General features: G+C 40.2%; 1 protein-coding gene and 1 long non-coding RNA gene across 2 annotated transcripts; one reads left to right on the top strand and one right to left on the bottom strand.

Annotated features, from left to right (window-relative positions):
* Positions 1–34,327: 34,327 nt before the first annotated feature.
* On the bottom strand, positions 34,328–42,543 carry LOC118119241. Its single transcript, XR_004698060.2, has 4 exons — positions 42,454–42,543; positions 41,337–41,453; positions 38,049–38,110; positions 34,328–34,610 (listed from the first exon to the last, which is right to left on the bottom strand). It is a non-coding gene; the product is annotated as an uncharacterized LOC118119241 (long non-coding RNA).
* Positions 42,544–52,982: 10,439 nt separating this feature from the next.
* Positions 52,983–109,130, top strand: LOC118118645 (cilia- and flagella-associated protein 46). Its single transcript, XM_047342386.1, has 58 exons — positions 52,983–53,114; positions 56,994–57,125; positions 57,416–57,480; positions 58,277–58,441; positions 59,606–59,729; positions 60,012–60,106; positions 60,970–61,122; positions 61,313–61,412; positions 61,834–61,932; positions 62,364–62,554; positions 62,988–63,213; positions 63,506–63,623; positions 65,262–65,391; positions 65,940–66,073; positions 66,374–66,540; positions 67,625–67,737; positions 69,380–69,592; positions 70,302–70,515; positions 73,193–73,342; positions 75,446–75,556; positions 76,494–76,675; positions 77,040–77,171; positions 77,273–77,438; positions 78,702–78,774; positions 79,075–79,210; positions 79,303–79,486; positions 79,996–80,149; positions 80,713–80,933; positions 81,037–81,153; positions 82,032–82,193; positions 82,559–82,707; positions 83,348–83,446; positions 83,535–83,595; positions 84,103–84,255; positions 84,436–84,636; positions 84,737–84,852; positions 85,266–85,448; positions 85,860–85,998; positions 87,282–87,479; positions 89,606–89,794; positions 90,805–90,915; positions 92,158–92,340; positions 92,670–92,843; positions 93,645–93,742; positions 94,055–94,131; positions 94,741–94,919; positions 95,043–95,146; positions 96,208–96,278; positions 96,753–96,923; positions 101,949–102,022; positions 102,406–102,436; positions 103,195–103,227; positions 103,616–103,718; positions 103,837–103,949; positions 107,590–107,671; positions 107,852–107,988; positions 108,095–108,193; positions 108,411–109,130. The coding sequence occupies exons 1-58, from the start codon at positions 52,983–52,985 to the stop codon at positions 108,521–108,523; spliced, it is 7,800 nt and encodes a 2,599-aa protein (XP_047198342.1). The 3' UTR covers positions 108,524–109,130.
* Positions 109,131–113,775: the final 4,645 nt, after the last annotated feature.

Raw genomic sequence — 113,775 nt, 5'->3', positions numbered from 1 at the left:
GTCATCTCTAACTATGGACTGGGGAGTGTACTTACCCAAAGTCACTTAGACAACGCTGTGAGGAATAGCTCTGGACACGTTCTCCTGCTGAGAGAAGCTACGTACCATCAAGTGCTTATGACCCTACTCATATCAAAGGACACTGGTCACGCTGGAGCACAAATCACAAGATCCTTCTGTATGTTACTCACCATCCCGTGACACCTGTTCAGGCTTCCACTGTCTACCACAGGACATGCTTCAGAGGGACTCGTGGTGACTATTGTGTTTATGGTGTTCTTGCAAGGCATGTGCCAGAGGTCACCACTGCCTGTGAGACATGTCCTTGACTGATGCAACCACAACATGAGATACCGAAAGGCCGGCAAGCTGCAGAAAAGAAGGTGCTTTGTACTTTTGTGTTCAAGATGAAATATCTGTAGAAACCTCTAAGTTCTGGGTTGTTCCCCCAATCTGTTGTCCATAGTGGTAGACTTAGTACATGAGGAGCACCAGGGAATGGTGCGTACAAAGCACGGAATTAATGAGTTATATTGGTGGCTTGAAATGAACGTGTCATAACAATACAATGACAAAATGGCAAAGATTGCACCTACAGTATACCACTTGACCCATTGGAAATGGACTGTGGGGAAGAGTTAACAACACAGTTAACAAGACAGGTATTTTTGTGTGTGCCACATGGGAATACAATACACTATTGCTCTCATTGACTATTGCAGTTAAGTGGACAGAAGGGTCATTTGCCTGTACTGTCACTACAGAGGTAAATTATTTGTTTTAAGTTTCCATGTGCAGCAGTTTAACAAGAATCACATTCAGGTAGGAGCCTCAAACTGCCAGTGAGTAAAAATCCTCCCACATTAAACTTGAACTGTGTCCAATTCATTATAAGCCCACTGCTTCGTGTGTATCAATGCCACTAGACAAAGATTCCTAACTCGAAGCATGCAGTTAAGATCTTCTCTGTGCAAATACACAGATTTTTGTAAGTGCAATAAAATAAATGCATCCGTGTACAGATTGGAGGAGTTAGATTTTTAGACACAGCCTCTGTGATATCTTTTTCATCCTCGTTACATAGCAGCTTCTTGAAGACTTGGAAACCTCACGATATCAAAGCTGCGTTATGTCTGGCTTCACAGGAGCCACTGTGCTCGCTCATTAGACAGATGCTGTTGCCAGAGGGGACTGTGGTATCTGGGGTAAACTGTTAGTGGCGTCCTTGCTTTAACTTCACAAGAATAGATGTCAAAGGGAGAGAGACTTCCTTGTCATTCCACCTGAGGTTTCCATCCTTTCATTTTCTGGCGTATTAATATTGAATTGTTTTTGTGTTGAGTAACCTTGCCTACAAGACGGAATCATGTGTCGCAAAAAAGCTGTGCTGGGTTAATAAATAAATCAAAACATGCATGTTGCATTGGCTTGTCATTAGCTGAGTAAGTCATTACTGAGCTAACAATTGTGTCAATATTCAGATAAATAATAATATCCCTATGCATGCAATTTATTTTGAATAGCTGGAAGGGATTTTGGATCATTATGAATAGAGCCTCGTGTTTTACTTGCTCATTACTTGAACAAAAGGAAGTTTAAACACGGAGATAAGTAAAAGGAATTTTGTAAAAGTTACTCAAAGACAACCAATTTAAATTGGTGGAGTGGGTAGAAGCACCCCAAGGATAATTGTTTCCTTTTTTTCACTTCTCTATGTAAATACCTGATTTGATCCCTCTCTCATGCAGCTGCTCTCTATCTTTATCTTTTTTTTTAATCACATACATTAAAGGCTACACATAACCAGGAAAGATTGGAAATTCTTATTGGACAGAAAGAGATTCCAGGCATATTCAGACTGGGCAGCGAGAAATATAAATATTTCCTATAAATAGATCCATCTACATGGAGGACTTTCTTTTCTTTTTCCCCAGAGCCAGATTGGTGACTAAGGACCATTGTGCTTTTACAGTACGAGCCCCCGAACTCTAAATGACTCTCCAACTGAGATTAGACATCCTACATCTGTTACTGCTTTTAAATCCCTTCTTAAAATGTTTTTGAAAAACTGTCATCCGTGTGTAAATTTTTTATCCAGATTTCCTTTTTAATAAAATCATTTGTTTGTTGTTTTTTAACCTCTTGTGAAGCACTTTGTGACTTTGTCAGTGGTATACAAATCAAGCATATTATTATTATCATTTATTTCCAAAGTTTAATGTCATTTTTGTCAAAATAGTCTTCATATTACATCACCAAGTCTGTCAGCTTGTGTTTGACAGACTAGATTTTATCTTCAACCCTAAAGTGTCACAAATATAAAATCCATCAACTCATAACAACACATGACTGTTTGTTTGAAAAATATAAACAATATTTTTTACTTTGCAGACACTGAAGTAAATAAAAACCTATAAAAGACGAGAACTCTTTCTCTCTAGTTCACCACGAGATGCACAGGTACAAATGATTCATGGCTCTCAACTAGTGTGTCCTCAGTTGGCAGAGTGATAGCAGCTCGGTTGTTCCTCAAGGTTAGAGATTTCATCTCTGTGGACATGTCGAAGCAAATGTAATTCTGTTTGATGCGATTCCATCTGAGGATTATGCTCCTCTCTGGGCTCTGGTGTTGACATTGCTTAAGAATGCATTGGAAATGGCTGAGCATGATTTTCAGCTCTTTCAGGCTCTGCTTTGCCCAAGTTTTATTTTCCTCATGCTCAGCTTACAAACCTTATGCTATAATAACTACTTTATCCGCATGAACTCTGCTGCATTTGGTTTGCTTCATCGTGCAACATGTTTTTTCTGGGAAGAGATGTGCAAAGAAGTGCATTGCAGATGGCAAAAAAACCAACTTTGACTTTTTAGTTTGGTTCATGTCCCATCCACTAATATGGAGGAGGTGGTGTTTATGACCTTTACTGCAGCCAGCCACCAGAGGGTGATTGAGATGCCTTGGCTTCACTTTAAGGGAACTTTCATGTCGTCCATCTTTATATACAACAATCTACAATCCAGTGGAGGCTCCTGCCAAATTTCTAAGGGGAGGGCAATTGTTGCAATGATGCCTGAGGTTACCTGTTTAATTTGTAAATAAATGTATCCGTGTTGCTCTGGTCACTTTAACACTGAGTCCTGCTGTTCACATCTCCTGTCTGGTAGCGCGCACGTGCACACACACACACACACACACCGCTCCTGGTATTTCACATGATGGCCTGATACGATGATGATTTAAAAAATCTACGTGAACGTGAGCGACGTTCACTCTCGCTAGAGTCGCTCACATTCAATCAATGCCGTTCATGCAATACACTGCTCTTCCCGTTAGCCATGTTGATCTTGAATGTGACAGTGGCGAGATCATAGGCACGGCGTGATTGGACCACCAAGGTGCAAGTGCAACAATTTACGTATGACAAAAGTACGTTAGGGCGTGCCCTCCCAGGAGCCATAGATTATCCATTACCTTCACTTCCTAGGAACAAGAACTAGAAAAGTGCTCAGCCAACAGTCCCCCTTTTCAATAAAGCTGCACCAAATTGCACACACTCACACACGCAATGTTAAAGAGGGTGGACAAAAATCCTGGATCCGCACCAAAATGTTATGGGTTTGTTCCCATTCCGCATCCTTCTGCCAAGTTTGGTGGTAATTCATCCAATAATTTAATGTAATCCTGTTTACTAACAGACAAACCGACCAACCAACAAACAGACAGGGGTGACAACATAACCCCCTTAACAGAGGTAATAAAGAGCAGGGAGAGTAACAACATAATATGGCCCTGACACTGCCCATGTATCACTTGTACTGCAGATTACTTCAACATGTGGAGAAAAACCAACCTTGACAGTTCACAAAAACCTGCCCACAATTCTATTTAAATCACACAGGTTTTAGACTTTAAATATCTAATCTAATATTTCATCACTTCAGAAGAAGAAAGAGTGCGGCGACAGCCTCACAGGCAGACTCAGGCCAGAGTAAACCACTTACATGTGCACCACTGGGACATTTAAGAGGCAGAAATACAAATTGACATGATGACAAATTGCTTCCCTCAGACAGTCTGGCAATTCTCTTCAGTTTTAAATGACATTGAAGTAAAAAGTTAATTTGAATCAGATTAAACAAGATTTGCTTAACGTCTGTGTTGCTATTGATAGAACTTGATTATTTCTGCACTGATGCATCTGATTAATTTAGTGCTTAGATAGTAGCTGCTCTGCTTGTATTAAGAGGAAGGAAAACATAAATGCCTTAACATTGGCTAATTTTCTAAATTACACAATTTAATTAGCTAATAATAGCTATAGTTGGTGAATTCATAGTCCATCTCCACTCATTAACGCAAACTTCTATTTTCTTTTCTTCGTAGGGGATCTCTTGTCCTCGTTATGAACTGCGTCAAGAAAATCCTAGTTTATATAAAAAAGACGCATTTATATATCTCAAGCCTATATATCATGATTTTTTTCTTCCTTCTTCCTGAAAAACAAAGCATGTTCCTGGGAGTTACTTTCAATGTTGGTTAGTTTATTTTTTTTCTACAGCTTTCTACTTGTACCTTCTTATGTCAAATAACATTGCCTCTTGTGACTTCCTCAGAATTCAGATGTGTATTATCTACTTTGAGAGAAGTACAGTATAGTATAAGCTATGTCAATCAATAAGGGGCATTACTTTTTAATTGTATTTTCGGTAGCTGCACAATAAATGGAAGTTAAAAGACAAAACTGAAAATCTAACTAATGACGAACCTGGGTGGACTGCATAAGGTTAAAGCTTTTGTGACACCTGTTCAAAGCCAGCAGGTTTGGATAGGATCTAGGAGTGGGTCTTGGCTGTGGCTCAGGAGGTATAGCGGGTCATTCACTGACAGGAAGGTTGATCCTGTCCGTGATTCCAGACTCCTCCAGTTCCCATGGCAAAGTGCTGAACCTCAAATGGCCCCTGACGGCTGTGCCAGCAATGTGTGAAATAGAATTCACAGTATCTAGTCCTGCTGTTTTTATGTGTGTGTGAATGGGGGGATGGGGTGTGGAGTCGTTGATAAGACAGGAAAAGCGCAAAAACAGATCAACTCAACTTATGTTAAATATTAAATAAAAGAGAATTGGATGCAAACAACATCAGCCTTGTATGAACACCAGACCAAAACCAATCACAGTATCGACTGGGAACACTGGGAATCACAAAGACCGTTCAAAACGCATTTGTCTTATATCAACACACATTAAGAGGTGTGCTTATAACAACACCAAAGTTTCACTCTACTAGGTAATAACATATTGCTTTGTATGTAACATATGGCAACATCACTGTTGATAAAGGGGGATATATACATGTTTCAATTAAAATCAACCTTACTTGACAAAATAAAAACTATGGTTTGTATTCTACAGCCTGGGTAATTTCCTTAATGGCTCTTGCTTTGTCTATACAATATATATCATCATATATTTATATATTATTTTTACGCATTAAGCTGAATTGTTTTAATGACAATAGGAAAGAATAAGTTTCTGTTTGGGGATTTTCAACATTGACGTTGACATACCTTTCTACACATTCTATAATTATCCTCAATTAGCTCACACACTGCTCACAGGAAACTGAAACACTGCGCCCTGTTTTAGCGAGGGCGCAGTGTGCTTGTGCTTGTTTTGCTTGACAAATAAACCAATGTACTGAGGCAAATGGACAATTACTGCCGGTCCATGTAGGGCATGTTTTGTTTCCATGGCAACATTCTGCATATTCGGTGTGTCCATGTCTGCAGGGGTACTGATAAGTAGGATATGAAGATGCTTTAAAACAACACACCCCAGAGCTCTGACCTTACACAGACTGGAGCTTCTATGTTTGGACGGACGTGCCGGCATCCGTTCCACAGGACAGTTTCACTACGCTGTACCTCCACTATTGTTTGGGTGAGCATTTAGATTTGTGCACATTTTGGTAGTATTCGTGTGACCGAGGGGAACTGTTCAACACCTCTTTCCATGACCACGAGGAATACACATCCCAAGAGAAGTTGATCAGACGAACAGTTCAAGAGATGGATGATTTTAAAAACGTGGGACATTTAAACAATTTTTTTTATTTAAATCTTTTTTTCTTTTTTTTTTATCAAAATGCACACACTAGAGGACCCGGCCAAAACATAAGACCACACACGTGCCGTTTGTAGGGAACCAATTTCATAGTGCCGATTGCAGAGACTTGAGATCTTTCAGAAACTCTCACAAACGTCTACAATATCAAACATGTTAGATCTTTATGATTCGAGATCGGGGAGCCTCCGACACAATTGGAAGCATTAAGATATTTTGTAAACCCCTCACACTTCAGGATTATTTGGGCAGATAATTGTGTCCAACTGGCCTCTAACCAGGAACCCTACGATGGTCGAAAATCGGCTTGCTTATCCTTAATTGTGCACTAGCCCTTAGTAGGTAGAGGTCTTACCTCTTGCCCATCCATCTCTGTTCTCCAATGTTATTTCTCCCCCTTACACACTCTCCCTCTGAATATTTTAGGAAGTCAAAACAAGTTTCAAAAAGACAAGACCTGCATACATTATTTAGAGAAAGGTCTGAATCAACCTCTTACTCCGGGCTGGACAGTAGGTTAGGCTCTCGTAAAATGTAAAAGTTGCTAACAACAATACAAATATAACAACAAATGTCACATTGTACTGTATCTGTAAAGATGATGTATATTTAAAACTAGAGAAAATACCTCAAGAGGCTTGATTGGGACCTAAGTGTGAATAACTATTCTTAGTGTTCAGAAAGTTAGAGTTGAATTGAATCGACTGGTTGAGAGAGTGTCTGTTAATGTGTTTTTCTATCATTGTTAGGTGGCACAGAAAAGTTTGGTGCATCAACCTCCAAGGAAAGCCATAACATTCTGACATGTATCCAGCACATAGTTGGTTTCTGCTGCCTCAGTTCTCCTTGAGATTGCAGCACATAAAGGCTCGGGTACCATGAGACATGTTTAGGCAGCAGTTGTAGCTGAAGGCTCAGCCACACAACACTGCTACTGCATTACACATTACATGTGTGAGAGGAACATGGAAAGGTCGGAGAAGGTCACACTAACAAGGAGCTGCAGCACAGTTTTTGGGGGCAACAACACAGTGTTAGCGCCTGTGTGTTGGTGTGTCTATGTCTTCTGACATCTGCTACCTTTGGGGACAAACTGAAAAGAAAAATCTGACTGAGTCCCTGATTGGGCAAAAGCTGAATGGTCAGTGGTTAAGTTCAGGGTTATGTTCAGGTTAGAGTTAGGAAAGTAGTGTTTATGGTGGGGGTAGGCCTCCAGGAAATGAATGTAAGTCTATGTAAAATCCCTTAAAAGTGACCTTTGTCAATGTGTGTGTGTGTGTGTGTGTGTAGGGGTGTACAAGTGTGTAGGTGTGTGCATACTTGTTTTTGTTGCCTCTGAAGGACCTTTTACAGAATAAACATTGACCTTCACAGGACCAGCAGACCTCATGGGGACCAAAGCCCAGTCCTGTTTAATGCTAGTGGTAAGATCTGAGTTGTGGTTAGGTTAAGGTTATGGTTAGGCATGAATCGGTCATGGTTAAGGTTAGTGGTAAGGTTTTGGTTAGGCTGTCAAGAATGAATCGAAGTCCAAACAAGGATAGCTCTGCAAACCTGTGTGTGATTGTGTCTGTCCACAATAATGCCGTCTGGTATAAAAAAAATATAAAACAAAAGTTGCACAACTTCAAATACACAAGCCTCAAAACTGTGAACTTGTTGTTTTGGGTGGATTGTATTGTGATGTGTTTTTTTTTGCCGAACAAGAACTGATTCATTCTGCCTGAGGCCACGTAGAGGCCGGTGTGCAGGTATCCGTCTTTTCCTCTCCTCACCTTGGGATGAGATTTTGCCTCATGAATTAGGAATCAGCTGCGATTTACACTGAACTGCCACATCCACTCTCTGTCGTCTTCGGACCAAATGTGTCACGATGTGCTGAAGTCAATCTTAAAATGTGTTTATTGTAGGTGATTTAAGGATAATAAAACAAATGCGTGTAAGTTTACTGCATATTGTTGTATAAATCCTTCTTCCATATTAATGTGACGATGCCAGCAGCTTGAGTCTATGAATGTCAATGTTGACTAGTCAGTCCGTCAGTCCAGCACTTTGGACCACACGCAAATATCACAAAATATTTGCCGTGAAGTTTTGTACATTGTCACCAAACAATGAAGTTCACTGTTTTGACGATTGTCTGACTTGTCTTAAAGCAGCACGATGAAGTTGACCGAAATATCTCGATAATGTCTCCTGGATGGATCACACAGCACTGTTGCGCACAAGTTCATGCTATAGCAAGGCTGTCGACTCTGTTTGTGTGTGGCCATATCCCTATGTGATGTAGGGCTAGTGGCCATCTAGCCCTTCAAACACCACTTTCAACCGTAGTGTATTCAGGATCCCCCTAAAAACGAAGGGTTAGACAGTAATTCCCGAACGCTTTACGAACGGACGAAGCGAATCATCATGGCGGCCGCTGAGGGTAAAATGGTAATAATTGTAAGTATGAAGTCTAGCTAAATAACCATCAAAAATGTATTAAAAAACCTACCATTACCATGAAACTTGGTGGATGGATGTGGTTGGGTCAGGAAAGAAGTTCTCAGAGATCAAACTCCATCGGATGCCACTTGCTGGTACACACACAACTGCAGCTGAAACTATGAGGTCTGGCTGTCTGTGTGGACAATAAAACATTTGAGGGACTAAGGCACCAACCAGCACGCAGCGAATAGCGCTGCACAAAGCTAAATGATGTGGCAAAGGAGCAAAACACCAAGTTTGGGATCAAACAAATTAGAATATGGGATCTGGCATCTATCTAATGAGAAACACTGCATTGGCATGGTGAGATGGGCATTAGCCTAATATGTTAATTAATATAATTATAACAAATATTCATACATATGTTATTTGATTTAATTGATATTACAGTTGTGTTACGTTATAGATTAATGAATGAATTATCTGTTGACACTCTTGCTATGAATACTTCGAGGACTCTTGTAAAAAATTGCTTAAAGCTACACTCACGTAGCAAGAAAGCTTTACTATTGACGCAAAAGGAATTCAATAATGTGGACATGAGGGACAAGTTGTAAGGCAGTGACTGACGGGTGATGGATGATGACGAATAATTGTTGCAGCTACACCAGAATTATTTAGATGCCTCCTCACAGTCTGCCTCGACTGCGTTGGGGGACTTTCTGCTCCACCTTTTTTTTTTACGGCTGTAATTAGGACAGGGCTTTGCATGAAGTGTCACCATGAGGGACAATCCATCACACTGTCTGTGTCAGTATGCTGTCAACACAGTATGACACAGCAGGAAAGCCTAGACACACACACATATGTATATATACAGTACACTTAGGTAGTTACACATAAGCTAATAAACCCATGTGTGAGGCATTAACATGTACAATGCATACACGTATGCCAAATTTAGCAAATGCACTCCAGCAATGCATCTCAAACATGATGTTTGTGCACTTGCATCTATGAATAACACATGGACACTCGCATGCTGCATGTGAACAGTGACTCATTGAGATTTTACTGACACACTGCAAATAAATAGCTGATCACCTCATGACTCACAGCTTGAATTTCCTCTCCAAAGGGCACCAGGAGCAGTCTCCTTGCACCATGCATTTGAAGCCACTTTTCAAAGAGGCTAAAAATGTTCAAAGTTACCTGAAATAGTTTGTGAAGAGATAAAAATATGCTCAAAGCAAACGTGAGCAATTAAAGTCTCATTGAAGCGCACTAGCATGCTCTCTGTGCGTGTGTGTCTCTTAATGTGGAAACTCAATGCCAAGAAGGAATATGAGCCACTCACATGGATTCATTTACAGAAAAGCAATTGTCTTTATGTCAGTGAAGTAAGATTAATAACCCACACATTGTTGGAATGAGAGTCTTTGTTGAGCATAGACCATTTTTGTGCCTTCGGAGGTAATTACAGAACATGTACAACCAGCAACAATGCACTCTCTACCGACTCCTCACACTGTAAGAGGATGTCGATTGTTTTATCAGTAAATGAGAATCCCGCACAACAACCAATTATAAAGACATTCTATTGATTCATGGCCGGTGAAAATTTAGAGCTTGGTTAACTTTGGAACTCTGTACAGTTCAGTGTGGGTATATGCGTAGATGGAAGCTGAGCTGTGTACATACTGTATTCAAATAATACACACTGATGACCTTCTCAACTGAAACTGAAACTGAAAAGACAAAGTGCCACAGGAAGATAAATTAACCTGTGACAGTTTTATCACACTGGTTTTACCCAATGAGTGCTGCACCTATACCTTTTTGAACGACAGCTCTAATTAAAAACTATAATTTTAGAGCTTATGAATTAAACTCAGCTCTAATTCAAATTACAGTGTTAAATGATGACATTTAATCAAAAAGGAATTTATATAGCAGGTATTGTCTCCTATAAAAACACAGAAAGAAAGAAAGAAAAAAGAAGGGGAGAGATAGAAAGAAAGATTTTCTTGTCTGTATCATTTTGTGATTACTAATATCTGAGAGGCTGCCACAGGACAGAGGAAGAAACAACTCAATTTATATTCGAAACTTAATGAGACAAATTTGATGTTGTTTTCCTTAATGTACCACATCACATCTTCCTATGATAAACTAGAGAGGGAATAAGAATGTGATGCTGATTAAACGACTGTAAACTCACTTGACAATGCAGCTCATGCCTGACTCCATATTATTTGTAGAGCATAATCATATAAATATGCAGTAAACATTCTTTACCCCTAAGCAGGCTACATGAAAAATGTAACTTATTGAAGTTGCTCAAATGCACTGTGCCCACACAGTTATTATACAGCGGCTACTTAATATCTGCTGCCTCCATACCCTCAATTGACTTCTAAAGGAAACTGGAACCACCCACAATAACATATCCCAGTGTTTTCTTTATCAGCAGAGAGTTTCCAGTCATGCTCACGAAGGCTAATATGAATTACATGCTCAGAATCGATTCAAACTTAATGCAATTTTAAAACCAATTGCAGAAAGCTGGCAAAAGAAAATGAATTTACATTTCCATCCGCTGGTGTTATGTGAACAGTAGCAGAGACCCTGTTTTTAAGAAGGTGGCTGTAGTTTTCCAGCTGAGTAAACACTGCAGAACCGTGATGATGTAATCAACAGTACACCAATAAAGCCTCAAGCAATGGAAAACCGTGTGGAAAATGTGATGGAAATATCTCATTGCTCTTTGCTTCACAATTTAATATAAGGAGAGAAGAGGAAGGTTACAGTCCATTTATTTTGTATCTCTTAACAACCATTATTAAAAAAATGATATACAGACATAAATACCAAAAGTGAAGTAAAAATGATTATATTCTATTTCAGTGTATAAATATGAATAAAATAGAAGAATAAAATTATCATGAATTATAACAATGCTAATGAAATAACAAATACAAGTAAATTGTACAAATCTATATCACACAAATACAGAAACAAATGTTTCATGAAGAGAACCTCAGTATTACACTACTGCACAAGATTCACAAACTAAATTGCACAACTTCCATATAATTCAGACCTTTCTAGCCTTCTTTAGGTGGATAGATTCATTGCTAGCCTGCTCCCTATACATTGGGCTTCCAGTGGAGAGACCTGAGGTCATCCTATCCCCGGCTCCATCTCCTACTTCTGACTATAAGATCTTCTCAGCAGGAAGAGGCCTGCCTTACTCACAAACTAGAACTGGGATGCTCACTCTAACAAGGTGACATTATCTTTGCTGTGATGTGCCAATGAGTGAATGTAACCATTCTGTTTTTTTTAAGTTATGGCCTGTCCAAAGATGCCCCCGAGATATTCCAGCACAAAGCAGAAGGGGGAAAGATGCAGGCAGGTGCAGTGTTCCTGGAAGACAAAGACCAAGTGGCTGGCACAGTGAACAGGAAAACCTGCGCCAAGTACGAGCTGGACAAAACCACCTCCAACGTGCTTGAGAAAGATCCTGTGGGCCTTTCAGATCCATTTTGATAAAATGGTGATGGCTAACCAACCAGAATCATGGTGGTCGACAAACAGCAGAAGAAGGCAGTGGTGATTGAGACAGCAACATCAAGACACAGGCATATGTGAAGCTTGAAAAATACCAAGGGCTGAAAGTGGAGCTGGAGAGGATGTGAAAAGAGAAGGCAACTGTAGTGCCAGTCATAATTGGAGCACTCTGGGCTGTAACCCACAAACGGAGGGTCCACCTCCAGCAGATTCCAGGAACAACATCTGAGATCTTCAGATCCAGAAGAGCACAGTCCCAGAAACAGCTAAGGTACAGTCAAGGAACCGAGCTTGAAGAAAGAAACACAAGATTGCCTTACATGGGGCAAGTGGGGATTTAAAAATTTTTTTTTTACTGTATTTACACATATATTAGTTACTTCTTTGTCATTTTTATTAACTTTGTGCAAGTTAAAAACACAATCATGAGATGTTTACAATGTTTAACTTGTCTTTAGTCAAAGGAGGTCACAAAACATTGCCGATAATTAAACAGCTGCAGCGTGTGGAGCACAAAAAGCGTGATGCAGGTTCCTAACTGCATTTCTATATGTGGCACATATAGAATGTAGGAGTCTTCTGAGATAAAGATGTGTTCTGTATGCTGTACACATTACTTCCAAGACAATTAATGAACTGAAAAGCATGCAATAGGCAAAAAGATCTGTAAGCATATGAATTGTAGGGATGAAGCAGTGCGCGGCCTTCCTGTGACCCACGCTATGTGTTGCACATCAAATACATTTTAATAACACCCTGTCCTCCACACATAACATCTTTATCTGGGAGAGCAGAGCAAACTAGCACCAAGGAAAACCATGTAACTGCTTACTGTACAGTATTCAGTGTAACCAGTGCAGTACTTCAGGCATAAATAAGACATTCTGTATGTTTTCACCTCCTGGTCCTCACAAGATGCTCATCGTCAAGAATATGCCCTTTGCTCGGTAGGTATCATTGTAGCTAATGTTAATATAAGTAGCAGTAGTTCACACTATGTTAAAACTGGCTGCTGGTGCTGCTGTTACTGACGGGTCCTGGCTAAGGCTGTGATTACTTGGTGATGCTGTAATTATGGCTATGTTGGTCCATAATTATGTAGCTGTTAAGATTATTAAGGCTGTGACATTGTTATAATAATATGCAGATGTTGTGTTATAGTGAACTGACACTGTTCTGTACTGTAGTGTCTGTTGAACATAATAAATTATGACGTTGTGTAGAATAATTTGTTGTCCTGGCACACAATTATATTATATTACACTATTACCTTGCTCTCTACAGCAATATAGGGATAGCCACAGCTATGGCTGTAGCCATAAGCTGTGCCCCAATTCAGGGGCCGTCCCCTTTGGAGAATGCTTTGGAAGACCGATTGCGTCACACAGGCACGACTAGACCATTTCAAAGACTCCTTCAAACAAATGCGTCTTTTTGTCCCTGTGCAACCAAGGCTCCATCAGGTGGATCCTTCTCAGGCCAACCTATCCAAGGATTCATTGCACTTCGGTGATGAACTGTTTTCCAATAATTGCAGCGGCAAGCAACCAGACCTAAACATCTGATGCTCACACTTTTAAATGTAAGTATCAGCTTTCAACTCAACTAAAAAATAATTGGGATTAAAAGTTTATTGTCGAGTCCAACTGCAGCTCTGTTGCTAGCACATCTTCCAAAAGCTCCTTATCAGCAGGCGTCTGACTTCAGTTAGCGCTCCACCCTGCCATTAGTGCTCAGTATATTTCTGTCCTGTTTTGTGTGAATTTTTTTCTTTTCTTCTTTCTTTTTTTGCCTAGTGACACATGTAAAGAATCCTTGGGTCTCTTGCCACACTAAATAATAAGTTATTAATTAGGTGACAGGACAAGCTGGTGACGCAAATCGCACAAACCTCCGAAGACCGAACCATCCCGTTTTGGTTTGGCTTTCACGGTAGACTGCATCGGCCAGACACAGCTATAGTCATGCTATGGCTTTAACTTAGCATAGCATGCATAGCATGATGGCCAAAGAAAAGGCCTTTGTTATAACCACAGGGCTTCAAGTGGAGTTCAAGCACCTGACCCAAAGCCAGAAGTAACCAGCAAGTGAATGCACCTGCTGTCAGACCTTCTTGCTCATGGAAATATGGCTAAGAGGGAATGTAAAGACATAGGGGGATAATTAAATCTACATTTGTCTGTAAGCAGGAACTGTAGGAAAACAAATACAAAGAATAAGAACACTTACATACTGCAGTGATCTATTATTGACAAACAATCATGTCCTCAAGGATGGCACTTCAAAAATAGACTCTCTACGTGGTGAAGTTTATCATGTAAAACATACTGTACACAAAGTTTATGAGGGCTTGGAAGTGGAGTTAAACATACGACTTATCACTTCAATGCAATAGGCAAATTTAAGTCTGTCTAAGCCTGCACCCAGTACAAAATGCATTGCCTCGCACTGCTCATCTATCATGCATGCACCATCTGTCTGGGGGATTCATTCCATTTTCTTCCCTCCTCTCTCCTCATATGTATTGTTTCTCTCTATCACCGTCTGTTTCCTTCACACTGGGATGCTATCTTTCTAAAATCAGGATTTTGCCAGTCATCAGATGACTGGGGAGTACACCATGTCAGATTAGCAGGCGTGCAATATATCCCGAAATGTGTGGGGGACTACAAAGTCTTGTCAAGTGCCAGAGAGGCACACTGTATAATCTCTCAGTAAAAAAATAAATTAAAAAAAAGTCTGCCACAGGACGTAGCAGCTGATTTGTTTTCTGCTCTATATATAGAGAGAATAAGAAAGAGGGGTCAGTCTTTACTACAGGATTTGGCAAAATTAGGTTTGGCTGACAGGTTTGACGCAAGCAATGGACAATACTGTGTACTATAACTGCAGATATTATGGGAGTGATAACAAAGGATTAGTCATTAGACAGAAAAAGGGAATATCAAGGGAAGACAACAAATCGTACAAAGTCAAATGTTCTCTGAGTCTCATTTAGCTGCAGCTGTTATTAGACAAATCCTTCCTGTGGGAGGGGAGGACAGATCCAGTTTAACTACTGCAGCATTGCATAATCTTTCTTTTTCTTCTCCCAGCCAGAAATGCAGGCAAATTATTGACGCTAATGGGCGCGGGTTAGCTATTTCCTCACATTTTTCAAGTAACATGCCTCCGTCTTTCCTGGGAGTCCATTTCCAGAGAGATTTTTGTGATTGGGAGATTTATTTGACACCAGGAACCGATTCAGCTTTCAAAACGAGTGCGGGAGGAAATCGAGAAAGATCTTGATGATGAGAAGCTTGTTCCCACAGCTCCAAAACACCATGTAGTGACTCTTCAAAGCTCAATGAGTGACCTACTTTTGTGCACCCAATTATATTATGTCTCCCACTTGCGTCCTTTTTTTAAGTGGGTCAAGAAACACGCGAAATCTGAAAATAACAGAGCAAAGTTTGAGCATTCGTAAAGAGACGGTGTGGTATTCAACAATCTTTTCTGACTGATGATTAATACATGTCTTGGCTTGTCAGGATCACTTGAACATGAATTACTTAGATAAACAGAAAGTTGTTGATACAAACGGAAAGATGTGGACAGAGAACTAACATAAAGGAAGACTTTTAGTTCAAGGAATTAAGAGCTGAGTTCGGAACAATTTATAGTCTGTGAAATCTTGTATCTACTTTGAATTACTGGCACAAGAGCCATTAGCAACATGAGCACGTCAGGCAAAGACAATGACAGATTACTTCTCGGATCATGAACATTCATGGGAGCAGAAAAAACTGTCAACCCTCAAAACAATCTGCCACCAAACACTTTTCCAGACATGATTAATGGAGTCAGAGTCCTTGACAACAACTAACCAGCCTGACTCTCTTAACCCTTTTATACGAACATGAATACGGTTCCGCTCCAGTTCGTGTACCTAAATTCAAACCGTTTGGAGTAGGTGAACCAAAAACAAATGAGTTTAGAGGCCATGAAAATAGCAACCGTCAATATCAGCAGGTGTGTAGTATTCTGCCAATTGGACAGAGAAGATGAAGACGGTGATGAAGAAAACATGGGAGGAATTGTTGGAAAGACATTGCACTGGTGTACCGACAAATATAGTGTCTGTAATAACAGTAGCAACCCCCGATTGTTATCCATCAATTAACCATTTTGCTTGACTGTTGTTCAACATTGTTGATTACAATGGTCCTGCTCAAAACTGGTAGAAACATTGTTTGGTTTACTGTGTAACACCAATAACCAAAGTTAATTTAAAAGGAAAGTGGTTTCTGTGGATGAGTCTCTAAATGAATTAAAAAGAGCATTTATTTTCATAAAGACCCAATCTTAAAAGTGCAGAACAGTACAGTCCACATCGCCAAGGCTGATTAGTTATTAATCACCATATTAGACGTACATGAATTGAGATCAGATTCGCACCAAATTTAACCTGTACATAGCATAGCACTCCATATATCCCTGATTTTTCAAAAAGCATTCTCAGCATTGTTTCTTGCGAATTTCACAAAAAATTTGAAAAATGTCCTATCTCACAATGTTAAAAAAAAAGTGAACGGAGAGACTTGGATCTGCCCACCTAATCTCAAAGTTAACAAGTTTCTCTTCGGCCCATACCCCACCCTTCTATCAAGTTTCAAGAAAATGGCTTCAGTAGTTTATTCGTAATCCTGCTAGGAGACAGAAAAGGAGTGATGAAAACATAACTTCATTGGTGGGGATTATAAGATGTTGTCTTTTATGTCAGATATTGGACAGAGAATAGGCTTAACAGCAAATGTATGTTTTAATCAATTTATTTATATATGTTTATCAGTAAATAGTGGCTTTCAGAATGCTTTAATTTCACAACACCCAGTTGCATTGTTAGTTTACAATTCAGCTTATTAGGGGTTTATAGCTGGATGTTAAAAAAAACAGTTTGGAGTGAAATAAGGCACAAATTTATCAAAATGTCTTTTGGACCTCAAACACCTTTTTCACAGCCTAGACATGCTCAAATTGTTACCAAAGTTTGCAGGGAATTCAAAACCCCTAAAAGTAATTCTGGAGTAATTTGAAATGGGCATGGCAAAATGGCTCAACGGCGCCCCCCGAAACGCGTTCACATTGACCGATCTTCACAAAAATCGATACACAGGTGTATCATGACCAGACAAACAAAAAAGTCTGAGGTGCAATTGGAAAAACGCAACTGGAAGCCCGCCATTTTGGCCATATTCCACATTTTTACTTTTAGGTACTTGTACCAGGGCTTACATCAGATCAACTTCAAATTGAGATGAGTGTCATCGCAACAAGATGGAGATACAAACTAACTCAAAGATCGATTTTTCGTCACACGGTGTGACCGTGGCGCGGCGTGAAAGTTTGATTACATGCCATCAAAACAAGATGTTCTGTATCTCGTTATTTTTTTTTTTTCAGGCAAATGAATTGTTTTTTTGAGGGCTTTAACATGCTCAAATCGTTACCAAAGTTTACAGAAAATTTGAATGTGGTGAAAATGTACGTATTCTGGAGTAATTTTTAGGGCCCGAGCACCGAACAGAGTGGGAGGCCCTATTGAAATTGTAAGGATTATTATTATTGTTATATTTTATTGGACTTAAGTGATATATTTATTTATTTATATTCTATTTAAAATAAAATTGTGACTTTTGAGAACTCTGTCCTATTCAGCTGAATATAGACTGATATATTATGAGATTCTCAATTATTTTCTTAGATATACTCTTTTGTTATATTCTCTGTTGTATTTCCTGCTACAATAATTTCACAAAAGACAGTTCGATCTAAGAATTCTTGTTTAATTTCTCTCAACAAGAATTTCCACCACACTTTCATATGCTCATACACACAAAACTGCCCTCTCTTGCAGATTTATATTATATTTGAAAGAGAATAATAGCATATGTAAGAGAAATAAATAGTACATGTGAATGCAAATAACCATGTCTTAAAAAGAACTGGTCTTAATGTACTTATAGTACTTACATTCCCTTATTGACCTCCCAGTCACAGAATAGGCACAAACCTTAGGGGAATCCCTCAGCCTAAATGATAACCGCATGACTTTGGAACAAGGTTGCCTAGGACACACTCGCACGTGCGTTGCAGCACCACATTGCATTCCACGACCCGTGAGTGACAGAAGTCCTATTCCACACCGCCTCTCCACACATACGCAGTCTCCCTAGATCCCGACACTTGACACAGCTCCTCTCCTCGAACAGCCTGGCTGGTGAGGTGGCTCAACGCTCCTCCTCTCGTCCGACAGCTTAATTAGCGAGGCAGCTCGACACATCTCCTATCCTATCCTATGGAATGAATAGACCAAGTGGCTGAGGTCACGTGTGTGTTAAGTTTGGGGAAGTGCATGTGTGAGGTGCTGGTGTCAGGTTAAAGAAAGTGGTTAGTTGCATGCAAAAAAAGACCCTGAGTCTGTGTAAAGCAAAACATAACTAAAAACAGCTTTCAATCAATCAATCAAATTTTATTTGTATAGCCCATATTCACAAATTACCTCATAGGGCTTAACAAGGTGCTAGATCCACTGCCCTTAACCCTCAACAAGAGTAAGGAAAAACTACCAAAAACTCTTTTAACAGGGGAAAAAACTTCAGAGAGAGCCACATGCGAGGGACCCCTCTCCCAGGACAGGCAGAACTGTAATAGATGCTGCATGTGTGTGAGAACATTAGCAAAATAACAGTATTTACAACATTGATTAGAAGAAACAGTTTGTATAAGAAAAATGGCTGATAGAGATGAAGAGAGCAGCAATGACAAATGAATTGAGGTTCAGTAATGGTAGAGTATGCAAGTAGAAATATTGTATATCAAGCAGTCTTGTTGAAACGCTTTCAGTAACGCTTTTATTACCAAAATATCACAGCAACATAAATCAAACTTATAAACATCACACTAATTAAATAACAGTTTTTGCTTATTTTAACTAACTAGTCCAGATTTGTTAACAGTCCATGGGAACAGAGGGGGGTGGGTCCGTTTGGTGCTGTCCGCGAAGTCCAGTGAAGCGATCTTGCTGGTTTGTGGCTTCTGTTGTTGTGCATCTGGCAAGACTGTGTCGTGGCTGCTCGTGCTGAAGCCCTAAGGCAGACTCTCCCGTGGCTGCCTTTTGGAAAGTTTTTGCAGTGTTGGTACATAGTATTGGTGAACAATAGATGGGCATATACATTTGTAGCAAAATCCTGACCACATGTCTCTTTTGTCCTGAAGCCAATATGAATGAATCAATTAACAGTTCATTAATAACTCATCATTGATAAGTCATTATTAATAACGACCACACAGTGACCAACAGTAGCCGGAAGTTGGGTCCAGGGGCAGGTTTCACACCTAGCTGTGAAGATGTGAATGACTCTGGGAGGCTGAGTTCAGGAAGCTCTCCTTTGTCTTCAATCAGATCTGATCTGCTACGACTTACAACACGTGACAAGGGATTTGAGAAATCGGCGAATCTTCTTGAAAGCAACTGCAATAGGGGAAGGAGTAGAGGATGCTCCTTCACTGCGCATAGTGGACTTTGCCTTGCGCTTGGGTTTTTTCAGTGTGCTCTCCTTACTGGTACAAGTAGAAGTTTCTTCCTGAACTGAATGTGACTTGAATTCAATTTTGGTTGCTTCTTTCATGTGTATTCTGGACTTTCCCTTGTGCTTAGGTTTCTCTGGTGCTTTCTTCGGACTGAATACAGCTTTGATGTCAGCAGTAGTTTCTTTATGATCTGCATGTGACTTATTGAATTTAGTATTGGTCGCTTCTTTCATGTGAATTCTGGACTTTCCCTTGCGCTTAGGTTTCTCTGGTGCTTTCGTCAGATTGCATTCAGCATTGATGTAAGCAGCAGTTCCTTTATGATCTGCAAGTGAATCTTCGAATTTAGTAGAGGATCCTCCTTCACTGTGTATAGTGTACGTTGCCCTGCTCTTGGGTTTCACTGGTGGTTTCGGCAGTCTGCGCTCCTTACTGGTGCAAGTAGCAGTTTCTTCCTGAACTGAATGCGAGTCATCCAAGTTATGATCGGAAAGTGCATCATCGAATTTAGTAGAGGATGCTCCACTGTGTATAGTGTACGTTGCCCTGCTCTTGGGTTTCACTGGTGGTTTCGGCAATCTGCGCTCCTTACTGGTGCAAGTAGCAGTTTCTTCCTGAACTGAATGCGAGTCATCCAAGTTAGTATTGGCTGCTTCTTTCATGTGAATTGGGGACTTTCCCTTGTGCTTAGATTCATCTGGTGCTTTCTTCCGACTGAATACAGCTTTGATGTAAGCAGCAGTTTCTTTATGATCGGAAAGTGCATCATTGAATTTAGTAGAGGATGCTCCACTGTGTATAGTGTACGTTGCCCTGCTCTTGGGTTTCACTGGTGGTTTCGGCAGTCTGCGCTCCTTACTGCTGCAAGTAGCAGTTTCTTCCTGAACTGAATGTGAGTCATCCAAGTTAGTATTGGCTGCTTCTTTCATGTGAATTGGGGACTTTAACTTAGACTTCACTGCTGGCTCCTCCAGTCTGCATTTCTCATTGGTGGTAATACAGGTTTCTCTATTGAATGCTCCTTGTTGGGTCATGTCACAATCTCGAGGAAAATGTTTTCTTTTAAAAAAACTATGCCAAAGTGCATTATCTGGGGTGATTCTTTTTTCCGGATCTACTTCCATCATCTGCTTGAAAAGGTTAACAAAGGCTGTCATGTCCTCATTCTCAGTAGTATTCGGGTGATCCTTCATTATCTCATCAATACTTTTAAACAACAAAGAAGGGAGTACATTGTCGGTTGTTGAATGACCATCGACATGACAGTCACACTCTTCCAGTAGCTCCCATGAAGCCGATTTGACATTGAGAAAAAAAAAGTTTGTGCTGTAAATTCCAGAATTTAGCAGTTTGTCCTCTGGCTGACCCTGCAAGCGCACCATTTCTCTTATTCTATCAAATTCGCAGCTTGCTGAATAAAAGTCTTTGCCAAAGAACATGAAGGCTACAATACAGCCAAGAGACCACATGTCTACAGCCTCATTTAGAGGAAGGCCCAGAATGACTTCAGGGGCCCTATAATCAATGGTCTGCATTTTATAGCCAGTGGTCAGTTTGTCGACAGAAAAAGCCAGACCAAAATCAATCAGCTTCACCTTGAAAGGCCAGCGTTTATGGTTAACCAACATTATGTTGTCTGGCTTGATGTCCAGATGTACCAAACGTAGGTTGCTGAGAGTCTTGAGAGCCATTACGATCTGTTGTGTGATTTCTTGAATCTCATTCAGATACAGTGGCCTACCAGTCTTAATGATTAAATCATCAAGGGTCATGTCAAGCATTTCAAATTCCAGTATATAACTTTCCTTGGTTACGAAATGCCTGTTAAGGCTGACTAAGTTGTCATGTTGGCCATGGCTCCTGAGTCGCATAAGGGCATTCAACTCATTTTCAGCATACCAGGCAAATTTCTTTGGAATGACCTTCACAGCAACTATCTCCTTGGTGTCTAATGTAATGCACTTGTACACTTTACTAAAACCACCTTCCCCTAGTGGCTTCAGAACTTTGTACTTGTTGCAAAGAATGTATTTGGATGACATTTTTGCTGTTAAATGTTCAAAGTTAAACGAAAGTAATTCCAACTGTTTGTTGCTAGCAGTTTGTTGAAATATGGCTCACTATCCTACTTCTTTTTCCTCATTTGGTACTCATTCGGTACTGTAACGATTAAATATCAAGGGTAATAAGAAAGACCTATGAAGTATTACCCTTGATATTTAATCAGTATTACCCTTGATATTTAATCGTTTCTTCTTCTCCTTTGTTCATACTTCATAGTTCTTTACAAGGTTAGAATTTCCTTTAATGTTATATGTTAAAACTTCCCTTTAAAGTTTTTGGTCACAATTTTGCCTTTCAATTTTTAAATTACACTTTGCCTTGTAAGTTTTGACGGTGACATCCACTCAATTGGTTTGTTTTGGTTGTTTTTCTTTTTTTTGTTTATTAAATTGGATTTTGAACTATATTTGGTAGGAGAAATACAGCTCTAGAGTTCTGGAGCTGGGCAGGGCCTCCTGTTGACTACCTGCACAGCTGAGCTTCATCTCATCGTCGACTCCACCCCTCCTCAGTCTATAAAACCCCAGCTCATCTTTCCGGTCTTCGCCAGATCGTCTGTCCACCAGTGTGGACCAGCTGCTCAGCGTCATCTTGTTTTTTTAACCTCATCTGCTCCGGCCTCAGCCTACCAGCTCCCCCCTTATCACCACCAGCCTGCCTTCCTTCTGGTCTCCACTCCCTACCCCACCCAATCCAGCTCCAACCAATTGAGCAATAAACATTTTTACAACCATCTATCTATTTTGTTTGCTTCTGGTCCACTAGAATCAAATTATAACACTAAGACCAATTCATAGTATCTGCATATTAAATATTGAATAAAATGTCCTTAGTTAGTGACATGGAACTATCAATGGATTCCTGTTTATAATTTTGTCTATGTCAAATGGCAACTGATTTTACTGTACAGTATGTTATCTTTATGAGGTGACATGAAACATTCTATGTGTGACCCTAGTTTACCCTCAATCACATTTATGCAAGGACACAGATTACAGGTTACACTAACACAGTCAAAAGACAATTTTATTATAGTCGGAGACAATAAAAAAACCCTATAGCTGGGCAAGTTACACAGGCCAGCCGACTACGAAGGACTAGCCACACACACACACACACACACACACACACACACACACACACACACACACACACACACACACACACACACACACACACACACACACACACACACACACACACACACACACACACACACACACACACATAACCACTTGTGGGGTTGAATACTTATCTGCAAGAAATTACACCATAACTCGACTGGCTAAATTCGTAATCTGTACAGCCCGGCAACTAAATGAAGGAGAGAGCTAGAGACAGCTTTAAAGCAGTTTAAAGCACCGACGAGGCAGTGGGGTTGTCTTACAAAGGATTATATAAAACAAAACAAAATATACAAACCTAACCAGCTCAGCCATAGGCTACGAAGAGTGAATAAATATTTGCAGCCGATTTAATCAGAAAATATACAAAAAATAATCTAAAGGCAAGTAGCAAACTATCAAGGTAAGTTATTAAAATACTAAATTTCCTCAGTTGGTTTTTAAAATGGGGAGAACACTGAATGTCTCAGCCTGCCTTAACTTGAAACTTCACATTAACACAGACAAGGACATCTTTAAAAGGAATCAGTAGAAAATATGATGTCACATTATATGCAATATTTTTTTGAATTTAACATGTGATACTATGTGTTCTTTAATATGTATGTAAGTATTAATGTTGTTTGTCTCTGTATATTGGCCCAGAGATACCCTTGTTCTGTAGACCTACACTCTCACCTCACTCATTACACCGTCTATCTCCTTTACCACCCAGTCTTACCAACCCTCATCTTTGACACTCTCTTCCCCATGACAAATTTAGCTAAGAGTAAAATAAAGGATTTCATAATTCATTGTCTTAATCGTTATAAATATTTCATTGAGCTTTTCCAAGAGCATCACTTGTCTAGAGAGAGGTTGTTACTGATGTACATTCAATCATTCAAATATGTCAGGTTGTCCGCTGGCAGTTTACAGACTATTGCACTATGCTAAATTGTAGTATACTTGTAATTGCCTGTAGCTTTCGCGGAGGGGACAGATATTATTGCACGAGACATCACTCGCTCCGGGATAATTAGAGACTTCCTGTTGCTTGATAAAACACCTGCTTCACGTCGACATCTTGACGATTGCAGGAAACGGTAGGACAGCAGTTTTATGGTGATTCCCGAAACAAAGGGACAAATTTGAGTAGAAGGCTGGATTAATCCTCGTTTTAACACCCCTCGCTGAGTGGAATGAGGTACAAAGCGGTCTAATGTATTTCGAAGGATTTGTATTTCCCTTTTGGGGCTTTTTCACGGCCTAGACATGCTCAAATTGTTACCAAAGTTTGCAGGGAATTCAAAACCCCAAAAAGTAATTGTATTCTGGAGTAATTTGAAATGGGCGTGGCAAAATGGCTCAACGGCGCCCCCCCGAGCCCCCCGGAACGCGTTCACATTGACCAATCTTCACAAAAATCGATACACAGGTGTATCATGACCAGACAAACAAAAAAGTCTAGAGGTGCAATTTGAAAAACGCAACAGGAAGCCCCCCATTTTGCATTTAGTGGCCATTTTGGCCATATTCCACATTTTTACTTTGAGGTACTTGTACCAGGGCTTTCATCAGATCAACTTCAAATTGAGATGAGTGTCATCGCAACAAGATGGAGATACAAACTAACTCAAAGATCGATTTTTCATCACACGGTGTGACCGTGGCGTGGCGTGAAAGTTTGATTACACGCCATTAAAACACAAGGTTCTGTATCTCAGATATATTTGATCCAATCGAGTCCAAACTAGTCATGTAAGACAAGAGTCCCGGCCTGATGACATCTACACAGAAATCATGACTTAAAATCACAGCGCCACCTGCTGGCTAAAGGAAGTGACATGTTTTATACTTTGATGCACTGCTCCTGGCTGCTTTACAATATACAGCTCAAAAGAGCTCAGTCAAGTCATTGGACCATGGTCAGAATCGTGACATTTCCTCAAACCGTGTAAACATTGAGGTGCGGCGAAGGTTCATCCTTCGCCAAAGGAGAAGATGTTGTCATAACTCCAGTGTGCATTGTCCTATCACCGCCAAACTGCTGTCTCATGATCAGAGACCAAGCCTGAACAGCTCTATGTGTCAATATTTCCTCAGTGTCATAGCGCCACCTACTGATTCGCCATGAAACAGGAAGTACTTTGTGAATCCACTCTGCATTATCCTACCGGACCCCAAATGCTGACCTATAATCACAATCCAGACCTGCACAGCTCCATATATTAATATTAGTGCAGGGTCATAGCGCCACCTACTGATCAGTGTGATAATTAAGTTGTTGTAACATTGTCCAATTGACACAAAATTGCTCACGCTACATCAGAGCCCCTTCTTCAACAGATATATTAGTCTGTATGTAATAATAGTGATGGCGCCACCTACTGGCAACAGGAAGTAAGCTTTGTTTTACAACTATCATTCAATTTACATAACATTTTCACATTGTGATCTGTAATTGATAGCGTGGACCGTAATGAGCAATTAGCAGGCAAGGATCGACATCGCGTGACAGACGCAGGAAGTGAAGCGTTTATCCTTGCCGCAGTGCGCAAAACGCATGCAACGCAGAGACGTGCGCTTGTTCAATGATCACTCTCTCCACTAACCACAACAGGCTTCAAATTGCCTGTGCTCGGGCCCGTTAGTGCTACAACGTAGCCCTAGTTATTATTATATTTTAATTGGACTTGAGTGATATATTTATTTATTTATATTCTATTTAAAATAAAATTGTGACTTTTGTCTTTAAACGAATTTCGTATAGATAAACTGTGATTGTTTTAACTCAGATATCAAATTACATGTTATTTATTTGAGTTGTCTACATCCATGTATTGTTTTTGTAATAAATAATGTTATTACTACTTCGTGACATCTACGAATTGTCTTTTTTTTATAATTGAACTATGACTTGTGATTTTAAGCGAATTTCGTATAGTTAAACTGATTTTTGATTAGTGTAATTTGGAGAATATGTTGTACAGAATATCTGGACTCAGATAAACACTGTTGTTCTCAAGTTAGAAAGGTTTAGGTTTAGGCAAAGGTCCATAGTGGTTAGGGTTAGGGCCAGGATCCATGGTTAGAGAGAACATGGGTTAGGTTTAGGCAATAGTAGAGGAGACTTAGGTTTAGGCATGGGTTAAAAATGGTTAGGGTTAGAGCAATAGGCCACGGCCAGTCTTATTTAGTCTAGTTCGGAGTTTAGGTTTAGGCAAGGGTCCATAGTGGTTAGGATAGGGGAACTGAGCCCGCCTCCTCGTTTTAACACCCCTCGCTGAGTGGAATGAGGTACAAAGCGGTCTAATTAGGGCCCGAGCACCTCCGGTGGGAGGCCCTATTGTATTTCGAAGGATTTGTATTTCCCTTTTGGGGCTTTTTCACGGCCTAGACATGCTCAAATTGTTACCAAAGTTTGCAGGGAATTCAAAACCCCAAAAAGTAATTGTATTCTGGAGTAATTTGAAATGGGCGTGGCAAAATGGCTCAACAGCGCCATCTAAGGAAAAGCCCCTCAGTTAGCTTTCACCGATCTTCACAAAAATCGGGACACCTGTGTATCATGACCAGACGCACAAAAAGGTCTAGTGGTGCATTGTGAAAAATGCAACAGGAAGCCCGCCATTTTGCATTTCGTGGCCATTTTGGCCATATTCCACATTTTTACTTTGACGAACTTGTCCCAGGGCTTTCATCAGATCAACTTCAAATTGAGTTGAGTGTCATCACAACAAGATGGAGATAAAAAATAACCCAAAGATCGATTTTTCGTCACATGGTGTGACCGTGGCATGTCGTCAAAGTTTAATTACACGCCATCAAAACACAAGGTTCTGTATCTTGGACATACATGGTCCAATCGAGTCCAAACTAGACATGTAAGACAAGAGTCCCGGCCTGATGACATCTACACAGAAATCATGACTTAAAATCACAGCGCCCCCTTGTGGCAACAGGAAATGTCTTGTTTTTGGAACGTCTTACACTTGGAGGTATTCCTCCTCACCCACTGCCCGCAGCCATGTCAAACTGTATCAAATGCGTCTCAAGACATTGATAATGTAGGCATAAGATTACTGTGACTTTTCGTCAAACGCGATAATAGTGGCGTGGCATCAAAGTTCATCAACTCGCCGTGACACACGAAATTACTATAACTTCGGTGTTGGAGGTTCAACCTCCCTCAAACTACATTTGTGTAACAACAGCCCCCCCCTGCAGACATTCAGATGGTTTTAAGGAATGGGCGTGGCAAAATAACTGACTAGCGCCCCCTAAAGTGCAGCCCCGGCACTACGATTGGCCGACATGTACAAAAATCGATAGGGACATGTGTCTTTTCATAACAAACAAATAAGTCTCTTGGATAGATATGCTAGACCAAACAGGAAGCCCGCCATTTTGACTTTAGTGGCCATTTTTCACATTTTTACTTTGATGAACTTGTCCCAGGGCTTTCATCAGATCAACTTCAAATTGAGATGAGTGTCATCGCAACAAGATGGAGATAAAAACTAACTCAAAGATCGATTTTTCGTCACACGGTGTGACCGTGGCATGGCGTCAAAGTTTGATTACACGCCATCAAAACATGACGTTCTGTATCTCGGACATATTTTGTCCAATCGAGTCCAAACTAGACATGTAAGACAAGAGTCCCGGCCTGATGACATCTACACAGAAATCATGACTTAAAATCACAGCGCCACCTGCTGGCTAAAGGAAGTGACATGTTTTAAACTTTGATGCACTGCTCCTGGCTGCTTTACAATATACAGCTCAAAAGAGCTCAGTCAAGCCATTGGACCATGGTCAGAATTGTGACATTTCCTCAAACCGTGTAAACATTGAGGTGCGGCGAAGGTTCATCCTTCGCCAAAGGAGATGATGTTGTCATAACTCCACTGTGCATTGTCCTATCACCACCAAACTGATGTCTCATAATCAGAGACCAAGCCTGAACAGCTCTGTCAATATTTCCTCAGTGTCATAGCGCCACCTACTGATTCGCCATGAAACAGGAAGTACTTTGTAAATCTACTCTGCACTATCCAACCGTCTCCGAACTACTGACCTATGATCACAATCCTGACCTGAACAGCTCCATATATTAATATTAGTTCAGGGTCATAGCGCCACCTACTGATCAGTGTGATAATTAAGTTGTTGTAACATTGTCCAATTGACACAAAATTGCTCACGCTACATCAGACCCCCTACTTGAACAGATATATTAGTCTGTAGGTAATAATAGTGATGGCGCCACCTACTGGCAAAAGGAAGTAAGCTTTGTTTTACAACTATCATTCGATTTACATAAAATGTTCACAGTGTGATCTGCAATTGATAGCGTGGACCGTAATGAGCAATTAGCAGGCAAGGATCGACATCGCGTGACGGACGCAGGAAGTGAAGCGTTTATCCTTGCCGCAGTGCGCAAAATGCATGCAACGCAGAGACGTGCGCTTGGTCATTGATCGCTCTCTCCACCGACTGCAACAGGCTTCGAAATGCGTGTACTCGGGCCCGTCAGTGCTACAACGTAGCCCTAGTTGTTATGGTATAACTATATGTCAAATGAATTCAAACTTTTTTCCTATGCACGCTCTGAAATGTGTTAATTATGTGTAATACAGGGTTATGATACAGCAGCGTTGATCATGAACCTTTACCAAGAAGCAGAGCTGTTGACCCGAGACTTGGATTCTAGTCAGACTTCAAGTCGGAGCCTTCATGCGTTACACTGCCTCATTAACGTCACTTTCCTCAAAGACATGACTGGTCCTCTAAAGACCTGAGACTCGACTGGGACTTGGTCCAAAAGGCAGATATCCAAATAGAATCTCACAGAGATCCTTTTCATGAGATTAGACTGCATGTGCACAGCATTATACATTCAAATCTTATCTGACAGCCGCCATCAATCACAATGCTGGTGTATTTTCTTATTAGTGTCAGAGTGTTGTTTACAATCGCTACATGAAACAGCCATATGGAAATTGTGTGCATGTGTAAGGTCCAGGTATTACTCATGTTGTGGAGATCTAAATCTGTTTACAGTCACATTACGTCTTCCTTATGGGGACAAAACGCAAGTCCACATAACGTAAATCATTAAATTCTAAGGTGAAGACATTGAGGTTAGGTTTAAGTTAAAGGGATAGTTCACCCAAAAAATTAAATTCACTCGATATCTACTCACCTAAACTATGCCGACCGAGGGGTTTTGAGTACACAAAACACTTTTGGAGTTTCAGGGGTAAACAGCGTTGCAGCCAAATCCAATACAATTGAAATAAATTACGACCACTTCATAATGCCTCCATACTGCTCCTGTGGCGCAGACTGCGATACTCACGGGTTCTCGCGAGGACTGCAGCAGTAACTGGGAGGAGGACATTAGGCTAAAAACATGGTGTAAATGATGCTGTTTCGAGTTGAATTTGAACGTCGGGGGTTAGGGAGACTGGGATGACACCACACAAGCAGTATGGAGGCATTTTATGTTGTTTTTTTTCACCCACCCCTCCATCGGCCTTTTTGGGTGAACTATCCCTTTAAGGGTAACATAAGGGTTAGGGTTAGGCTATGGTTAAGGTTAGAGTAAGTCTCCAGAAAATAAATGTAAGTCAGTGTAATGTCCTCTGTGTGTGTGTGTGTGTTATTGCATAAAAAGCTTTCCTGTCTATCTCTGTAGCACACTGTCCTTCTTCAGCTGTGTATAAAAGCAATACAATAGCACTAGGCTACTGGGACCCAGTAAACACGACGGAAACAACTTTGCAGCAAATGACTCAGGTTCTTTTTAAACTCCATTACTGTCACCAGCCCCAACAGGACACGCGAGGAAGACAAGAGGTCTGGCGATACACTGGTGGCTCACCTGACAAAGCACATACCAGATACTGTATATCAAGGTTGATCCCTATCAAAGCAGTCAAGGGTTTAAAAGTAGCCTATTTCTCTCTCTCTCTCTGTCATGGAAAAATGCCATAAATAAAAATCATCAAATAATACAGAGGTCTGAGTGGAGTTTCAAAATGTAATCTGAAACAGGGGGAAAAGCTGCTGAACAAATTTTTCATCTCTGAAAAAAACAACAAAAAAAACAGCTTACACCTCCACCACAACAAAGCATGTGGCTGCTAAAGTCTCTGAGTTAACAAGGCATGAAGTCTCTGTTGGCCCTCCTCTAACTTTATTTCAGTCTTCTGAAACAGTCTGGTGGGTTGAAGACTACAAGTTGTAAGACTGACGCCAGTACTTTTAGGACTAAAGCCAAAACTGATAATCAACACCTGTGAAAGTGACAATTTTTACATAACAGATCCAGATTTTAATTAATAGGCAAAGCAATATTTCAGCTGAATCCTAGTCTTCATGATACCATGGGCTGAGTACAAGGGTACACACATTGCCTCCAGCATTATACAAGCAGTCATGGCCATTTGGCAAGCAGGACTGTGGTCTCTGTCACCAGGAGGAATACACAACGCAGCCCGAGGAGAGGAGTGGAGGAAGGCAAGGTGCCAGGGGACACTCGGAAATAATTACCCTGCCCCCCCGTCACCCACACACTGAGTTCTGTCAGTGCAAATACAGCCGCCCACTCGCTCTGTCTGAGGCCCCACAAACACCGCAGAGCCAAACCAACACTGTTCAGCGTATGCCTAGTAATCACAAGGGGATCCAGAAAATGGCAGAGGTCACACAATCTATAAGAGCAAAGTAAACAGCACTTACTCTAAAATGTTTAATGAGAATTGGCAAGAGCCTGGAGGCTGTTTGATAGAACTCGATTGACAGTGCTGCAAGACTAATTGGTGCTGTAGAGGGAAAAACACCACACAACGCAACAATCATCTCAAACCTCTCGAGAATTCTGCAAAACCCACAGTCATGTTCACTGGAAAAGATTTTCCTAATTTTAACTTTTAACAGTATCCGTGCATCGCAACAGCAAATTAGAGAAAGGGAAAATTTGATGTCCTGGAACTGTAAGGTTTTATATGCAACTATAGGGAAAGACTGACCTCATATAAACTTCACATTATCACATAAAGCCTTTTAAAACCCACCTTTTCATTTTGTTAGATGAATTTTATTTCCGTAAGAGAGAGCCAGGCTAGCCATTTCCATGTGTTTCCATTATTTGTGCTAAGCTAAGCTAATTTAGCCACCTGCTGACATTAGCTTCATATTTATCACACAAATATGAGTGGTATTGATCTTCACATTTATCTCTTGGCAAAAAAACAAATACATTTTTGCAAGTGTCAGAGTTAAGTCAGATGCACCACAGCCCGTCACCATCCCCTGCTCCATTAGGACACACAGGGACGGATTACTGTTTTTTCCAGGCACAGGCTCTGTTGGAAGTGACTGCTGACATTCTGTTGGAAAGTCAATCAAATGACAACAAAGAGATGTGAAGTGTTGGAAAATAACCGCAGAGAGATGCAACATTAGGACAAAAAGATGTGTGTTTGTAAAAGCCCCGAAAAGGGGAGCAGTTGTATGAAAAATGCACAGATACGATCTTCCTCTGCTCAGGTGTATTGCAACTGACATGTTAATCTAACCGTACCTCAACTTTCACAACAAAATCTGCAACTCTCACATTTGACATTTGTAACACAGAATAAAACGGTACTTTCACTGACTGCATACATTTCAGGAACATAAACACTGAATAGCTTAAACACTAACAGTTCGTTCACAAGGTAACACTTCCTCAACAACGGCAGCATGGTTACCATAGCTCAGGGCTAATGTGACTAGTTCACCTGTCTTCGAGTTTAACACTTAATTACTTCACAACACTTCACCTCACTCGCCCCCCCAACACCAATGTACATGAAGCTAACACACAGGTTCACATTGAAACTTATCATGGCGGACTTTTACCTGAGGGGAGTAGTTGTATGAAAAATGCACAGACAAGATCTTCCTCTGCTCACGTGTATTGTTACTGAGGAGAAAGCGGCGTGTCACCTATGTAGCTCACCAACGCTATGCTCCCTCAGCTGGAACACTCTGGTAACAGCTCAGTGCTGTTAGTCTTAGGATGACTTTTTACACAAAAAACACAAAATACTAATTAGCTGGAACTGACTCTGAACCCTTATATTAGTAACATATAATGCATGAAAATACTCAGTTAGAATGTGAATAATACAGACTACAAGCCCACAAAATGTTGTTCTACTGCTTGATATCCATCAATCCAATTTTTGACAAATCTTTGAATATGACTTTCTGATAATGAAAATGATTCTATCCGTCACATGTTGACTGCAAAAAGAACACAAAGACATGCAAAACACCCACACAGATGTGGAAGAGATTCCATGATGAATGTTCTCTAAAATATAACTGTACATCTGTCCTAATCTATACAACTTCACCACCTGAACCTTAGAGGATTTGCCACAAGATGCAAATCCCTGATTAAACACAGAAAGACCAGGCTGCAGTTGTCACAAAAGGAAACCAGTAGAAACCTGGAAAAGGTTCTGTAGACTGTTGAAACAAAAATCCATTGTGTCAGAATGATGAAAAGAAAATACTTTGACCCAAAGCCACCACCCCATTTGTCAAACATGTCGGTGGTTCTGTTATGGCTCGGGCAGGTATGGCTGTCAATGGAACTGGCACAGTGGCAGACAGAGCCTGCAATAAACAACAGTTGTATGATGCTGCAGTGAATACATCACTGATGCTGTATCTCAAGTCAGGGGCTGCATCCTTAGAAGGCTGGATTTGAAGACCAATTGCACGACAGTGGCGCGGCTCGGCTGTCCAATGACTTTCAAATGCGGCCGACAAATTTGTCCGTCCATCGCCGAGAAGTGAAGGCTCCAACGGATGGATCCTTCCTGGCCCAACCTATCCCACGATTCATTTTGCTTCTGTGACCAACTGGCTTTCCAAGATGTAATGGCCCCGCGAAAGTGACAAGACGTCCAAAGTTTGAGTATCATTCTTCAACTAAACTAAACAGTTGATGGTACAAATACCAAGGGGCAATAAAACCTTCTTGTCGTGTTCAACTTTAGCTCTGTTGCTAGGAAACATCAATAAGGGCGGGACAAGCTGGTGACGCCGATGAAGGAAAGTCTCTGTAGACCAGAAGGATGCAGCCCCTGAATGAGACATAGCTCAAGATACAAAGTGTCTGTGGGATAAGTGTTTTTCCACAGGATATGAAATAAATGGCTTTGACTTTTATTTGTATCTCTTTAATTACTTTTAAAACCCACTGTGTGTTTGAAGACTATATCACACCCACATATCTTTATTGGTATGAAGCTAATCAAATTAAAGTCTGACTGTTAGTTTGACTTAAATATAATTAAACTTTCTGTTATTTTAATTCAAACTGAAGAACAGAACCCGAAGAACCAAATAAAAAAAACTTTGACTGTCCAAATTTTTCTGGCCTCAACTGCAGCATGTCTGTGCTTCCCTGGTCTGTGAGCATTTACACTGTCAAGCCTACCTTGAAATTGCATGCAATCCCACGAAAGAGAGACGTTTCAATTAGAACAGAGACAGGGTTTGAAAATGCAATATGTTTTAGGGGAATTGTTTTTTTTTCCATTCCCTCCTGTGTGTTTTGGATGATTGACAGAATACAGAGAGCCGAGTGTTGCAGCGCTGATATGAAACTCAACTGGGACTGCTGAAAATAAGATTAAACAGAAACTTTGACCAAATCAAATCAACAAAAAAAAAATAGATGGTTACTTTTGAAGTTGTGCTTTGCTGACGTTGTTGTCAGGCTGCAGTAGAATGAATGACAGCCGTGTGAAGACAAATCATGAGCCCTAATCTGATTAGGTTTATGTTATCTGACTGGATAAATACGATGAGATGCTATACTGTATATGGCCTCCTTTAGAGAAAATGTTACATTGCAGCTCGATATTTATACAAACACTGCACCAAGAACCATTTTTATGGCTAAATACCATCTGTAAAAATACACCTACACTGCATATCCATGAGAAGAAAGGCAGGAGAAAGTCTTGCCTTCCACCAGTCCACTACCAGAATACATTAATATCACCTAGCTCTCTCCCTTGTAAAAGAGAATACAACCGTGACATTCCTGTGTAATGTGTGTGTTTTACTGTGGGAAACTTGTGATACAGCAAAGAAAGAGTGTGAGCTTGTGTGTGTGTGTGTGAAAATAGATGCGAGTGTAATGGGCACCAGCAGGAGCCGAGATCCACTGATCATTTCAGGATGCATCTGGTGGAGAGGGTGGGTGGAGAGAGTGGAGGGGATAAGCGCGAGAAATTCTAATTTGCTCAGGGTGCGTGGCGAATATTTTGTGCCGATATGTTTACAAAAACACAGGTCGGTGGGAATATTCGCTGCCGCTTCTCGCTGCACTCGCCAGCGTGCTCCAAATGTGAATGTGTCATAACAATATACAGCAACCATATCCATGGGTTCAGCATTTTGTAATCACCCACAAACTTGTACAATATTCAAAAATCCAGGAATGTCACATTTTGAAAATGTTCTTGGTGCTGGGAGCTGATGCTGGTCTGTCCCTTTGCTCCTTGTGGCTCACTCTGGCATGAGAGCTGATGCAACGCTGGTGTCTTGAGGTTTGTGTCACACATCGTTGTCCCGCTGCATCATGAATGGCTCAAAGAAGCGGAGCACTTTGGGACCAACACTGAGATTGCCAGTGCGTTATGGTAGCTGTCATGAAGATGGGAGGCTGGGGGTGGTCGTGTTAGTCAAGCCTGGTTTAAGGATGCTTCATTTCACATGTGACATTGTCTTTTTCAGAAACAAGTCACGACAGAAGAACAAATAAATGCACGTTCAAACTCCGGCTGTGAATGTAGCAAGGCTGCTGTTTTTTTAGCTAGAATCAATAGTAATTAAATGTAATGAATGTTACCTTCATCAGGCTTCTGCATTTCAAGCAATACTTGATTAGTTGGGAGATACAGAAGCTGCATATTTAGCCATGTCTTGGCAAACGTGTCCCTGTTGCGAACATACTGTGCAAACAGATGTGTGGAGCTGTGGCTTGGCTGCTTATTAAGACATCCCCATCAAAATCTTGTCAACACGGGAACCTATTGCATTTCAAGAGCTACATAATGTAACATCATTTTATGGGGGTGGCCATATAACTAGATGAATATCCCCTTGATACTAACTTAGAAATATAGGCCTCATAATAAACTTTATATAGCACATTCCATACAAAACATGTAAAATGTGCTTTGCAAAAGATAGAAAAACACATGACAAGACAAATGTAAGATTCTGGGTTTGTGTGTAGAGTTCCCACCACAGTCCAAGGACATGCAGCTTAGGTTAATTAGAGACTCTAAGGCTCTGTCCCAATTCGCCCCTTAGCCCTACCACTCGGCTCTATGTATCTCTGTTTTGGGCGTGGCCTAGAAAGGGTAGCTTTGTCACATCTCTTCAGTGATGTTGGGGTAGAGGCCATCTAGCCCTTCAAAACACCCCTTCAGCAGTAGTGTATTCAGGACCCCCCTGAATACAAAGTGGTGGACGGAAATTTACGAATTCTTTACAAACGACCAAAGCAAATCAACATGGCGACCGATGCGGCTAAAATGCTCATAAAACTACCATTATAAATTATACTTTTTGGGCAGCTCTCTCGCGCCATTATTGAAAAGGTGGAAGAAATTCAGTTAGCGATACTATATATAGACAAAGAACTGAAATTGAATCATATAGTCCAATATATTAGCATTATATTACTAATATTGTTGATTAATTGTACTGTATGGGGTAAACAATGATGGAATTTGACTTAGTACATTTACTCAATTACTGTATACAAATTTGAGGGACTACATTTTTTGCGTACAAAATATATTAAGAGACAAAAGTAAAATCCTGCTTTTACATTGATATATGTTCAACAATAACAACATACACAAAGTGCATTCATTGGGAAAATGGCCATGTTATTAGAAATGAATTAGCATAATTGGAAATTAAGTTTAAAATGTAATTATAAGCATATTCAGATCAATGTGGCTAATAACAACCCGATAACTTATAAATCTAACAAATTAAGCCTGATTGAGCTCATCAAACTTCACAGGCATGTTGATAATCTTACTTACTGATAAACAAACAACGGATCTTCATCGCTGTGCGTTTTAATGCTTCAGCACTAAACCTTTAATGACATCACTGGCGAAGTTTCTAACTTTCCCCAACCCTCTATGTATGTGCACTACTTTCATTTCTTGGACTCATTTAGATCCCGTTAGCTGCTCTCTCTTCACCAAGAGCAGAGGCGGGTCTCACATACACACACACATGGCGGAGCAGTGGAGAGACAGGTGAAGGGAAGATGACGATTTCGACTCTTTACATGAAATTAAAGCATCACAACAAGAGCAATTCATTAATATATTTTTAAAACCCAAAGATGGACTGACATGAACCCCAAACATCAGAAATGGGTTAGGGTTAGGGTTATTTATATATATATATATATATATATATATAGCGACATTATTATATTTTTAGGGGTGCTGAGAGTAATTCCAGGGTTGCTCGAGCAACATGCATTTTCTTTCCACTACAGCCCTGCAGCTCATGTTATCACGTTTTGAGTTTGGGGGAGAAGTGGAAATGTCTGTCCTGAAGTTGTCAGATGAGTCACTATTATAATGTTGGTTGATAACGTTTGTTAATATAATAATGTCAGTTGATATTGTTTGTCACTGTGATAACATTGGTTGGCTGCTGATTACGTAACGAGTGGTGTCCCAATTCCTAAGGGAAGATTTTCTAGCCCGGCCCCTTGTGGCTCCGTTTGGAGGGGGACACTCCCAGTGAAAGATACTTCATATCTAGGTGTAGGGCCAAGAGAGAGGAACTGGGACAGCGCATTGAATTGCCCATAGGTGTGAATGTGAATATTTGTTTGTCGCTAGTGACTTGTCCAGGATGTTCCCCTCCTCTCGCCGAATGGGAATGGCTCCAGCACCCCCGCGACCCACAAAAGATAAGCAGTATAGATGATGGATGGATATTTCAATGGCGTCTAGACATTGGTTGTGATTAGATATCGAATTAGATTAGATCGAGTGGTGGAGATGGCTCCAGTGATATGACACTGAAATGAGAAGTTGGCAGCAGTGGAGAGAGGAACAGATTTTTAAGTCTTAATGCAAGGACATGACTGGCTCGCATAGGCTGTGTGGCAAAGTACAATTGGCTGAAGTGAGCACCATTTGTCAGCTGATAAAGTGAAATCTGGGAAAGAAGAAAATGTCATGAAGAAAACTCATTACAGTGAAATATTAGTGCTTGCACCTTATCAAGGTCTCACTATAACCATGTGGATATCTTATCTCTCCAGATCCTGCCTCCGTGTGTAGCAACATAGAATTGAGCTTTTAGTTGTCTTATGCTTGAAGATATGTTTAATCACCTTCTAGATTAAAATTTTGTTCAAGGTGGGGTTGTTTCTGAAACAGGTTTTATCTTATTTGTTGAAATCATCGTGTTCTGATAGCCTCCAATTAATATAGTTGTCTGAAAAAATAGGAATACAGCCGATGACTGTGGCCCTTGCTGGTCTGTTATAAACATCACTGAATGAAATGATTGGCTGGCGTACCTGTCAGTCACTAACTGACTTGCCTGCCTGCGCACAGTCTGCCCGTGCTCTCACTACGCATGGCCCCAGTCTTCAGCCAGAGAGACTTGCATCACTTAAGCAGACGATCGGCAGAAGTTAGCGAGCAAGTCACCCAAAAGTTGTCTTGCGTTTTGGGGATGTAGCTTTGACAAGAGGGCTGATGGGGACCAGGATGTTATTTGTTGCATTTTTTTCAAAGTATAGGCTGATCTTGCTAGCTTTTACAGGATTACCAATCTGAGCTCTACGGTGCGTTTGTGATGTTAAACTGCACATGTGCGGATGTCAGTAGCTGCCACAATAACTCAGCCATCTGTGCTCTACAGCTTGCAGAACTTCAAGGCTTTTACATTCATGATGTAAACACTAGATGACAGGAGCATCATGTTACTGCTACATATAAAGTGGTGTGTAATGGTAATAAAATTAATCTACATCACAAAACCAAGGACAAGGACAAAATACTGTGCCCGTTCAAAAACTGAACCCGAGATGCATTCCTGTTACCTTAGTCTTCTTAGCATCCAGCCCCCGTCAGTAGTTGAATCGGAGAGCATCTGTGATGGCACCTAGAACAACATTAAAAAAGAAGTACACAATGTAAGTTTAATAGGCTATAGCCAGCAGTGTTTTCAGTGTTGATGTCTTTGCATCTGCTGTAAACAGTAGTCAAGCTGTCTGTTCACAGGAGGTGTCTGCAGTATCCTCACACAACATCACACACATCAAGCTGGGATCTAAGCCCTCAGGATCCTGGGGGTTTCAGCTTCGGTGCAAGTTTCACATTCGGAGGAGGATCTGAACAATTTCCTTAAAAGAAAAAGCTGAATCAGTCTAAACTGGCGATGTTGCTCTATTTTTTTCAGGGTCGCTTTTGTAATATTCTGTCACAACGTCATCTTTAACAGAATACGAGATGCAGAAATAAGCCGGCCAACATTTGAGTCTGTCTTTTGTATGTCTTTTTAATCTGTGTGAGATTTTATATTGCTGTCAAGCCTGTGTGTGTTTGGACTAAAGACTGAGAAGAAACTGCTGGACGCCCAGGTCACGACTGGACTTCCCTGGCAACATGACAATATCGCGGCAGCTTGGCCAGATTAACTCTGATCCGAGGAAACACTGAATGAAGAAGTAGCAGAGTTGACAGCCTGACCTTCAGACATAAAAACTGGTGTGGGTCACTGGATGAAATGGCAGCCAGCACTTGGGTAGCAAGGTCAGTGTGTCCGAGGAGGCGGGAGGATAAGAGGGAGTAGTCTTTTTATAGGAGCATGCATGGCTCAGAACACTCGCACCCTGCAGGCTTCTCAAAAGAGTAAATTGAGCGAAGAGATAGCCTGCATTAAGGTTGAACTTGAAGTCTTGGCTCACAAGGGAGAGGTTTTCAGGATCGTAAAAGCCCATCTGTACCCTTACATAAAGTGTTTCTCTCAAGTTGGATTGTGAAGTGAGAAAGAAATGCCCTAATCCGCACTATTCAGCCTGGTGAAAGAAAAGCCATGTGAACCGGAATAATAGCAGGGACCATCCTAAAGGGCATGTGATGACAGAGAGGTATCAAGCCTCCCTCCATGTCCTCCTACTCCACTGTTCTTTTAGATCCCTTGATGTCATCCTTATAGGCCTTAGTATTTACTGTAAACACAAGGTAACACAGTCAGACCTTGTGTAAAGCTTTGGATTTCTCCACATGTGGAAGTCGGCTGCACTGATCAGGTGTGTTTATCTGCTCTAAAGCAACTGCTGCAAAAGTTGGCCTCTTCAGTTTACTAACACACCAAACTCAGCAGTAACCAAACCAAGCTTAATCATCAGTGCCAGATTCATTTCATAGTTCATAGCTTTGGATAAATAACGAAAACAAGTAGCACATCTACTGTTGTAATTTCCCACTGGGAACAAACCAGTCTTAGATTAGAGTTCAGTGATGTATACGGATTTGGCAATTTGAGGGGCTGGCATGGTGGGCAGGTTTATTTAAAACTTATAATCATTACCATTAGCAATGCAGAGTGGAAAACATTCACTGGCAGTTTCTCATTATAACCTAGTGCTGAGCGTCGCTGTCACCTCATCCTTGTTTTGGCTGGTTATAATAATAATAATAATAATAATAATAGACTGTCAACCATCAGCAATGGGCAATGGCATCATTCATCGACACAATCCAATCTTAGATGTTGCTATAGCAGTGTGTTAGCAGCTCCAACCTGCTCCAATGGGGTTGGGAGGGTGTTCAGGCAACTGAGCCACACTTGATTTCCAAATAAAAATTACACGGATCATGAGCCAGTCAGGATGCAGACCGATCTCGGAGCCCATCGGCTATCGTCTGCTGACGAATTTGGCTTGAGGGGCAACAGCAAATATTTTGAAGCTACCGGTGTAAACAGCAGATATGTGGACCATGACTCTGTCTTCCAATCACCGTACACAGATTACCGTCTACACGGGTCAAACATTTCTCCACACTTTTCGTGGATGTTTTAGGTTCAGATGACATTTCTCCTTATCTCTAACAGCTACAGATATGTGTATCTGAATGCAAATAGTTAAAAAGCTGATAGCCGATGCATGTCGGTCACTGCGTTCCACCTCTTTTGCTGTCCACACAGACTGTTTACCACCGGGCGAGCAAAGCCTGCTCAAACGTGATGCGTCAAACTAGAAAAGGAAACCAGAAGTCTTCCAATCACAAATCTTGTCCCTCGTCTACAGATTCTGCATATTCACATGTTTATAGTGTTCAGATTCTGACATTTTCCTTAGGTGCCTCAAGTATTTTAGTTTGAGTGACAGGAACAAATTAACGCCTTCATCAGACACCAAAACACTGGACAAGCATCTGAAATACACACAGTCAGGATTTTACAACTCACAGCAAGAAAACAGGAGAAATGTTCCATTCACATTTCAGTGGGGTAAGCATGCATATAGGTCAATTTGGTTGGCCAATGCAGTGCTTTGCTTGAAGTTGTAATGCAGTGATTTTAGCCAACAAAAGAGATTAAAAACCTGTTTTTGTCTTAATGCAATCAAAAGTTGAGTGTTTTTTTTTAATAGTAAACTACACGCATTCTGTCCAAAAATTATTTGGGTTAGGGTTGAAAAACCAATAACACAGGGGAGGATTAAGTTTATTAGGACTAACATTCCTTTTATCAAATTTTGAGTGGCCTCATTTTGAATGATCCATGTAGAGAGAGCCAGCGGGATGCCTTGTTTTGACAAATCCTGAGGCTAGAGCCAATCTGTTGGGCAGAAGTAGCAACCGAGAAAAGACGGAGCACCAGGCTGTGTTAGCAAACATAATCCATACACAAACAATACATTTCCCCTTAAAACATGCAAATGTGGTAATAACTTGCGCAATTTAAGTTAGATTCTCTTAAAGTTTTGTTCTGAAACAATACAACGTTTGCATAACAGGAATTTTTTCCATCAACTGTTGCTTTTCTTATCATCAAAGAGGAGAAAAGAGACAGGGTGAGGGGGGCGGAAGGAGGGGAGGGAGCTGCTCCTTCAGAAATGGCTTTCATAACGTGACCGTGATGTGAACTTTGTCGTCAGCGTTGCACGACAACAGCTCTGTCGCAAATCTATGTAAAGTAAAATTACCAGCTTGAAGCCGCTTGATGGTCAGTTGCCTACTGTCACTTGTTGATGTGTTTCTAAGGGGCAAAATCTGTTTTTAAAGAATCGCAGGAGGGAAATAGAAGAAAAATGGACAAAATGTTAAAAAAAAAAGGCAGGGGAGGGGGTGGTGGGTGCTGTGGCTGGTTACCATGGTACCTGAGCTTGGTGATGTGGCAGAAATATTGAATATCACTGAGGGTCCTTATGCTTTTGATCCAGCTCTTCCAGGCGCAGGCTGCTCCTCCTCAGCAACCGGGCAGGATGTGCACCTGGCTGGAGAAGCACAGCAGCCACCCGTGAAGCAACACACACACACACACACATTCAAAGACTCATTCATGACTTTATATATATATATAACAGCATGCTTTAAATGTGTGTTCTCATTAGCCAGGTGTACCATTCTGTGACTGACAAGTTCCTCCTGAAATATTCATGAAATAGATTATTTGTATCTCTTTGAAAGAAAAGTTTCAGATTTTGTCACAGTTCATAATGTCAAGTCGGAAATGCATGGAATTTGAAAATGTCATATCCATGACACATAGAGAGCAGAAATCTTTTCGTTGTCATTGCTAATAATTAATTCTACAATACAAAAGACCAAGGAATGTGTTTGACATCTCCATATGTTAGGAATTTCCATCTACAGCCCTTGGGAAGCCAGCATAATATGGATGAATATTTAAAGGTGATATGAAAACATCTGCTTGTCCAGGCCATGTTGAATATGATGCATCCAATAATACAGAAACAATTGTAAAATCCTAAGTCACACCTGCAGCATCATGTGGCACTACTGTCTACGTGGTTCATATTTTCACAGTTTTATAAACACACATCAGCCAAGTGAAAATTTTAGCAGATACTGATGACATTGCTAAAGTCTGCACTGAATAGTCAGACAGTGATACACAAATAATTGGTCCAAAACTGGCAAACAATACCAGTAACTTAAGTACTAAAAAACTGACAAAAATGTATAAAGGTAATCATAAAAGTACCAGATTAACTTTTCTACTTCAGTAAAATGAGTAAATACTTGCTTTTACATATACTTAAAGTTTTAATAGTGTATTTACTTCATATATTTGCTGATATATGTAGGCCAGGTCGTACTTAAAAGTAAGCAAAAATATACAGTAATGAAGTAAATGTACTTTGTTACATCACTCCACTCAACAGTATCAGGCAGGAGGTATGCAAAACTTCACAAACCCACAAAAACAAGACTAAGTCAAACTTGTGTCATACAAACACATATCACACTAACCTCTTTGATGAGTCTGATGTCAGATGGTAGTAATGATGATGATGATCATTGTAGTGGATTATAGCCAAGAGTTGTAACTTGTATGTTCAAACAAACAAATGCCACAATTAGTTTCCCCACCCCTTATATACAGGGTTGCCTGGCATAACTACAGGGGCTGGTGAGTGATTTGCAACCAGGTGTTGATGATCAAAGAGCGAGAGGAACCTGCGGGCAGGAAGTGAAATGACTAGACAGGTCAGTATTTCAAAATAAAAACAGGACAAAGAGAGAATTCTATAATAAGTCTCAATATTGGGATACAACTAAAACAAAGACCATCTGTTAACATAAGATAACAGAAATACCATCAAACCAAATTTGATGAATCCATCTGCAGTAAAGACAGAGTAAAGCTAGTCAGTCATGCTGCTCTGAAGGTTTATGGCATCCAGAAGGGGACAAACAAAACCAGGACAGCTATCATGCTAACATGAAAGAAGATGCAAATAAACACTTCAGCTGTGAGCATGTTACAGTCAATCACCGAGCAGTCAATATAAGGTTATAAGGTTATGAAAGTAATGTCTAAAGCACCTGGTTTAGACATAACTTTCATTATCTTGGTTGTGCATCTGTGATGAACTGTCAGGGCGGGTTGCACTTGATCTCAGATTTGAGTTAAAGTACATCCCTGTGTATTACCCTTGTATCGGCAATACTCTGTTTCTCATGTGGCTGCATTGTTTATTCTCACCTATGAAGTGAGCACAACCAAATCCAAACAGACTTCGACTTTTGACTAATGACAGTTGAGTTTAACAGATAATGGTCTTATTTCCTTGTTACTCCATCATCACAATGAAATTCAAAGATTTCAATAACCAAACCCAGTCACTGGACCATGTATGTTACCATCAGGAAGGCAATGGTCTGTAGAAAGGCACCAGTCTGGAGCAATAGTCAGTTGGGATGAGGAGAGGCTATTTTCTATGAGCAGTAAATGCACACGCTACGGAATATTTATCCAGAACATCAATGAGCATGAATTATAATCCCATGGGTGATGTTACCCAAGGCACAGTTATGCCAGTGAATATGAGATGCGGTTTATATTCGGGTCAGGCTGTGCTGCGGCATTGTCAGGCGCTGCGAGATGGGAGGCAAAAGTGCAACCAGCATGTCTTTTAAGTGGTTTATTGATGCCCATCAGCAGGGAACCAAGTGTGGCTAATCACAACTGACACTCTGTCTCCGCGCTGAGAGGATGGCTTTGAGAAGGTGGTGATGGAACCTCTTAACAAAATCAATCAGCCCGGCTTATCCTTCCAGGTATCAAGATGGAAACAAGACTCAGAGTCTATGGGCTCGCTGCTCCGACGATCACTGCAAATCACAAAAGTTGTTAGATGATAAGTGTTGGATTTATGAAAAATGGGAAGGCAGCTCTTCTATTCTTAGGTTGTCACCGGTAGAGGGGCAACAGTTTCAAGTTGAAATGGTTTATTGTGTTGCGATGGATTCCACTGGCTCTAAAATATTGACTGCATCCATCCACTCATAGCACTTTTACAGTACATTGCCAAACTTAAACCCTTCCTCCCTTTAAGTGCAATTAGGATTTTCTGAAATGCCATATATCAAATGTCAAATGACATTATAATGTCATTGTGGTTGGATGAGTGTAATGCCCTTTATTTGGATATGAGCCATTCATCCCTGCTGCAGCTGACAAGTTGATAAGTGGTACCAGGAAGAGAGACAGCATCTCACCTATACTTGCATCACTGCAGTGGCTTCCAGGTAGGTATGGGATTGAGTTTAAAGTTTATTTATTTGTTTTTAAAGCACGAAATGGTCTGGCCCCTAAATACATACACTATCTGAGCTACTCTACCCAATTTACACCTGATCTCTCAGATTCCCTTAATCAGTTGCTCCTGGCTGTTCCTCGGTTGAAGCTAAGGGGTAAGAGTGTTCTCCTGAAATCATTTTCACATCATTTTATTTAATACAATTTCTTTCTTGTATTTTGTATTGTGTCTTCTTTTCTTGTGCAGCACTTGTACGTTGCGGTTGCTTTCAAATGTGCTGTATAAATAAACTTGACTTGACTTGACTTTGATGGCAATCCCTCCAATAGCTATCCAATGTAGATTCATCACTCTGGACCAATCTAGACTGAATGTCAAACCGACGAAAACTGCACTCCAGAGTCAGATCTTTGCTCTGGCTGAAACTACATGTGGTGAATAAACAGCCTACTTCATCTTCCCTGCAGTGGACTGTACAACTTATCAATCACTTCTCAATGGCTCCTCAATCTCTGTCGGATACATTAGGGCTTTTTAATCACTCTGTTGAGCAACTGCGGTAAAATTAAACACTAAAACTGTCCAGTGATGATATAAGTGTGTGAGCAAAGACCTTGCCAAAGTTTTTATGTTTGCATGAGTACAAGATAATTACACCATAAAGCATAAGATAAGCGACCAGCTCAGTACAACACTTTAGTTTCTTGTGCAGAGTTTATGGAATGTAAAACACAGTAATCAAATAGGCATCAACATAATTTAAAACTGAGATAGAAGCATGTATTCATGTCCATGGCCTTGTTTTGTAATGCTCAGAGCACCTATAGAGAACATGCATTCAGTTTATAAATCTTCATAAACGCATGATTTACAGCGTAGATGTAAAATATATGCAGCAATACAGCTTGAGTGTTTACTCCGGTGCTTTGGTTCGACTTGATATAAATGACTAATCTCTGTGGAGTGCAACCAAATCAGCAAATACATGCCGTGAAGGATTGGGCATCGTGTCAGTTATTGCTAAGCATGCATCCGGGGTGCCATCAAATCCAATCCCCACATCGGCACTGTTTAAACAAATCAGTGACACCCGTCATCTCCAATGAGAGCGTGAGCCGTGAGTCAATACCCTAATTAGGCGTTCGAACACATGCTCGCGCAGATAAGAAACTGTGCATCTGACGGTCCAGCTCTGACACGCCAGATTATTTTTCAAATGTGAAACTGTTTTAAACCAGCAGATCAGGAAACCGAGTCGTCCTCAACGTGTGCACGAGTATTGTGCTCAAAGTAGGACACTCGATGAGTACAGTGCAGATGAACCGCTGGGTACACATTTGGAGCAGATGCGACATTAACCCACTCACTGTTCCAAAATCGGATTACACAAATCTTGAGGGAATCAAATGTCCAAGCGAAGAACCTGGAAATGATTTATTGCTCAAAATGACTCAGCGTCATGTAGGAAGGGGGGTGTTCTGCGCCAGAACTGCTATGAGGTGTAACAAATGCATGCAAATGCTCTATGGCATGATTCACGACACTAATTACCCCTATCTAATAGAAAACCTCATTCCTTAAAGGAAATTCATATTAATATATACTGAAGTGTGAATGAAACCAGTCAGGATGAGAACATTATAGTCTGCCACATTTTTGTTTGGACAGTCAGTTGATTTCACATTAATAAATTGTTAATTGCGTGCAAAAGGATTTGAAATGGACTCTTGGGATGGGCTCAAAATTTTGCCTGGAGCTTATTAACCAATCACTGACTGTTGTTGGTGTGTGTCTGTTTTTAAAGAGGGGGCTTCAGGTCTTCAGAAAGTAATTATACCCAGCTCCACGTGAGCTTTCTCAGCAAATACACAGTGAGTTTTGGATGCTTTCATTTAGATCACTGACGTCTGCTTAAAAGTCCTTCACCGATTGACTTGTGTCTCAAACGTGTCGTGTGGATTCGTTGCAGGCCAGTGTTGTGTTCTTGCTGAATATGTTTACTAGTATTAACCTGCAGCTGAAGATGATGGAGGCTCCTGTGCTACTGCTGGTTCTGACTGCCTGGTTAAACAGTCAGTGCAGAGGCCATGCTCTCTCCTCCTCCTGCTCCCTTCCTTGGTTACAGTGCTGCTCGCCTCTGGGCTCAGGTGTCCGGTGAAGGGTTTGGAAGCAGTGCTTTGAGTTCACCAGGTCCCATCAGGCAGCAGATCCGGTCCAGGTGGAGCTGTGTCCCGGCCGCAGACTTTTGGGCAAGAGTCTTCTGTCACTTCCTGAATCTAGGCTGAAAAGTAAAGGGGACAGAGCATTTGCCATCAGGGTCCCAAGGCTCTGGAATGAATTGCCTGAGGAAATATAGACTGTCTGAGACTCAGCTGAAAACATTCTTTTCTCAGAAGGCATATTCCTGAATTTACTTGGGAGCCAGGCTATTATTGGTCTTTCATCTCTTTTATCATTATTACTGTTTATTATTTTTGCTCTTTTGTACTCTTCTCTGTATTTCAACTATTTGTGTTCTTTTGTGCTGCACTTTATACTTTGTGTTGAAAAGTGCTCTATAAATAAAGCAATTATTATTATTATTTCTGAAGATGTCACAGAGGTGCATATACCACTATATGCACAGTACAATTTTATAGATTTTATATTTATATTTAAAATATCATATTGCATGTGGTTAGCAGCAAAGCCATAATGACTTATTTGGTGTTTATTCTGACCAATTTAAACCAGGGTACTAGAAGTTTGACTTCTCAGTTCAAAGTATTCTGAATCTTAATGAAAGGCTATTTCTCAGTTCTGTTTATTGTACATTTTCCTGTAAATATACAGATAAAGAAAGTGTATTTTTAATCATAAATTAAGTGTTTTGGCTTTTAACACAAAAGCAAAACATTTAGTACTTATATACACTACCGTTCAAAAGTTTGGGGTCACTTAGAAATGTCCTTATTTTTCAAAGAAAAGCACTGTTTTTTTCAATGAAGATAACATTAAATTAATCAGAAATACACTCTATACATTGTTAATGTGGTAAATGACTATTCTAGGTGGAAACGTCTGGTTTTTAATGAAATATCTACATAGGTGTATAGAGGCCCATTTCCAGCAACTATCACTCCCGTGTTCTAATGGTACATTGTGTTTGCTAATCGCCTTAGAAGACTAATGGATGATTAGAAAACCCTTGAAAACCCTTGTGCAATTATGTTAGCACAGCTGAAAACTGTTTTGCTGGTGAGAGAAGCTATAAAACTGGCCTTCCTTTGAGCTAGTTGAGTATCTGGAGCATCACATTTGTGGGTTCGATTATACTCTCAAAATGGCCAGAAAAAGAGAACTTTCATGTGAAACTCACCAGTCTATTCTTGTTCTTAGAAATGAAGGCTATTCCATGCGAGAAATTGCGAAGAAACTGAAAATTTCCTACAACGGTGTGTACTACTCCCTTCAGAGAACAGCACAAACGGGCTCTAACCAGAGTAGAAAGAGAAGTGGGAGGCCCTGGTGCACAAGAAGACAAGTATATTAGAGTCTCTAGTTTGAGAAATAGACGCCTCACAGGTCCTCAACTGGCAGCTTCTTTAAATGGTAACCGCAAAACGCCAGTGTCAACGTCTACAGTGAAGAGGCGACTCCGGGATGCTGGCCTTCTAGCCAGAGTGGCAAAGAAAAAGCCATATCTGAGACCGGCCATGATATGGGCAAAAGAACACAGACATTGGACAGAGGAAGATTGGAAAAAAGTGTTATGGACAGACGAATCAAAGTTTGAGGTGTTTGGATCACACAGAAGAACATTTGTGAGACGCAGAACAGGTGAAAAGATGCTGGAAGAGTGCCTGACGCCATCTGTCAAGCATGGTGGAGGTAATGTGATGGTCTGGGGCTGCTTTGGTGCTGGTAAAGTGGGAGATTTGTACAAGGTAAAAGGGATTTTAAATAAGGAAGGCTATCACTCCATTTTGCAACGCCATGCCATACCCTGTGGACAGCGCTTGATTGGAGCCAATTTCCTCCTACAACAGGACAATGACCCAAAGCACACCTCCAAATTATGCAAGAACTATTTAGGGAAGAAGCAGGCAGCTGGTATGCTGTCTGTAATGGAGTGGTCAGCGCAGTCACCAGATCTCAACCCCATTGAGCTGTTGTGGGAGCAGCTTGACCGTATGGTACGCAAGAAGTGCCCATCAAGCCAATCCAACTTGTGGGAGGTGCTTCAGGAAGCGTGGGGTGAAATTTCTACAGATTACCTCAACAAATTAACAGCTAGAATGCCAAAGGTCTGCAATGCTGTAATTGCTGCAAATGGAGCATTCTTTGACGAAAGCAAAGTTTGAAGAACAAAATTAATATTTCAAATAAAAATCATTATTTCTAACCTTGTCAATGTCTTGACTATATTTTCTATTCATTTTGCAACTCATTTGATAAATAAAACTGTGAGTTTTCATGGAAAACACGAAATTGAATGGGTGACCCCAAACTTTTGAACGGTAGTGTAGGTATCAATATAGTTAAGTATAATGGGAATTGCATTTATGGGGAGAGAAGAATTCGAGCTGATGCGATCACTGTTTGGCTGCTGCCATTCTTGAGTCTGTGGAATTCGCATGTGCAAAATGTTGAATTATTGATATCAATTTGAAAATTGATGAATAATTGATTTGATCCTGCCGATTTAACGTCTTAAGGATATGCTGGTATTGTAGGGATTATGTCCAAGAAAGTTATTCCGTCAGATGAAGCAAAGAAGTCAGCTCAACAAATTGACTTTGATGCATTATGGATGAGAGGTGAAATGTGCATGTGCCGAGCTTGTCGTAAACAAATACTTTTGTAGACTTTTTGATGGATAAATGCTTGTTTTCAAAAACCCACCACTCTATTTTGATCAATGAAAGTGAAATCAAGTCTATCATAACTTCAATGCATAAATAGGATATAGCTTTTCACTAAACTCTAGTTAGGCAGCTAGTATGGTACCAACTAGCTGCTGTAAATATAATTTGTATTGTTTGAGGATTAGCCTCATTGTAACTTTAAAGGCCTTGAATCAAGAAAATAAAAGCTAATAAATCAGTTCTGACTCATCTTGATCATTAGAAATCATGTTAACAATGATCCTCCCGGCATGAGTGTGACTTCAGGGCTTTTGTTAAATGCAATTTCACTACTGGTGGTGCAGCGTTTATCTTTGTTCCCCACCTTCATGTGCATCTGTGCTGGCGACAAGACTGTGTCATGTGGTTGTATCCTCATTAGACGTGGCCTGTGTCTGTGTACATGGGCCAAGATAACTCGCACACACACACACATCATAGGCCATCGCTTAATGGCAATTTCATTTCCTTTCTACTTTTTATAAGAGACCGTGACTTAAACATGCAGCATTTCAGCAAAGTAGTATTTGTGATGGTGTGTAAACAGAAGCTGAATGGAACTAAAATCAGCTACTGAGTCCAAACTGGAGCTTAACATCTATTCATTTCAGGGTACTTAAACTCATTGGTCATTTAAAATAAACTAGGAAAAAGTCTAGACTTGTTATTCATGTAATCCTATAGTTAAATCTTTCTTTGTCAATATGAGCCATTTTTGCAACTCCAGTGATAGTGAATTAAATGATATATTCTGTACACGGTGGTTGTATTGACTGTATTTACTGCTATTAGCTCATTTATCTCAACATTACTACTGTGAATGAGGTTTCACTTTGACATCACATAATGAAGCTTTAGTTTTATGTCTCTAGACATTAATTCAACTTAACTGAGATTACAGCAATGGATCAATTAGAATTATGTAGAGTATTATAACACATCAGTAAAGATTCTTGTAAGCTATAGAGCAGGACAGGTGCATTGTTGTACTGCACTGGCTGAACAAACACATTTAGCATCTTAAGAGCCTATTCATCATCATACAGCACCATCTGTGTCGGCCAGATTGCCTGGCTACTGGATCTGTGAAGCCAGCCACAGCCTCATTTGCTACGAATTGATTATATCACTGACAGAAAACAAACAACTTATTCATGGCGTTAGTTTAGGTAAGTCACTGTAGGTATGACACAAAGAGATTATTTTACACTCACCTCAGACATTAATTTGTATGAGTACCCCTGGACCAAATCACACCAGGCCCAGTGGAGATTTTTCTCTATATTACCTCTCTTATCTGTTAGTACTGCATGATATGACATCAATTCTAAACAACAAATAAAAGCACCAACTCAAACCATTAAGTAGGTCAAGTGACGGAGAGAGAAAAAATCTCTTGCAGGAAATAAATATATATATTTCACATTTTAAAGCCTTCCAAAGGGTGAATATTCTCTTTATGTGTATTTTTAGACAGATCCCACAATGAACTGCTTAACAAATGTGCTCGAGGGCCACTGAAGAGCTATCTATGCTGCTTTGAATTACTGGCAGGTATCCTGTCAATTAAACCTCAAACTAGGAACCACCGACTCCATTATGCGGAGAGAGCCTCTGCAGTTTGCTTTGCCTGACAACTTTGTCCCCTGTCACATCAGCAGGCGCATTTTGGTTTGGCCAAGTAAATTATATTTGCACACTGACTGACCCGACTCCTAATGATGCACTTTGAAGTTAAGAAGTGCCGGGACCACAAGCATGGAGAGGTGCATTTTGTATTTGTATGGGTGAGGGTGAGAGTAGAGAGAGAGAGAGAGAGAGAGAGAGAGAGAGAGAGAGAGAGAGAGAGAGAGAGAGAGAGAGAGAGAGATGGCCTGTGGCAATGCTGGTTGCAGCTTTCTTTCTGACACTGTAGAAGTGAGCTATGATCAACCATCAGTTTCTTGCACCAGTTTCTTTCATAATATGAAACAGAATTTGCTTTATTACTCTTCATGTGTGTTGTTTGTATATAAGTTTGAATGCTTTACTTTAATGGTGTTATTTTTCGAATACCTTCCATGTCGGCTATTTCGGAGGTCTATTAAAACAATCAACACAATCTTCAGATCCAAGTTCACAACTTTTAAAAATTAAAGCTCTGTAATTCCACACGCTATAAAACACTGGAATTTTCTATTAATATAAATAAATAGGATGACAGTATAAACCTTTTTGTCCCTCGCAACTACCGTAGTTCAAGCCCGGTCTCCGGTTGCCTAGTAACGCTTCCTACCTGTAAACGCGGATGGTGGAATAGTTAAGTACAACATTTCTGTCGGTACCTTCTTGGCTTATTACTTCATTCAACAAACTAATACACCAACACACAATCTAGCGAATAGCCGTATAGTTGTTCTGCTCGTTTGACGTTGTGTCGACTTGTTGTTTCACACACATGTGCAGTTTTAATGGAGGTAGCGCTAACATCAGCTAGCCTGCTTGCTAACGTGAGCGGACAGACACAGATACACGCGCAGAGGCGGACTTAACCCAGAGGCAAAGGACGGCCCCATAAAACACATCACAGACTTATGGTTAAGATTTTATTTTTACCCTTCATCACAATTATGTCATTGTCAAAATCCATAAGATAAAATGGCATCAGAACGCCTGTAATTCCTGAGTAACAAGTGTCTCAGTAACCCCCCCCCTCCCAACTCAGTCCCCACTAATATGGACTGTTCCATGAGCGCGTCCACGGAAGTGATTCGGGGTGTAAACACAGACTGACGAGCAGTGTTGAGCCAGTTCACACCTAAAAAGAACGAGTTCAGTTCATGCAGATGAAAATTAACTAGTTCACGTTCATTTGTTCCAGTTTTTATTGGGATGATTTAGGTGACAAATTTACGATAATGTGTTTAGTTATGAATTGATGGTGTCTGACCATGAATCTGTGTCGCTCCGCTCATTCTAACACTGAGTCCTGACTGAGCGTCACGTCTCGTGTTGTACTGAGCACAACATGTTGACGAGTCATTTTTCATGATGTTTAAATGCAGCCTCATAAACTCTGGAGCCAATCAAACAAACACTAAGTGACTTCATGAACTGATCAGGTCCTGATAACTAGCGAGGAGTTGCTTCACGTGAACGCTCCTCACATCTCACTGTGTGTGTCGCTCTGAGAGAGGGAGTGGGGGCGGGTGTGTAAGCACACACACACACGCGCACACACACACGCACACACTTTCACTCGCTTCTGGTATTTCACATGATGGCCCTAAACATGATGATTAAAATAAACGTGAGCGCGTTTTTAAGAGAAAGACATTGAAATATAAACATTCAAGGGAGAGAAAGAGAAAACAGGGTCAAAGGAGGAGAGGAAGAGAAAGAAAGGGACAAAGAGAAATAGTAATCGTTTTTAAAAGTATATTTTGTTATTATTTCTGTAACACCATCATTTACCTCTTATTGTCTTGTGTGTTATCTTCTCACTTTATTAAAAAAAGATACAAGACAGAGGCCCATCATCAACATCAATCTGATATCCTGCTGAAACCCAAGGTATTAAATGAGATATCTTCCATGTAAATGGACAATACGATACTTTCTTATTGTACAGAGATCATATTGTTTATGAAAATAATAATTTACTGTGAGTGCATTTGTTAAACTATTAATATGTTTTGTTGGGTTGGGAAGAAGTTACAAGTAGGACTTTCTTAGATAAATAAGGATTGAAAAGGTGGAGAACAACAGATGCGGAGCTGGATATTCAACAGTATCTCAACAAGGCAAAAGGAGCAGCAAGGTTCATTGTGCAGTGATTCAGGAGTAGATACAGATGTAGCATCTGTGTTTCATGTTTACAGACTCTGGAGCTCTGCAGTCAGCCTACCGTCTTATCAGGGATGTGACAGCATCTGGAACCAGCGGACGGACTCCACGCATCGGCCTGGAGTTGTACGTGGTTTCTGCAGAAGTTTCTTTACAGGTGAGACTTTCAGGCAGCGGTGTCTCACTGTGATGTTCCTCAGACTCAGCAGGGCCGAAAAATATATTTCAGAAATACAAGCGATCTTATATATTTTTTTGAATCAGGAAAATGAAAGTCACAGGGCTCTAGTAATGTAATACACATATGAGATTCTAACTATTGTTCCAACATATAAGTTCAAGATCGAACTCTAAATGGCAAGTTTGCTCTTGTTATTGCCAATGCTGAATTTATTTCGAACTCCAAACTGCATCTTAATCAGTTTATATTCCCGAAATCCAAATTAAGAGCCAGTTTTGGGCCTTTCTTTTTAAACTAGAGTGTATACTATTTATACTATGTATACACTTTTGAAGAATAAATTAAATACATTTTATTTTGCTAAAACAGACTTTTGGTAACTAATAAACTGTACAATCGACCTGGAAATCATGTCCCTGACACTTTTTACACTGATCTATGATCTTGGCTGGTATAGACTGGTCCAGGGGGGTCAGGTAGAGAGGTATATTGTGCCATAACCTTATCCTCCAGTTGGTCAAGACACACAAAGAACATGAAAGGTGATCGCAGCTTCCTTAATAACTTCTGTCCTTAAACACGTTGCTTTCATCAAATCAATCATATAATCAATGATAATCATCTGAATACCTATATTGTATAATTAATGAATGATAACGTCTTAACATATCAATGTTAAGTCCCTGTAAATAAAGGCAAAGTCCCCACTGTCTTAATGGCACAATGTCGGGAGTTTAGTTTTGTTTAGTTCAGCTTAGCTTAGATTTGTCAACATACAAATACAAACTATATAAATGAGATATAAAAGTATGTGGTAGAAACAGTAATGGCTAATACACACCCAAAAGATAATTAAAAAGCAAAACACAAAACCCACATTACAATACAATACAATACAAACTCGAAAGCTAAAACTCTCTGTGTAACTAATATGCTATGAATGTGCCTACAACCTTTCCCTCCAAGTGCTGTGAGGAGTGTTTTCATGTTGTGAGGATTTCACACCTGCTGAGAAGTCACACAAGACATGATGCTTCAAGCAGCCCACAAGAATAAAAGATGATTTGCATCTGACTGTGAAAATTGTGGAAACATGCTTGTCTCAGTAAATGCCTGCTGCTGAGATGACGTGCAGGCATCCTCTTCCTTGGAGGGTGCTCAATTATGATTGACATTACTGGCATGTAGAGACAATTTATCGGGTTTGTCAAAATAAAACTACTTTATTTACAGGTTTTTATTGACAATACAGGTACTGTTGTAGAAAATCATGGAAATGAAACCTCTGCAGAGTCCTTCTATGGGGAGAGCTTTATGACAGATGTCAATATGTCACTGTTTTCGTACAGTAACTTTACTATGCTAAGGCTTAACTACTTTCCCAGTAGGGAATAGTAATGAATATTCACTAATGAAGACTGAACTGTCCTAGGGCAAGGGAAACATATTTGAACTAAGGCTGCGAAGCAGCGCTGTGTGGGAAGAGCACTTGCGAACTTGGGAGCTGATGCAGCCGCGGGGGAGGGCGAACAGGGAACGGGCGAAACGGCTCCGTGTTGCGTGCGTTTTGTGCACCATAGGAAGGATAAACGCCTCACATCCTGTGTCCGTCACGCAGCACTGGACCACGCCCACTAATCACGCATTACGGTCCACACCATCAAGTATATACCACACAGTAAAAATTTCATGTAAATCGAATACAATTTGTCAAATGAGGCTTACTTACTGTTGCCAGTAGGTGGCGCTATCACTACATACAGACTAATAGATCTGTTCAGGTTGGGACTCTTTTTACATTTTCAAATACGGCGTTCTGGTGGGGTGAACGCTGCTGTTTACGCCGCTATGTTAAGCAACCAAACGATTCAAGGACATCATTCACGGCCTATATTATTATTCAGTGTCATTTTAAAACCCCATAATAATTAATTAAGTAAAAAATCACTTTGGTAATCTAACCTGTAACCTTGTTGTACACACTAGTTTTCAGTTACGCAGGTTTATCACACTGCTTTATGTTGCATATTGAGCTGTGCAATATGATTTTAGGACTTTATAATTTAGTATATTACATTATTACTTCTTTCATCATCAGTCACAGCAGTTATAATTATTTTATATATATGCTACATTTAAGAAGTTGTCAATACCCTCCTCTGGGGTAAATTTTGATTCTACTACCTACTTACCGTAGTTTACAGTAGGACAGATGTGTAACCTCTGGGTGATGTAGTGCTTTTTCTTAGAATTTCTAACTAAAGTGTTTTTACACCTATAACTCCAAAGGCATGCGTTGTGTTTTATGTAGTTCATTCATGGTCAATTTTTACATTTTTGTTAAATTTTTAATTCTGGTTTCTTTATTTCATTATTTTTTCCCTTCAATCACTCTGAACTAATGTATGGAATTTTTATGAATGCATTTCTAGATGGCATCGATTTCCTTATCAAGAAAAGATGTTTGACGAGGGCATGCACATGAGATGGTTTTTGTGTAATCCTGCTAACTAACAGACAAAGAAACGTGTTTAAAACATAACCTCCTCTGCGGAAGTAGTTATCTGTGAATGTGTATATTTTTTTGTACATAGGATGGAAGGCGATACATCATTGATTTAGTTTTTACAACCTGATGTGATATGTATTTTGAAATATGTTTTAATCACAATACCTTGCAGTTTATACCAAAACTGTGGTTATCACATTTATTATCTAACTTAATTTAATCTAATATTGACAGGGTTATTTGAATGGACACCAAGTAGCATCTGTCTTGTATCGTTTATTGGTGGGTGGCAACCAACGTCAAGGTGTGTCTTCTACAAGGCAAGATCAAAGGCATTGCCTTTTATTCATCAATCCATTATTTCAAAGGAAAACCGGGAACGAAGAAGAGGAAGAAGACAGTATATGGACATATAGTTGGATCATATACTTTATATTTGATACGTTTATTCAGGTAAGAATTGAGACAGCTTTATCAGGAAGGTATATGTCAGTATAAACAATTAGTCCAATATTGTTTTCTGTTATGATTATTGATGTGTTCTCTCAAGTTCAGGGTGATATCGGGCGGTCCCTCTTTGCTGGTGATGGAGCCTTGTGGAAAAGGGGAATGAATATTCATCATATTATGGGAGAAAATACAAGAGGCAATTCATGTGGTAGAAAATGGTTATAGGCCTGACATTTGCCTGAATAATCAAACGAAAAGCAAAAGGGCCTTCGCACTGTCAGTGCTCGGGCCCTAATAATGGAACACAGGGATTCTCCCTAATGTGCTTTTTTCTCTCTTCTTTGTATCATAAGGCAAGTTTCTTAGTGAAAATACAGATTGCCTTGAAGTCTCAGGCTTAAGTGAATACCGAATTGGCTCATCCTCAGCAGAGCAACATCGCATTCTTCAGTGCTCTTGATGAGCATGAATATTCCTGTTGCTTAAAGACGCCTCCACCATCCTAACACACAGATCCAAAGTTCAGAACTTTTATGTTTGACTTGTTTTATGAGCAGGAGAAAAACAATTATCACAACACAATGAAAATCTTGCAGTTTACTGTTAAAATTTCTGTTACAGGATTACTTCCCATGGCAGCACTGCAATTCCTTGAATGAAAACGACTGTGTGAATTTATCTGACTGCGAGCAGGAGACATTATATAACACAGCAATGACATACTCCGGGACAGCAGCCTGCATTTAATTCAGTTTTTCATGCATAATATAAACATGCATCTTCCATCCTTAAATAGTTTTAATGATGCATCAAACATAGAGATGCTGCTGACACGATACAAGGTTGAAATATTAATATGGTTTGGTCTCTGTGTGTCCCTTTCTCTGTGTTTTCAGCTGGGTTTTTTGGAGATAAGCGCAGCGTGTCTAAAGATGTACTTTGAAGAGAATCCGCCAGCTAATCAGCCTTTGTGTCGAGCTTACCTCTGCCAGGGCCAGCTGAAACCTCCGCCGGCCACTGGGAGCGTGGTGAGCCCAGTAAATTGGACACATCACCTCAAGGGGGTTGAGTGTCTTTGTGTGTCCGTGACAATGAGGTGTACACGTATACACAATTGTAGAGATACATTGTACTTATATGAACTAGAAATGATGCAGACATCCTTGCTTTGTAAACAAGCTCTAGTGGTTTCAGCCTTTAGGGCATGTTTGCCTTTGTATTTTCTCAGTTGTTGCACTTGGTGCAAAGTTTTTCTGATATTTATGTGTGTATGATGTGACACTGCTCCCTCCCCCCTCTGCATTTCTTTCTATTTTAGGAAGACTTTGAGGAGGCTCTGGTATCTTTTCTTAAAGCCATTGAAATTTCAAAGAATGAACCAAGGTATGTAACCTCTCAGAAGCATGCTTGTATGTAAGTATGCTTTGTTTTAACAGAGTCACGAAGGGTGACCAATGTATGCCCTGTGCAGCATCTCTGATATTGTTTGCTAATTGCACCAGAACAAAGTACAGAAAAGTGAAATGCTCATAACAGTGAGTGTTTTAGGTTGTGAAAGTTCAGTAGCTGCACAGAAACATTCTGGGGCATGTTGAAATAAGACACGATTCTTCATGCTTTGCTCTGAGCTTTTATTCAGAAGTGGTGATGATTTAGCGTAGATTCCTTTTAAATTTCTACAGCTAACAGGAAATATTCAGGAGCAGGTTAAAAGTGGCGATTAATATTGATGTAATAATAGAAATTGTGAGAGAGATACTGGCTTAGCCTTTATGAGCAAACAGCTCTGAATCTCTTTGCTAATGAACTCATAAGCTGTCAATAAAAGGGCTGAATGAGCAATCCAAATTACCACCAGAGGGAATACATATCTAATACATCCCAGACTAGCGCACAACACATTCTCTAGTGAATAAATTAGCAGCACTCAAACAGTCTGTTCACACAATTTTCTCTTAAACAGTGCCTTGAATTCATAAATATTACTTATTTTACATAGAAGGGCTAATACGGGGGCGCTCTCCTGTGGCTCATTGGATGATGGTTAATCCACACACATTTGCAATTCACAGGATGTCTCCATACAGCTCTGACACTGGAAATGGCTTGCATGTGCATCATCTAAATAATTCAGTTTTCTGTGTGTTTATTCCTACTTCATGTGGTTTGTGTCTTGCAGATTCCACTTCATGGTGTTCAATGCCTCGGTGCAGTATTTCCAGACAGTGTACCCTCTCCTGCAGCCAGGGCGGAGCCTCCACCTGGTTCCCTCACTCAGGCAGGTGGTCCAAGGTCTGGAGGAGGTGGCGGACGAAGACCACAGCTGGAGGGCTGAACTCATGATGTAAGTGACCCCCCAATGCTCTCTTATTTCACTCTCATGAATAGGTTCAGTCCTGATTCTGTCCAGCCTCATGCTGGATTCAGGCAGTTAATTTATAACCACAGCTGTATGGCTCTACAGTTAATGGGCTGCCTTTTTCCTCATTAAAAGGGGAGAGAATATTTTCCAATGTAAACTGTAATAATTTTCTGCCCTGAAAAAAGCCAACTGTTAGTCTAATTTTATTTTTCGTTGATTGTAGTGGCCAACCTAACCAACAATAACTTATTTGAAACATTCCAATCTGGTTTTCGGTCCCTCTACACTCCAGAAAAAAGCTCTTCTGAAAGTCTGCAATGACCTTCTGTTGACTAAAGATGCTGGTAAATCCTCCATCCCTGTTCTTTTGGATCTCAGCACTGCTTTCGAAACTGTAGGCCACCACATACTCATTGACAAACTGGAGAGGTTGGCAGGAATCGCCCACACATGCCCTTTCACTGGTTCAGGTCATACCTTTCCAACCAAAGTTTCTCAGTGACTATGACCAGCTCAATCTCATCCCCCTCAAATGTGCTGTATGGTGTCGCGCAGGGTTCAATCCTAGGTCCCATTCTATTTTCAATCTATGTGCTCCCACTTGGCAACATCATCCGCAAACATAATCTCCACTTTCACTGCAACGCTGATGAAACACAGCTCTACATTCCAGTATTATTTTTTTACTCTGATTGTTCATGAATTTCATATTGTTTGTTGTAAAGCACTTTGTTACTTGTAAAGAAAAGTGCTATACAAATAAAGTAATTATTATCAGCATTGTTTAGAGAATATAATGTACCAGTCATGTACAATATCATGTCAATTATACAGCCAGCCATTCAGTGTCTACAAAAACACTTGAATTGGATTGTGTTGGATGTATTGAGGTGTACATACAGTTATAAAAGAGGGAGCTGGATTTCTCACAAATAATCATCTGATGCGTCAGGTTACCAGTGGAGACTGTAATCCAACTCACGGCACCATATTTCCACATGCGGTGGATATTTTTGTGCTCTTTCACAATCAACTGTCACAAGTCTTTGGATTTGTTTGTGTTTCACCACTCATTCAAGAGGCTTCTTCAGTTTTGACTGACTTGTGGGAGGTTTCTTTTTTCTTTTTCTCTCTGTTTCTATTCAGGCACCTGATCAAATGTCTGGTCGACTCAGGGGAAATGGAGGAGGCTGCAGATCTGGCCCAAACTACAGGAGAATGGATCAAGTCTCAAGCCCCACATCTTTATCCAAGACTCTTTATCATAATGGTAAACAGCATTTATTGTCAACAAAATGTATGTGCCAGTGAGTAACAAGACAAACTGTTTTGTATTCTCCTTTGTGACATAAACTTTTTATGAAGTTAATGAACTTTTGGTGTGAACCCAGAAAAGAGCATTTAGTCTTTCAATGTATCTGAATACATCAAGATCAGACTTAACTCATGGTCAGTTAATTAACTTTCCTCTGAGACACAATATACCTTTTAGTTAAATATTTTAGGGTGATAAATTCAGTGTGTCATCTACTTCTACTATTCGTTTCTAAAGGTTCAACACAAACTGACAGAGGGTGATGTCATCAGTGAGATGAGCAGGAAGGATATCAACTTACTTGTCATTTACAAATTACAAGAATTTAAAAAGTAAGTACAGTTAATTCATTTTTGCTCTGCAGGATTATACTTAAGAAATCACTATTGTATGCTGTCATGATGAAAGGTGGTTCTATCCGTAGCGAAGATAAACAGATTTTACTGTAGCTGTTCAAGAAAAGGAGCTCTTGATCTGATTTAATGGTTTTTCTTACAATTGAGGAGGCAAGACTGTGTTTAAAAGCATGTGCTGCATTGATTGATTGTATGTTTACTTTCTTTACTTCTTCCAGTTAATAAAAGATGCAAGTTGACTCATAACCTGAATCTCTAATGACTTTTTTAATTGTCAAATCAAGGACAGGATCTTTTTTTTTATCATTCTGTACTTGTGACCTGCAAAGTGTATATATATATATATATATATATAGTGTTGTCTTTAGCTTTAGGACTTAACAGAGTGAAATTGATGCGTTTTCTGATCGTAAAGCTTTAATACCTTCAGCTAACTGGGGAGCTTTGAAACATTAAGCCTGGGTCAATAGTCCAGTCATCTACTGGCTCTCAGCCCCTGTGGCATCCCATGGTGCACAGGTTTTATTAGCTACCTGTGTACATGAATAGAATTGCACCATGGCTACTTATAATACAAAATGCAAACCCAGCCCCCATATGTCTCCAGGCATGTACACAGCATGTCAGAGCTCTTTATGGCTTATCAGCTCAGCTATAAACGTTGACAGCGTGACTCAGCAGGACTCGGCCATCGTCAGCATCACATAGGTTATTTTTGCCTGAGATTTATGCAATGTTAGGTTTCAGCTTATTAGTGGGTATATGAAAATACAGAATCATGCATGCTCTCGTATGTGTGTTTATTGATGTAAACAGACAGGTTTTGCTGTTGTTTGTAGCAGATTGAAAGAAATAACTAAGGACGAGCTGATGAAGGATTCTGTCGAGCTTCAGGAGATTTTCCATCTCCTGGTGGATCGTACGAAAGCATCCTCTGCGCCCGAGAACCTCAGTGCTCTCCAGAGTGCAATCCCCATCCAACCAGCTGACAGGTCTGTGACCCAAAGTGTCCTGATCAAATTCCCTACCGAACAAGCTTACCCTTGTTGCTCCCTGTTCTGTTCCTAAACCTCCCAAAACCATAAACCCACATATGGATATCACAAGGGCAGTACCCGACTCAGAGTACTGAACTGAAGTGTTGTGAAATTGTATAAATTATGTTTTATCTGGGATTTGCAGAGTTGCCTTCCTCCTGGAGTTGGCTCTGCTGGCCTTGCAAGTGAAGCATCAGAAAGTAGCTGCCGACTGTTTAAAAGAGCTGAAGTTGGCGAGAGAGGCTGTGAGTGTCCGATATTCTCTTAAAACCTCAGGCAGTAGCGTTGCTCACTGCTATAACTGTACATACTATAAACACTTGCAAATTTATGCATGGACTTTGACATCCTTCTGAAGTAAGCACCTGACAATAGATTGGATTAATTAGCTGAGCTCATGCTTTAGACCTTAAGCGGTTGCTGCCTTTTTTAGATTTTCCTCTGCAAAGATAGAATTTATTTCACAGAAAGGTGTTTGTAGCTTTTTTTTGAATTTTGCCCCATTTTCTCTTTGGGAAATTTGGTGAAATGATAATATAATTGGCAAATTTGCATGTGAAAGATGTTTTGGCATAAATTCAGAATTATCCGTTTGTAGTGTGATTTTCTTTTCCATGTACTGCCCTGATGCTGATGTCTGAAATCACATGTGTTTGTCTCTTTTAGAGTCCTGGCCAACGCGTAATAATGGAATGTGTCAACAGTGAAATCAACCGCCTGAAGAAAGAGGCGAAGATAAATGACTATTCCAAAGCCAACGTGGAGGTGCTTGATCATACATGAATTATCAGCCATGTGTTTCCGCCCCACGTTATAATGCAGGCAGTGAACCCAATGGCTTGAGGCTTGATTAATTGTCCAACAATATTTCTGTAATTCAAAAATACCCATTCACTTGGATAGGTGTCCCTGCTCATAGAAACTGTTGACCCATCAAGATGCACTTCATCAATAAGTTTCTGAATTTTATTTGTCGTAATATCACCTGAATAGATTCTTGTTTTTGTTTATGTCTTTGAGTTTTTTAGTAGGGAAGTTTGATCAGGTATATCTAAGATTTTGGTATGAAAACAGTCACATTTACAACCTATCCAGTCCAATTCCAGTTGACTTGCCCAGTACATAGAAGTTCCCAGTACATAGAAGTGTTGTGTTATCAGTGGTGTAGGTTCTTATCTGTAGTTCTTATTCTGCAGGCCTGGCTGAAGGAGATAGGCAGGCTGGATCAGTGGCTGCAGAGTGCAGTGAGAGAGGGCGACCCTCAGGCTGTGCAGGTGGCGTGCGCGACCCTGTGGAGATTCTGCCTGCCCCTCCTGCAGCACAATCTCAGGAAACACATCAAGACACCCCTGCTCAGAGTGGCTCGAGTACTGGAAGACACGCAGAGGTTTCCTTCTTCAAATTATTCTCACTTTACAAAAAGAATCTCCGCTCAAATTATGTGTTAATGTGATAGTGTTTGAGAAAGAGAAGACATACAGCTCCTGTTAAAGGATTTATTTGCCAATGACGTTTAGAACACAAGGCTCTTATTCAGACTTCTGATAATGAATCAGAGTTGCCATCTTAAATACCAACAATCCTGTTATGTATCAGCAATACAGATAATGTACATATCAGAAAAACTATCAGAAAAAACATGAATCATGATAAATGCTCTTCTGGTGACATACGGCAAGAAACGTTTGTTATAATTAAAGAGAGTTTTCATTCAGTTATTTTTCAAAACAACATAAGTAGATGAAATTAGAATCTCACAACTTCCTACTTTCATGATATATTAGTCTCTGCTGAAGTGAGTCTTTGTGTTACTTCCGCAGTTCGTTGCTGGAGATGCGCTGCCAGGTCCACTCCGAGCTTGCTGTGATAGAAGAGGAGGAGGGATGCCTTGAGGCCTCTTTGACTCACCTTCAGAAAGCCATACTGCTGGATAACGGGACCCAAAGTCAGCGCCTGTCGTGGGCTTTGCACCTCTTGCAGCTCAGAAGGACACTCTATCAAACACCCCCCCGGACCGAGGATAAAGCCGCTAAGCTTCTGCAGCAGGTTAACAGTTCTGCTTCAAACAGTTTGATATTATCAAGTTTTAACAAGCTGCATTTGAAATCACAGGTACAATCAAAGGAGAAGAGGAATCTACTGTTGCATGATTTGTGGATGTTGAAAGCAACTATAGCTTTAATGAGACATATATAAGAGTAATTATTATGCCTCATAAAATGACTTCAGCTTGTGTTCTCCTGTGCTTGGGGCTGTAGTAGTGGGTATGGCTGAGGACTGTAAGTTAACTGGGTGACAAATTGATTTTGACATCCTGTCCTTTCGCTTTCTTTCTCAGGCCAGGGAGATGCGACCCCAAGATAAGACAAACATTCATCCCGTTCTGGTTGCTGTTGGTCTCCTTTTGGGCCCTGATGATTTCCAGATTGTGCTGGACGGAGACAACATCTCAAAAAGTAGAGCTTTCTCCTCTTTACTTAAAATGTTTCACAAAGACACAATGACATTCCGTTAACTCATGCCTTATTTGCATGCGCTTCTCTTCGAGGGACAGTTTGAGACACACATCTGTACTTACTGAGCTCTTTGTCCCTTTTATCTGCAAAAAACATTTCGTTAAACATCTGTCAGGTGACAGTTTACAGTTCTGGAAGAATATACCCCAGATACCTGATCTGAGATAAATTCGGCCTGCAATAAAGTCCATGTTTCTCCTTTATGCATGAGTACTTGCAATGAAAAAAACCTCTAACAAAAGAACTGACGTCCTCAACTCAAATGTCTTCAAAGTGAATAACTGACCCCAAAGGCACAGAAATAGTAAAAATTTGTGAGCTCTTGCACAGAAGGCTTTTGCACAGCAGCAGTAAAAAACGACACATTGGGCTGCAGATCAGGATATATTATAAATGAATGAATAATCAAATTTTATCGTAGGTGTTCTTTGGCTTACAGGTGACCTTCATTCACATAATGTACCTGGAAGGCAGCCGTCTGCACTGACTGAGTAATGAGCTGACTGAGTAATGAGCTGCTGTCTCAGGAAAGCAGATTACATACAGATTATGAGTGAAAACTGAATGAATGTTACAGAGCTAATTTGGTGGACACCGTCCCATATGCAAATTTGGTCCTTGGCCTCAAAGTCTGGACGTAAAGTCTCTCCGTGTTGGCATTAAACTTTGTTGCAAGTTTGTGCGTGTGTTCCTGTGTGGCTCACAGCAAAGCTCCAATCGACTGTGTGCAGCAGATCATGGAGCATGAGGGCCCGAGCTTGGGAAAAACGTACGATCTCAGAATCATTCCCGGCTCCTCGGTCCACAGCATCAAATTAACATTCAGCAGTCCTAATGAGCCAGGGTAGAACTGGCCTCTGACAGCTAGTCAAAGGGTTTCTACTGCAGGCGGGGGTTAAAAGCTTAGGTCCCACAGTGACACCTCTTGTTTTTCTCTATACACCTGAAGGATCCCCTAGCTGTTGACACTTAATCGTTGTGGTCTTAGCTTCAAAGTAAGCCGTGAGACTAAAATAATTAATTAATTGGAGCATGTAATACTGCCCCAATTTAGTTTTGTTTCAATCATGCATGAGTGTGAATGTGTGTGTCTCGGGGTTATAACTAAGGCACTGGTGCCTCTTGTTTAAACCACTCCAGATTAAGTCACTTGACTGTAATAATAAAACACAAGCTTCTATATCCCTGTTGCTGTAGATGGCTCTGAAAAATAATATGAAAAATGTTTATGTTTTTTATTCAGTCTTAAATGTCTATTCAACTTGAACTGTAGTCATTACTCCTGTTTGAAAGAGGTGGGAATGTTCCATTGCATCTCTTCAGTTGTATTTCCTTATGCCTTCATGAAATGTCATCATAAGGGCGGATTACGTAACTTCCCCAAGATTCATTCTCACTGTGCATAAGAGTGTGCATTTCTTACATCCATGCTTTATAAATTATAAACAATGATTTCGGAATGAGAAGTTGTGCAACAGAACGACTAGACTTTTTGTTATGCATGAGAGGCCATAAACCTGAATTGAAAAGTTTCTCCAGCAGTATTAATGAAATGTGACCACTTCATCTATTCTCTAGTTCCTGTCAGCCGTCTTGCATCAGGATCAGTGGCTCAGCTCTCTGCTAAGGCTCAGCATCACTCTACATGTTTACAGAAGGTGGATGGACACCTGGCCAGACAAGCTGGTGACACTGACCACACAGAGAGGTGTGTGTGTGTGTGTTTAAATGTATTAATTGTTGCTATCTATGTATGTGTATGAATACAAGTTGTTTTGTCTTCTCTGTAATCATTCTTAGCTGTCAGGCTTCCCAGAAACCCAGTTGGAAAATTGCCTGTATAACCAGCCTTTTATGCCTTGTTGAATTCATTACTCGTAAACTGAACATTAGGTATTAATGAATGTTTGATCTATCGCTCCTCTCTGCAGTTAATGTTGTTTTGTGACCATTGGAGTCTGCAACCTTCTCTTACATCGTACTCAGGGTCCGTAATTTAGTTCCCCCTGCCTGCTTGTATCATTACAGTTAAAAAGTGTGCACATCAGAAATTGCAGGCTCATTGGTCGGGAGAGAACAGAGTCATCACATCTTTACTATTCGCCAGAGTAAAACCTTATTATTCATGGTGCCACAAACAAACTATCTGAGATCATATGCAGCATGCTGCTGTGCCCTTGCTGCGACCTCGTGTTTTAAAAAGCAATCATCTCTAATTTCTTCTCTGTTGTGCTTTTTTTTTCTTGGCTGTTCAAGGATGAAGCTGTGGGCAACCCTGGCTAAGACAGCCAGGAAACAGGAAGTTTGGGATGTCTGCCGAGCTGCTTGTCGATTCTGTTTGCTTTATGATGACGGGAGATGGAAGATTTCCAAGGCTGACAAGATGGATGGTAATGTACCAGAAATATTCCTACGAGTGAAGGAGAGTTTTATATTAGAATGATTGAAAGAGAAATTACAGTTTTTTAATACATAATAGCTCTGTGATCTAGTTCGTTTAACTGCTTTTTGATTATTGGTAGGATTATTATTATTAATACTAATAATTATTTTTTAAAATACCATAGCTCGTTGTTCAAAGTTATATGACATCTGATTTACATGAGGTACAATTTGGTTGTTAGCATATTTCATGAAAAGATACATAGGTGGTCGGAAATTAGTATTGGTTGTACCAGTGATAAATTCAGGGGGTGGAGAATTTCTTCCACCATCAGACTTTTATCACTTCTCTCCAGACTGCAGAAGCTCGGGGGAGGAGAGCTGTGCAGAACCTCTCCACAGTTGCAGAGAAAGCCAAAACTCTGTGAGGGACCACCTGCGGCTTTTAGCTGAAATCCGCTTCATCAGTGCTGAGGTGTGTGTTTACTAGAGAAGAGTAACTGATGTACATGTATCTGCAGGGCACAGCAGCCTGTTGCTAAATGTGGCCGTGCCTAACTATTACTCCTCTGTGTTTGGCCAATGGGAATCTTAATGTGAAGCTGCTCTGTTAGGATGAACCATTTGCATTGACAATAACTGAATAGAGTAGAACTCTGACACACAACAGAGCAAAAACTAAACAACAGTGTTATCAATAAGATGTAATTACACTGGTGCACTGTTTCCTGTGAAAGCAATTTAATCCAGTGCAGGATTAGCAGACCATACAACAGACAATAAAACTATGATGTATTCAGTTCAAATGTATTTATCAGGATAAACCCCAAGTATACACTGTATATATGCATGTATAAATACATACAGACATAGTGTGACACCTTCATTAATAACAAGAGATCATGCACCTACCCAGCCACTGTGCACTCATTGATGTTCTTCATAATTTGAAGCCTTTTTGAAAAACAATTTTTCTATATGTTTCACTGGAATCAGCGCATCTAAATAATTTAACTGTTATAAGTGTAGTCTAAGGCGGTTCAGGAGGTGGAGCTGGTTGTCCATACATTTCCAGATTGAGCTGTTTTCCACCCAACATGTTTTAAGGTGAACATGCACATGTTCTGCTTTACCAGCTGTTTATTTCTTGCTTGGAGGTGTTTTTTCTAGTGAGATGCTCATGATAACAACAATCTGTCTGAACCATGTGTGATCATAGGAATATTAATTTGGATTTTTTTATCTTGAGTTTTTCTTTTGAAATATGAGATTAGAAACAAACACTGCTTACAGTAGACATTCATTGGAAGGGTTTTAACAAGCCTGTGAGATATGCATATGTCCCAGTCTGAAAAGAAGAAAGGTTCCTCTTGTCGTACCCGAGTTGTCTGCCAAAGTTATAAAATGCTCACCAGTTGTTTCTTTTTGCTTTGATCTGCTACAGCGGAGCTGCAGCTCCGCAGAAGCTGTCGTTCTCATAGTGGGAGGTCTTCTCTTCTCCTTATAGAGTTGTCAAAACAGAAAGGCACCTTTAATTATGAATGATTGTGTGTTACCAGGCCACCGTCCAAAAGCTGTTAACTGAGGGCATGCAGCTCAACAGCCCAGCTGTTCCCCCACAGGAAAGAGGGGTTTATGTGTCTGAAGAGGATCCAGACTGGGTTATTTACAGGTGAAAACACAACATGCACACAGACAAACACATCCATGTTTTAACATCATAAAACTATAATGATATGTCTGTTTTTGTAAATATTTTGTTGATGTGGTGTATGTTGCTGCATTCTTTGAATATCGTGGATTTAATGCATTTTTTTGTATGTATTTTATTTCAAAAGTGGAAATCAAATGCTTTCACTTTGTGCTCGACCATTTTTAACAGTTTGATATATTTATTTTTTTGTTTCGTTTAAAATGATGAATGCAGAAATCTGGACTAACTTTCAGTGAACATATTTCCTCCACTTTGAAACATTTTGTATTATTTAGTTTTGTTTTCCTGTGTTATCATTAGATAAAAACAGTTCAGACAGAACCATAATCTAATTGTTGGCTAGTGCCTCTACTTACATTGTCAGCTGTGGGTGTTTGTTTGTGGCTGTTAAATATAATTTTATAAAAGGACTATATTTTGTGCTAATGAGGCAGTAAATAGTCTAAGACAGGGTTTTTCTCCTAGCCTTAACTATAACTTACTTTAGAACTGTGGGTTAAGCCAGAGTATGGAGACAGAGTTTGTCTGTGTCATTTTAAATGTCTGAATCCACAATTCGGGACACTCTCCAACCTAAGGGGCACATCACATCTTACATCATAGCACTCTCCCATTGTTTAACATCACTAATATCACATGCACTTAAGCTGTGCCACATTATATGTGTACTGTATATACGTAATTACCATTAATTAAATTAGGTAAATGATCTAATGCAAAACTGAGAGAAATTTGATCATCTACAAAATAAATGTCCAAGGAAATAAATCTCATGTTCAATTATGCTTTTAAAATGAGTACATGTGCATAACTAGATAGAAACGATCATAGGCAGTGATGGTAATGACACAATCTCTTTGTTGACCTTTGTGTCTTCATCCCTTAAAATCAGAACTACACAGAGCAGATCTGAAACCATCCAATTATCTGGTACAAAACAAGGCTTCAAACATCATCAATGATGTGATTATCTTTCGAGATAAAGACCAAGATGTTGTCAATGGAACTCCAGACACGACATGTATTGTACTGTTTCTTCTCCATATCATGAGTCATGGTGGTTCTGCACACATTTGTTATAGGATTCAAATGTGGACATTTTTTTTCTGCACCAAAAAAACTACTTCATGCATTTAAACAATGCTTTACCTGTGTGACTCGTTTCCCTGGATTGCAGTCAGAACTGACATATCCCATTCAGCAGTGGAGCACACACTAGTGTGCTTTACCTGAAATTGACTGCACCTCCAGCACATTGCATTGTGGGAGCTGCAAGCTTTACATTTGCTCTCAGGAGCTCAAAGAAAATTGCTTCTGAATGCCTCATTGGTTATAACCTGCCTGACACTGTAAAGGTGGGGTTACAGTTTCCCATTTGCATCATGCAGAGGAATCTGTCAGAGAAGTTGCCACTTTAGCAATTGCAATTATTCATGTGAAAAATCTAATGTAGTATAAGCGTAAACAAGAAACCTAACTTAAGTTCACGACAGACAACACCAGGTGGCCACTATACTCCCTCATCTTCATCTCTTCAAACAAACACAGCTTTCTCTCCCCCCCTCACTCTCTATTGTACTTCTCTCCCTCTCTCACCCAGAGACTGGATCCAGGCTCTGTCCACCTACGCCACCTTTAACTTCTTACGGGCAGCAGAGCTTGGATCGGCGATCGGGGAACCGTGGGTGGTTGCTAATGCGGCCATTTACCTGTGGAACTACAACAGCCAATTGCTGGCATCAGGAGAGTACCAGTACCTGCTTCCCTCCTTCCAGAATCTGGTGGAGATGCTCCAAAAGATGGAGTGCCCTGGGTAGGCTGGGTCTCTAAATGACTGTCATTTAGGCTAAATAATATGGGTGCGTGGCTGCTCCTCTGACAACGAATGAAATACTCATTTTGTGCAGTTGCTGTTATCACATGCATTTTGATAAATAAATTAAAAAGACTCATTCACAAAATGTCACCATTTGTATAAACATGAAACATAGCTGTTTTCAGACTGATGACTAAAGATTTTTTAAATTACTCAGTGGGATTTGAGAGCGTTTCATCCGCCCAGCAGTCATTTTCTCACCCCACAGTGAAGTACTGTGTATATTACGCCATTCAGTTCAGGTGGAAATTATTACCCTTTCAGCAATAGCAGCAATATGTGCACTAGTCTTTTGGAAATCATTTTACGGTCAGAGTTGATTTCTGAAAAATGCTCATAAATGTATTCTCTCTTCTACAGTGGCTAATTCACAGAATGTGAGGCAATTTGAGCACTGTGGATGAATGAAAACAGACCAAACTGTCCTTGAGCATTGCAACAGTTGTATGAGTTTTAACATTCATTGTTCATTGTCGTGTAACAATGTGGCAAAGGAAACATAGAGATATCCACATTCGTTGGAAGGGTTCATACTTTCAGAAAGAACCAACAGATAAAAAAGAGGATGTTTGGCCTTCAGGCGAAACCTTGTGTTGTTTTTCCAGAAAGTGTCAGTTTTCTGTTTTCTTTGTGTTGTGCATCTCAGGAATCGTGCCCTGGTTGTGCTACTGTGTAATGCTGTGGCCCGGGGGTTGGTCCAGCCTCCGTGTAGACCAGACAATGTTGAGCCAACCTTGCCACAACCTGCTCTTGGGGACAAGGGCAAGAACAAAGTCGAGAAGCGGGTGGAGAAGGCATCTGCTGTTCATGGGGTTCTTTCAGATCATGCTGCCCTGGAGAATGTCCGCAAGGCATTGGAGGTACGTATGTCACTGTGCGTATGTGAGAGTATGATGGGCACCTGAAGTGGTTTTCAGACATGATTTCAGGGAAAATGTCTGGAAAATTTGATCTGTTCGCGGTTGACGATTTTTCTGTGCAAGTTAAAGACTTAAAGTACTTTGCTCATTTGGATAATTATAAGATGCTTTCCGGGCTCAAATTATGGTCAATAAAGCTGTTTTCAAACTCGGGAAAATTACATCCAGACATTTTCTGAAATTCACACATGAAGAACGCGGCGGGAGATTGTCTGGTTCACACACATTCACAAGATACAAAATCTCTTGTCTTGCCAAGACAGGCAGCAGAATGAGATTTAAAAAATACATACAGACAAAATCTGTTGAAACCGTTAAACAAATATAAACTCAGAAAACAACCTCAGCACATTGGCGGTTTTCAGATGGGCAAGGTTTGGCTTTCACATATGAAAAACACAGCAGGAGTCCGTCCGGGTCAGACGCGTTCAGAACAGGAAAATATCTGGAACATTTAGGGGGGCTGGGATGAGCATGCAGGAGACAGGTCACGATCAATAAATCAACTGTTTACAGCACTGCATTGGCTCATTGCGCCCAAAACTCTCAAAACTCATTGTCTTTCCAAGTTGGGTTCCAAGTGTTCATCAGCTTTTTCTACGTGTATGTTGCCTCTTTATTCATTTCTTCAAGATATTTGTATTCTTACAGTTTCGTGTCCATTGCTTGAAACTTCATCAAGATTCCCACTCACCTTTGTCCTGCTGTATTCTCACATGGGCTCACTAGGGGGCTGGCAGGAAAATTCCTGGAAAGTGTCCAGAGCAACTGATTCAAACATTTGTGTTCCCCCCGGAAAATTTCAGGAAAAATATCTGGACTTCAGTGCAAGTCTGAAAGCAGCTCTAATGTCCTAATTCATTTAATACATACGTATCAGTCCCATAAAACTATTTATAAAGAGTCGTGACTTTCAATTATTGTGGCATCAGTCTTTGGCAATTGCATCGGTGAACTACTGCCTGTGAGCCTGTGTCATTAACATGTCCATAAAACCTGCTAATATCAGCATATATTTGCATACAATTCTCTGACAACATACATTTAAATTAAATGAATCCATCCATCCATCCATTATCCAGCCCGCTTATCCTTTTAAGGGTTGCAGGGGAGTTGGAGATAATCCCAGCTGATATCAGGCGAGAGGCGCGGTACGACCGGGACATGTTGATTTTATTAAATCAGATCCAAAATTGAATTCAAATTTCCAATGTCACAGCAAATTTACATAAACCCACTAGCACTAATTTGCAGAACAAATGAATACGCCTCTAAACTGGGGACTACAGCTCTTAATGTGATAAGACTTGATGGCCGATTGTGCAATCACTGATTTTTTTAAGAAACTTCTCAAAAGGATAAGAAATAATCAGTCTCGAAGAAGCACTGATGAGGTCAAAGTTATAAACCTTCCTCCGGGGTTTAGAAAGCTCCAAGGATCATATAACATGCAATCATGGCAGCTCAGTCACCAGCTTTAATGGGGCATACATGTGCTCTACCAAGTAATCAGAACATGTTTGCTTGTAAATCTCTTGTCTGGTTTGTTGACGCAGGCGTGATTGACCCTCACTCCCAGACTGATAGCTCCTTTCTTTCACTGTTTGATCTCCCCATTGTGAGGACAGTGTCTGAAATCCCCACCACAAAGCTTATGAAGAGATAGGACTCTGAGAAGAGTTGAAAGGAGTGTGTGTGTGTGTGTGTGTGTGTAAAATCTCTTAAAGGAGTTTGCAGAATCTTCACATCACATGTTCAGATCCTCACATTTTCATCCTTCATACAGACAAACTGTAAACATGCAATAAACAGTTTCCACCTTGTCAACTCTTTAAAAGTTGGAAACTTATCAAACCACAGTAAGCTTCTTAATACTCTCTTAATTTGTGGAATCAGGAAACAGGATTTATCAGTTGTACTGTTTCATAGAACAAATGGAATGATATGATATCATGACACACATTGAAGCATCCAAGGTGAAAGGTTTAAGGGTCAAAGGGTACATTCTGTTGTTTCTTTTATAACATTGACATTACTCATTTATATATATGTATATTCACATGTTACTCTCATGAGTCTGATATCTCTCATCTCTTTGCTGCAGTTGCCAATTAAAAGCCTGTTTCCTGTCTCCTGTCTCCTCTTCCATTCAAAGGCTGCACCATTAATATCCGCTCTAACTTCAGATGAAAGGCACTTTATCAGTGAATTATTAACTAAATATCATCGTATCTGTTTCCTTTTTGAAGGGAAAATCAAAAATGAGCCTCTCTGATAAATTTTGTATAACTAGTCTACAATACAGCAGGGTCACATGCAGTGTCTGACTTGAAGTGTTAATATGAATCTTTTGTGTGTAAGTCTGTGGTGTCTGCGACTGACAGGCTGGCAAAGGGCCTCGGGCGAGAGGAAGTAGGATGTGCAGTCAGTCTTACAGATTTGAATCGTAATGTTTAGTAATTGATAGAAACTTTGATCGATAGAAACTTTAAAAAATATGATTTAATATTATGGATAATAATCAGGCCATAACCTGAAATGTAAATGTCATGTAATACTTCCCCTCAAGCTGCCAAGTACTTCTATCTGATTGCTGTTTTTCTACACTTCCTTCTAGCTGTGTGACTACGCCCTTCATATATCCACCTGCAACGTCCCAGGAGAGGCAGTTCCCATCGCAGCAAGGAAACAGGTGGTGGCCACATGGGTGCAGGTCAAGTGGTTGCTGCAACAGCAGATTGGTACAAAGGTTGATGTCAAAGATGAGGTACTGATCTCTGCATGCGTCACCAACTTAATTAAACTGTTCAGGGTCCTAATCAGCATTTGAAAACACTGTTCACAACATATTGCACTGAAGTCAATACCCTGGCACACTGTGCATTAGGCGATTAGGATTTTGAAAGGTACATGGCATTAGTGTAGTGTGTTTTTTAAATATTATTTCAGCAAGGTATATACATATGATAGTACTGCCTAGTACTAGTTTACTGGTCACCGAGTAGTCTTTGGACAATTTTTACTTAAAGTACTGGGAGAACTGGTTAATGAATTGAAATTAAATCTATTTTCCAGTTTTTGAAACAGCAAAAGCATTTTACAAATTTGTTGTGTTGCCAAAACTCTCGTAGCAAAAAGAAACATGTTTTCAACACAAAACATAAATCCACTGTATATTGGTCCTTATCCTATGTTCAATACTGAGAATTCCCTGACATATCCGTCTTTGGTATAACAGCAGTGATGTCGTCCCAGATGAAGTCCATGGTGTCAGTGAGCGAGGTGTTGAAGCGAGGCATCACTGTGATTGACTTTTGCAAGCTCCACTGAGTAGCTCTACGCAATGATGAAACCTCACATTGTCAATTATGACAGTAACATAGATGAACAAATGTTGCTCCTCCCTGAGTTCTCCCAACTTACATTCACACTCTTATAGCACAGCTGCTTTCTCCCCCCTCAGCACCAGGAGACCAGTGTGGTGTTTCCCTTCATACACATGTCTCCACAGTGTTAATATGTCAACACCACTGAACGTTCACTTTTGAAATGTATTTCAAACCTAATCTCTGTCACAGGGAAGGAGAGAAGAACATTCTAGGTTTAAATGGATACTTCACCCAAAAATGAAAATTCCCTCATTATCTAATTACCCTTATGCCGATGGAGGGGTGGGTGAAGTGTTTGAGTCCATGAAACACTTTTTGAGTTTCAGGGTAACAGCGTTGCAGCCAAATCCAATATAATTCAAGTAACTGGTGACCACTCCTTCAAATGTAAAAAAAACAACTGAAACAAAACCACAACATGCCTCCCATTGTGTCATCCAAGTGTCCGTAAGCCCCGACATTCATATTGGACACGAAACGGTGTCATTTACACCATGTTTTTAGCCTAAGTGTCCTCCTGCCTGGAGCCGCGTTCACGTTCACGTTCACACTCTGCACAAGCTCGTGTGGAGAGTAGGTGATGAGCGAATTCTTATTTTTGGGTGAACTGTCCCTTTAACATGTGTGATATCTGTACTCACTGCATCACTACATTTGCTGTGAAACAATGATGAAAAAGTTAAACAAAATCGGTTTCAAATAACAACAAGACATCAAAAATACTTACAATATTACAAAGTACTACGAAGCTACTTCCATACATTTACATTTATTCTTTTTTTACTCGTAGAGGCGGACATGTAGAGGAGGTTAAATCCTTGCTGCGACAACTGTGCGGCTCAGTGTCACAACATAATCATGTCATCATGGATCCTGTATTGTGGTCTACTCACAGTTCTTGTATAATGTGCTTAAGATATTGTAGGCTTATGCTGCCTGACATTTTAATTAATCTTCTTGACGCTGTAGGTGTTACTTACGCCATATCCACATTATGGCATTGTGTGCATTGGGTCTGTGCTCATCATGGGGATGTCATGACTCCCGACTGTACTGCTTCACAGTGACAGGAAGCACGTATGCAGTTTAACATACCATTTGATTAGTCGCCATAATCCCATGGTCATTTGTCAGCCACACGTCTCCTGCCCTACATTAGTCCCTTTAGCCTGATGAGCTTTAAGTCGCAACCTAATGAGTTTTTTTTTCTTGCCATGCAGATTAAGAAATGTATATATGAATCTCCGCTGCAATCAATAAATCATCAACTCATTTCCTACACAATGGGAAGTCATACATTATCAACGAGGCTAGCCCTGCAATATTTGGGACACATGATTTGATAATCGTTCTGGAGGTTTATGTATAATTTATAAGCAAATAGTTATACATGTATATGGCTTTTCTATAATTAAACTTAAGGGACTGTGTTTGTACTCGCGGAAATACTCAGTGTGCATTGTTCTCTCCCCCATTTGCAGTGTGTGAATGAAGGAGTGTCGGCGATGACGCGCGTGCTGGTCGGAGTGGAGATGCTCCAGCGCAATAGGAACCCGGGGCATATGGAGTTCTCGGCTCCCTGTCTCCAAACAGTATGTACTCCTCCGCTCCTGTTTTCCTACTGTAGCTGTGGACCAGATGGTAGCCGCAGATGCTGAGATGACCCATGAGCTTTTCCAAATCCATCTGCATCTCATTATGTGTCAATTCCTTCAAATATAGCCATAGCTCCCTCGATAGCCATGTTTTAATCGGATAAGGGTTGTCAGAGTTTCTTTTGATATATGTGATGTGATTTTTTTTTTCTTCCTGCTGAGAATTACTCTCTCTGACATTCAAGGCCCTTTGGCATTTTTCCACACCTATATTTTTCACTCTGTCTCCTCCATCCATCTCCCTTTGGATTGTTTCCCCCTCCTCTCTTTCTCCTCATTTTCATTCGCTCCTTCCACTGCTTTTAACTTTTTCTTTTTTCCATCACTCCCTATACTTTGCTCTCCATGTCTTATCCTTTCCTTTTTATGTTCTTCTGCCTCCTACTCGTTCCTCTACTCCCTTCCTCCCTGCCTATGGTGTCTTTTCCCCTTGCTCGCCCTCACTTTTTTTCTTACTCTACCCCTGTGTGTCTTCTTTCCTTTATTTACTTCCCCTTGTCTTTTCCCTCGCCAATCCTTTCTTCATCTTTTCACATTTGTTTCATCACCTTTTGCCTTTTCCCCTCTTCATTCATACTTCCTGTGTTCTGCCATCCCTGAATGTATTAATTTCTTTCCCCCTGATTTATCTCCCTTTTCCCTCCCGTCTTTTCCATCCCTCCCCACCTCCATCCCCTCTTTCCCCCACCATCCTTCTTTTCACATCTTTTCCCACCCTCTCTCTCATCATATCTTTTCCCTCTCAACATTTCCTCCTCTCTTTTCCCACACTCAATCTCCTTATGTCTTTGCGCTGCCTCCCATCCTCCTTCCTTTTTCCCTCGCCAACTCAATTTTTCCTCCCCTCCCCTTTCTCCTGTCTCCTTACCTCTAGCTGGTGAGCATGGCGTCAGAATGCAGCTGGACGGATGCTGTGGTTGAGTTGCAGGTGTGGAGCCAGCTGGCTGCCTTCTGTCACTATGCCAAGGACCACAGCTTGGTGTTGTGCTGCAGCAAGAGCGCTCTGCAGCTGGAGGAAGCCGCAGCAAAGATCCTCAACACTATGCCCTGTGCTCTGTAAGTGTGTTTGAATGAGTACATACCATTTAAAGGAAACCTGACAATATTAGAAGTACCTTGGCAGATCAGTCTTTTTGGTCTAATTTGTGAGAGAGGCACTGCATTTGAAGTGGATGTGTGAAAAGCAGTTGACATTTTTGCTTCCAAAGCTCTCTGAGGGGCAGGTGACATCTTGTGCATAATCAAGAGTACTGCAGTTGATAAAAAACTGCCATTTTTCATACATGTCCCTTTTTCTAGCTGCAAAGTTTGAGTGAAGTAGCAAAGTCTCATGTTTCTCTATGTCAGTTTAACATTTTGGTTGATTAATGAGTTAACTGGACAGGTGAATGACAGCTTTTGAATATTATTTCACCCATAGGTATGACCTGACTGCAGTGAATGAGATGCTGAGCAGTGCAGCCTGTTTTAGGGGTCTGAGTTTAGTCGATGTGTCCAATGGAGATCTACACACCTACAGAGACGCCATGAAGGTGCTTCTTTCCAGCGTCAGGTGCAGTCACTAGTTCATTTTTGTTTTCCTTAAAAACATCCTCATAATCTGCTCTTATTGCAATTTTTTTTATCTGTTTCTGCCGTTTCTCTTGTCCACAGCTTTGCGGAAAAGGCTGAGAATCCAACATTGTGTGTCACAGCCGCCAGACATTACTGGAACGCTTGTGTCCCCCTGACACAGACTCCTGAGGGAAGACGACACCTCCAGAATCCCTTGGAGGAGATCCTGAAGGCTGTGGTCCATACCGCTACCAAATATGCAAAAGTATTATACTTTTGCATATTTTGCAATGTACCTTTTACTGGCACATTCATCCATATAAATCCTGTGTTGGTGTCATCTTTGAGCAGTCTATTAACTGCTATTAAGATTAAGACAAGAAAAAAATCCTTTGAAGATCGTTTGTACTCTCCCAGGTCTTCATCAGAAAAATGACTCCCAAGGTACAGGACATAGTTCCGTGTATAAGGGGACAAAAACAATGACATCCTGTTGTAGTCAGCCAAGGGAGTCGACAACAATTACTCTCCTGATACAGAAAATGGAAATGGTATAATATTTGCCACTATAATATTTAAATATATATGAATATTTTAGTAATTTAAAACTGAGATTACAGGTTTTGGGAGTTTTAATCCACTGTGCAGGTATTTTTCCTTCACTGCATTTGTCATCTAAGCACCTGGCTCAACTGTTGGAGAGTATACAAATACCGTTTTGCATTTCTTGCAGTAAAACAGTACAGCAACAAAGGAAACCACAGAAAGTCTTTTCAAAAAACTTAAATCTTTAGCCAGGCCAACTGCTGACAGGACACAGATTCAGCCTAAAGTATACTAGCAACAAAATGAAAAGTAAGTGAGCAAAACAAGAATTGATCAACAGCAAGAACTTTTTTTTTCCTATTCTAATTATTTATATTTCGTGGTTTGCTTGCTATCACATATAGTACAATATATGGCAGGGTTATTAAACATGCTCTGTTATCTTTCGCTGATGATGAAATCGATTAAAATTCTTCTTGAGGGTACTACAGTATGGAGACTGTAGGTGCTCTAGAGAGTGAAAAAACATCTCATCGCTGCCTTTGGACAGCCAGGGGGATAAACACTTGTTCAGCTGAAAAATAAGTTAGAAATCCATAATTAAAGGCAGCTTATGAGGGATTTTAGAACGATGCTTCTAACTTGACAGGTTTCTCCAGCAGTGCTGTGATCCACAGTAAGCAGGGGGAGAAGCCTGATTTATTACATGCAGCGGTGTCTTTTTTTCTATGTGGGAAAGTGTGAAGACCAGAAAAAACTGCCTCAGCCAGATAGTTGAAAGCAGTAATGTTGCAGGCTATGGATGTGGATGGGGAGGTACAGGGGGCAGGGTCATATACAGGCCGAGGTCAGAAAGCAATTTGTCTTCTAGATCAGTGAGCTTGGAGTACGACCATTTTTCCACCACCACCATCACCACCAACCCTTTTCTATCACTCTGCCAGCCACTCAAGTTTAAACCCTTCCCCTTTTTCTATTTCAGAAACAGGTCGCAGGGAAAGGCCTGCTCACCTTGACAACACGTCCTCCTGGGAGTTCTAAACATGAAGGAACAGGTGAGCTGTGAAAGAACGGAAAGAACCCTTACCCCTCAGAAATGGCTTCCTGTTTGGTTTGCTCTTTATCTCTACTGTAAATTATTGACAGCAAAAAAGTATTGAGCCCTTTTTTTATATTGAGAACTTTAAGCCCAAAGATATTTACCTTTGGATATTTTATTTTGATCTTTGGATTTCTAAGATTTACATTGATGCATACATACACATACACACGTGATATAATTGCTTCCATTGGATTACAAATCAATCTTTTCAACATGTATTTTTGTGTATCTGTATATGTGTCTCTATGAGTAGATGAAGAGGACCTAAGCCTGAGATCAGCCATTTACAGTCTGTTGCTCCAAATCCGTGCTGATAAAAGTGACTGGAAAAGTGGTCTGCAGCTGCTGGACAAAGCTGAAAGAGACATGCCTCCCACAAAACACAGCCTGTGAGCAAGAGGAAAAGCTATGACAAGATCTGTAAAAGGTAGAACGACGGAAATACAAAAGGAAATCATATTGTCCTCCTGTGTGTTACCAGACCTCTGCTGAAAAGTCGCGTACTGGTGAAAGCACGACTCGGAGAAAGCGTTCTGACGGACATGGAGAAGCTTCAAGATGAAGGAGAGCAGTGCCATTCATCTATGTGGCATCAGGTGGCACTGTGTGCTGTCAATATAACCCAGCAGCTGACCGGCTACCAGAAAGCCATCACATCTCTCCAGGTAATACATCTATTCTGCCACCATTTTTACATCACTACCAAAAGCTGCTCCATCAGCAGATGATTGCAGATAGATCATGTTGGAATCTTTCATATGAGTAGAATTGTGGTAATTAAATCCATCATTTGATTTTCTGTGTGGCCCCTTTTCGCTTTAAGGACACACAAGAATGAACCTGAGGCTCAAGCGCCACCTTGTGGAGCCTGGGTGTCATTACAACAAAATGGTTGCACGAGAGTGAAAATATGAATCCTTGTAACACCTCACAACTGGGGCTAAGTTTAGTTTGAGCTTTATAATACAACATTAGAAGTAAAGGTTTAGGTTTGGTGGCATCTGTGACGTGATTAAGAGAACCCAGAGCTCCTGGAAAGGTTATAGAGTTGGTTGGTTAAATACTACAGAGTAGAAAATTGTCTCGACTCACTCATGAGTAGTGAACACATGTACAAACAAAGTCAAAATATCAAAAGAGGCTACTTTGATAGATTTGTGTGTTTCTGATGCAGAGCTCAGAGACTCAGTGGCAGAAGGTCAACCTTTTACTTGAGTTTGGAGAGTGGCTGCACTGTCACAACTTTCCCAAAGCCGATGCCCAACACCAGGTTCAGTCGGCCATAGATATCATGCTACAGCTGGAACCTGAACAGGCAGAAGAAGCAGGTAGGATTCATCTTGTTCATTGTATCATGAATGACTGGTTAGGTTTGTTAATTATAAGACGGTGCACTCTAAAGTGTAGAAGATCCACCTCAAGGCATACATGCGAGCATGAAACACAGAAATCTCACGGGTCCTTCGCCATATGGGTTCAGCTTTTGTGCGGTTGCACATGTGCACTTTAATTCATGGAATCCTTGATTTTTTTACACTGTGTTAGTCAAAAGGGAATAACGTATGATCCAGCTGCCACAGCTTGAAATGCAATTCAGTGATTGTTGTTTCTTTTTTATTTCAAACTGTTCCCTGAGTAAACAATAAAACAAGCAAATATTGTCCAGAGGTTCACCTGACAAACAGCAGAGCAATCTGTTTTCAGTCTTGTGCTATGAGTCCATTGAAATCCTCTAAGAGACTAATTTGACATCCACGTCAAACAAAAAGTAAAGATTTTACAGAGATACTGTTTGTGTTTTAATGGTTTTAATTGTCTGTATTTGTCTTGTTGTCTCCTAAAATTATTCGTTGCAGTGAATGATATATGTACATGTACATCCTTCCTCTAGACAACGTGTCCAAAACGAAGGGTTTGAGTGAAGTGGAATGTGAGCCTCTGTTTGCAGTCGAGGGCTTGTTCACGCAAAATCTGTCCAATCTGAAGGATATGCGATGGCTGGACTGTTTGGTGCGAGCACACACTCTGCTCGCTGTCATGACGGACAGGTCGTCACCTGAGCACCAGCTTAACCTGCTCAGAGCCTACACCTTTGTGCTTCAAATATGGACGGTATAGTCTCCTATCAGTCAAATACTACCGTCTCCAAATGCAAGCAATATTTGAGATTAGTATTGAATGTGCATGTATGTTGCATTGCTTTATTTTACTGCAGGTTTCCATGGCTGGGGTTTCCAGTTCCAGGGCAAAGAGTCCGCCACAGCAGCCTAATGGATCTAAAAAGGTCAAAGACAAGAGCAAGAAAGTTGTAAAAGTGAAAGATGGAAAAGAAGTAGGTCATACAGCTCAGATTCGGATGATTTACAGTTTACACAAAGAGCGTTTGGCGTACAAAAGTTGGTCTTTACTTTTGACGAATAATGCAGATATTTGACTCTAGTTGTAAGCCATTGTTTAGCCTCTCTGTCTTTATGATAAAAAAAAAAAAAACGTACTAAATTTTTTATAAATGACATGAAGAGTACTTGCTCGGCTTGTTCAGGAGCAGTAGCAAAAAAAGGCAGGTCACAAAGTAATCATTTTAATAAACTAAATAAATTCATTCTTATTTTTACAGATCCTAAGTTTCCCCTTGGGATCAATAAAGTATTTATCTATCTATCTATCTTATAAAGATAACTCAAAACAAGAAAACACAGACATAATGAGCCTGTTAAAAGTTGTGTAGTGGGAGTGTTAGATGTGAGGAAAAATAAAGATGCTGCTGTAGATTACCTACAAGATGAACAAAGGCCCTAACTCGTACACAGACCAAATGAAACAAAGCAAAGCTGTGGAGAGAGAGACGGCCATTTTGAAACCATACAGGTTATATAGGCTCCAAACAGGTAAGGCCAATTCTTAGATGAGGTGGGAGGGGCTAGGCAATCAGGAAGGTCCTGAAATTGAGACAGACCATAACAATAACTGTTATGCAGCCTAACGCTGTCCAACCAGGAGGTTAAGATTACCACATGGTGCTTGATACTACATGACGGAACATTGTAAATGTGAAATTGTGGGTATTATTGAATAAAATATATTTGAGGCATTACAAATTCTTGATAACTATTTACTAAACAAAATTGAATGTGCTCTATTTTAAAGGCTGACTATACAATAGTACAAATAACAATATGATATCAATTCTATGTGTCACTCTCTAACCAGACAACCCCTGCAGAGGAGAGAGCTAAACCTGGCTCCCCGGTTCAGGCAATTCCTTCCTCGCCGAAGGACTGGGCTCGCTACAGCTGCCCGGACCACACCAGGCAGATATTCAGAACCGACAGTCACCCGGACTGTATCAATACACAGTGCATCACAAAGCAGGCGAGCACCTCCTCTCCCTCACATATCTCTATGTCATAACTGTTTACTTTCAATGGTACTGTCTCGGATTTTCAGTCTGTCTTCAACATAACAAGAAATGGCTTCGGTATAAATGTCACTTCAAGAAAGTTTCATTTCCTGGTCAAAAGCAGATGCACTTATTGATGTTTGTTGTTCACATTAAAATGCTGGAAAAGCTTGAAATCCCAATATTCTGAATTGAATATGTGATGAATTACTATTGGTCTCTATTCCTCCAAAATTAAATGGAAGTACAGGGATTGGATTTCAATAGCAATCATAGGCCGTTTACTGAAAACATGAAATGGTAACAATATATTTTTCTTGTATTTGTTTGTCTGCAGACTCAAAGCTTGTTTTATCTCAACCTGCTGGAAAAAGAGCTTCACTCGCTCTCGCTGGATCACATGACGCTGCCCATACTGCATCTAGCTGAGGTCACAGCTCATGACCTTCTGGATAACAGGAGCCTCTGCTATGTTTACCGACTCAGGTGAACAAATGGCATTTATCAGGAACTCCTTGGATATTAAACAACTGTTCACAGGTGTTGTTGAGGGATTTGTACAAATACTGTTTAGCTGCCTTAAGTGATGTCATTTGAGTCAGTGTCAATAGGGGCTGAAGACTTCAAGAATGAGGTGAGAAAGAAGTGACCTTACCAGACTTCTATAGTCTATATTCCTCATCTCGATCTGAGGCCAGAGGCACGGAGTCACTTCAATTCAGTAATATAAGTTTAGTAATATAATAGTCGTATATCTTAAAAGATGTTACACGGGTTACTTATAACACTATAACTATTATAACTTAACACACAAAACAATTTTCCAAACAATCTGTCAGGGGTATATTTTGCTCATTTTTACATATGTACATTGCGAGTCTTACAATTGAATAAAGTGCAATACTAAACAGTTTCTTTATATGTCAGACTGTTTCCAATGCATTTTATCTAAATTATGTACCACTGTGAGACAATGATTTGACTAAAGTCAGCTGATAACACCCAGGGAACCACAGAAACCTGACGGACTGACAACCATCAACCTGTGGCAAGATTAGTTGAGTGCAGAAATCCTGTTGCATATTGACTTTGTTCATTTCCTGGTGTTGTTTATTCCCTTAATCAGAATTCTGAGGACGTGTTTTCAGCTGGGCTTGGAGACACATTCACCATATCAGGAGAAGTTCCCGGATTTGTGCAGAGTCCAGGAAAAAGAGCAGATGGAGTGAGTCAACTCAGTTATAAAGATTTCATGTCCTTACATATTTCTTTAATACCCCTTAATCATGTCATATCATATTCTTTATTTTCAGGTGCCACAAAACGATTGCTTTCTCAAAAGAGAGGGAAGTATATTTCAAAGCTCACAATCAGGTCAGTGTATGCTCGTAAAATAAATGTAGGTTTTTATTTTGCACCAAAGGCTGCACATTTACAAGGATTTACAACGTTTAATTAACTCTAGTTTTATTACATCTTAAGATGATTGGCAAGTGCCCACAAGTGACTAACTGAAGTTTATATTGTCTAAGGAAATTTACTGCATGCTCTTAAGTTCTACTTAAAGTAATGAGTGATGGCAGATTAATATATTTCTTTAATGACAGTATAATCGCTTCTCTCATAAACCTGGAATGCGTGTTATCACTTAATGGTGTGAATTTCATATCGCAGTGGACAGCTCTCATCTCATAAACCTTAACACCGTAACACTACAAGCTTTTAGCAGAGAACATAAGAGAGATATTTGTCCTGTTGTACTCTTTTTATCACATTGTGTTGCTGTGTTTGTTGGTTTGCATTTGTGTTAACAGCTTTGTGCTGGATGTTGTGTGTGTATACCTTGTGTCTATCCAATGCATCAACAATTGAATTTTTCAGGAAGCTAAGATGGATGAACGTGTCAGTCCTGGGCGACAGAGAATGAACATGTGTGCTCAGGACATTTGGCTGGACAAAGCTGAGGTTCTTCTCAGCATGGGGCTCTGTCAACCAGCCAGGCAGCTCCTGGCAGAGGCTCACTTTATGGCAAGCGTGAGTTGAAAGAGAAGAAGTACACAGTACAAAAAAACAAAACTCTAATTTCATATTAGACTGAAACAATATTACATCTGCAATGATGCCATGTTAGTTATTGAACTGTTACCCTGTAATATGCTGTTGATACAGATACTCTCTCTCTCTATTATGACGCTTTTCAAATTCTCTGTTTAGAAGTCTGGGGATCAGAAAGCAATGGCAAGATGTTTGCTCAGTCTGGCCTCTTTGGCTTGTGAAGAGCAGAACCATGCCAAAGCTCTGATCCTGCTGGACGACGACCAAGCCCTCGGTGGGGATGAAGAGTTCTGGTACCAACTAGCCCTCAACAAGGTTAGAGCTGTAGCAGGGCAGAGACACCAGGATGCACAAACCAAGGTATAAAACAAAAAAACACCTTCTAACCTTAACCCTCTACATTGCAGTTACCTTGTTTTGAAATGAATCCCCATTTATTGTGCCTCTATTTCATCCACAGGTTGATCAGGTTACAAAGATTACAGATCAAAGCTGTGGAGCTCTGAAGCAGATGTCGGAGCAGCAGGTTAACAGAGTGTCGAAGCTCACCTTCTTAATCACTTCATTGGAGATGAGGTAACTCCAAACCTGCCTGTCTTTTCTTGTTTAATGCTGTGTTGTGTTTTATTAAGATGTTTAAGAACATTTAAGCTATACAGTTTTGGCGGAAAATCTTTCTACACAATTTACAGCAAATATTTGACAACAGCTTTAGATTTCTCCACACAAATAAATGTCAAAAACAAAGTGACTCAACTGACGCTTAAAGTCACCATCATTTTGTAAAGAAAATGCCAAAAACCAGAGATGCTGAGGCTTTATTAAAGCATTTCTATAATGATATATTATCCATGATTTTAATAAACCCCAGTTTGCACATTGGGGAACCTCCTCTTCACATCGTACAGCGTGTAACTGTCTATAATTGCCAACCAAACTCAAATAATCTACATTATAATCTTGATCTAATGCAACGTGTTGTGCTCCAGAGGTGCCATGGAATGTATTCGTGCTGTTGGTGGTGGTGAACCTGGAGAGACGCTCTGCAGCGAGGTGGTCCTGATGCTCAGGACTGCCTGTGATACGCTCAGAGAGTGTGCCAGCAGTTTCACTAAACTCAACTATAAAAAACAGGCAGCAGAGGCACATGCAGAGTACGCACACGGTGTGAGGTAAAGTCACCAGAATTACTTCATTTTATTTTGTATTTTTCAACCTGGGCCCTATGTTTATAAATGTTTGTGTGTAAATGAACGGTACTTACAAATTTCTTTGCAGCAACATGGGGGCAGTAGCTGCAGTGTAATCTTATGGGGCAACTGTGGCAGTCAATAAAATGCTCACTAGTAGTGCTGTTTTTCGCCAGTAGGGCCCTGGAATTTCCTGCATATCAAACAGTATACCATTTGTAAGAGCAGTTTTAAGTGTACTCAGATCCCTTTTGATGGGCTTTGACAAATACATTCTTGAAAATCCACACATAAATCAACCAAACAAGTTAGCTGTGTTTGACTGATTTCCTGTCTGTCTCACACAATAGTACTTTGTGTTCTCTGTCTTCGTCAACCTTCATCCCTCAACAGACTTGTATCCGACCATACAACTGATAAAGAGGAGAAACAGCGCTTCCTGCTCGATGGCCTCTCCCAAATGGAGCTAGCTGTCACCGTGCAGGAGCAGGTGGTGCTGAATGCTCAGAGCCTGCTCCCCCCACAGGAGGAGGTAAAGAACGTGCACATGTGGTCCCTTTAACAAATCCATCTTTCATTGTGATGATGCTTCCTCAAAAACCATAGGAAGGAGGTATTTTTATCTCTCACATGATCTGATAAAACTTCTGTGATCTACCCTCTTAAACTCTTTACAGCCACTTAACTTGATTTAATTGTGGAAAAACATTGAATTGGCTGTTGCACCCTAGCTGTTACATTTTGGCTAAAATCGTTGGCCAGTTAAAGATAGCAAGATGTTCTCTCCTAATCCTATTTGGTAAAAATATTATTTTTAATATAAGAGAGAGATAAGCTGCGGTTGTGTTTATTTCCATATTTGATTTACAACATTTCCATGAGTCTTAATTGACTCAATCACAAATAAGCAGATTTTTGAGGTAATTATGTCCTTTTTTGTGTCACATTCATGTGTCATGTCATATTCTGAGGGTTTTGGCTTTGTGATAATGTGGCTACATATCTGTCTGTATGGGTGTGTGTCACTGTTTGTATCTGCAGTTTGACAATGTCCTCACACAAACAGATAAAACCTCCATTACTGTAACTTGTCAAGAGCAGATGGGTGTCAGAATCATATTTTATCCAGGCACTATACAAGCGCTGATACAGATGAGGTTATCTGAGGGCCTCCGTGTCAGAGATGGACTGACTGAAAGCTTTAAATTACATGTTGATGGAATCATGGGGGAAAGATTGATGGAACAACTCTTACACCTGCTGCAGATCCTTGTTTATTTTTTCTTTAATCAAAACTCAATTGGAGTTTTTGATTTAATCGTCTGTGGGTGTAGTGACTCTGCGGGCCGGAGGCTGGATCGTAGCAGTGTGCTCTCAGCAGATGGTGCTGGTGCCTTAGTAAATCCTGACATCAACCTGCAACCTGTGAACGAGAGAAAACAGCTCTAATCACTGAAGTCATGCTCATTAATTCATCTTCATGAGCCAGGCTAACTTTTGTTCAACATTCAAATCTGTGTGGTCTAAATTAGTGATTCACAACATTTATAATTTGCAATAATTCACATTAGTTGATCAGACGTTTTACTTAACTCACTATTTGTTTGTGAATTCATCATCCCAACCCCTCCTGCACCCTAACAGGCAGTTTTCTTTATCATTTAAAAACTTACATTAATTTGTTCCATAGCTCATATATAGTGGCATGTATAATTCTAACATACATCTTTGTTACAATATACTTAATGATCTAATACCTGCGTGTGTTCGTACTATTATGTATTTTTGTTCTCATGCTGGCGCTCTCTGTCCCAGACTCCTGGAATTTGGCTGGCAGCTATGCAGAGGCTGCTGCGCCTGCGGCTGGTCCTGGCCGCATATTGTCTGGCCATGCTGGAGGAGCGATGTGCTGAGGACAAATGCCAGGCTCTGTCTCGTGAGAGGAAGACGCCTGCTGAGATAGCACTGGAGGAGTTCACACGCTTCACACCTGAGCCGGGCTCTGTACAACAGGTAAGGCACGCAACCTGGGCCAAATGAGAAATCCTTAATCTATTCAAGTAAAAACTCACCTGGCATGTTAAATATACAGCATCTTTGCTTCAAATAAGACTGGCCTTTTTATTATCAGCAAACACCAATAGCAACAATACTACAATTTATTCTACTCACAAGTAATATTTATATTCCCAATAGAACTTCATTGTTAACAATCAACTACAGTTCAAACAATGTATTAGATGATGTATTTCTTCATTAAAATTAACATGGCTCATAAACTTCAACCATTGACTGTATCAACACACATGAATGAAATTAATTCTTATAGCTGTAGTGAATGTCAGTTATCCTAAACATAGATGTAAACCTGTGATATGAATCTGAGCATCAAAAATAGGAATACATCAGATAAGAGCAGTGGGCCTGTAGTTTGCTTCAAGTGTAACTTTACCCCTAAGTTTTAGCTGAGGTTTTAATAATCCAGTGTCGCACACAGACACACAAACACACACACACAGACCTTAAAAAAACATATACACACTCACACATACGACATTCTAATTATCTTGATAGAACTAAGTTATTAAGAAGAAAGAGTTTCCTGACAGACCACAGTCGTCCTGAGCTGTTCGAACCACTGGCACAGGTGGCTGTTTTAGCCAGAGGTTCAAACAGTGTGTGTGGGGGGGCGCCCACTAGGTGACGTTATGAACCATGTTCAACCAATGAATGTAGATTTTTTAAATAAATTTGGTAATGAATAAGATTTTAAAACCAGCATTAATGTATTTCATCAAAGAACAGTCCTATAATTAAGTTTACAGCTTACAAACACATCTAGGTGTGCAGTATTTCTTTTTTTCAAGTGGTTCACTCGAGCACATCATGACCAGACAAATTAAAACAAACTCCTCAGTAAACATAAATTGAAAGTTTGATGAAGTTTTCCCTGTTATAGGTCAGAGGACTGTGCAGGTGAGTTTTGTATTACTGCCACTGCGGGATGCTAACATGCAAAGCAACACTAAGCTATTTTTTATTTTATAATATTATTATCGTTATTATTATTATCACAGTCATAACCAGACAAATGCAGCATCAAGCAGCATTTAGGCCTTGTACTGCTGTTTTGGGTTTAACTTGGCCAGACAGCGTTTTGTTTTCATTCAGACTATTTTTATATTTTATAATTATATTCTGGATTTTGGAGAGGCAGATAGAGCAAGTGCGACTAAAATGTTTGAAAGGTTGCCAAGGTGCACGGGCCAGTGTACACTCACTGTACTCTGCTGTAAACCTCTGCTGCTGCGCTGAATAATAGAGAGTAATAGAGTTTCTGAACATCATCTCATCCAGCATTTAATAAAGCATGTATTTCTCCTAATGCAATTTTGATACAGATATAAAGATTTGATTTCCCAAATAACAATATACAGCAGTTAGTCCACACAAACTCCAGTCACTGGGTGTATATATATATATATATATATATATATATATATATATATATATATATATATATATATATATATATATATTATATGATATATAACAATATCCTCCTCTCTTGTTGTGCTTTTTGCCAGTCAACACATGAGATGTTTGCATCAGCCAGAACTCTAAATTTGAAATTGCTCATTTAATATTAATGGTTTAGGGTCAGATGGGCTTGCAGAGCTGTGAACATGACAAATGCAGTCCCATAAATTATATAACGTTGATATATGCCAGATTTTGTTGTTTATTCTCATTCTTTGTCTCTCACTTGCATTTTTTGTCTTTCATTCTTTCTCGCTTTCTCCCTTTCTTCATCTTTCTCTGTCTTCCTCTGCCTCATATCACAGGGCCTAGCACTTAAAACTCGAGGACTTACTTTGTGTCTCACTATTCCTCATTCCCATTTTACAGTGCTATGTCTGAACAGCTTTCATAACAGCTTTCTGGTGAAAAACGTATTCTTGCCAAAACGGGATTAAACCCAGGGTTGTATTTGCTTCCAAAATGAGTTTCTGTTCAGCCAATTCCTTAACATCAATCAGTTTTTTCCAAACAAAATTAGAGAAGTTTGTGTCTCCACATGAGGTACAGTGCTTGTGATCCACTCCTCATTTCACCTTAGTTCTCTTTGTGTTTCGCAGCAATGGGTGCATGTGGGCAGTACTCTGGGGCAGGTGGCTCTGGGCCAGCTGGCTGCGGTCAGCGCTAACTCCTCGGACAACGCAGAGACCAGAGCTCGCTACCTGAGTCTGATGGGAAAGTACCAGAGACTGATGGCTGTGCAGGAGGACCCCCTTTATCTGTGTGCTCTCTGGGACCAACACAAGCATGTAGGCAACACATGTTCATGTATAAATTTAAACATAATGTTTGTGTATACGGAGTGATGCTTGCGAGCTAGTTGACTCGAGCTGCGCTGCTCTAATCATATACCTCACTCTGCCTAATCCTCTATCGTACACACCCTCCCAAGTTGGCGGTCTATTTAAGCAGCAAAGATTTCCTAGATCTCCCTTTGCTTGTCAATGCCTCTGCTGCCCTACAATATATTGTATATTAATGTAATCATGTTAATGTAATCCCTGCGGCAAATTGTCTGACTAAAATACAGTATGTTTGGGCTCCACAAGTAAGCTATTGAAACCAGACACTCAAGAGACATCCATCCGTAATCTATACCGCTTAGTCTTTAAAGGGGTACAGGGGGAGCTGGAGCCAATCCCAGCTGCCAAGCGTATCCCAGGTCCAACATAAAGAGTCAAACAACCACACCTATCGACAAGTTAGAGTCTCCAGTTACCCTAACCCCAGTCTGCATGTCTTTCACTAATAGTGAAACGTTTAGGCCAGTTCCCACAGTGTGACTGTGTCGAAAGTTTATTCTTTAAAGAAATATGTTGATTAACAGAGAGGCTTTACCGGTCAGTCATTATTTCAACGAAACAGTAGTTGATGATGCACTTCCTTGTCAATACATCCCAATGTGGGAAGAGGGGCTACAACCCACTTACAGTGGCAGTGCTAACCACTGCACCACATGCTGCCTCACAAAACCAACACAAGAGAGGAAATCACTAAAGTCAGTTAAGCATTCTCTTTTAATTATGGTCATAGAAGTCACTGAAGTCAGTGAATATATCACACAGGCCTTTTGGGGACTACGGACAGAAACATGCACATGTACACCAAAGATTACACAGTGTCAGAGGCTTAAAGTGATTAGAGAGATGGATGTCTGCTTACATCTTTTAAGAGCCTAAGTCTTCATGGTTTGTGATCATGAGGGGATTTTATACTAATAATTAACATTGTTCTGTGATCTTGAAATAACTTTGTGCAGAAGGAGGCCTGGTCTGACCCGAAAACCATTTCTGTCGAGGAGGAGAATTCAGAGAAAGAGAAAGACGGAACGAAGCAAAGGAAGATCTCTGCCAAAAGTGCTGAGCTGCAGGTGCATACCTCCTGACAAGTGACCCCATCACTCCTGAGTCGTGTCTAATCTGAGCTCTTTATCTTGAGGTTCATCTCACCTCTCAAATCCCCCAGTGGTAGATCCCTGGGTGTTCTCATTGTTCTCATTGTCAAAGTTAAACGTAGAGAGATCCAATGTCCACCTCAGAACCGAACAATGGCAATGTTTTATTTATGTCAAATCATTTTAGATTGAGTTATTAAGGATGTCAAATTGAGTTTTGTCTGGCCTGTCTGTATTCAGATTCAATGTAACAAGTTTTTATTGATATCTCGATGCCATTTGAATCATATCAAAATGAGATAAATGCCTTCACAGACAGTTTTAATCTGCCAATCAGCAGATTGTTTCCAGACAAATACATTTAAATAGCGCTGAAGTTTGTAGCCTTATGTAAAGACATAAATTATAAATGTGAAAACTATTATGTGTCTGTTAAACTATTCTAAAATATCAAATATAAAAGCTAAGCATTTAATCATGAAAACCGGGCAGAACAGAAAACTGATGCTGTGAGCGAAGGCTGGAAAAGTTTGGCATGAATTCCTGTTTGGGGTTAAACAACACACGCCGACACAAGGTTTAAGTGTCCTTTCAGTTTGATTAAACTAAATAGATGCACAGCAGTAGGTAAGAGCTACAGTATGAATAACAGCAACTATCCAGCTGAAAATATTTTTGAAACTATGGCAGAAACTTAATTTAAGCTAATGCCTCATAGTTAAGTCTGTTAAAGAAAAACAATAACTGTTAAGAATACTCCATTTGTTCTGACTTTTACATCCGATTTAATACAAAGACACAAATGTTAAGATTATAGAAAGTTATTATTTCCTTAATTTAAATTTTAAGGATAGTAAATCAATACTCACATGCCCATACATATATTTCCAGAATAACTGCTCACTATAATCTTTCCTCTTGTCTATACAGGCTGTAAAGGTATTCCTCTGCTCAGATAATTCCAGAGGAAACGATCAGACCTGACAGTCCTCATTATGTGCAAAAAATGCTTTGTAAAGATTAAGTGATGCTAATATGAGGCTTCAGCCGTCTAAGTTATACACATGAAAAGGATATCTTCTGACGTCAGTTGTACTCAGACAAAGCCCCGTCTTTGTGTTAAACCCCAACCACGTGTGGACTTACTTGCATACACTTTTACAATGTACAGTCATACTGTCTAATCTGTCTGCATGTGTTTGTCTCGTAATTGAGCAGCAGAGAAGGCAACAAGCCCAGCAGCTGTTGGCAGAGGCCACCAAAGCACTCACTGAAGCCATCGACCTGTGTCTTCAACATAAGCTGCCATCTTCCATCCTGGCTGACGCCTCTATCAACATGTTGGAGTGTCAGGGCCAGACGGAACCTGCAGCGACGGGCCAATATCTTGCCCTGTTTCAGGTATTCTGGACCAGATCATACAGTTTGTGTATCTTTGAGTTAAGCACCTGTACTTCCAGGTACTGTCTGGAGTGTGCAGTGTATACAAATGACATGTTTCACTGTCAGTCTTATCACTGTTGTGCTCAGAAAGCTCTGCATATAGTGCATTCTGCATGCATAGCACAGGTGGCTCTATGCACTTCACAGCCAATCAATACCCACAAATCATCTCAGCTTACTTAATGGCATTCTTTAAGATATCGTGCACCGATTGTAATTCCTGCTATTACATTCTTCTGCTATCTCCTTTATCTCCCTTCATCCGTCTTCTCTTCTCTTGTTCCCAGAGCTGCTCCTCCGTTGCTATGATGGCCGAAGTCCTGAATTCTGCCTGCACTGACACCAGCGTGTCCCAGCTCTCAGCTCTGCTCAACCTCCGCAGGAAACGGCTTGGCTCTCAGGAGGAGAGGCCCAGAAGCATGCTGAAGGGAGCAGAGGACTCCCTTAACAGCCTCTCCAAGGTACCGGGTCACAAACCTCCCAACTCATGATTTATGGATGCTGTCATACCCACCTTGGTGAATTCCCTTGATGGGGAACATGATATTGGTGCTGTCATGGCCTTTGCTCTGAGTGGACTGTGTGATTCCAAAATCACATCAACTGTGTGATTCCAAAATCACACAGAGCAGTGGAACCAAAAACATCCTGTACTTGTGCTTGAACGTTTCTCATGCACGTGCCAGTGTGTGGGACTATGTGACGAGATATACTGTTGATACTGTGCATTTTAAGAGCCATTGATGCTGGTGAGTTTAACTTAGTTTTACTGAAGATTCGCTGAAGGAGTTAATGTTATTTAGCCGTCCTTTAAAAGGAAGGTGTGTCACATTCTGTTATCACAAAAAATATCAAATATTTTTGTTAGTCAATTATTTTGATAGTGTAACTGATATATTTTATGATGAGGATTATAATGATCGTTCTAACTCTAGTTATTAACAGATGCATTTAGGTCCTCAGGATTAAGATGAAAAGATGATTGACATTTTATGTGATAACATGATCTTGACTAAAACGTCATCATTTTATGTGTGATGCTTTCGAGATATTTTGACTGACAGTTTTTTTAATGCAATATAATTGCTCACTCTTTTCAGAAAACATTTCAAATTTAAAATCCCTCTGTTCCTCTATGTACCTTATCTCTGGCAGCACCTTTCTTGTGCAACAGGCTTAAATTCTGAAATCAAACATCAAGGACCATTTTTATGCTTTCCTTAAACTTGTGAATGATCTTGAAATGACCTTCTGGTTCGCAGGCCTTCAGCCAGCTGACCATTAATCCCAAACACCTACAGATCCTCGCAGAGCTCCCATCCAACCTGAAAATCCTGCTGCTTCAGCTCTCTGAAGATGGGTAATTTCTCATTTAAATTTATGTTTGTTCTCACTACTTCCCATTCGTTCTGCCCCTGTCTGCCTCTGACAGTGTCATGGGACATGAGTAAATGATCGAAGAGCACATAAGTCATAGGTCTACTTCCCTTCATAACTGGAGTAAGAGGAGTGCTGTGTGGTATACCTGCCACTAGAGGGCCAATAATTGAAATGGCAGTATTTGTGTTTGTGGATGCAGATTGAATCTAAGTTATTGAGTAACTTGAGGAGCATAACATACAGTATACACATCAAGTTTTAAATAATTTATGTTGCTGTGTTTCAATTTGAGGTCTGAACTTTATGGGGCTTTCTATGAGATGACCAAAGCTCCAGAAAATCCAAAAGGAAAGACGACACAGCTAACAGGTTTGGTGCTTGTTCATTTTTTGGTCCCCTACAAAGTGCAGTCAGGCCTCCTACTTATATAAGAATTGTGTGCCATTTCATACATGACATTTACTACTTTTGTGTATTTTTTTTACCGCATCTAATTTGTCCCATTACTCCAGGAAATATGGTCGTCATCACACACACAACGCTGCATTGTTGTTGGCATATAAATGGAGCCAAATTAATTAAGTATTCCCATGTAACATTTGTCTGCGAGGCAGATACAATATTCAGATTTCATGAAGATGTGAAGAGAGGGGGAAAAAAAGCAGTGAAATGTAGAAAAACCTCTGTGCGACCGGCCTGGAACGGAACACCAGCTGTCACAAGTCATCACAGGGTTTTAGCATATTGTATCACCTGCTCACATGACCTTTCCTGGGAATAATCTGACATAAGCAGTTATGAGTCTATATCTAGACTCATTGCTTGATAATGAGGACAAATTCATAAAATAGAAAAAAAACTAAAAGAGGGGATGAATGCTGGAGAAGACCAGCGGAGGCGCTCGCAGCCATCAATTACAGGACTCGTATGTGTCTGTATGTATACATGTCTCATTGTTTGTTGGTCCTGTTGTTACAGGTAACCTGGCGTGCTCTAGAGTGGCAAAGGTGTCAGTCATCCCACAGGCTCTGCTGGCACTGAGGGAGCAGGTTCGGGCTTTAGGTCAGGAGAAGACACATGCCCCACTGAAGGAAGCCGCTTGGCACGGTGCTGAGGGCAGAGTGGAGGCCTCAGAGAAGCATCACCTCCTTCCTCGGGTAAGTCTTGTTGAGATCGATGCAATTTCTTATTTTTTTGCACATTATCTACTGTAAGCCTGATAGATGAGCTCTTTCCACTGCAATCATTATTATTTTTCTCTGTTTTGTCCCCTTTCATAGAAAACTGCTGATGATGAAAAGTTGGCGCCTCACTTCTGCAAAATTGTTCAAGAAATGGAGGATTATTTGAAACCACTGCTCGCACAGTTTGATTCTTGTTTAAGGTGAAGTTCTGTATTTGTCATTACATTCCCCGTTTGTCCACTGCAAAGACTCAATGAGGTTCATTTCATTTTCTTAGTGGTGAAACTTTTATGTATAAAAGTCTGCAGCTTTTTCATGATTGTGGGATTTATGGTTCAAAGATTACGTACAGATCACAAGTCTTAATCTCCTGATGAAGTATAATTCATAAATTTAATTGTCTGTTGTACCAAATGATTGCAGTCGTACAATGCAATTCCGTACAACACAGAGACAACTTGTTCATTTATTCAACTTATGTAATGAAAATTTAACCAGGAAGGTTTCGGGTTGTCAATTTTACTTAATAAATAAACAGGTAGCACAAATTATGAATATAATAACTGATTTATATACCTGACTCTTTTTCCACAACATATTGTGAGTAAATTTCCAATGGGTACAAACACTGTAATATGGTGATTTAGTTAGGTATATTATTGGGTGGCTTGCCGGCTGTTACAGAAATGGCCTTGGTAAAAGTGAAACGTATACTTTGAATGTAAACTGTTTCCATATAGACATCGACTATATAACAATAAGATCACACCCATCAACAATAAAACACAAAAGACAATGGAATTAGGAAATACCCTGCTAGAGTGACATTTAACACTAACGTGAACAACTGCAGATTAATTATACTTGATGATACATATTGGTAAATACTTAATACTGTATATAATGTTATTATAAACTATAACTCTATCTCATTTACTGGTAGACCTAAATAGGGTAGAGACATTATTGATGACACCAGTTAAACTTGTCTTTACCGCTGCGGCAGGTACAAATGTCCACTGTGAGAAACATCTATTTAAGTGCTTGTACCAGTGAGACTGGTTTTCTTAATGTTGGCCTGTCTGGTGTGTCCTGCTCTCTATATTCAAAATAACAGCATGCAGCAAGCTTACACAGCGAGTGCTGGATGTCTGGATCTCTTGCACATTGTTGCATCTTACACAATCTGCCTGTATCTTGTGCTTGTAAGACATCAGGCATTATAGTCCTACTGATCCCCACCTGTCCTTATCCGCCTCAGGCTCCAGGATGCATCAGTGCCATGTATTGAAATGACCAAATCCAAAGATAAAGAAGATAAGGGAAACTCAGGTAAGGGTAGAGTATGGTGGGTGTGGGCATGCATGTGTCAGTGTCACCCTGCGGGCTTTGTCGTTATCTTTACAGTGAATTACATGAACCACTATTCCAACATCTGCTGGGACTCCTATCTGGCTGCCCATCAGCAGGTCTCTATTCAAGCAGGCCACAGCTCATCCCCTCTAAAGCCAATGTTGATGCTGTCCATGTGCTTTAATGTTATAAATGATCACTTACACAGATGGTCGCTTGTTCGAACACTATAGCTCAATACCTTTAATTGGCATAATGGTAATAATTCTTCCTGTAAACTGTTCCCAATTTAATTACAGTCCAAATAGTTGGACTTCATAAGTGGACCAATAGTTAAAGGTTGTTGTCGTAGCACAGATCTTAAACATTCTAAGCTAAATAATGGTTACACTGTCATAAAATACACAATACGTGAAAATCGATTTGCTTTTCTGTGTATGTGTGTGCATGCAGATAAACTACCAACAAAATCAGGGGAGTGTGTGGTGTTGCTGGCAGACAGAAAGTTGCTGGAGTTGCCACTGGAATCCTTGTCCATCCTGCGGAAGGAAAGCTTGAGCTCTGTGTCACGAGACTTTTCCCTCCAGCTTCTCCACAGTCGACTGAACAGAGAACCAGACAAAGGTGCCAAACACACACACATATACTTTTTACATTATGTTTACATTAAACATTAAATGTTTACAACGGTTACCAGCAGTCTCCTAACCATCCCCATGAATATACAGCAATAAGTGTCGTGATCTTAGTCTGCTGATCTTGATATTTGCCTCCACCAAGGAGATTATGTTTTCATCTTTGTTTGTCTGTCTGAATGTTAGTTAGCAGGATTACGCAAAAACTACCTGATGGTTTACCAGGAAGAGATGTGGTATGGGTCAGGATAGAACACGTTTAATTATGGTGTAGGTCCAGATCACGGGATGGATCCAGAATTTTTTTGTTACTTTCTTTAACACGTTGAGAGTGAGGGTGTGTTTCAAAATTTGTATTGATCTCTCAGATCATGTTAAGGTGGGTGATATTCATGAGTGTGTGTAATTTGGATCTAGTGAATTTAGATGTGGTATCACAAGGTGACTGCTGGGCCCTGGCAGAAGTATGCACGCCACTGAGTGCCATTCTAGTTGTTGAATTCATTTCATTATACTGTTAAATTTCACAGTCTATTGAAGTAGATACAGAACAACATGTCTCTGTTTAGGAAACTAAGAGCCAACTACAGAAAATACTTGACATTTTTATGGTAAAGCTAAGGATAATTTGTTCAACTATATTACTGAACTGTACTATTATTTTAACACAATGGCAAGCAAGCAATAGATGTGACTGTGAAGTTGCAAATGTGGCATTTGTTAGTCTTGTGTGTGTTTCACTGTATCTGTTAAATATGCATTTAGTGTGACAGTGTGTAGTGAACACACAAGGTGCACAGACACATGTACTTCCATATTAACATTTAGAAACACCATATTAATGTAATGTAACTGTAGTCATTAGTGTAAGCAGAAGGCGTGAGTGATGCAGCACTTTAAGCAGCACATGGAAGTACAAACGACTGATGGCAGTCATATTATTTCAGGCAGGTCGAAAGCCATTAGGAGAATTCTGGCTCAGCATGTTATTACATCTGTAATCAAACAGGGTCCTTGTTGAAATACAATGCTGATATGTTTTTAATTACCCAAAGAGGGTTGAATCAAAACCTTCTTGTTTCCTCTAATTTCTTTTATAATTTAAGAAGAAATAGTTACATATCAAACCTACAAAATATTTTTTTCCTTTTAACTCCAAGAAGGCTTTACTCATGACCTATGATTACTTATTTCCTGTTATTTCTTTTTAGATCTAAGAAATAAAAGTTACATATCTTATTAATATTTTTTTCGAGTCACGGTATTACCGTCAAAGCTGCATTAAAGGGATAGTTCACCCAGAAATGAATATTCACTCATTATCTACTCACCCCTATGCCGATGGGGTGGGTGAAGTGTTTGAGTCCACAAAACACTGCTGGAGTTTCAGGGCTAAACAGTGTAGCTGATTAGTTATCTATCTTCAGACGTAGTAAAACAACAGAAAAAACACAACATGCCTCCATACTGCTCGTGTGGTGTCATCCAAGTGTCCGCAAGCCCTGACATTCATATTAGACTAAAAACGATGTCATTTCCACTGTGTTTTAAGCTTAAAAGTCCAACAGAAGTGGGTAAGCTCGCGGACGTTAGCATTTCCGACAGTCCCTGAATGAACCTCGTTGGAAAATATCAGTGTACATTTAGCCTAAAATGTTAGTGTAAATGACGTCGTTTTGGACTCAAACACTTCACCCACCCCCATCGGCATAGTGCTGAGTAGATAATAAGTGAATTTTCCTTTTTGGATGAACTATGCCTTTAAGTAGGATTAAATACAGCTCTCACCAGTTTCTTCAGAGGTAGGCCTTTACTATGCATTTAAAAAGATATTGCCATAAACTGCATTTCAGATTTGTTTTTAATGTGGCCAGCCACATAGAAAGAGATACAGTTTGATGAATAGGGAAAAGGACAATACAGTATAACTGTCTTATCCATCAACTATGAATAATTTGAGTGGGGTTAGGGGCTGACTGGATGTTTGCTTCACATAATTCCTTATCATATTTAAGTAAATAAAGACTTACACAATCCTGACGGATCTAGACTGCAGGCGGCCATCCGAAATGGAATTTGTTCAGGAGAGAGGGGTCATTTCACATCTTGGTGGTATGTAGAAGTTCATGCGGACATCCGAGAACGCCACAGACTGCTTTGCTTAAATGGAAGTCCATTAACTGTGGCCATTTCACTGTTCTTGTTAAAACATATTAGATTGTAGAGATTGTGGGTTTGATTGTCCAGGGGTAACATATGTAGGTGGAGGCCAATGGTAACTGTTGACTGAAGCTTTAATTCTAAGTGACTGTATTTGTTCCAGCTGTCAAGCTTAAAACAGAAAAGGTGTGGACAATAGAAAAGTGTTACATCCAGCACCCTATTGAGATGTTGCAGATATACCCCATTGGCCTTGGTTAAGTTCTGGTGTCATTTTTGGACAGTGGCAGGAAAAAGTGATCCGTTAAATGCAGACTTTAATCTTAAACAACATTGAATATTATATCCTCCTTAGTAAACATAACCAACCATGTTTGATATGTATGTCCTTTATCCCTGTTGAAAATAACTTCACTCTCTGAGACCATAAGCCTGAAGAAACTCCTGCAGGTTCAACTGGACTAACCAAGCACTTTTGTGACTGATAAACTCTCAAAGACTCATTGCTCATTAGCCTAGCAGCATTACAAGGCTACAGACAACCCATTGTGCAACACTGTTAAAGATCATAGAAACACTGGTACTTTCTCAATTCAAAAGAATATCTGTCATAACAAATACGCATCTAATTGTCTGTAGATCTGATTTATGAGGAAACCTAATTTTTGGAAGTTGAGCTGAGCTGCAGAGAACTCAATTTCTCAGGGTTTTATTTTTGGAGGTCCGAAATAAGTGTAGAATGAAGTGATGATGCTTTAGTTCTTAGGAGAATTATGCTCATGAATATTTTTGGAGAGAAGAGAAAAAGGGGGCAAAAATAGCATCGGAGCTGATGCTGCAGATATCTTTACCTAAAGGTTGAATCATTTGCATAAGTTGAGTGAATGTTCAAAGGTTACATTTAAACTTTGTGTGTGTGTGTGTGTGTGTGTGTGTGTGTGTGTGTGTGTGCCACAGATAGCAAAGTACACAAGCATGTATTTTACATCTTTCAATACCTGGACCACATGTGTGGATGACAAAGCAACCAGAATAAAAGTGATATTTTCTGGAATATCATTACCATAATTTTGACATCTACAGTTTAGCATTGTGTCAAGAAGATATAGTGCCCGAAAGCACTTCTGAAAGGGCTATTTGTTATTCTGTGCAGAGCTTTGCATGTGGTATGCACAGGACAAATTAGCACAAACTATAAAAAGACTGCCTGCAGGTTGGAAATATTTGCCTTTGCATGACCGTCTGTTCTCTTTGCTGTCCTGTTCAACCCTTTTTTTAAGTACAGTTCCAAATAATTTCACATGCAGTTTTAGCACCTAGAATGAAAACCTTGTAGTTTCAATTACAGCAAATGGTGGCATCGAAAATACTGTCATATATAGAAACTCAACTAGAGCCCAACTGATAAACTATTTGGCAGATAAAATTGGCCAATGTGAGCCTTCCACAGATTGGTATGTGATATGTGTTTATGTTTTCCAATATGCACTGGTATGAAAACTTTTGTCTTACATAATAAACAATGCAGGAAAGATTTGTATCTATGTTTATATCATGAATAAAAATAATATTTTATTCTTAATTCAACATGTCGACTGACATATCAGTATCAGAATTTTTTTAACTCCTAAATATTGGCTAGGGTTAATTATATATCAAAATATGGACAATGTAGGAAAATAGAAAAATACATTACTTTTCTAACCCTAGCCCAACAGTTCAAATCAAACAGTCTGTCTGACAGGAGAAATGCTGGAACACTCACAGAAGACTGAAAAGACGAACTGACTGAGACTGAGGGGGGGCACACAGACTAAATACACAAGGGAATGCAGGATAATAACACACTGGTCTAACTTATCTAGGTGGGACAATAGACTGTATAGGGTGGGACAGGTAATCACAAAGGGGAGAAATCAGACAAAGACAGGAAGTAAAGCTCTTTGAAATGAGAGACAATGGTGGCCACAAAATAAGAGGATATAACTTAAAATGCACAAACAGAAAAACCACGAACAGAGATCTTGTGGACAGGTCTTAGGATTCATAAAGGGATTGATTATTTCAAGCATTTTCTTCATATTAAAGGGATAATTATCAGAAAAATGAAAATTCACTCATTATCCACTCACCACTATGCCGATGGAGGCGTGGGTGAAGTGTTTAGAGTCTGCAAAATACTTGCTGCGGTCAACATTGATTTCAATTGTATTGGAATCGACTGCAACGCTGTTTGTGTTTTGTGGACTCAAGCACTTCACCCACGCCTCCATCGGCATAGTGAGTCATTTGTTATGCGAAACAGGTTTGCCTTGAGTTTGGCATTAGAGGTTTGCACTGGTGGCAAGGTTCCTGGGTCATTGGTGCTAGAAGGTGAAGGAAATCATTGATTCATCTTCTTTTGGCATTGAAATTTTACAGCAAATGTTGGTATTCAGTCATTGATTTTTGACAACTTTTTTTTCATGAATTAAAATTGTCATCATGGGGATGTTGGGGATCTGCTGGTGATCAGCATTTGTTTTTGATTCATCCACAGGGAACTTTAAATATCTGCTAGATATCGAATGATCAAAATAGATGTGATACATTATGTCCCTTCTCCTAGTCCAAATACTGCATAATATCCACCGTACACTGGTACCTATTCTTCTTCTTCTTCTGTTCGTCTTTTTGGCGGGTGGCAACCAACGTCAAGGTGTGCATTACCATCCACTGGGCTATACCCACTGGATCTGCCTCTTCTTCCTTACTGCTCCAGCGATCTCCTAACTGCTCAGTTTCCTTTTCATTACTTCACACCCCCCAAGGGGGCACATGTGTACATATTAATTCTGCTTCCTGTTTATGGCAGCTGACAACAAAAAGGAGACCAAAGGTGGCATACCAACTAAGGGGAAGGGAGATCAAAGCCAAAGCATCAAAGTGGTAAGTTCAGTAAATTAATCTGGGCCTCCCAGATACACACAGCAATATTACTTTTACCTGCTATCAGCATAGGCAATTATTTGAATTCCTCTCGCCTCTCTTTTAAGTGTGGGTTTTCAATCAATTACATGATGCGTTTTCATAAAGATGCTATTTCTAGCTTCCGAGCAGTGATCCTCTGTCATGCATCACTTCTGTTTTTCTCCATCTCCCCTCCCCTCTTTACTTCCATCGCTCTTGCTGTCTCCTCAGTTGAAAAATCCATACTTATATTCTCTCTGCTAACTGGTATTTGAAGATGTACATGTCCTAGAATCAATATTAGCATGTGTTTATATATGTTCTTAGCTAACTACTGCTTTGTATTAACATCATTAACCCAGGTCTCCCCTGTCGACCCATGCAACTTGAAATGTATCTTTTTTGAGCAAGTATTTATAAGTGTCTTGTTAAATATTATGTCTAATTCTGAATGACTTGTGCAGTGTCTGTTCTAAACCTGCCTTTTTGGAATGGGCTGTTTTCTTGTCCTGTGTTAATGCTCCAGAGCTACTTCAGAATTATTCCTTGTCGTTAGTGAGTCCTCCTCAAACAGTGACTTTTTATTGTTTGTCGCTGGACGTTGTGTGTCTGTCATTAAAGTAAAGGAATTTACTTTATTGTAGTTTACATGCGAGGTTTATATATAAGAAGAATGATTTAGTGAACTGCTGTTATTCTTTCATACATTGCATGTCGACTATTTCAGAGGTCTGTTAAGCAATCGACACAATCTTCAAACCCAAGTTCACAACTGCTTTTAATCCAGCTGGATAAAGCATTGCTGCAACAAAATGAAGAGTGTGCTTAAGCTTTGTAGTCAATGTGCGAAAAGAGAGAGCAGTTCTATGAATCTTGTTGACATGCTGGAGATGAAGGTTTGTGTCTCAGCCCAATATGGTGAAATCAAATAAAATGATGATCATTGTCTGGCGGCAAAATCGCACAGATCTCAGCACTCCTTTTTCTTGAGGAATTAACAATACACAGGACAAGTGGGAAGTAGATAAGATTAACGGTTCATGGGATACGTGTTCCACACACAGACAGACAGACAGGAACTTGTAGCTGTAGACTGTTGAACAGGGTGGCACTCTCTTTTAAAGATGATTATTCTTAACACACCTCTACAGATATTGTCGACCCTGACAATGTGGGAATCTTTGGTAAGTAAATGTTCACATCTTACTGTACCTACTGTAATGGATGGAAATATAGTGCTTTGTGGAAGATATATTGGGTTGTTGCTTATGATCCATTGTATTGCAGTATAGTTCAAGCTGCTTTTATGTCAGTGTCTATGTGGGTGGTGTGCACTGGACCAAAGTGTTAGCAGAGAAAATCTTTTAGTGCACCCACTTGCAGAGATGAAGGCTCTCTTTATGTTGTATAGCAGCCAAATGGCTCAGTATGTGATCCTCTCAGCATCTAGCCTTTTAAAGCATCCTTCATTTACATTTATAGTGAACTATTTTACAAAAAAAATCCAAATTACTTTTTTCACCTGTCGCAAGTGGAAGTTTTGTTCGATTTTGTTGTCTGTATGCGGAACAGATGGGACCAGTCTGAGCACAAGGATGCAGGAGATATTGCAAACCCACAGCAAGCATCTCACCCATCCGTTGGAGGGCTTCATGGGCAGCAAACAGACGCCCAGGTTAGAACCTTTAAGTACAGAACCTTTAATTCGAGCAAATCAATGCAGCCTGTCCACCTTGTTACTCTTCAGTTCACCTAATCTCTTTTGCTCTGCCGTCTCTCTCATATCTGTCAAGTCTGTCCGAGATGGAGCAGCTGCTGTGCAAAAGCAGCGCCTTCATTTACCTGGGAAAGGAGCGCTTCATGGCAAACGTTCCACCTGGCAAACTAGCAGCCCTCAATCTATCTGGTACTGTACACACGTGCACTGCATTTTATCTGCATGGTTTATAATTTTTTTTGTGAATGAATACAATGTGAAATTAAGGATCCACAGCATGCTGGACATATCCATGTGAATATTTATATGGACAGAAACATGTTGCTCAGGTCTGATACTTGCTATGTTTCAGTTTATTTACACATAACACCAGCAACATAGACAAACTTAATGTCTAACACCTCCGCATAAAAAACTCATAATATTTCCATCACTTCACTTGCTGTTAATATCTTCAATTAACTGGGGTTGTCAGTAAAAAAAAAAAGCACATTACATTTTTAATTTTTAAATGTGAATAGCTCAGGACACATGACCTCTTTCACTGCATGGGGACCCTCTAAAAACAAAAATAATCAATATAAATTCAATATGATAAGACTGACAGAGAACTGGTCCGTTTCATCAGAGGAAGGAAAAAAATAATATTTGTTTGATGTAATGTCTTTAGAATAATGTCAGAATCAACAGTTACATTGGTCCCTATAAACTTTGCTTTCACTATGTAACGAAGACATTTCACAAACAAACAGGAAGAGGACAGAGCTTTTATTTTCCCCAGTAGCTGTCTGCAGCTTGGCCCAGACGGAGGAAATGACGGGTGGTGCTGCGACTGATCCAACTGTGGAAACGTTACCCTGCAATAAACAAGAGCTTTTTTGTTGGAGAAGTCAACAAAGGGGAAGAGTAATATAAACAAAAGGATATATGGAGATATTGAATAGGGTTCAAAAATGGCATTCAGTTGGCGTTATTTCTACTAGATCAGTAAGCCTCAGTGTTACTCTCCCTCTACCAAAACAGTGAAAAAGGAAAACAATCCAATCTTTGCGATATCAGGGCCAATGGTAATACCACTTTGAAACACTAAGGGTGAAAAAGTTGAAAAGTTGTCTGTGTCCACTTGAATGAAATCGTACAACATCTTGTGTTTTATAAAACATTTGAAACAGTTACACGGGAAGAAAATCGGTAATTGGCCAAATAGTGCAATGAATGAATTGGGAGCAGAGCTGTGATTATGTAAGCACTAAATGGGGCAGTAGACTTAATCTCCTCAAACACATCAATCTTTCATTTGTTGAGTGGTATATTTAGAAATAGCCCTGATTTGCTGTGTGAAATCAATGAGGTTTTACTTTCAGATGCTTTTACTGAGGATTAATGATTGTGTATTTACAGGTGAGCAGAAAAAGCAGTTGAAATCTGACTGCATTGCAACAGTATTTATTTTCTCATATAGTAACTTTACACAAGCGTTACTTACACATGCTTATCATAATGCTCAAGACAGATATTTGCTGAATCATTTCAACCCAGAGTCAGTGTTGTCTCAGTTGATAAATGAGTATATTTCCACTGATGTAGCCTCTTTGATAAAATAGTTTTTACTTGGGAGTCATAAAAGAACTCCTGAACGTTGTCATTTATTTACAGTCAGGGGAAAAGAAGTCTCTCAACCCAACTCCCCTCTTCTCAATTTTTCGACAAGGCCTTTTCCCTTCTACTCTTTAAATAAATAATAGCCCACCTCAAATCGCCTTTGAGCTCTTACGCCTTCAAAAAAAGGTATTTCACAAAACAACTATGGCCTCATGTTCAGTGCTCCTCTCTTCTCCTTTACCATCAGACAAAGGGATGGGCGGACTCTCCAATGTGAGTGATAGTGTCAGACTGGCCTTACACATCGCCCCAGGCCAGACATATGTGGCACCCAGTAGCCTGCCGTTATTGCTGCTAACTATAGTGTGACTGACAGCAGGGTCTGCACTGTTCCTACTTAATTGGCCACCGAGACATGATTAGACGATGGCAGATTTGTGTTTTCTGAGAAAAAAAAAGGTGTCATTCAGTACACGTTGCACCATCTGCACTCATGTCTTTGTCTTGTTTAGGTATTATGAGTATTTATAGAAGGAGTATTTGTTTTTGAGCAGGACTCTTGGAGGACAAAGCTTAAGGAACGAAACACTGATTTGACGATACCTGCACATACGGCAGCCTCATATTAAAGATGGTGTTGGGTTTCATTTGGCTTTTCTCTGATACCGGTGATAAATTGATACAATTATGGTACCGAAATGGTGCCAGAACTTTCCTTTGAAAAAAAGCACAAAACGTCGATCACTGATAAGAATGGCTTTTTTTTATTGCTATGGCAAATTGAAATTTAATACATTCGCTGATAACAGTTTAAAGTATACTTAATTTAAATATAAAAATCTAAATAAGTGCAAAACTCTTCACATATCCACATAACAAAATCACATAATAAATAAACATGTAAACCAACAGTGCCAGTGCTTCTTACAGCAAAATTCTCCAGCTCCAAACCTGTCATCAATTGTCCCCCCACTGCTGGAGCCAGGGACGTCCACACTGCCAGCTGATGTGCTTGGCATGTCACGCAAACAGTCAAACACAATGCATCTGTGCGTAATTAAGTTTGTCGTCATCCTCCCTTCACACAAAATTGTTTTCAGATAATTGCTGCACATCTTGCTTCAGACACACACACACACACACATAATTGTCAGTGAATAGGAAGGCTAGAACAGCTGCATGGCACTGGACAGCCAGAAGATTTTGGACAGCGGATGTCCTGACTTACATACACCTGGTGTCAGACACCAGGTGTCACACAGTTTATCTACAGTCAGTGGTCTAGTCCAAGTGCTTGTACAGTAAAAGCCTGTCTGTGTGCTCGTACATGAATGAATTGTGTTGAAGTAACAGTATGTCTGTGCTTGACAGTCCTGCTAAAAGCTTCTTTGGCCTTGTGGCAAGATTTACCACATTATTCTGCTCTTTTTGTTTGAAGTACACTGAAAGCTTTGTCTGTTCTACTGAAGGCACATGGCAAATATGTCATGTTTTAGTGAATAAATGGAGTTACATATTATGTCCTGTTTTGTAGCCAGAGTGCACTCTGTCTTCTGCGTCAAAGTCATTTCTGGAAATTTTACAAATAAATAAAAGCAGAAGAAGCAGAAAAGTCTCAAATATAAAACCTCTCACCCTCCCATACATCAATCACAACCTCGTGATGACACACACCAGCCTGAAGAGCTGATCCACCGTGTGTTAGGAAAGAAGAGTTATGGATTAGTCGAATGGAAAGTTCAAGTTTTTATCCATCAGTCCAGGTTAATTTGGCAGCGCGTTTGGTGCTGTATAAAAGTCCTCAGTCAGTATGTGGCCTTTTCATAGATGTCACTCATTAGAGCCCACACCTCCGCCAAGGCCCAACACACACATCAGATTTTTTTCATCAAGATCCATGAATTATCCTTTGGGAAATCAATGAAATCCATGAAAACACCCAATCTCACAATGTTAAAGAAAGTGATAAAAAACTCAGAGATCCGGCCCCTGAAGTGGATCTTCACCAAATCGAATGGGTTCTCCCCCGACCCACACCACATCCTGTCACTAAGTTTCATTGTAATCTGTCCTGTAGTTTTCAATCTTTCTAACAAACATATAGACCAATCAACAAACAAATTGGTTTTGGAGTTTGTTTTATTTTTGTATGGCTGTTGATGAATAGCTTCCTTTCATTAAAAGCTTTATTTTGTTCTGCTGTCTGATAATCATGTTTTCTCCTCAGAGTGCCGGATCGCTCTGCTCTTTGAGCAGCTTCAGAACAACAGCAGCGTTCACTGCCACTCAATCCTCGACACGCACAAGAGGTAACAAAGCAGCTTAATTAAATGAAGCTCCTACTGAATTTGAACACAGTCTTCTCTTTTACACTCCTGATGTCTTCGTGCATTCTCTTTACTGGAGTGACAACTGATGTTTGTGTTTGTCAGTGTTTTGGTTTCACCTCTTCCTCTCTCTAATAATCTCTCTGTTCCTCTCCTTTCCAGTGGAGGAGATTTTGCCCTGGAGAAACCCCTCGAGACGGCTCTGCTGCTGAGTTTGTGTGGTGTCGGCTGTGTTGTCCTCAATCAGTGGCACAGCAGTCTTCAACAGAACACGCACAATATGGCCACTGTCCTTGATAGTAGGTTTCAGATATAATGCAGTCTCTAATTTATCATTGTATCTAATACATTGCACTTAAATGTCTTCAAACCTTTACTTGATGCCTGTGTAACCATGTGTTGCAGATCTACTGAGGGTGAGACAGACCTCAGGTCAGACCATCCACACTTTGAGGAGAAGGAACAGTTCAGACTTCCCACATTGCAAGGACAAAGGATCACATGGTACTGAACCGTATATATCCTCCCATTTATTTCTATTCAGTGTAAATGCATGTCTTGCAAGTCCATGTGCTTTTGAAGGAGTAGTACATCACAGACACCCACACCTCTCTCCTTCTCTGTGAAGGACACTTGGGTTTCTTTGCAAACAGGGAAACATCAAGTCATATCTCTCAGGTATAGAACAGTAATAACAGCTTCCTCTGGTTTTCCTCTGCAGATACAGTTCTCCTCACTGACTCAAAGGAAGATGATGTTCACCACAAAATGACTCTCAAGCCATCAGCCTTCAACTGTGTTCTTTATGGACTCCCTCACTTAGTTCTCAAGTGATGCACTCCTGATACACTTATATTTCCCAGCTCACAATGATTCCAGGCAGATTTGTAAGCCAGCTTTGCAAATAATACTGTCTGCAAAACAACTACTGAAGTATGAGTGGGTTACAAGTTTCATTAAAAATGATGCATTACTTCCATTGTCTACTACATGATTTTATGAGGGTAGTGATTTTATGCTTTATGTTTTTAATATTGTTTGAACTATACACACCAGACGTATGATACAATTTGTAATATGCCTGACTCCTCAATATAAAGCCCGAGCTCTCAATGCTCTCAGAGAGGGAAGCTTACAGAGATATACCCTATACATGGCTTGCATTATTAAAATATCAATGTTACTGCCGACCATAGTGCTGACAAATTGTACCTTTAGGATTTCTGTGTCGCACATTATACTCAATATATCGAGTGTTTACAACGTTACATCCACATCCGTCACTGGGAATACATCATTTTTTTGTACGTACGTTTGGATTAGACTACCAAAATGGATGTGAGAAAAAATAAATGGATGAAATCCTATAATAAGAGGGTTTAAAACACTGGCCCGTGGCTAAGTATGTTATGAATGTCTCATCTTGCAGCTGTAAGTTATGTTAATGTGTTTTTGTTGTGTTGTAAGTTCTGTTATGAAGGCTCTCTCTTTAACGTCCATTTACTCAAGCTGTGTTAATTGAAGCTTCTTCAAACACTCAGTGCTGCTTAAGCCTCTTCTTTACAATCTTTAAATAACAGTTCTTTCAAACATTGATGCCACAATTAATAAGCTTGTCCTCTCTGTGCCTACATTGGTATGTTCATCCATCCCATATTTCTGAACACGATATCTCACGACCACTTCAAGGGAATTTATTTAACCTTGGTACAATGTTCAGCTGGACTCAAGAATGAACCGATTAGATTTTGCTGGTCCTGGGTCAAAGGTCAAAGTTGCTGTGACCTCACAAAATACATCGTTTGTGGGAGGAAGGCGCGGAATCCCAGTCAGTGATGGAAAATTCATGCAAAACCATAATGTCATAAGAGTTATCCAGCAGGATGCCACAGGTTATGGGAGTGCGGAGCGACTGCCTCCCCTTACGTAGAGCTGACTGGTGCTTTAACCCCGAGCAGGAGCCAGGGGGGCTCTTGGAAGGCGACGGCAGTAGCAGCAGCGAGTGGCGTCGAGTTGGTCCATGGAGGAGGAGCAGCGATTGGAGAAGAACTAACGGGCAGGAAGGAGGAAGCGTGAGGCCGATAGGGAGCAGCACGGACTTGTGCCGGGCCGAAGAGGATAGTGTTTAGGTGTCTCTCCGCTTCTTGGATTTTGTAGAGAGGAGATTCTCTGCTCCAACTCAGCGATCTTCTGCCAGACGTAAACACAGTTGGGGCAGCCAGAAGGCGAGCTAAGTAGAGCCACGATAATGTAAGGAGAGAGTGCAGACGAGGCCTGAACACCTTGGGAGAGTTCTTTCAATGTTGGCACAAATGTTCACTTAGACTCACAGATTAACTGAATAGATTTGGGTGGTCAAAACAATGACTAATTAGATGTCAATGTTGAAAAGTAAGGATCATGGTGACCTCATATTATTGTGAATGCGATATGTAAGGACAAACTGCACTGGTTGGCACAGGCATACGTGCTGTGATGAAATACATTGATGAGCCATTGCAGTGCGAGCGTAATCCTTGTATTTCTTGCTGTATTGCACAAAACATTAATTTAGCAACCTGGTAACTAAGAAATAAACCCCTTCAGAAAAAAATCTCATTACTCTAAGAACTGCGTAACCTGAGCATTGAAGTGGCGCCCTACTTATTGTGATTCTCTCCAGTTCTCTCCTCAAACTGCACTGAAGGCAGGATCTGGTTTAGCAGAGGGTAAAAAAACATAATACCTCCTGGATTCCTATTAGTTTCTTCTTTTTCTTTTTTGAAAAAAAAGCACTGTTATTGTGCTGTCTCTCAATTATATATGAGCTTCTAGAGGACTCTATTCTCATATCGCTGGCTTGTCAGATGACAAATTTGTATTGATTCAGCCAGTCCCCGGCACCCTGTCCGCGGCAGCATTCAGACTCAAGCAACTCTGCTCATGTCTGCATAGCTGATGTCTGGACGGCTTGTTCTTCAGCAGCTGACACTCTGCTGCCGGAGTCCCACCCATCTTCTGCCCTTATTCTGATAAATAACTACTGCTAACTGTCAGTCTCAGCAGCTTGTTTGTCTATTCAGCCGGGGACAACTTGGGTTTTCACCCCTCTGGGCAGACAGCAGATTCTCTCTCTTGCTGTTTGGCTCCCAAATCCCACACACAAACTGTATGGAGATATTGTCAGTGGTAAATACTGTATAGATACATGCAGTATAGATAAATTCACATTTTAAAAGACTTGACATTGACATTCATTTTGTGTCTATGTTTTTACTTCCTTTTCCATCATCAAACTTGATTTAAGCCAAACTAATTAATCAGAACCACAAATAAAGGTTTCATGATTGTAACTTAATTTAGCTTCATTTTAATGAATTGACATACTGAAGTCTGTGATGGAGTATAAGGGTTGAAGAGAAAACTGTATTCGGAGATTTTGATAATAGTCATAATATTATTAGGAAAAAGTAATAATTTTATCTTATGAGCTATTGTAGAGAGTAAACCTCAGAAGATCCGTCTGTTGCCTGCGTTAAAATGAGGACTGACAAGGTCTCACAGATGGAACATAAAACTTAGAAAAGATTGTGCAAGAAACTGTGTCCATTTTGAAGCACGAATCCCACAGACTTGAGGTAAATTGCCTCTTGTGAAGGAAGAAATGTTTGGTAGTGGATGACTGTATATCATTGCTTATATCTGTTTGATATTCAAAGGGGTTTCATAGTTTTACAATCAGATTGGTTCAAGACTTTGGATCTGAGGGAGTGAATCTTCGCCAAACGTGGGTTCTCCTTGCTGCCTATTTCCTAAAAACATTTTTTTTCCTATAGTCTCTTATTATGACTTCATTTTCGTAATCTTTTTCATAAACATGGATTTTATTCTCTGTTGTCGTAGTTGAATTACTGATGAACATTTCAAAACAGTGGCACGTGGAGCACACTGCTACTACTACAAACCACTACAAACACATTAATAGAGATTTTGTTGTGTCCTACATCTCATGTTTTCTTTATCGTTGTTTGTTTTGACCAAAAACAAGAACTACAGCCAGGGGATGTTCTTCTACATTCTGTCTTCTACATATTCTCATTCACAATCTAAATCTATTAACCAGTTAATTTGCTGTAGAGGTCCTGGCCAGATAAAACCAAAATAAAATCTACAGGCCTTGTGTCCTTGGCCCAGGTTTGACCTTTAAGCTCCCAGATCTGGACTGACTCTGGCTGCTATCCTCCATAGTTGGCCGACAGCCAGAAAGATTTCCTGAGTGTGTGCCAGAATTGGTCTAAATGTGCGAGTAGCATCGGACAGTCATGCTGTACATGGTACAGGGCTGAGAAACCGGGATCTTACAGAACCAGAAGAAACAGGAATATAAAGCCTAGGTATTCATCAGGTATATTTTGCTGTCCTTTGGGAAGAGCCAGTCTATAGCTGCCTCCCTATAGTCCAATATCAATTGCCTTCTATTCTTTCTGTTTAAAAAAAAAGAAAAAAGGGGAGAGTGGCATTCCAATTCACCTGGCATGACCAGCTTCTTGCCCCACCATCTTAGAGCAGGAAGCAACGTGACGAAGACAAATGAGATGCACCTCCTGTTTTTGTAACCGTGAGCTGCATAATGGAGGGATGCTGCATGTCTGGCAGTGAGTGCAAGGGCAGATATAGAGAGTAAAGACAGTATCTGATAAGGTGCAGGATTCTCAACATGTGGAATACTAATGTCCGCTACCGCATGCCAGCCAGAACAGCTCATGTGAGTAGGTCTGCCCGTACTTTCCCCACCATCACCCATTTTCAGCCAGTCCACCAAGTTTGTGCTAACTGGGGTAAGCAATGTTGGGCTGCATGACTGTGATGCACAGCCATTCTGTCATGCAAGGTTGACGGACGTAGCTGAAGTACAGGAAGCCTGTGCTACTTTATTCAAGGCCTAAGCGGTCTGTCTGCGAACCATGGGTGTCCACACAGAGCTCTGATTTATGGTAACACTGCATCTGACAGCCACCTTTCCTTGGCTCAGTTTGGGGGGTTTGTTAAAATAAGTCTGTTTTTGTCTGGCTGTGCAGAAAAATGCACATTACAGACTTTCCTGAAGTTAATCTCCATCCATTAAGGCTACGGTCTGGCTGTCCTACACCAGAGTAACTATCATGTCTGGTTGATATTAAGCAAATTGAAGACAATATGTGACAAATTTGAAGTTCCATCTCTAATAAGCAGATTATTATCTTTATAAAAAGGTGCTTAATTGATCTTGGCATAGTCAACCCGACACATCACTACTACAATTAGAGCCCAGCTCACAAAGGATATCATGGATCCTGGGCTCAATGTTTTTCTGTTGAACACTCTAACTGGCTCCTGTTTTCATCATGTTGCAAGGTTGCGCTAGAAGCCCTTACCAAATCAGAAACAGAGCAGTAAAGCAGAGTGATTGCCTCTTCACTTTGAGCAGGGAGGAGAAACACATCCAGTCATCAAGCGTCATTTTATTACCAGCGAGTCCCCTTACAGTTTCACTGCATGGCAAGATTTGGGCTCCTCACATTTGGTCTCCAGTCATATAATCATATTAACCACGCTAAGAAATGCAGTTACACCGTATAATCAGATCAGAACAGCAGGGGTTGCAGCTCACCCTGAACACACACATTTTTATTGATTTTATAATTGAATGTGTTGAGAGATGCTGTGCACAATAACTTTCTGTTCTCATGTGGCTGAAGTGGCTCTACTACTTTATGGCCAAGATCACATGATGGCCATTCGTTTCTAGTTAGTTTATAGGAGAAGGGTGGGGAGGAAAATGTTTTAATTACAAGTCTCATTATTTCACACTACAGGAATTTACCAGGAACAGTATGAAAGGCACTCAAGCAGCCAAACAGCAAGGTGTAGTCCAGCTCTTCCTGTTATCAATACTCTCAAAGCCTGCTTTGACCTCAAGGTTAAACAAATGCCTAAGCCAGCCATTCCCAAACTTAAGAATGCCGCGGCCCAATTTGAAAACTGAAAAATGTGTGCGGCCCACCCACACCTTTAATCAAAACTATATGATCCACACAAAGGACTAGAATCAACTATTACCATACATA

This window comes from Hippoglossus stenolepis, chromosome 12 (genome assembly GCF_022539355.2).
Source record: "Hippoglossus stenolepis isolate QCI-W04-F060 chromosome 12, HSTE1.2, whole genome shotgun sequence".
Taxonomy (NCBI): domain Eukaryota; kingdom Metazoa; phylum Chordata; class Actinopteri; order Pleuronectiformes; family Pleuronectidae; genus Hippoglossus; species Hippoglossus stenolepis.
The sequence above is the reverse complement of the archived record's forward strand: the minus strand, read 5'-3'. Positions and strand labels throughout refer to the sequence as shown.

Excerpts from the sequence above, each read along its gene's own strand:
- LOC118118645 (XM_047342386.1), top strand. The coding sequence starts at position 52,983 with ATGTTTACAGACTCTGGAGCTCTGCAGTCAGCCTACCGTCTTATCAGG. Across the intron at positions 79,487-79,995 it reads AAGCCATCACATCTCTCCAG|AGCTCAGAGACTCAGTGGCA; the intron begins GTAATACATCTA and ends TTTCTGATGCAG. Across the intron at positions 81,154-82,031 it reads AAGTGAAAGATGGAAAAGAA|ACAACCCCTGCAGAGGAGAG; the intron begins GTAGGTCATACA and ends CTCTCTAACCAG.